Genomic DNA, 118,130 nt, shown 5'->3' on the forward strand with positions numbered 1-118,130 from the left:
GGGGTATTTTGGCGCACTGCGAGGCATACTCCCCTGTAAATCTACTTCATGTGTAGTCCAGTGGAGATATGTTGGACATACAGTGCATTCGGAAAGTATTCAGACCCCTTCCCTTTCTCCACATTATTACGTTAGAGCCTTATTCTAAAATGGATAACAATTTTTTCAATCTACACACAATACCCCATAATCAGAGAAAAAACAGGTTTTTAGACATTTTTGCAAATTTAATACAAATACACAAAAATACCTTATTTACATGAGTATTCAGACCCTTTGCTATGAGACTCAAAATTGAGCTTAGGTGCATTCTGTTTCCATTGATCATCCATTGATCATAACTTGATTGTATATTCAATTCATTGGACATGATTTGCAAAAAGGCACACACCTGTCTATATACAGTGAGGGAAAAAAGTATTTGATCCCCTGCTGATTTTGTACATTTGCCCACTGACAAAGAAATTATCAGTCTATACATTTTATGGTAGGTTTATTTGAACAGTGAGAGACAGAATAACAACAAAAAATCCAGAAAAACGCATGTCAAAAATGTTATAAATTGATTTGCATTTTAATGAGGGAAATAAGTATTTGACCCCCTCTCAATCAGAAAGATTTCTGGCTCCCAGGTGTCTTTTATACAGGTAACGAGCTGAGATTAGGAGCACACTCTTAAAGGGAGTGCTCCTAATCTCATTTTGTTACCTGTATAAAAGACACCTGTCCACAGAAGCAATCAATCAATCAGATTCCAAACTCTCCACCATGGCCAAGACCAAAGAGCTCTCCAAGGATGTCAGGGACAAGATTGTAGACCTACACAAGGCTGGAATGGGCTACAAGACCATCGCCAAGCAGCTTGGTGAGAAGGTGACAACAGTTGGTGCGATTATTCGCAAATGGAAGAAACACAAAATAACTGTCAATCTCTCTCGGCCTGGGGCTCCATGCAAGATCTCACCTCGTGGAGTTGCAATGATCATGAGAACGGTGAGGAATCAGCCCAGAACTACACGGGAGGATCTTGTCAATGATCTCAAGGCAGCTGGGACCATAGTCACCAAGAAAACAATTGGTAACACACTACGCCGTGAAGGACTGAAATCCTGCAGCGCCCGCAAGGTCCCCCTGCTCAAGAAAGCACATATACAGGCCCGTCTGAAGTTTGCCAATTAACATCTGAATGATTCAGAGGAAACCAGGTACCATCCCTACGGTGAAGCATGGTGGTGGCAGCATCATGCTGTGGGGATGTTTTTCAGCGGCAGGGGCTGGGAGACTAGTCAGGATCGAGGGAAAATAAGCGGAGCAAAGTACAGAGAGATCCTTGATAAAAACCTGCCCCAGAGCGCTCAGGACCTCAGACTGGGGCGAAGATTCACCTTCCAACAGGACAACAACCCTAAGCACACAGCCAAGGCAACGCAGGAATGGCTTCGGGAGAAGTCTCTCAATGTCCTTGAGTGGGCCAGCCATAGCCCGGACTTGAACCCGATCTAACGTCTCTGGAGAGACCTGAAAATAGCTGTGCAGCTCCCCATCCAACCTGACAGAGCTTGAGAGGATCTGCAGAGAGTAATGGGAGAAACTCCCCACATACAGGTGTGCCACGCTTGTAGCGTCATATCCAACAAGACTCGAGGCTGTAATCGCTGCCAAAGGTGCTTCAACAAAGTACTGAGGAAAGGGTCTGAATACTTATGTAAATGTGATTTCAGTTAATAATTTTTTTTGCAAACATTTCTAAAAACCTGTTTTTGTTTGTCATTATAGGGTATTGTGTGTAGATTGATGAGGGGAAAAAAACAATTTAATCAATTTTAGAATAAGGCTGTAACGTAAAAAAAATGTGGAAAAAGTAAAGGGATCTGAATACTTTCCGAATGCACTGTATTTATGCTGTTATACTCAGCGTTATTCCAGGAAGTAACATCTGAATCTCTGAGCAGAGCAGGATATGACTAATCTCAGAAGGGGGCTGAATCAATAACTTGACTGTGAGCGGTTTGTTGAGTAAAATGCAGGAATGTTATTTTATTAACACTTCAGAGTGAGTCCTTCATGAGGCAATCATGACGCACACAGATAATTAGCAATCACTGTTTCACAGCATCTGGCTAGTGTTTTCAAGGCACATATAAAAGGAGGTTATTGCCAACCCAAAGACTTCAGTCATTCCACACCAACGTGTAAGGCACCATCCAGTTCGACGGGTCCACTTCAGACCCCTTCAAAATCTGTGGTGGAGTAAAACAAGGATGTGTGCTGGCACCCACCTCGCCAGCAACTTCACTTACCTTGGGTCCACCATCACCAACAGCCACATCGGAAATGCACCCTCCACCTTTGGTAAACTTACATATAGGGTATGGAACAACCACAGTACACACAAAAGGTACAGGGTGTGAAAAGCCTGTGTCACCAGCTCACTCCTTTATGGCAGCGAAACCTGGACACTAGATTCACAGCAAGAGCGAAGGCTAAACAACTTTCAGTTGCACTGCCTGAGGCGAATACTGGACATCACCTGGAAGGACAGGATCACACATAATGCAGTCCTGGAGAGAGCACAGCTATGTACTATCTCCTGAGGCAGCGACGACTTCGCTGGCTGGACCACGTCCGTCGGAATTATAATTCCCCATGCAGAATTGTCCGCTGGAAAGAGACCAACTGGCCACCCACAGCTACGCTATAAAGAGGTCTGCAAGCAAGACCTCAAGTCCTTTGCCATCAACATCGACACCTGGGAAGATGCCGCCCAGGACCGTCTCCACTGGCAGCAGGGACTTCGCAGCGGGCTGCAGAAAAGCGAAATTAACCTTGGCTCAACACAGAAGCAAAGATGAAAGAACAACATCTACAAACACCCGGAAAGGCCTACAAATGTGACATCTGTGGCAGAGTCTGCCTCTCACGGATTGGACTTCACAGCCACATCAGACACTGTGCTGAGACCTAACCCCTCAAGGCACAAGAAATCTATAGTCTCCCTAGACTGCGATGCCGACAACAGGGAAAGTCGAGGCTAAGGAAATATTTTATATTTTGCACCGCAGAAGAAATATCCCAGAATTGTCTCTCCTTTTCTTCAACCATCTGTCTGCCTCTCCCAGGAAGTGCAGACTCCTGTACATGGAAGGCATTCTAGTGGGTCACATGGCAGAGAGCGGAGATTGGCCTAATGATGTTTGGATGACTTTCACAAAAGACGCCAAACAGCCGGCCTCCTCCTCCTCCTTGTGAGAGCATCTTCTCAGCCATAATGGGGCCCAATTTAAGTGTAAAGTAAGGACGATAAAAACTCAACACAACCACTCAATTGCACTTACAAATCTCACACAAACTTTCAGAAAGCAAGCCAAGCCATATGATCACCACCAACCAATTACGCATGTGAACTTACAAACAAAACCCTCATTCATTTTCCCCACTCGACCTCTCGCTGATCCCTAGAACCAATTCATATATGCATGATTCACACTAGTCCCAACAACATGACTGGGGAGGAGGGCCAGTTGACTGAGGGAAGGAAGTTGACTGAGCAGGGGACTAGCTCCCTCTACTGGCCAAATGGGATAAAACAAGTGCAATTATTTTGGTGAGGAAGGCATCAATAAAACAGCAAGGGCTTTTGTGCCATGTTAACAAATGTATTCAATTTTCAAGACTTATACAGGCCCACCTTGAGGGTAACAAATATAGTATGTTTCTTTTTGAGAAAATAGGAAAATACACATGGATGTTTGCATCATTATGTACAGCGGTTTATTTGTGACTTTCCAAAACATTATATACTACATACAATGCACATAAATCAATGCACAATGGATCAACTTCAGAAGAATAAAAGAAACGTCAAAGAAACAGAACGGGCGGTGATTGAACAAAGACAATGATAATACTATCAATTAGAGCAATGACAAGGCTATGTTGAAAGACAGTTTGAAGCATCGAGTCATGAGAATTACATGGTGTGCATGTATAAAAGTACTTATCTTGGGACTTTGAGATCAATTACAATGATTGATTACTAATGAGAAATGGTCTGGCTATCAGAAGTCACAGTCAACAAAATGCCACATCCAACTAGTCCAAGAGTACACCAGTGTGTGTTGCATTTTTGGAACAACTTTTCACAAGATCAATTTGGATGCTTCTTCATCAACTCAATAGTAACATATTGTCCTTTGAGAATGCATTAAGGATTAAAAACAAACACAAAGGAGAACTCGACCACTAGCGCTTGCTAACAACTATTTACTGGCATCCAACAGGAGTAAAGCGGTCCAGATTCAGAACAGTTCACACCGCCTTCCATTCCAGTGACACTTCCGCTACATACAGTGTACCAACTGTATTTGGCAGAAGTATACATAGGCTCTAATAACTACGTTAGCATAGCATGGCACTTAACATAAAAATGAGGAAGAATGGCCATTTGTTATATTTCACACAAATATACTGAACCACATCCTCTCTGCAGAACAATGCACTATGACGGTCTATAGGAATTAAATAAAAACGTTGTCAGGTCTGACATGGTGTCTATATACATGTTATGTTGGCCTTATGTATGCCCCTTAAGCATCACCTATAGTGCATTCGGAAAGAATTCAGACCCCTTGACTTTTTTTTCACATTTTGTTACGTTACAGCCTTATTCTAAAATTGATTATATACATTTTTTCCCTCCACAATCAACACACAATACCCCATAATGACAAAGCGAAAACAGGTTATTATAAATTTTTGCAAATGTATTAAAAATAATAAACAGAAATACCTTATTTACATAAGTATTCAGACCCTTTGCTATGAGACTCGAAATTGAGCTCAGGTGCATCCTGTTTCCATTGATCATCCTTTAGATGTTGCTACAACTTAATTGGAGTACACCAGTGGTAAATTCAATTGATTAGACCTGATTTGGAAAGGCACACACCTGTCTATATAAGGTCCCACAGTTGACAGTGCATGTCAGAGCAAAAACCAAGCCATGAAGTCAAATATTTTTGCAGCATTCAAGGTCCCCAAGAACAGTGGAGTCCATCAGTCTTAAATGGAAGAAGTTTGGAACCACCAAGACTCTTCCTAGAGCTGGCCGCCCGGCCAAACTGAGCAATCGGTGGAGAAGGGCCTTGGTCACTCTGACAGCGCTCCAGAATTCCTCTGTGGAGATGGAAGAACCTTCCAGAAGGACAACCATCTCTGCAGCACTCCACACCAAATCAGGCCTTTATGGTAGAGTGGCCAGACGGAAGTCACTCCTCAGTAAAAGGAACATGACATCCCGCTTGGAGTTAGCCAAAAGGCACTTAAAGACTCTCAGACCATGAGAAACAAGATTCTCTGGTCTGATGAAATCAAGATTGAACTCTTTGGCCTGAATGCCAAGCGTCACATCTGGAGGAAAGCTGACACCATCCCTACGGATGCAACATGCTGTGGGGATGTTTTTCAGCGGCAGGGAGACTAGTCAGGATGAAAACCTGCTCCAGAGCGCTCAGGACCTCAGACTGGGGCAAAGGTTCACCTTCCAACAGGACAATGACCCTAAGCACACAGCCAAGACAACGCAGGAGTGGCTTCGGGACAAGTCTCTGAATGTCCTTGAGTGGCCCAGCCAGAGCTCTGACTTGAACCCGATCAAACATCTCTGGAGAGACCTGAAAATAGCTGTGCAGCGACGCTCCCCATCCAACCTGACAGAGCTTGAGTGGATCTGCAGATTAGAAATGGGAGAAACTCCCCAAATACAGGTTATGCCAAGCTTGTAGCGTCATACCCAAGAAGACTTGAGGCTGTAATTGCTGCCAAAGGTGCTTCAACAAAGTACTGAGTAAAGGGTCTGAATACTTAATGTGCAAACATTTCTAAAAACCTGTTTTTGCTTTGTCATTATGTGGTATTGTGTGTAGATTGATGAGGGAAAAAACGATTGTATCCATTTTAGTATAAGGCTGTACCATAACAAAATTTGGAAAAGGTCAAGGGGTCTGAATACTTTCCGAATGCACTATGTTTGAAGGAATCTGGCTAAAGAGAGCTTCATAGCTTTCAAGATAAAGCATATTTGCATCCGGTGGATCACTATTTGACATGTGCTTCCCAGCAGGGGTGAGCTGATGGTTATGTTCTCCTAACCACTAAAGATTGATTTGACAATAAAAGGAATGTAGTTGTGAAAAGCCATTTGAACAATGTCTTAAATCAGAAAAAAAGTCCTTTGTTTTATTAAACCCCTGATATTGTCCCAAAATAAGGCTCCGGGTTCTAGGCACACCAAGGTAACTGAGCTAAAATGTGCATTCAATGTTAAAAGACAAACTGTTAATGACCCTGCGATGCCTCCATCATTGCAGATTTGCTATAGTGATCATCAGTAATAGATTTCAGACGAAAGTCAGAGCACAGAGACAGAAATACGAGTGCATCATTGGCAAAATACTGCTGGTGAAAGTGTGGACACAGTGTGTGCACATACTGTAGTAATGTGTTTGTTTGTGGTATGTGTGTGTGCATGTGTGTGAGAAAGCGCATATTAAAAGAGGTAGCAGATAACGTTCAGAGCAAAAAGAAAAGATTCCAAAAGTGACCAGCATTAATATGACTAGACTAAAACAGCCTTTCCTCCTCAGAGATCCGCATACCATCATCTCTTTTCTCATCTCTCTATCCAAAGAAAAATGTTTTGCCCCTCAAGAAGAAATCACAGACATAGGAATGGGAAAATCTCCCCAGCCATCACTACAGAGAAACTATGACTATACACACAACTTCCTTGAGTCCTTTATAGAAACATATTTAAACAGTATGCTTTGTTGGTAAAGCACTGTGCCACCATAGGGCTGTGTCCTGTACGTCAGCGTTTTACAATAAAGACCTGGATTCCAGAGTGATGAGCTATGAGTAAAAGAGGCAGTAGAACACTTTGCTGAGGGCAGACTGAGCAAGCGACTGCAAAGACGCAAGACAACTAAAACATCAAGACAGGATCCCAACATATCAGTTTCATAAAACATTTCATAAATCTTGAAACTACATCATATCACCTACTATGCAGATCGCTAACTGACGCTAACTTAGGCCTCCAGCATGAGGAAGCGATGTCATAATATCCCAGCTACAAGCTGAAGGTGACACTTAATAAAAAGAGGAGCCATTTCAGCCCCCCAACACTAAGAGACGTGGAGTGGCGACAGCCTCCTCTTGATCTGTAGGCTTATTTTGAGATGTGTTGAGGTAAATCATCCAGCATTTGAGTAAAAGGAATAAATAAAATGAATTAGTGTAAAAATAGATGAAACAACCATGCCAAAAATACATGTGCGGATGGGAGAGGTAGTTTGTTTTGGTTAACACAGCGCCTGGCGGCACGACTCTGTATACAATCAAGTCTTAACAGGGATTCAGGATTAGGGTTGCAAAATCCCAGGAACTTTCAATAAAAGTCCCCAGAATTTTGCAACCCTATTCAGGATTCAGCTTGCTTCACACATTACCAGAGCAATACAACAGAGCCACCAGAAACCAGCAGCAACCATACAGGCAAAAATGTAGGTTGGGCCGCTGTGAGCGTTGCCTTATCAGGAACCTGCCTGCATTCATTTACGGATCTTAATATTACACTGAAAGAAGAAATGTATTACTTCTCTCTATGTATTATTTTTTGCCAATCCAGGTTATTTCAGTCAGTAAACCTGACAAGGCACTGATCACAGAGACACTGCCTCAAATCAGCCATGGTGACTGCATGATATACATACTATTAGTGATTCCTCAGCATCACTTATTCCTCACAATAAAATACTGATCAGGACTGGACAAAGTGGCAGTGGGAACCATTGATTCAGACGCACTATGATGCTTTGTTTTTTTTGTGGAACGTTGCGGCCTGCCTCTAACACGATTGTCTTGCTGTGATAACAAAGAAAAACAGACAGACACTGTGTGTGAAAACAATGTGATCCCTCTATACTGGGTTTGCAACACGGCTCTCTAAGCAGTTTCACTTCAAAGAAACAACTTGACGAAAAACAGAACACTGCAGAGGTTGCTGAAGAGAAAGTCGTGGTGTGTGTGAATGTATGCGTGTGTGTGTGTGTGTTTGGGTCACTGTGTTATGTTTGGTTCCCTTCTATGCTATTATGAACATTTTCTGTTTCATTGAGGTATCTGTTAAATGTTGAACAGAGTTTTGTAAGGCTACCGAGGTGGAGTTGCTGACCTGCGTTGGGAGAGAGGGGTGCAGTTTCTGGGGTGTGTCTTTCTGAGCCAGCTTGGCAGCAGGCAGAGAGCTCTTGGAGGAGTTCCTCCCATTAGAGTCCCTGATCCCATCTTTCCTGCATTCCTTTACATTGGTTTATGCATACGTGATAGGTAAAAAAAAAAGTCAGCTTTCTCCACATGACCTGGTTTACACACAGTGGGGTCTGAACAAGGGCTGCAATGTATTCTGTGATTCTTATTCTAAAATTATTCTTTAGATTTGTTATACACTTCTATACAGTCTCAGGGTTCACTCCTGAGTCCACCTCCCCAAGCTCTCCTCACTAGATCAGTTCGATGTCAGTCACTTCCTAGGTAAGGGACGTCCCCTATCTGAGTGACATATTCAAAGCCGCTACGCACAAACTCAGTCCCATCAGCCCTTGGTGCACTACAGCCATTGAGTTGGGCCTGAATGGCTGCTGTCGCGTTAAAGCTATGAAGAGTCCTGCGCGGCTGGCTGCTGTTCTATTGCACAAAAAAAGGTGTTGGTTGGCATGTTGAAGAGAGGCATGCCCGTCGCTACGGTGACTGATTGATTGGCCTGTATCCTTGTCAGTTTGAGTTGAGGCAGTGTTAGTAGTAAAGCGCATGATTGTGTTTGTTGTCTTTTTCCTGGTTCCAACGGTATGGTAGCTTTCCAGAGCAGCTTTACAGAGCAGCAGGTTGAGTCAGAATGTCTCCTTGGTATGTGAGAAGGTCTTGGCGCAGCTGAACGAACGCTGATTTTCGGAAACAATCTTGATTGAAATAAAACCAGTCCAAAGTAATGAGTTTGCATCAAAGCAATTATAGATATATAGTTGTCAAAGCTTATCGATACCTCAACATAAGAAAATAGTCCATCTCATTTTTGCATATATATCCAGAGCATTCTTCTCAACTGAATTATCTTAGTATTTGCCAACTTTTTCATTATGTACAGAAATAACAAGTGGTATTTACAGGCAATGACCACAAGAGGGCGAGCCAGACCTGCAGAACACTCCTGTGATATGCTGAACTTTTGACCTACTAAGCTAAACCAAAAGACTCTCAAACAAACTGGTGGGGGCGAATTTGTGATTGTATTTTACCGGGATTAGAATTTGATCTAGCCTTAAAAGCATCTTCAGATTTGATTTAAAAGTTTTAGTAATTACAACAGTAATCATTACATCCTGACAGACAGGTTTGACTGAAGAGGCCAACCGTTTTTTTTAACAATCCCCCTTGATTGTAGGCTTGCGTACATATTAAGTAAAGTGTACATTGTACACTGAACAATAATCAGGCTAACTTCTCCCCGAGGGACGGCCGTTAGTCACCTTACTAGGTTAGTTTAGCTAATCTTATTTTAGCTAGCCAATTATGCAGAATTAAAATGAACTAAAACCATGTTGCTCTTTCCTCTTATGAAGGCAAGAGCTTTTAAAAAATAAAAAAAATGTTGAAGTGGGCAACAGATCCAAATAGTTACCAGATTTTCCACACATATCCTGTGTGTAGCCTACACTTTAACCGATCCATTAATTGTGACTTAAACACAGATGTCAGTCCTACTACTAAACACTCAGTCAGAGCCTGTGCGCAACACCCTCGTGGTCATTCAATATACAAACATCAAAAATAGAAGGCCCCTCACACTCTACTCAGGGTGTGTCTGTGCGTGTATGCTTGTGTGCATGCATTACATGTTTTACATTTGAAACACCCCATGTCAACACATACACACATTCATATGCACACAAATAGGGCCTACATAGCCTATAATATACAGAAGATTACTCATCCATTTGTTTTAATCGAAACAACCTTTTTCTTTTTTAAATATAGATATTAGCTTATATGTATTTATATATATATATATATATATACATACAAATACATTCTATTTGAAATTCCCTTTTTCTTATCAACGGGAAATTCCAACCTTATCAAAGCCCCTCCCTCCTCTCTTCACCCATAATCCCCTAATTAACCCCCCAAAACCTTCTCTTTGACAGTGTGACTATCAGGTCCATTCGGCTATCCCCCCTCAGAGATCCTTCCATCCCTGAACCCTCCATCCAGCAACTCAACTCCATCTAGGTGGTTCCTCATGGGGAGGGGGGTCGGAGGGGCTGCTATGACACCTCGCTCCCAAACACCTCCAGCACCAGCGGGGTGAGCTGCATGCTGTGCTCGGGCTGGAAGGACAGCGAGCGGTACTGCTTGGAGTGCTCCTCGTTGAGGCTGCGCAGGTCGGCCAGCTTCTGGATCATCCTGGCGTAGAGCAGCCGTCCTCCTGGGTGGTTCACCCTGATGTAGGCCTGGAGCACCTCCGACAGACGGTCCTGGAGAACCTCGATCTTAGCGTGGTCCTGCACCCCCGGACGATCTACAGGGAGGGGAGGAGGGAGGAGAGAGAGGCCCTTAAAAGGAGGGGTGGAGAGAGGGGAATGCACACAAAAAATGGCATACAAACAGAACCAAACACGCTGCACATGCGCGCACAAACACACACAAGGCATACATGTACAAAAGCATGCAAAGCACACTAACAAGCACACATGACAGTAAGCGGGTAGATACCAGGAGACAGCAGGCAGATGGCCATGAGCAGCACGTGTTCCTCCTCATGGAGCTTGAGTTTCTTCAGGCCCACCTGGAACTTCACCAGCGGCTCCAACAGGTCCAGAGTGTGACCCGCTACAAAGAGGGGCGAACAGTGGGTAAGTGTGTGCTCATGTGGTTTGACACTGCCCTCCATGTTTATTTGAACAGTGAAGCTAAAATGTTTACATTTGTCTCGATACTCCAGCATTTTGGATTTGCGATGAAAGCACTTTATATATCTAGTGCCCCCATTTGAAGAAGTCATAAGAATTTGGACAAATTCACTTATAGTGTGTTAAAGTAGTCAAATGTGTAGTATTTGGTCCCATATTCCTAGCACACAATGACTACTACATCAAGCTTGTGACGCTACAAACTTGAATGCATTTGCAGTTTGATTTGGTTGTATTATGTTTTTCCCAATAGGAACTGAATGGTGAATAATGTATTGTGTCATTTTGGAGTCACTTTTATTAAAAAATTCAATAGACTATGTTTCTGAACACTTCTACATTAATGTGGATGCTGCCATGATTAGGAATAATCATGAAGTTAAGCAATTTCTGCATAGTGCAACTTTAATGTAGAAGTGTTCAGAAACATCTTCTATTCTTATTTGTAATAAAAGTCACTCCAAAATGACAACTCATTATTTATCATTCATTTCTATTGGTCACAACCAAAACGAACAGCATATGCATCCAACAAGTTTGCAGAGTCACAAGCTTGATGTAATCATTGCGTGCTAGGAATATGGGACCAAATACTAAACTTTTAACTAATTTAATACGCTATAAGTGAATTTGTTCAAATACTTACGAATTCTTCAAATTGGGGGACTAGATACATAGTGCTTTCATTTCTAAACGGTAAAAGAGATATGAAAATACCCTAAAATACAAGGTGACATTCTGCACAGTTTCTTCATATAAAACATTTCATCTCTAACCCAAAATGCTGGAGTATGGAGCCAAATTTAAACATTTTAGCTTTACTGTCCAAATAAATACGGAGGGCAGTTTATGTACAGTGTGTAGAGTGTGTACACGTTTTTCACCCTTGGTGACGTCTTTGACGCAGTACTTGAAGTCAGGGCCACCACCACAGCTCCAGGACATGTCCTCTAGGTTGAAGGACTGGTTGGAACGCAGCATAATTATCTCGATGGCACTTGACTTCAGCAGGGCAATCTGGTCCTCAGCAGTGAGCCCTCTGGAAACACACACACACAGTACATGTTTTGAGCCAAACATGCAGATTGACAGGGTGCCCTCACCCATCATCACATCACACACAGAGGGCCTCATCTGCTTTTATTTTACCAGATGAGAAACTGTGGCAATAGCAACCTGTTTCTCCCAACGTGAAATTCAGTCCAGATTTGATGGCAGAGATGTAAAGACAGTCTTCCATTGGTACCAAAATATTACGGAATCAGCATTACAACAAACCAAGGCTGGAATCTTGCAGCACATTGGACAATATCATTATTCTCTTTCGTAACTAAACAATGTAGCTCTTATCCTTGAAACTGGAATTGCCGGATTGTCTGACTTAATCAAATATTTCATCGCCATATTTTGCTCGTTTTTCTTTTTTGTACACACAGACTTATCTTCTGGCAAGATGAATGCATCAGCACTGTTTTCTAGAATTGTCTATGGGAGGGGGAGACCGGGAAGGACAGGAAGTACAATGCATTCTACGGTTACCGGGAAAATGGCGTTCCACAGTGCACTGCAGCGTGTGCTTCACTTACATGTTCCTATTGGAGGCATGAGCACACAGGGGCATGCGGTTCTATCCCCCCCTCCATATTCATACACCGGTACAAAAGGTTAACACCAAACTAATGGGAAACGATTTGCTCTGTCTATTCCCTTCTTATGACGAGTCATCATGACCCACAATAACACAGCCAGCCAGGCTAACGCACAGCCAGCCAGCCAGGCTAACGCACAGCCAGCCAGCCAGGCTAACGCACAGCCAGCCAGCCAGGCTAACACACAGCCAGCCAGCCAGGCTAACGCACAGCCAGCCAGCCAGGCTAACGCACAGCCAGCCAGCCAGGCTAACGCACAGCCAGCCAGCCAGGCTAACACACAGCCAGCCAGCCAGGCTAACACACAGCCAGCCAGCCAGGCTAACGCACAGCCAGCCAGCCAGGCTAACACACAGCCAGCCAGCCAGGCTAACGCACAGCCAGCCAGCCAGGCTAACACACAGCCAGCCAGGTTATTCTAAACAGATCCTGCGACAATGGGAATCCTGAATATATGCAACACGGACTGATATGGCTGGAGATGGAGATCTGTTTACACCTGTGATCAAAACCTTCGTCACAAATACAGGATTGAGCCATTTACCTGAATGCTTTGAGTCCAAATAAGTACTGTAAGTACTGCGCACAGGCTTTGATAGCTCATGGAGATCAACTATAGGGGAGAGGGTCCAGGAATGATTCAAACACTCTGAGGTGTGCCCTTAAAAACAATATGCCAAATTCAGTATGCGCTGGTGGGGATATTTAAGACCAACCGAAAGATGGCCTTCCCGGTAACATGGTTGGTTATGGCATGGATTTTGACAAAGGAAGTGCACCCTATCCAGCCATGACGCACAGTGACCATATGCACATTGAACAAGAGAGATGTGCTTTTTGTGCACGTAAACCTCACATTTAGTTAGAAACAAAAGTTTTTTCCCCCATTTCGTTTCATTTGATAAAGAAACAAGCATAGCCTCCCCTCCTCTCAATGACTGCAGTTGTTTTTGTCCTGCCCAGTGCATTCACCAAGTAGTCAAGACTATCGATAAGGGTTTGGCTCATGAGACCTCTTTGAAATAAATCTTAATCACCAAAGCTTTATTAAAATAATCACATTTTAGAGCACCAAAACAGTGAGCAGACATCCCCTTGTCATCTATGTATGCTAACACTATTCTGGCCAGCTCCTGTTATTATTTTGGATGTGCGTAAAAACCCCTCCATGTAGGCTATATACCCATCATGGAACGAAAGTGAGATAATCCGGTGACACTCGTATTTAGAAACATTTCAGTTATTTTCCTGTAACCATTGCTTGGTTTTCTGTTTCATTTGATTAAAAAAAAACAAGCCCTTATAGCTGGGGTGTCAAACTCAAGGTCGCAAGGTCCATATAGCGCAAGGTCCATATAAAAAAATATAACAAAACACATTTGTGGGCCAGACATAGCCTATTCGGTTGTTTTTTTCCTTACAATGAAACGTGGACCCAAACTGGCCATAATATGCTGTGACCCTAATCAAAAAGTATGTAAATAACAAAAACGTAGCTAGGTTGTTGTAACATTTAAACCTAAAACATGTTTTTCATTTTTTTGCACTGCATGGCTCACCGGTGTGGTGGAACCTTGGCAAGACGGAGCTGCTCTTCCTCCCGGGGAAGGACTGCCCGTTCCATGATCTCGCCATCACGGTTGACAACTCCGTTGTGTCCTCCTCCCAGAGTGCGAAGAGCCTTGGCGTGACCCTGGACAACACCCTGTCGTTCTCCGCTAACATCAAGGCGGTGACCCGATCCTGCAGGTTCATGCTCTACAACATTCGGAGAGTACGACCCTGCCTTACACAGGAAGCGGCACAGGTCCTAATCCAGGCACTTGTCATCTCCCGTCTGGATTACTGCAACTCGCTGTTGGCTGGGCTCCCTGCCTGTGCCATTAAACCCCTACAACTCATCCAGAATGCCGCAGCCCGTCTGGTGTTCAACCTTCCCAAGTTCTCTCACGTCACCCCGCTCCTCCGCACACTCCACTGGCTTCCAGTTGAAGCTCGCATCTGTTACAAGACCATGGTGCTTGCCTACGGAGCTGTGAGGGGATCGGCACCTCTGTACCTTCAGGCTCTGATCAGTCCCTACACCCAAACGAGGGCATTGCGTTCATCCACCTCTGGCCTGCTGGCTCCCCTTCCTCTGCGGAAGCATAGTTCCCGCTCAGCCCAGTCAAAACTGTTCGCTGCTCTGGCACCCCAATGGTGGAACAAGCTCCCTCACGACGCCAGGACAGCGGAGTCACTCACCACCTTCCGGAGACATTTGAAACCCCACCTCTTTAAGGAATACCTGGGATAGGATAAAGTAATCCTTCTACCCCCCCCAAAAAAAAATAAAAGATATTGTAAAGTGGTTATCCCACTGGCTATAGGGTGAATGCACCTATTTGTAAGTCCCTCTGGATAAGAGCGTCTGCTAAATGACGTAAATGTAAATGGAACGCACCATTGCTGTATGGAGCACTCAAAATGTCTAGTAGTTGAGCAGCCAGCCTAGGCTACTGCTCAAATGTTGTCATAGGCCTACATGTTTCTCCTTTGCGTGGTGTTTTGTTGCAGGTTTTGTTTTTTGGTTATTAATTTGTCAAGATTTAAAAACCGAAACCAGACTGCAACATTTTAGTAGCCTAGCTAGGACTGTGGCATGTGTCTGTAAACTTTCCCTCCGCTGCACGTGGTAAACGAGACACACGAAAGCAGCGCAATTGACATTGAATTCACAGATGCCAGTAAGGGGGGAGTGTTCATTGTTGGACAATAGACCGTAAAAAAAAAACTCCGGGAAATCAGCTCTAAGTGATTTTAATTTAAGAAATCTGTTCCCATGCATAATAGAGAGACATGACGTGATAATATACAAACGTAAGCAAGGTTTGAAATGATTGTGTTTTAGTCAAACATTTGGTTGGGCTTCTTGCAGTCAATTTGCAGTCTACAAATTATTTGTAATTATGTAATCTACAGACCTTGAGACAACGGCATGCAGTATTAAGCACGTTGATTGGCCAGTGAGTGGCCAAGCCCATGTCATAGCCATCATTTATTTATCAAAACCCAGCCCTTTTGTGCCACCCGCAGCTATTGCACTCATAATTCCCGCAGTGAAAATAGCACAAATATTTCTGACACCGACTGACCTAACCCTACCACCAGCGCTAAGATTTATCATTGCGTTAGGTTTGTTAAAATAGAGCTTGGGGTTACTGTTTTTTTGACACTTCATGAATCAAGTCATTTGAAAAACATGTTCAAATGATCAGATCTTAATAATTGTGGTATATACAGTGCATTGGGAAAGTATTCAGACCCCTTGACTTTTTCCTTATTTTGTTACATCACAGCCTTATTCTAAACTGGATTTTTTTTTATTAATCAATCTACACATAATACCCCATAACTTTATTTTTTGTGCAAATGTATTAATAAAACAAAAATACCTTATTTACATAAGTATTCAGAACCTTTGCTATGAGACTCCAAATTGAGCTCAGGTGCATCCTGTTTCCATTGATCATCCAGTCCACCTGTAGCCCCGTGTAGCTCAGTTGGTAGAGCATGGCTTTTGCAACGCCAGGGTTGTGGGTTCGACTCCCACGGGGGGCCAGTATGAAAATGTATGCACTCACTAAGTGTAAGTCGCTCTGGATAAGAGCGTCTGCTAAATGACTAAAATCTAGTAAATTCAATTGAGTGGACATTATTTGGAAAAGGCACACACCTGTCTATATAAAGTCCAATAGTTGACAGTGCATGTCAGAGCAAAAACCAAGCCATGAGGTTGAAGGAATTCTCCGTAGAGCTCCGAGACAGGATTGTGTCGAGGAACAAATCAGGGGAAGGGTACCAAAAAATTTCTGCAGCATTGAAGGTCCCCAAGAACAAAGTGGCCTCCATCATTTTTAAATGGAAGACGTTTGAAACAACCAAGACTTCCTAGAGCTGAACCCAATGGTCACTCTGACAGAGCTCCAGAGTTCCTCTGTGGAGATGGGAGAACCTTCCAGAAGAACAGCCATATCTACAGCACTCCACCAAATCAGGCCTTTATGGTAGAGTGGCCAGACGGAAACCACTCCTCAGTAAAATGGCACGACAGCCCGCTTGGAGTTTGCCAAAAGGCAAATAAAGGACTCTGACCATGAGAAACAAGATTCTCTGGTCTGATGAAACCAAAATAGAACTCTTTGGCCTGAATGCCAAGCGTCACGTCTGAAGGAAACCTGGCACCATCCCTACGGTGAAGCATGGTGGTGGCAGCATCATGCTGTGGGGATGTTTTTCAGTGGCAGGGACTGGGAGTAGTCAGGATCGAGGGAAAGATGAACGAAGCAAAGTACAGAGAGATCCTTGATGAAAACCTGCTCCAGAGCGCTCAGGACCTCAGACTGGGGTGAAGGTTCACCTTCCAACAGGACAACGCAGGAGTGGCTTTCAGGACAAGTCTCTGAATGTCCTTGAGTGGCCCAGCCAGAGCCCGGACTTGAACCCGATCAAACATCTCTGGAGAGACCTGAAAATAGCTGTGCAGCGACGCTCCCCATCCAACCTGACAGATCTTGAGAGGATCTGCAGAGAAGAACGGGAGAAACTCCCCAAATACAGGTGTGCCAAGCTTGTAGCGTCATACCCAAGAAGACTCAAGGCTGTAATCACTGCCAAAGGTGCTTCAACAAAGTACTGAGTAAAGTGTCTGAATACTTATGTAAATGTAATATTACAGTCTTTTTATTTTTAATACATTTGCAAACATTTATAAAAACCTGTTTTTGCTTTGTCATTATGGGGTGTTGTGTGTAGATTGACGAGGGGAAAAACAATGTAATCAATTTTAGAATAAGGCTGTAACGTAACAAAATGTGGAAAAAGTCGAAGGGTCTGAATACTTTCCAAATGCACTGTATTCTAGTCAATGCCACTCCGACATTGCTCGTCCTAATATTTATATATTTCTTAATTCCTTTCTTTTACATTTGTGTGTATTGTTGTGAATTGTTAGATACTACTGCACTGTTGGAGTTAGGAACACAAGCATTTCGCTACACCCGCAATAACATCTTCTAAATGTGTGTATGCGACCAATAAAATTTGATTGGATTCAATTTAAAATTACGCTTCACCATCTGGCAGTCCGACGGACGAATCTGGGTTTGACGGATGCCAGGAGAAGGCTACCTGCCCGAATGCAGTGCCAACTGTAAAGTTTGGTGGATGAGGAATAATGGTCTGGGGTTGTTTTTCATGGTTCGGACTAGGCTCCTTAGTTCCAGTCAAGGGAAAGCTTAACGCTACAGCATACAATTACATTCTAGACAATTCTGTGCTTCCAACTTTGTGGCAACAGTTTGGGGAAGGCCCTTTCCTGATTCAGCATGACAATGCCCCTGGGCACAAAGCGAGGTCCATACAGAAATGGTTTGTCGAGATCGGTGTGGAAGAACTTGAACGGCCTGCACAGAGCCCTGACCACAACCCCATCGTACACCCTTGGGATGAATTGGAACGCCGAATGCGAGACAGGCCTAATCGGCCAACATCACTAATGTTATTGTGGCTGAATTGAACCAAGTCCCCACAGCAATGTTTCAACATCTAGTGGAAAGCCTTCCCAGAAGTGTGGAGGCTGTTATAGCAGCAAAGGGGGACCAACTCCATATTAATGCCCATGATTTTGGAATTAGATTTTTGACGAGAAGGTGTCCACATACTTTTGGTCATGTAGTGTTATTGTGACAACAATATCTAAAGAAATCCACACACACACACACACCCGTAGAGTATATGCAGTATAAGAAAATACAATGCAAGTCAATGGAGACTGGAAAGAGTCATTTTACAGCGTTCTCTTTTTCAGATCTTGAACGTGTTCACACACACTGACCCACTCCTAGAGTACATTATACAGCATAAGCAAATCCAATTAAAGACGGCAAGATTATTAAGATCTGAACATGTTTAAGATCTGATAGAGGGAAAACGCTGTAAAATGACTCGCTCTGCAGTCTCCATTGACTTGCATTGGATTTGCTTAAACATGTATAAAATAAAATAAATGTAACCACGTGCCCAAAGACTAATTATAAACTGGGTGGTTCGAGCCCTGAATGCTGATTGGCTGACAGACGTGGTATATCAGACCGTATACCACAGGTAAGACAAAACATTTATTTTTACTGCTTTATTTAAGTTGATAACCAGTTTATAATAGCAATAAGGCACCTCAGGGGTTTGTGATATATGGCCAATATACCACGGCTAAGGGCTGTGTCCAGGTACTCCGCGTTGCGTCGTGCGTAAGAACAGCCCTTGGCCGTGGTATATTGGCTATATACCACACCTCCTCGGGCCTTACTGCTTAAATATAGTACGATACAGAAATGTCTGTAGTGCACAAACGACAATAAGTTGAATCATAAATTTGAAATTTAGAACAGGTCAAATAACAATACTATATGCAATCCAGTACTATTTCAAAATACATACCCTGAAAACATTAATGATATGTTAATATTTTCTCAAAATCCCAACTTCGACACTAGACGTATGATAGATAATGACAATCTTAATTTCAATGTATCCTGTCTACCACTTGTACTAACTGTTGACACCAAATGTCATGCATTTAAACAAAACAACTTGTTCTGTGGCGCCTTTTTATAGTAGAGGACGTGAATGGGTTATGAATGATGACTCATTCCCACAGTAATCAATTCTACTAGTGAGTCTATGAATGTTGAATTTGTCTGAAACACTCCCCTCCCCAGGTGGACAACATCATTGTTGCTTTGTCTATATACTCGGAACCACTTGTTATAAAAGATGGAACATCTTGTTGTGAATATACATTCACGTCATGTACACCATGTTCACTGACTGCATACAGTGCCTTGAGAAAGTATTCAAACCCCTTGCCTTTTTCCACATTTTGTTGTGTTAAAGACTGAATTTAAAATGGATTAAATAGATTGTTTTTGTGACTGGCCAACACACAACATCCCATAATGTCAACGTGGCGTTAGAGTGGGGAAAAAAATGTATTTAGTCAGCCACCAATTGTGCAAGTTCTCCCACTTAAAAAGATGAGAGGCCTGTAATTTTCATCATAGGTACACGTCAACTATGACAGACAACATTAGAAAACAAAATCCAGAAAATCACATTGTAGGATTTTTTATGAATTTATTTGCAAATTATGGTGGAAAATAAGTATTTGGTCAATAACAAAAGTTTCTCAATAATTTGTTATATACCCTTTGTTGGCAATGACACAGGTCAAACGTTTTCTGTAAGTCTTCACAAGGTTTTCACACACTGTTGCTGGTATTTTGGCCCATTCCTCCATGCAGATCTCCTCTAGCGCAGTAATGTTTTGGGGCTGTCGCTGGGCAACACGGACTTTCAACTCCCTCCAAAGATTTTCTATGGGGTTGAGATCTGGAGACTGGCTAGGCCACTCCAGGACCTTGAGATGCTTCTTACAGATCCACTCCTTAGTTGCCCTGGCTGTGTGTTTCGGGTCGTTGTCATGCTGGAAGACCCAGCCACGACCCATCTTCAATGCTCTTACTGAGGGAAGGACGTTGTTGGCCAAGATCTCACGATACATGGCCCCATCCATCCTCCCCTCAATACGGTACAGTCGTCCTGTCCCCTTTGCAGAAAAGCATCCACAATGAATGATGTTTCCACCTCCATGCTTCACGGTTGGGATGGTGTTCTTGGGCTTGTACTCATCCTTCTTCTTCCTCCAAACACGGCGAGTGGAGTTTAGACCAAAAAGCTCTATTTTTGTCTCATCAGACCACATGACCTTCTCCCATTCCTCCTCTGGATCATCCAGATGGTCATTAGCAAAATTCAGACGGGCCTGGACATGCGCTGGCTTGAGCAGGGGGACCTTGCGTGCGCTGCAGGATTTTAATCCATGACGGCGTAGTGTGTTACTAATGGTATTCTTTGAGACTGTGGTCCCAGCTCTCTTCAGGTCATTGACCAGGTCCTGCTGTGTAGTTCTGGGCTGATCCCTCACCTTCCTCATGATCATTGATGCCCCACGAGGTGAGATCTTGCATGGAGCCCCAGACTGAGGGTGATTGACCGTCATCTTGAACTTATTCCATTTTCTAATAATTGCGCCAACAGTTGTTGCCTTCTCACCAAGCTGCTTGTCTATTGTCCTGTAGCCCATCCCAGCCTTGTGCAGGTCTACAATTTTATCCCTGATGTCCTTACACAGCTCTCTGGTCTTGGCCATTGTGGAGAGGTTGGAGTCTGTTTGATTGAGTGTGTGGACAGGTGTATTTTATACAGGTAACGAGTTCATACAGGTGCAGTTAATACAGGTAATGAGTGGAGAACAGGAGGGCTTCTTAAAGAAAAACGAAGAGGTCTGTGAGAGCCGGAATTCTTACTGGTTGGTAGGTGATCAAATATTTATGTCATGCAATAAAATGCAAATTAATTACTTAAAAATCATACAATGTGATTTTCTATTTCTATTTTCTATTCCGTCTCTCACAGTTGAAGTGTACCTATGATAAAAATTACAGACCTCTACATGCTTTGTAAGTAGGAAAACCTGCAAAATCGGCAGTGTATCAAATACTGCTTTCTCCCCACTGTATATATATACACAAATACATACACACACTATATACACATATACATATACACACTATATACACATACACATATACATATACATATACACACACATACAGCTGCAAAAAAAATTAAGAGACCACTGCAAGATTATCAGTTTCTCCGGTTTTACTATTTATAGGTATGTGTTTGGGTAAAAATAACATTTTTGTTTTATTCTATAAACTACTGACAACATTTCACCCATAAAAATATCGTCATTTAGAGCATTTATTTGCAGAAAATGACAACTGGTCAAAATAACAAAAAAGATGCAGTGTTGTCAGACCTCGAATAATGCAAAGAAAATAAGTTAATGTTCATATTTAAACAACACAATAGTAATGTTTTAACTTAGGAAGAGTTCAGAAATCAATATTTGGTGGAATAACCCTGATTTTCAATCACAGCTTTCATGAGTCTTGGCATGCTCTCCACCAGTCTTTCACATTGATGTTGGGTGACTTTATGCCAATCCTGGCGCAAGAATTCAAGCAGCTCGGCTTTGTTTGATGGCTTGTGACCATCCATCTTCCTCTTGATCACACTCCAGAAGTTTTCAATGGGGTTCAGGTCTGGAGATTGGGCTGGCCATGACAGGGTCTTGATCTGGTGGTCCTCCATCCACACCTTGATTGACCTGGCTGTGTGGCATGGCGCATTGTCCTGCTGGAAAAACCAATCCTCAGAGTTGGGGAACAATGTCAGAGCAAAAGGAAGCAGGTTTTCTTCCAGGACAACCTTGTATGTGGCTTGATTCATGCGTCCTTCACAAAAGACAAATCTGCCCGATTCCAGCCTTGCTGAAGCACCCCCAGATCATCACAAATCCTCCACCAAATTTCACAGTGGGTGCGAGATTGTTAGATTAATTTGGATTTTAAGAATAATGACTAAAGGATTTCACCCCAAATACAGTATAAATGTTAGAATTATCATGTAGTGTCAACCCACTAACAGAGGGGGCGGTACTAAACATTCAAGGGTGAAGGGGAAGGCGGAAACTGTTTAGAAAAGCCACCTAAAGGTGGGAGGAGTCAAGTTCAGGAGGTATAAAATTGTATGTTTGTGTTTTTGGCGGGAGAGCTCTCCATGAATAAATATACAGATAATACTTGTGGGTTGTGGACCTTGAATCATTGATGATTAAAACCAGAGCCTTACAACCTCTGGTAATGATTCAAGCTTAGGGTGAATTAGAGATAGAAATTCATATGACAGATTGGTCCTTTGAGCGGAGCTTAAATACGTCTTTATCGTTCTAAGGACACCGAATCCGTGCGCGGCCGGGTGATTGCATCCGTGGAGAATAGTCCTGGCCTTCGACGTTAAGGTTATAAACAGGCCGGTGATTACTCTTATGAACGATAAAGACGTTAACGAGTTTGAAAAAGCATTTAAATCCAAACTGCAAGGAAAAGGTCAGTAATTTTTATTCATGGATTTTGGTGAAATGATTTGAACTTGTATGAGAATAGTAATTATTGTGGAGGGCAGAGAAAAGTTACCAAAATCTCAAAGGAAGTAATAATTATTACGAAACGGGGAGGGTCCGCAATTGACCCTAGGTAAATAGCTATTACCAGAATAATCTAGTCCGAAATGACAAGGGGTGAAAGGCCATCACCAATGTAAACTAGTTTTTATTGAGACTGTACTGGGTACAGTGCTACGATAAACAGGGAAAGGGATGATTTTTGTCGTGTGCTATGGATACATAAAACAGGTCAAAAGTCGCGTATACGACTGGGGATTTGCTAGAACTGTGTGTTTCATGAAACTAGAGCAGTTACGACCTCTAGGTTACAAATAGGTTTAGCAAATGACTGTATAATGTTGTGTACGTGTGAGACTTGAGAATCCATCAGTATACGTGATAATTGTTTCAAGGAAGGAGCTAAAAAAAAAAAAAAGGTCGCGTGAGAAAAAATTGTTATCGACCCCTTTCATGAAACCGGAGTTTTAAATAAAAAACTCTGGGTTAGGGGTTAAATAATTTTAAATGGTTAATTACAAAAGCAGATCATACATTGGCTCAAGAGACGCACTAAAATAATAGCTCCTAGAAGAATAATTCTGGGAATTATTACTAAAGGGGGGGGGATTTATTTTTCCACCATGGGAAATACATCTTCTAAAGAGGTCCGAGAATTAACGGGGGATGAAAGATATATGTTAGGAAGAGATCGAAGAAATATGTTTTATGGATCCATTTGGGAGAAGAGGTATGAATTTATTGGGCATCTCGAAGTAAAAAAGTTAGTAGGCAGATGCATATAAAATGAATTTGAAAAAAACTGCGAAAGGAGGGGCTAGAGACAGCGAGTGTTTTTTTTAAGCGCGAACGTGCTTTAACGGTAACAAAGGAATATTTAACCATCGTGACTGCAGGGGTAAAGAAAAGGAATAGGACAGTCAATTTTTTGGTTCAACGGGTAAAATGTTTGAAAAAATGATTGGTGTCAATTAAGAATTGGCTAAAAACACCACAAAGCGATTATTTGAGAGGTACCTATAAAATTCCAACGATGCATATGTATGAATTTTCGCACTCAAACGTGACGCATCGTCATGAGTGAGAAAGTAGAGAAATTTTTACATTTGCATCTTTGGTCAATAGAGGGTTGCATTGAACTATTATGTTGTGTTGGGCATTTGAATGGCATAAGGTGAAATATGTGTGTAGGAGGGAATTCAACGGCGGGTATGAATGATAACCGGATACTACTTAGTATTTGGTTGGTTAAATGCTGAATAAAAGATTTGAGGCGTGGTTATGGGGTAACTAGGAAGACGCACTTATTCAATAGGGAATGGGTGGAGAGAGAGAGAGTTTTTACGTGTATTAAAAGTTGCATAAGATAGCTTTAGTAGTATTCTAGATAGGTCTATGAAAATATGTTACAAGTACGAATGACATTATTTCCTAAGAAGGTAGATTGTAAGGAAGTTTCCCGCGCCTCCCCCATAATGTAGGAAGGAGCAGGAGAGGGGGAGGAGGTGAGACAGTACATAGTTCAAATGGTAGGAATGTCATTAAGTGTATGCTGATCAACGATATCAAGCATTTGTTTTATTGATTGGGGCCGAATCAGAGAGAACTGTTAAAGAGATTGAATAGCGAACTGAAATGGGTTAGCGGGAAAATACAAATAGTTGGAAAATTTTAAAACGATAATTTATTTTCGTTACAGGGAAGCAAGTGGCATTGGCTGTTGTGCTGGGGGAATAGCGCCAGCCTGTGGTGGGTTCTGGATTTGTTATAAATACATTTATATTTTAAACTAAAGTGATGGAATAGACTACAATTATAACATCAGAAAAAGGACAATATAATTCGTAATAGTTATTATAATTATTATTGATAGTTATTGCAGTTATTAGCTCCTGAGTGGCGCAGTGGTCTAAGGCACTGCATCGCAGTGCTAACTGTGCCACTAGAGATCCTGGTTCGAATCCAGGCTCTGTCGCAGCCGGCCGCGACCGGGAGACTCATGGGCGGCGCACAATTGGCCCAGCGTCGTCCAGGGTAGGGGGGAAAATGGCCGGCAGGGATGTAGCTCAGTTGATAGAGCATGGTGTTTGCAACGCCAGGGTTGTGGGTTCGATTCCCACGGGGGGGGGGGCAGTATTTTTTATTTTTTTAAAATATGTATTCACTAACTGTAGGTCGCTCTGGATAGGAGCGTCTGCTGGGTGACTAGAATGTAAATGTATTATCATTGATTCAGTAATGATAGAAGGGTAGAGAGGAAATAGGCAGGTTAAGGGTAGAGTTAGATAGAGAGAAAGAGGTAGTAAGAGCTATAGAGGGTGTAGTGCACCCTAAGACAGGAACAGAGGGGTTCAGGAGGGATTTGGAGAGTCTAGCAGCAAGCTTTAAGCTAAACACAGGGGAAATTGAGAGGGCAGTCAGAACCCTAGTTGGGAAAGATTGGGCAGCTGTTCGGGGGCAGTGGGTTTCAGGGGATGCCAATGGAGTAGTCCTACCATGGGCAAATGATGGGCAATATGTTGGGAAAATAACTGAGTTGTGTAATAATTTAAGGGAACCTTACCATTGACATGCTGACTTCTCCAAAGTACATGAATGTAAACAGGAAGACAGTGAGACCATCAGCCAAGTGGCATACCTGAGCCTCCCCAGGGACAGGGAAATGATACTCCTTACCATCAGCAGCTAAAAAATAGCATTCCTTAGTGGAATGAGACCAGAAATAAGCAGGAATATTAAGAGGACTTTAGTGGGATGGGGAACTACTTCGTTAGCCGAGGTCAAGAGATATGCAATCCATCATGAGCGGAATAGTAGACAGGATAGAGTAAGAAAAATAACATACGGGAGCTGAGTATTTAATGGCCACTAGGGGATATAGCTGGTAGAGGTAGAACTCCAGAATAGAAGAGGAGATAGATTTTACTAGGGGGTGGATCAAATAATTGATAATGGATCATTTGAAATGAGATCACATGTAGCAGATTTAGGGTAATCAATTAAATAATCATTGTATACTCGAAGAATTTTGAGTGGTTTTATGGATTAGTTATAAGGAATTAGATTGATACAAACATTATTGATGGGTTAGGACTGGGGATATCTGTATCATGTTTTGTGTGTACTACCATCTTTAGATTACGGATGGTAATTGAAGGTTAACAAAATGTATAACCAGGAGAAAGAGATTAGCTTATCTCATTGGAATATTGCTCAGGGCAAGGGGGAGCAGTAGTGAAGTTAGGCAGTATTTAGGTCATAAGAGGGAGCTACCAAATTAAGTTGACCCTAACTATCTTTGATTGTTATTTTTCAATTGGGTTTTTCAAATAAAAAAAACACACCCAGCATGATGTTTATAAAGGGTTGTTATGTTGAATTTAGGGGATTTTCAGCAGTTCATGGGACGTGTTTACTATGCTGTAGGATGGAACGGTTTGTTGGGGGATATTTGAACCTAAATTAATGGAATAAGCTGCAGTAATCAGAGGAATGTACAATCTAAGGCGAGACAACGATTGCCTAGATCATTGATTTAGCAATAGGATCAGGTAGATAGGGACTAGAGAAAAAATAAATAAATAAATTAGATGAAGAATGATGAGCTTTTTGGTAAGGATAGACTGCTGTAAAGCTTGGGTACTCCATTATGTACTGCATACGGGTAAATTAAGTGATCTTATCTATGGGAAGGCAATGGCGGCCCATGGTAAAATCATTTGGAACTCTAGGGAGGCATACATATATCAGGGATGTTACCCAAATGGTAGAGAATAAAGCGGGATATGACATTGGTCGTGATTTAAAGATGATGTTTTTTTTTTGGTGGGCTATTAGAGATAACTGGGTTAATCACGAACATAGAGGTTTTTATTCTTTGTTGCTAGGCAGAAGACTTAGGTGACCTAAATATGGACTTGTCATGTCCAACAATCAGTCTTCAGGTCAAGCCCGGGAGAGCCGGGGTAGAACAGAGGTTGAACTAAACATAAGTGTTTTTACAAGATAAGAGATTGATTGATTGGATTACTAATTGATTCTGAACTGAATGAAAGTCGAATTTAGCCGCCATAAAAGACAAAGGAAGTGGGAGGAGCAATAAAGAAGCAAAAGACAATCTCAAAAATGAAAGGCATGGCAATTGGTTGATAAATTACCTAAGGGAATGTTAGGTAGGTGGTAAATATTGACACATGAGAAGAACTATGTGTCAAGAGGGGGGAAGAGGCTAATTGTAGGATTAAATAATATACGAAGGAGAGGACAAAATACTTAAAAAAACAAAACATTTTTTTTAGATACAGTCTAAAAAGAGAATGCAGTCAGAAATTGTTAGATTAATCTGAACATGTGTGAAGATAGTTTATTAACCATACCCGTATGTCAGAGGTTTTGTGCCCCACAGGTGAACTAAAGGAGAAGGTGACCCACTATCTAACCAGGTGACTGGTGAGCATCCAGTCACTAGAAGGAAAACTGGAAGCAGGCCTGTTGGGAAGGGCCCTATCAGGTTATGTTGGTCACCGCCTTGGCCATTAGAATAGCAGAGAGAGGAACCTGGGTCCATGTTACCCACTGCAAGAAGGTAAGACCACATACAAGCACCGCTTAGCACACGCAGAGTTGGCGAGCAGAACTGGCCCACAGGGTCCGGGGGTCACCTCTGTCAACGAAGATCTCCTACCCAGACCTATCATCACTGTAGTGTGTTCCTAGGGTGTGAGTATGGGGTGGTACCGAGCAGAAGGACTCAAGACAGGAGAGGATTGGCGGTTTTTGGGAATATGGGTGACCCTGATCTGCATCATAGTCTCGACAATAGTCGTGGTATGTCAAGATCCACCACCACCTCGCACCAATTACGCTATGGCCTTACCATTATTAAGAAATAAAAGGGAAGCGACCCGACATACTGACCGTCAAGGGCGAGTGATCTACAAAATAGGAGTCAGAGAAGGGTGGGGAGTAAGATTCAACTTACTGGGCTTGCGCGGACAAATACGGATGGGATACTTGTCTAAGATTACATTTGATGGAGTCAAAAGATATGGAAAGCACAGGTACTGTCATTAATCCACTAACAGCAATAGACCGAGTAGATCAGTCAAGGGATGACGGAGTCAATTCGACTAACCCGTCCACTATGAAAGATTTTCTCCTCCAAGAATGGAACCAAGGGGGAAGTGGAGGGGTCCCTGATGATAATCTCTGGTTAAAGTGGATGAAATACACCGCTAGGGCCTTGGGGGAGACCAATTGTTATGCATGCTCCATTGGGCGACCGACAATGTTGACCGCCCCAATGCCAAAGGCAATGTTTCCCTGTGTATTAGACCTGGGGTCCAATCAAAAAGAGCCAAATTGCACAGGGATGGGCTGGCAAAATTGACATACTGGGCCAGCCCACCTAGATTCACTTTAACTCCTGGCGAATACCAGTGTTACAGACATAGAAATGGCACCCGTAACTTGGGTGATTTTGATGGCTGTAAGGAGATAATTAATGTGACTGATTTAGATAAGGAAGGGAGGAAAAAAATTAGGAGCCTAACCATCCCTCTGACTGATGTGTGGTGGGCATGCACTAACAAAGGGAGCATTCGGCAGACATTACCAGAGGGATGGGTGGGTACTTGTGCACCAGTATTGTTGGTCCAACCTGTAAAAATTGGTCATCAAAGACCAGTGACAGGAAGAATAATTAGGAGAAAAATAAATATAAGTCAGGAAGGAAATAGCCCAATTTGGATAGATGGTATAGGTGTTCCAGACGAATACAAAGCTATGAATCAAATATGGGAGAGTTTTACTACAACATTTTTCTGGTGGGTGACAATAAACAAAAATATGGATTGGATAAATTATATCTATTACAACCAACAACGATTTATTGACCAGACTAGAGATGCAGTAAAGGGGATCTCTGAGCGATTATCCGCCATCCCGCTCATAACTTAGTAGAGGTTGGTTCTAGATCAGGCAGAAAGGGCCGGTGTCTATAGAAAGATAAGCCATTGTTGCACATTTATCCCTAACAACACCACACTGGATGGGACAGTCACCAGAGCTCTTACAGAATTAACTGCACTAAGTGAAGGATGAACTGAACTCAGAAGTTAGTACATTGTGGATAGGGTGGTTTGATGAAATATTTGGTAAATGGAAAACCCTAGCAGCCACCATCTTAGGAGCGGTCAGTGTTTGTATGGGTATTCTTGTATTATGTGGTTGTTGTCTTGTTCCCTGTGTCCGAGGATTGGTGAGTCAGGCGTTGGTGAAATGCAGTATCTAAACAATGATGAGAGATGGACTGACTCGGACTCTGACCAGGGGAATGTGAAAAACTATCCTCCAGGCTTGGTGGATGACGAGGATTTGGACCCTGAAAGACCGCAATTGGATGAAATGTTTATTAGTTCTGATGTGATCTCTGAGATTAATCATGCTTGTAAAATACATTTATCCTGAATGTGGGAATATTTAGTCAAAGGGGTGGATTGTTAGATTAATTTGGATTTTAAGAATAATGACTAAAGGATTTCACCCCAAATACAGTATAAATGTTAGAATTATCATGTAGTGTCAACCCACTAACAGAGGGGGCGGTACTAAACATTCAAGGGTGAAGGGGAAGGCGGAAACTGTTTAGAAAAGCCACCTAAAGGTGGGAGGAGTCAAGTTCAGGAGGTATAAAATCGTATGTTTGTGTTTTTGGCGGGAGAGCTCTCCATGAATAAATATACAGATAATACTTGTGGGTTGTGGACCTTGAATCATTGATGATTAAAACCAGAGCCTTACAACCTCTGGTAATGATTCAAGCTTAGGGTGAATTAGAGATAGAAATTCACATGACAGAGATACTGTGGCTTGTAGGCCTCTCCAGGTCTCCGTCTAACCATTAGACGACCAGGTGTTGGGCAAAGCTGAAAATTGGACTCATCAGAGAAGATTACCTTACTCCAGTCCTCTACGGTCCAATCCTTATGGTCTTTTGCAAACCTCAACCTGGCTCTTCTTTGCTTCTCATTGATGAAGGGCTTTTTTCTAGCTTTGCACAACTTCAGCCCTGCCCCTAGGAACCTGTTTCGAACCGTCCTCGCCGTGCACTTCACCCCAGCTGCCGTTTGCCATTCTTTTTGTAGGTCACTTGATGTCATCCTACGGTTGTTGAGTGACATTCGAATGAGTTGGCGGTCATCCCGGTCAGTAGAGAGTCGTTTTCGCCCTCTGCCGGTCTGTAGCTTTGTTGTCCCCAATGTCTGCTGCTTGACCTTGTTCTTATGAACCGCAGTTTTTGAAATTTTAAGGATGGAAGCAACCTGACGCTCACTGTAGCCCTCTGCCAGTCAAGCCAGAATTGAACCCTTCTTTTCCTCACTCAAAACTTTCAACTCTTTTGGCATGGCCAATAGTTATTTTTTTATTAATATTACTTTTGAGGTACTATTAGCACTGTTTTTGCCATCCAGCTGGTCCTATTGCAAGAGGATAGTGATGACCACAGCAGTGGTTTTGATACTTTTCCTCATTAAAAAAGATTTGGTTAATGTGCTCACCTAATCAGTACCTAATTCAGTAGAATGAGGTGTGCCTGTGTTGGAATTCAACAGACACTGGAATGGAAGTCATACATGTAGAGATGCTGATTTAAGAAACATTTGCAGTGGTATTTAAATTATTTCCACAGCTGTATACATATACGGGCCCCATGTAGCTCAGATGGTAGAGCATGGCGCTTGCAACGCCAGGGTTGTGGGTTCGATTCCCACGGGGGGCCAGTATAAAAAAATATTAACATTTATATATATAAATATAAAAATGTTAATATTTTTTTATACTGGCCCCCCGTGGGAATCGAACCCACAACCCTGGCGTTGCAAGCGCCATGCTCTACCATCTGAGCTACACGGGGCCCGTATATGTATACAGCTGTAGAAAAATTTTAAATACCACTGCAAATGTTTCATTCATATATATATATATATATATATATATATATATATATATATATATTAAAAACACACACTAACTGTAATTTGCTCTGGATAAGAGCGTCTGCTAAATGACTAACATGTAAAATACATACACTACCGTTCAAAAGTTTGGGGTCACTTAGAAATTTCCTTGTTTTCGAAAGAAAAGCAAATTGTTTTTGTCCATTAAAATAACATCAAATTGATCAGAAACACAGTGTAGACATTGTTGTAAATGGCTATTATAGCTGGAAATGGCAGATTTTTTACGGAATATCTACATAGGCATACAGAGGTCCATTATCAGCAACCATCAGTCCTGTGTTCCAATGGCACGTTGTGTTTGCTAATTTATCATTTTAAAAGGCTAATTGATCATTAGAAAACCATTTTGCAATTATGTTAGCACAGCTGAAAACTGTTGTGCTGCAGCAAAGCACCCCCACAGCATGATGCTGCCACCCCCGTGCTTCACAGTTGGGATGGTGTTCTTCGGCTTGCAAGCTCCCCCTTTTTCCTCCAAACATAACGATGGTCATTATGGCCAAACAGTTCCATTTTTGTTTCATCAGACCAGAGGACATTTCTCCAAAAAGTACAATCTTTGTCCCCATGTACAATTGCAAACCCTAGTCTGGCTTTTTTATGGCGGTTTTGGAGCAGTGGCTTCTTCCTTGCTGAGCGGTCTTTCAGGTTATGTCGATATAGGACTCGTTTTACTGTGGATATAGATACTTTTGTACCCGTTTCCTGCAGCATCTTCACAAGGTCCTTTGCTGTTGTTCTGGGATTGATTTGCACTTTTTGCACCAAAGTACGTTCATCTCTAGGAGACAGAAAGCTTCTCCTTCCTGAGCGGTATGACGGCTGCATGGTCCCATGGTGTTTATACTTAGGTACTATTGTTTGTAGAGATGAACGTGGTACCTTCAGGCGTTTGGAAATTGCTCCCAAGGATGAACCAGACTTGTGGAGGTCTACAATTCTTTTTCTGAGGTCTTGCCTGATTTCTTTTGATTTTCCCACGATGTCAAGCAGAGAGGCACTAAGTTTGAAGGTAGGCATTGAAATACATCCACAGGTACACCTCCAATTGACTCAAATGATGTCAATTAGCCTATCAGAAGCGTCTAAAGCCATTACATCATTTTCTGGAATTTTCCAAGCTGTTTAAAAGGCACAGTCAACTTAGTGTATGTAAACTCCACGGGAATTGTGATACAGTGAATTATAAGTGAAATAATCTGTCTGTAAACAATTGTTGGAAAAATTACTTGTGTCATGCACAAAGTAGATGTCCTAACCGACTTGCCAAAACTATAGTTTGTTAACAAGAAATTTGTGGAGTGGTTGAAAAACGAGTTTTAATGACTCCAACCTAAGTGCATGTAAACTTCCGACGTCATCTGTATGCTGAGCACTTGTTGGCTGCTTTTGCTTCACTCTGCGGTCCGACTCATCCCAAACCATCTCAATTGGGTTGAGGTCGGGGGATTGTGGAGGCCAAGTCATTTGACGCAACACTCAATCACTCTCCTTCTTGGTAAAATAACCCTTACACAGCCTGGAGTTGTGTTGGGTCATTGTCCTGTTGAAAAACAAATGATAGTCCCACTAAGCCAAAACCAGACGGGATGCAGAATACTGTGGTAGCTATGCTGGTTAAGTGTGCCTTGAATTCTAAATAAATCACAGACTGTGTCCCCAGCAAAGCACCCCCACACCATAACACCTCCTCCATGCTTTACGGTGGGAAATACACATGCGGAGATCATCCGTTCACCCACACCGCGCCTCACAAAGACACGGCGGTTGGAACCAAAAATCTCCAATTTGGACTCCAGACCAAAGGACACATTTCCACTGGTCTAATGTCCATTGCTCGTGTTTCTTGGCCCAAGCAGGTCTCTTCTTCTTATTGGTGTCCTTTAGTAGTGGTTTCTTTGCAGCAACTTGACCATAAAGGCTTGATTCACACAGTACCCTCTGAACAGTTGATGTTGAGATGTGTGTTAGTTGAACTCCATGAAGCACTTATTTGAGGCTAGTAACTCTAATGAACTTATCCTCTGCAGCAGAGGTAACTCTGGGTCTTCCATTCCTGTGGCGGTCCGCATGAGAGCCAGTTTCATCACAGCGCTTGATGGGTTTTGCGACTGCACTTCAAGAATCGTTCAAAGTTTTTGAAATGTTCCGTATTGACTGACCTTCATGTCTTAAAGTAATGATGGACTGTCGTTTCTATTTGCATATTTGAGCTGTTCTTGCCATAATATGGACTTGGTCTTTTACCAAATAGGGCTATATTCTGTATACACCCCCTACCTTGTCAAAACACAACTGATTGGCTCAAACGCATTAAGGAAAGAATTTCCACAAATTAGCACCCGTTAATTGAAATGCATTCCAGATGACTACCTCATGAAGCTGGTTGAGTGAATGCCAAGAGTGTGCAAAGATGTCATCAAGGCAAACGGTGGCTATTTGAGAAATATCAAATCTATTTTGATTGGTTTTTAACACTTTTTTGGTGATCACATGATTCCATATGTGTTATTTCATAGTTTGATGTCTTCACTATTATTCTACAATGTAGAAAATACTAAAAAGAAAAGAAAAACCCTGGAATGAGTAGGTGTCCAAACTTTTGACTGGTACAGTATATATGTCGTTTTTTGATGAAACATTGAATTTGTCCATACTGCCATTAGCCCATAGAAACGCATTGAAAAACAGATTCATATACAGAAAAACAGAAAGTAAAAAAATTAATCAAAAGGAAGTGTGTTTTAAAGTGTCTGTCCTATAGCTTTCTTATCTAAGAAAGAAATTATTATTTTTTAAACATTGACCCATATTTAACAAAAAAAATAAGCACTAAACTACTTCAATATATAGTTCAAATTATTATTTTTTACAGGTACCAGGCCACCTTCAGACGAGTCTTGCGAGGATTGTGGGCATCCTAGAGCAAAACTACCATTGAAAAGTTTGGGGTCACTTAGAAATGTCCTTGTTTTCCATGAAAACATACATGAAATTAGTTTGAATAGAAAATATAGCAAAATGCATAGGAAATGTAGTCACTGACAAGGATGGAAATAATAATTGTGTCCTTCAAACTTTGCTTTCGTCAAAGAATCCTCCATTTGCAGCAATTACAGCCTTTGGCATTCTAGTTGTCAATTTGTTGAGGTAATCTGAAGAGATTTCACCCCATGCTTCCTGAAGCACCTCCCACAAGTTGGATTGGCTTGATGGGCACTTATTACGTACCATACGGTCAAGCTGCTCCCACAACAGCTCAATAGGGTTGAGATCCGGTAACTGTGCTGGCCACTCCATTATAGACAGAATACCAGCTGACTGCTTCTTCCCTAAATAGTTAATGCGTAGTTTGGAGCTGTGCTTTGGGTCATTGTCCTGTTGTAGGACGACATTGGCTCCAATCAAGCGCCGTCCACAGGGTATGGCATGGCGTTGCAAAATGGAGTGATAGCCTTCCTTCTTCAAGATCCCTTTTACCCTGTACAAATCTCCCACTTTACCACCACCAAAGCACCCCCAGACCATCACATTGCCTCCACCATGCTTGACAGATGGCATCAAGCACTCCTCCAGCATCTTTTCATTTGGTCTGCGTCTCACAAATGTTCTTCTTTGTGATCCGAACACCTCGTCTGTCCATAACACTTTTTTTCCCAATCTTCCTCTGTCCAGTGTCTGTGTTCTTTTGCCCATCTTAATATTTTATTTTTATTGGCCAGCCTGAGATGTGGCTTTTTCTTTGTAACTCTGCCTAGAAGGTCAGCATCCCAGAGTCGCCTCTTCACTGTTGACGTTGAGACTGGTGTTTTGCGGGTACTATTTAATGAAGCTGCCAGTTGAGGACCTGTGAGGCGTCTGTTTCTCAAACTAGACACTAATGTATTTGTCCTCTTGCTCAGTTGTGCACCGGGGCCTCCCACTCCTCTTTCTATTCTGGTTAGAGACAGTTTGCGCTGTTCTGTGAAGGGAGTAGTACACAGCGTTGTACGAGATCTGCAATTTCTTGCACAGAATAGCCTTAATTTCTCAGAACAAGAATAGACTGACTGAAAGTTATTTGTTTCTGGCCATTTTGAGCCTGTAATCGAACCCACAATTGCTGATGCTCCATATACTCAACTAGTCTCAAGGCCAGTTTTATTGCTTCTTTAAATCAGCACAACAAACAAACATAATTGCAAAAGAGTTTTCTAATGATCAATTAGCCTTTTTAAATGATAAACCTGGATTAGCAAACACAACGTGCCATTGGAACACAGGACTGATGGTTGCTGATAATGGGCCTCTGTACATCTATGTAGCTATTCCATTAAAAATCACCCGTTTCCAGCTACAATAGCCAATTACAACAATGTCTACACTGTATTTCTGATCAATTTTATGTTATTTTAAAATGGACAAAAAAATTGCTTTAGAAAACAAGGACATTTCTAAGTGACCCCAAACTTTTGAACGGTAGTGTACATCTTCGTGAAAGTCTCACCTTTCCATAGAGGGGTCTTTAGTGTGTATCCCAAACTGTTTGGACGCTACAGACAGAAGTTGGGAGATTGGCGGTGCCGACTTCAGACGAGTCCCGTTACGCTTGTGGGGGTCATTGAGCAAAACGGAGAACACCATTGTGTTCGTGACACGTAGGCCAAACCGTTCGGATGCTACAGAAGTTTTCATGAGAAGACTGATTTTCGGGACGTCTCATGGTCTGACAAACACCGCTGTAGCTTGGCCACCTTCCACCGCAAATGCGGAAGGCCACCATTGGCGGATGTGGTGGATTGAGACGCAGCCCAGGCAAAAATACATAACTCTAGCTTAGACAGATTTTTGATGGGGATTTTTATTATAATGCTAATTATATTTCCACTTTGGATGGTGTATCAATACACCAAGTCACTACAAAGATACAGGCGTCCTTTCTAACTCGGTTGCTGGAGAAGGAAACCGCTCAGGGATTTCGCCATGAGGCCAATAGTGACTTTAAAACAGTTACAAAGTTGAATAGCTGGGATAAGAGAAAACTGAGGATGGATCAACAACATTGTAGTTACCCCACAATACTAACCTAATTGACAGAATGAAAAGAAGGAAGCCTGTACAGAATACAAATATTCCAAAACATGCATCCTGTTTGCAACAAGGCACTAAAGTAATACTGCAAGAAATGTGGCAAAGCAATTAACTTTTTGTCCTGAATACAAAGTGTTATGTTTAGGGCAAATCCAATACAACAATCACTGAGTACCACTCTCCATAATTTCAAGCATAGTTGTGGCTGCATGATGTTATGGGCATGCTTGTAATCGTTAAGGACTGGGGAGTGTTTTTAAGAAGGAAAAAAATTAACGGAATGGAGCTAAGCACAGGCAAAGTCCTAGAAGAAAACGTGGTTCAGTCTGCTTTCCACCAGATACTGGGAGATGAATTCTCCTTTCAGCAGGACAATAACCTAAAACACAAGGCCAAACCTACACTGGAGCTTCTCACCAATAAGACAGTGAATGTTCCTGAGTAGCCGAGAATGTTTTGACTTGAAAATCTATAGCAAGACCTGAAAATGGTTATCTAGCAATGATCCACAACCAATTTGACAGAGCTTGAAGAATTTTGAAAATAATAAAATGGGCAAATGTTGCACAATCCAGGTGTGGAAAGCTCTTAGAGACTTACCCAGAAAGACTCACAGCTGTAATAGCTGAAAAGGGTGCTTCTACAAAGTATTGACTTAGGGGTGTCAATACTAATGTAAATTAGATATCTGTATTTCATTTTCAATAAATGTGCTAAAAATTTCTAAAAACATATTTTCACTTTGTCATTATGGGGTATTGTGTGTAGATGGGTGAGAGAAAAAAAAATACTTAATCCATTTTGAATTCAGGCTGTAACAACAAAAAGTGGAATAAGTAAAGGGGTATGAATATTTTCTGAATGCACTGTGCATCTGGGGAGCGGATGGATCAGGAACCTTAATTGAACTCGTGTTGCACCCACTCTGTTCCAGTGTATTCCAGGAAGTCTTTATTAAATGCCTTACACACATAATAACACACTGTACCAAAGCATGTAGCTATGCAATTACCGAAGTTGACCACCAACATAAATAACTATTAATGGACAGTAGGAGCCTGACTAAGACAAAATCTCAGATTGAAATGTTGTTGTGTGATGGCCTAATTAACGATATATGGTGGAGCAATCATGTGTGTAGATCCTACACAATCCCTTTAATGTACTATATTAAGGATTCGGGGGGGAAGTTTCCACTATGTACAGATCTAGGATCAGCTTCCCCTTCCAATCCTAACCTTTAACAGAGGGGGGAAACGCAAAACTGACCCAAGACCAGAATCTAAGGGCAACTTCACCCTACACCTTTAGTAGGCACATGATATGCTAGAGTCCCACCTGAAGCCAGGAATCATCTTAGCGAAGCCGATGACCTTCTGGATGCTGTAGCTGACCAGGTCAGCCAGGTGGGGCAGCATGGAGAGTTTGGAGCCGTCGTCCTCACTGGAGTCTGGGCTGCCTGCACTGTCCTGGTACATCATCAACAGACTGCTGAAGTTCATCAGCTTGCTGTCCACAGACTCTACACACACAGAGAGCGAGAGAGACACACACACACACACACACACACAGAGAGAGAGAGACACACACACACACAGAGAGAGAGACACACACACACAGAGAGAGACAGAGACAGAGACAGACACAGACACAGACACAGAGACAGACACAGAGACAGACACAGAGAGAGGAAATATAAGAGTTCATGGGGAATGAATAAGGGAGATATGTAAGAATGGCAATAAATGGTTGCTAAAAGAAGCAACAGGTTTACAATGCAAGGTACAAAAGGCCATTCCTCTTCCTCAGTGATTACTGCAGTTCCAAGAGTATGTAGGGAAAGCTGCAGCCCATTATGCGATTATGTAGTGTAGGAGTAAGGCAGGGACAGGCGTGTTGTTAAAGAACCTTGGTACATCTGGACAATATGTTAGAGTGCTTTTTCAAAAGACACCCAGGCAGGCATTTTATAAAAGCAAATGTATGGTACACGGCAGCTTCATAACAAACCTCAGAGTGGTGTGTGATTGTGAATTTTTCCACAGCCAAGTTATGGCCTTTGGTTCTACCTCATCACTTTAAGGAGACACTTGAGACTTTTTATGCCAACACATCTTGTTAATGGAAAATGTGATTGTGGTGCATGTATACTGTGTGTACGAGTCCTATATGTGCATGCGTCCCTCACCTGGTGAGTGGTTGAAGGAGTCTGAGGAGGCATCTGACAGAGAGTGAAGGGAAGCTGCACGACTGGCACTGCGTGTTACTGGACCCTCTCGCACCGGGGGCTGCAAACACACAACACATACAACTAACATAACACAAGAACATATTTTGATTTGTCTTGGAAAGTGCACATAGAAGTGATTGATAAAACAGACCCATAATCATTTTAAGTGAGAATTGTAAAACATTACATTAACGTCATGCATATCTGTGATTTTGTATATAAAAGCAATATTGCAAAAAAAGTGAGAATGTGAGCGGCTCGGCTAGTTTGAGCAGTACTGACCCTGAAGCGTGAGAAGTCAGAGTAGGAGTCGTCATAGGTCTTGTGGTGGGCCTCCACCAATGAGGCGATGACCTGGCTCTGCTCGTCATTCAGCCTGGGTCTCAGGGCCTCCCGCGCCGCCTCCTCCTCCTTCCGCTTCTGGATCAGGTCCTTCTTCCTCTGCACCTCCTCATCTGTCAGGATGACTGGGGGAGAGAGGGAGGCGAGGGGGAGACGGGTGAGAAGAGGAGGGATGGGAGAGAGAGAAGGAAGAACACAGCTAGCCTGATTGCCTCACACAGGAGCCTCAGATCTACTGACAACAGTGGTCGATAAGTGAGTTTCTATCACTTGCTGATAGTTTTCTTCACACAAACAGCAGCTAGCTATGAGAGACTCTAGAATGTGTAGGTTTATAATCTTCCAAGGAGAAAACCATTAGCGCCACAAGTGCTGCAGAGTGTAATCTGAGCCATGCTGTTTCTCAAACTAAATCTGACAAACCAGTCAATTTACATGCCAATAAAACGTGTCAAACTCATTCCACAGAGGGCCGGGTGTCCGCGGGTTTTTCCTCCTCCCTTGTACTTGATTGATGAATTAAGGTCACTAATTAATAAGGAACTGCCCTCACCTGGATGTCTAGGTCTTAAAACAGCCGACACTAGGCCCTCCATGGAATGAGTTGATACCCCTGCACTAGAAGATGATGCACAAAGCAATAGATAAATCAAATCAAATTAGAAATGTACGAGACCGAGGCTAAACAAGGGCTGGGGCTGACTCCATTTAGTCAACTGGTCGATTGGCTGTTGGTCGAACAATATTTTTTTAGTCAAGCAGTCGCAAACATATATATTTTCTCTTTTTTTTTTTTATGGCACACGAGACACCCGTCTGATTCACGCCTGTCTCAGTGGACTAATCCAATGCGGAGGCCGCGGGGCTGGCACACCAGCATCACTAGTAGTACATTTACCCTTAATTCCCATCATTTCTAATCTACAATGTTTGTTTGGTTACCGTCATTTCTGTTAATGCATTCAATATATTATTACAGTCCACTCTGCGTGAAAGGGGAAAAAAATGTCATGCTGTGATCCGGTGGAAACGTCATAAAAATAGGCCTACCTGATTACTTCTTATCCCTTGCGCAAATAGCCTACAGCTGTGTCTGTCTGGTGCAGGAAACTGAGGGCCCAGAATATTTTATACAAGTTTGCTAGCACCAGCTTCAGGCCAGACCCAAGTTAATAGTTGATACAATGTTTCAAGTTCTATGTTTCAGGCCATGTGTAGCCAATGTGATTTATAGGATATTTATTTTTATAAAGATATTCTTTACCTGCAGGCTGCAATGTTTTTATTTGTTGGCTTTATGTAGGCTATTTTTACATAGTTTGAAATGACAATAGAAGTAACTTTTTGAATTTTGATTAACCACACGATAAGGATTGAGATACGAATACTTTATTATAAATTAAATTAATCTGTTCCACGAAAATGTGCATATGAAAATTATAACTGGCACGCAGATCGGTAGAAATGGTAAGATAAATTGGCACTCCAAATGGAAAAAGGTTGCCGACCCCTGGTGTAGCCTATTACCTAGTGGAAACTTCAGGAGCGTAACAGCAGAGTCTGCGAAGGCCAGCAGCAGCGGGAGGAAGCGGATCAGATTTGTTTTTTCTCTTCTTCTGGTTAGGCTATCTTGATCTCTGGCTCCCGAGTAATTTGTTGGTCTTCATTATTTAAATCACAGTGTGCAGACAAGCTCAGTAGCCTATATATAGTTGATTTTATTAACAACACATAGGGTGTGTGTCTATATAGGGAAAAATACGTTTAAAAATGTAGACCAATCGATTGGTCGAAAGAACAGACGACTCTAGGTCGACCAAGATCAGTAAAATAAATTGTCGGGGACAGCTCTACTACACACTAGTAAATAAATAGAAACTAAACTAGAATGTATTTTTGTTTCAATGACGAAACAAATAAATCATACAAAATGTACCAGACAGAGACTAACTGCTACAAGTTAGCCTTGTAAATAAATAGCAATTAAAAGCTAAAAGCCTTTTCTGAATGTGAATAGGGTGGGGAATTGTCAGGGACCTCACGATACGATATTATCACGATACTTGGGTGCCGATACACGTATTGCGATTATCACGATTCTATATGTATTGCGATTCGATGTTCCAAACATATTGCTCACCATATGTCTGCTGCACACAGACAAGAGACAACATGAGAAAACGAGTTTTGATCAGTCATGGAAATAAGAAAGTGCTGAAAACAAATTGGCTCTATTTAATATGATGAGAAACAAGCTATGGAAGGAAAAATACTGGAGTTTTGGTGCCAGTACAGCCAACTAGCGCAAAAATGATAGTGATAGTCAAAACGATACAATATATTGTCAAAGATAATACCCCAATATGCAACTGTATTGATCCCCATCACAAAATGTGAATCAGCTTCATGGCAGGACAATCCTGTCTTGCCTGATGTTTTCTAGAAACTCCTGCACACTTCATTAGCAAAAAATTGCTTTTACCACCCTTGTCAGAAAATGTATTACGCAACAGTAAAACAAATGTTGCCTGTTTCACACACGGACAGATCGAATTCCTGCTAAACCAAGTTTGCCTGCCATTAACAGCAGCTGTGGTAGAATACATTTAATGTTTGTGTCTATCATTTGCCAATAGTCTTCACTGAACAGCAGATTGAAGGAAACGTAGGTGATAAAACCAAAATACTTTGGGAGCTGACTAACCACAACCAGGCAGCTGGTTCGTAATATATGCTAGCTAGTAGCTACAGTGGGGAAAAAAAGTATTTAGTCAGCCACCAATTGTGCAAGTTCTCCCACTTAAAAAGATGAGAGAGGCCTGTAATTTTCATCATAGGTACACGTCCACTATGACAGATAAATTGAGGGGGAAAAAATCCAGAAAATCACATTGTAGGATTTTTTATGAATTTATTTGCAAATTATGGTGGAAAATAAGTATTTGGTCACCTACAAACAAGCAATATTTCTGGCTCTCACAGACCTGTAACTTCTTTAAGAGGCTCCTCTGTCCTCCACTCGTTACCTGTATTAATGGCACTTGTTTGAACTTGTTATCAGTATAAAAGACACCTGTCCACAAACTCAAACAGTCACACTCCAAACTCCACTATGGCCAAGACCAAAGAGCTGTCAAAGGACACCAGAAACAAAATTGTAGACCTACACCAGGCTGGGAAGACTGAATCTGCAATAGGTAAGCAGCTTGGTTTGAAGAAATCAACTGTGGGAGCAATTATTAGGAAATGGAAGACATACAAGACCACTGATAATCTCCCTCGATCTGGGGTTCCACGCAAGATCTCACCCCGTGGGGTCAAAATGATCACAAGAACGGTGAGCAAAAATCCCAGAACCACACAGGGGGACCTAGTGAATGACCTGCAGAGAGCTGGGACCAAAGTAACAAAGCCTACCATCAGTAACACACTACGCCGCCAGGGACTCAAATCCTGCAGTACCAGACGTGTCCCCCTGCTTAAGCCAGTACATGTCCAGGCCCGTCTGAAGTTTGCTAGAGTGCATTTGGATGATCCAGAAGAGGATTGGGAGAATGTCATATGGTCAGATGAAACCAAAATAGAACTTTTTGGTAAAAACTCAACTCGTCGTGTTTGGAGGACAAAGAATGCTGAGTTGCATCCAAAGAACACCATACCTACTGTGAAGCATGGGGGTGGAAACATCATGCTTTGGGGCTGTTTTTCTGCAAAGGGACCAGGACGACTGATCCGTGTAAAGGAAAGAATGAATGGGGCCATGTATCGTGAGATTTTGAGTGAAAACCTCCTTCCATCAGCAAGGGCATTGAAGATGAAACGTGGCTGGGTCTTTCAGCATGACAATGATCCCAAACACACCGCCCGGGCAACGAAGGAGTGGCTTCGTAAGAAGCATTTCAAGGTCCTGGAGTGGCCTAGCCAGTCTCCAGATCTCAACCCCATAGAAAATCTCTGGAGGGAAGTTGAAAGTCCGTGTTGCCCAGCGACAGCCCCAAAACATGACTGCTCTAGAGGAGATCTGCATGGAGGAATGGGCCAAAATACCAGCAACAGTGTGTGAAAACCTTGTGAGTACTTACAGAAAACGTTTGACCTGTGTCATTGCCAACAAAGGATATATAACAAATTATTGAGAAACTTTTGTTATTGACCAAATACTTATTTTCCACCATAATTTGCAAATAAATTCATAAAAAATCCTACAATGTGACTTTCTGGAAAAAAAAATCTAATTTTGTCTGTCATAGTTGACGTGTACCTATGATGAAAATTACAGGCCTCTCTCATCTTTTTAAGTGGGAGAACTTGCACAATTGGTGGCTGACTAAATACTTTTTTTCCCCCACTGTACCTATTGAGCTGTGCCGCTGCCGCCCACATTTGATTTAATCTATTGTCATATTTAAGGATTTATCCACAATGGAGACAATATACAGCCACACTGTTCAGAACTAGAGGTGGACCAGCTTTACTCTAAGATAGAATCTTGTTTTACTACTGCTGGTTGGCTGACATCAGGCCAGAACGGGACACCGAGTAGCCCATCTAGCATGGCATTGTCAGAAGGACCGCCGCCGCAGCCAGGCTAGCATGTGGTCATTTTCCAGAGTTAACCAGCAATCGTCTGCTGTGCTTTCTGGATAGTATTTCACAGTGCCTTTTTGTTTGGTTGGCACAGCGGTGAGGTGACAGACAGCCGGCGGAGACCAGAAAAATCGAGCTGTTTACCACAAATGTCTCCACATTTATTCATTAGCCTCATGCCTGGATCGACATGGCAGAGGACTGAGCTGCAGGGTGAGAGAGAGGAGAAAGAACGAAAGAAGGAGAGAGAGGGAGAAGGCGAGAGAGAGAAGAGAGGAAATAGGAAGGAGAGAGAAAGGAGAGAGAAAAAGAAAGGAGAGAGGAGAAAGAATGAGAAGGCAAGAGAGGAGAGAAAAAGAGGAGAAAGAGGAATGAGAGAGAAAGAGATAAAGAGAAGGAGATAGAGGAGACAAAGAAAGAAGGAGAGAGAAGAGGAGAGAGGAAAGAAGAGAGCCGAGAGAGAAGAGGAGAGAGAAAGGAAGGAGAGGAAAGAAGAGAGCCGAGAGAAAGAGGAGAAAAGGATAGAAAGGATAAAGGGGGAGAGGGCGAGAGAAAGGGGAGAAGTAGAGAGAAAGAGCGAGAGAAAGAGAAGGAGTGAGAGAGGAAGGAGAAAGAGAAAAGAGCGCGCAAAGAAAGAGAGAAAAGAGAAAGAACGAGCAAAAGAGAGGAAAGAGAACGAGAGAAGAGAGAGAGGGATGAGAGAGAAATAGGAGAGAGAAAGAAGTAGAGCTAGGAGAAAGAAAAGGAGAGAAAGGAGAGGGTAAGGGGAGAAGGAGAGCGAGAGAAAATAGAGGAGCGAAAGAGTAGAGAGAAAGAGAAGAAAGAAAGAGAAGTCGAGAGAGAAGAGATGAAGAGAGAGAAAGCAAGAGGAGAGAAGGCAAGATAAAGAGGAGCGCGAGAAGGAGAGAAAGAGGAGAGAGAAAGAGAGGGAGAGACCAGTTCTGAACGGACCCGAGGACAACTCAACCATTTCCGTATAGACCTGGTCAGATCAGAGTTAGGGAAGCAGCAGAGAAGTGAATTTGTAAGCTACTTTATTAACAGAGCTGATAAAACGCAAGAGAGACGCTCTAGCAGGTGTAGGAGGGGCCTTGCGGTGTGAGTACTGTGAGCGAGTGATACAGGAGCAAGGAGGGAGGGAGAGAGAGACAGCAACCAACCATACCAAGCAGACTCGCGCTAGTGTACTAACTTCTAGTTTGTCACAGCTAGGTTATTTATCATTCAATATGATTACGTAGTACCTGTCTTGACTGCATCAAACCGAGAGAAGCTAGCTAGCTACGCTATCTTGGCTAACTCAGGCTGCATGCGCTTTCTCCCTGTCCTACAGTTCCAAATAACAACACTTCCATTCAGGTTATTAAGTAGCAGCGTACCTGTTGGCTCTTGTAGCCTATCCTTCTCATTTTAATGCCATTTTCCATTGATTAGATCATCTCCTAACTTGCTTTGCCACACACGGAGGCTCTATGACTGTAGTGTCGCTTTGAGGACTTGTGATTGGCCGACAACAACAAGCCACTGCATAGGATATTGTCGTTGAGCAGTGGTGACATACTGTTAACGTTTTATCCACAACTCTGTCCATCGCCGTTGTAATCTACTGTGAAGCCAAAATGTTCCCAAACAGGAGATTTAAAACAATGGAGGATCCTCCAATTATGTTTTATAGACCACACCACTCGCCATCGTACAGAACTAGTTCCCAGCTGCGCCTCACAAAAGGATAGTTTGGAATGCACCAATTAACCTTAGAATTTTGATTACAACGTGTGCATAGGCTCTAGTTGTTCTAACGGAATAGCCTACAACGTTTCTTCAACTCAGATTTACTCAAGAGGCAATGGCATACAACACAGCGTAGTCATAGCTTAAAGGCTAGTTTACAGAGAGGTCATAATAGTTTGTAGGCCAAACCGATTTTCGGGATGTCTCATAGTCTGACAAACACTGCTCTAGCTCTGTCACCTTTCACCGCAGACGTGCGACATCAGCGCATCCAATGCAAAATAATATTTCTCTAGCTTAACCTGACAGATTTATGGGATTTTTTTTATGCTAATTAGATTTCCGTGGGGCGCGGACCTCGACTTTAGGATATCATCAATATCACTACAACTACCCCTCTATTACTCAGAGAAAGTAAGGTAGGAGGCACCTCCATGCAGAATGAGCACAGAGGCGCTATTCCTTGCTGCTTTCCTGGTAACCCTGTAGCTTAAGGGAGCATGGGTAATTGTGTACTGCTCACTGATTTGGCAGGCTGCGCAGAGTGGGCAGGCCTGCTCTGTTGTCTTGGCACTCACACTAACAACTGTGGACAACGTGGCTGGATCCTCAGCATGGCAGGGGTGCTTTGAAGAAGCAACAAAAAACTGTAGGGGCAAGGCTTTGGATTGACCAATTACAGTGTTAAGACTACACCCACAGGTCATCAACGTCAACTGTCATTACTGTCATTAACACACAGAGCTGTGCAAAACATCTCCGTGTAGCATTTAACATGATTTATTCATGCGAACATACAGTGCTATTTGAGTCACATACTGTAACAGTCCAAAAAAAGAGGCCCAACAGGCAAACTTTAAAGAACATCAACATTCTACTTTACATAACCGCTTCCGCTTGTGTCCACATCAAGCTTAGCACAGCTCGACAACTGCTCAGTCGCCGCGCTGATCCAATCGCAAGTCTCATTCCACACATCTGCCTGAAATGTTTCGTGCCACATCGTTTTTACATGAGTGAGCTCCACATGACTGGGGCATGGAGCGCCAGGCAGCTCCTGCCTCATCCATGACTCAGTGGCCTATAGCACTTGTGTAGACAAAGAGGCCATTTTAGCGGTTTGGATCCTTTTTTCTTTTCCAGGGGGCTCATTTAGGCTTGTGACTGTTTGCAGGCTAGGCTACATGGCAGCAGCTCCACTCTCCTCCTGCTGGTGATTTAAATCTGTGTCGGACCATTGTGTAACAGGCCGGAGATAGAGTGTCATTGTTGGACTGGTCTTAATTTCTGTCCCCTCCCTCTTTCTGTCACCTCAAAATGAACAGCTTGTTTATTTTCATAACCATGCTGATTTGTTGGTGTTCCAGCACAGTAAAGTGGAGGGTATTTCATAAAGCAGGATTAATATGATTTAGCTAGTTAATTTTTCTAAATATTCTGAAACAACCACATATTTTCTAATTCGGTAAAGAATGTACAACAGGCCTGGGCATTGTTGTTCACTAATTTACTCCAAGTAGGGAAAGGATGGCGGAGTTGAAAAGTAATAAAAGGGAGTATATATATAAAAAACATGGGGGATTGGAAGTGATGCAGACAATTACATTGATAGAAGATACAATCTATCTGCAATATTAAGCTGATCCATCCCCCCCAAAAAAAAGATAAAAAAAGAAAAGAAAAAAAGAATGTAAAACAGTACAACCCTGGTCTATTTTCTGGCTGAATGCAACCCAAATACAGACAACATAAAGAGCATGTCCAGGCAACGATGACTATTCATGAATGTACAGTAAAACAGAAGGTAGTAACATGCTGTACAGTGGAGATTGTACTGTACTGCTCTTCACATTAGGCCTACATGTAAATAGTCTTTAGCCAGCATGAGCCCAGCACTTAAAGTGCTGAAGTTACTTTATTTATGACCATTTAGCAATCAGTCTCTGAGCACTCACACTCCTTCATCATGCCGATGTCCACGCAGCGTTTGAGCCGGCAGGCCTGGCAGTGCCGCCGGTTGTCCTTGGTGATGGTGCAGCTGCTGTTGAAGGGGCAGGTGAAACTTGCCTTACGCTTCATGCTGCGTCTGGTGGGGGCAGAGATATTAAAACCTGGCTCACTGGCACATTCATATATACACAGAGACATTAAAACCTTGCTGCATACACTGGAATTTTTTGCAAAAAGGGAGGCAGATGGGATTATTACTCAGCTGGATTACATTTGTAGACACACAAACGGAATTAGAAAACTACACTACTAGACATGAGAGGACAGCTGACTTAACATTTACATTTATATTTTAGTCATTTAGCAGACGCTCTTATCCAGAGCGACTTACAGTTAGCGAGTGCATACGTTATTTTTTAGATTTTTCAATCCCTCCCCTACCTTGGACGACGCTGGGCCAATTGTGCGCCGCCCCATGGGTCTCCCGGTCACGGCCGGCTACGACAGAGCCTGGATTCGAACCAGGATCTCTAGTGGCACAGCCTTAGACCACTGCGCCACTCGGGAGACTCAAGAGTGACGAGTGAAGGGTTGAGTTTAATGAGAACAGCATAATGCCTGAGAAAGACAGTCTGGCATTTTTTCCCCCCTTCTTTCCTGTAGACACTTTCTCTCATCCATATACATCGGTTACATTTTAAGAAGCTGCATAAAGTTACCTAGACTGAGATATGATATGGCCAACCCTTTTGATAGGGTGCTTCTGCCCTGCAGTAGGAGTACTTCGATCACTATGAACCCTATAGGTATAAACCTAGAACCGTACAGTGTTTTATATGTTTTCTTGATGTTCTTCATGGTTTCAAGAAATCAAAGGGAAAAAAATTGAAGGGAAACAGCTCAGCTTTGAATTCAGCAGCGAAACGGACGTCTATGGAAAACTCTATTTGACCTGTACTTGTAAAGATATACACAGTGGCGTTGGACTCACGCAACTGCACTGATCGCGAGCACTTGTTTCTATGATCGACTAAACTGGTTTACGGTTAACAAGTTTATAACAAGGCTGTGGTTTCTGACATCTTCTGCTGTAAAATAACAGCCACAAACGACAGATCTTGGCTACATTAATGAAGTTACCCCCTCTAGGCCAATTCCTTGTCTTTAAACAAAAATACTCACATTCTCCCATTCCTGCTCAAAAGACCAGCTTGCACTAGCTTTAAAAAGCTTCCAGGTAATACGCTTCCATATGGACAGCACAACCAGGTTGAGGTTGGTTTAGTTTGGCTTGGATCGGAGGCTGTCAGATTTGCATTATTTTTTTATTATTTTAGTATTGCCCAAAAGACCACATTGTTTTTATTCCCGGATAGTGTGGTATGTTCTCCTCTGTGCAGGAAGTATAGAGCCCTAATAAGCCCCGGAGCCCCACAGGCTACTCCACTACATTGTGTTCATTAGGGCAAGCAACCGGAAATAAAAATGAAGACAGCCCCGGACAACCCTTCCTGTTCCAAGTCAAACTGGACCCTCCAGCCCAATCCCATCCCATGTATAGTGTACCTGCCCTGTCCTGGTGAGTACCCACCTGAAGAAGCCCTTGCAGCCCTCGCAGGTCATGGCATTGAAGTGGAAGCCTGTGGCCTTGTCCCCGCAGACGCCACAGATGCGCGGCGCGTTGCGGTCGAACTCATCAGGCCCCACCACAGAGGTACTCACAGCCATGGCCTCCATCACTGCAATGAGAGGGAGAGAGAGTGGTTGGTTAGCAGTGGTCTGGCGCAGTCTTTATCCTTCCCATGTGTGTGAACAAGGCTGTATCAGACAGGTTGCATGTGTTGCTACTCATATTATAGGGACAGGTGTTTGGGAAATTAGCATAAGCGAATAGCCACAAGACAAGAAGAACACCCTGATGATTGTTCCTGTTATTGGCTCTGTAGTGACATAACGATCACACCATCTGTCCCTGTCAATTAAAAGAAACTACTGAAGTAATGCAAACCAGAGGTAACACACCTAACCCCTTTTCAATCTCACTGCCTAATTTCCTTTGACAACCAAAGATCCTCTGGCACTGTATGTCCAGAGATGAGCAGAGAGAGACATTATATCCTATTAGTGGTGTTACATATAGGAATTAGGGACCTCCCAGGAGGATGAAGCAGCTCTAACAGGGAACAGAGGGAAGAGGAAGCTGGACCAAAGAAAAGAGAAACGGGAAGAGGTTGTGATTGACGGGGCGTGAGAAAGTGAGTTCAACAGTCAGTTACATGGCCAGACTGGGTTTAGCCTGCCTGTAGGGCAGGTTTCCCCAACTGGCAGCCCACGAGCTGAATTTGGCCTGTGGGTGATTTTATTTTGGGGGGGGACATAAAATACTAAAAACACCAGCAAATCAGCTCAGAGTGGTTTACATTTTGGAAATCTGTTCCAATGTATTCCCACGCATAACAGAGATACAGTGCCTTCGGAAAGTATTCAGACCCCTTGACTTTACAGCCTTATCAAAAATTGATTAAATTGTTTTTTTTCCCCTCATCAATCTACACACAATACCCCATAATGACAAAGCAAAAACTGGTTTTTAGAAATGGTTGCTAATATAAAAAATAAAGAATAAAAAAAAGATTTATGACATTTATATAAGTATTCAGACCCTTTACTCAGTACTTTGTTGAAGCACCTTTGGCAGCGATTACAGCCTTGAGTGTTCTTGAGTATGACACTACAAGCTTGGCACACCTATATTTGGGGAGTTTCTCCCATTCTTCTCTGCAGATCCTCTCAAGCTCTGTCAGGTTGGATAGGGAGCGTTGCTGCACAGCTATTTTCAGGTCTCTCCAGAGATGTTCGATCGGGTTCAAGTACGGGCTCTGGCTGGGCCACTCAAGGACATTCAGAGACTTGTCCCGAAGCCACTACTGCGTTGTCTTGGCTGTGTGCTTAGGGTCGTTGTCCTGTTGGAAGATGAACCTTCGCCCCAGTCGGGAAGTCCTGAGCACTCTGGAGCAGGTTTTCATCAAGGATCTCTGTACTTTGCTCCGTTCATCTTTCTCTCGATCCTGCCTAGTCTCCCTGCCGCTGACAAACATCCCCACAGCATGATGCTGCCACCACGCTTCACCGTAGGGATGGTACCAGGTATCCTCCAGATATGACGCTTGGCATTCAGGCCAAAGAGCACAATCTTGGTTTCATCAGACCAGAAAATCTTGTTTCTTATGGTTAGAGTCCCCTTTAGGTGCCCTTTGGCAAACTCCAAGCGAGTTGTCATGTGCCTTTACTGAGGAGTGGCTTCCGTCTGGCCACTCTACCATAAAGGCTTAATTAGTGGAGTGCTACAGAGACGGTTGTCCTTCTGGAAGGTTCTCCCATCTCCACAGAGGAACTCTGGAGCTCTGTCAGAGTGACCATCGGGTTCTTGGTCACCTCTCTGACCAAGGCCCTTTCTCAGTTTGGCCGGGCGGCCAGCTCTAGGAAATTGCCATCGATAAAATGCAAATTGTTTTTGTTGTCCGTAGCTTATGCCTGCCCATACCATATCCCCACCATGGGGCACTCTGTTCACAACATTGACATCAGCAAACTGCTCACCCACACGACACCATGCACGCTGTATGCCATCTGCCCGGTACAGTTGAAACAGGATTCATCCATGAAGAGCACACTTCTTCAGAATGCCAGTGGCCATTTAAGGTGAGCATTTGCCCACTGACGTCGGTTACAATGCCAAACTGCAGTCAGGTCAAGACCCTGGTGAGGACGAGGAGCACGCAGATGAGCTTCCCTGAAACGGTTTTTGACAGTTTGTACAGAAATTCTTCAGTTGTGGAAACCCACAGTTTCATCAGATGTCCAGGTGGCTGGCCTCAGACGATCCTGCAGGTGAAGAAGCCGGATGTGGAGGTCCTAGTCTGGCGTGGTTACAGTGCGGTTGTGAGGCCGGTTGGACGTACTGCCAAATTATCTAAAACAACGTTGGAGGCGGCTTATGGTAGAGAAATTAACATTCAATTCTTTGGCAACAGCTCTAGTGGACATTCCTGCAGTGAGCATGCCAACTGCACGCTCCCGCAACTTGAGACATCTGTGGCATTGTGTTGTGTGACTAAACTGCACATTTAGTGGCCTTTTATTGTCCCCAGCACAAGGTGCACCTGTGTAATGATAATGCTGTTTAATCAGCTGCGTGATATGCCACACCTGTCAGGTGGATGGATTATCTTGGCAAAGGAGAAATGCTAATTAACAACAGGGATGTAAACAAATTTGTGCACAAAATTTGAGAAATACGCTTTTTGTGCACATGGAAAATGTCTGCGATCTTTTATTTCAGCTCAGTATATAAACAATCTCTCAAGCACAAGACCACCTGCTTGTGAGTAGTCAGCTAATCTTATATTTAAAGTTTAGCCAACTTGGATCTAATTGCTAGCTAACAAGGCAGAACAGTTGAATTGTTATGAACACACCCTTCTGTCCGTCCCTAACTGTTTGAACAGCATGTTAGCCTGTCCACTTTGTTCAGATGTTGAAATCAAGTGGCCTACCTTATTTCTCAGAATAAGACTGAGTTGCCAATTCCTTATATAATTGTGTTTTATGTTTATTGTTGCACATTTATAAAAACAGACTAGACAGCTAGTACAACAGTATTTGGCTAAAATGCTGCTAACGGCACGTGGTACCGCAATGCTGCGCGCGACAAACTGAGCACTCATTTTCCAGAATCAGTGTTCACTGATACTCTCGTTTTAGTAGTGTCTGCTCTGCGCGCAATTTGAGGAGTTGAGACATAAAAACGTTATCGTTAGAAAAGGTTAACTTCACTATTACAATAAAATAATGACCGATTCTGTTGGAACAAACCTCAAATGCAAATAGTTTAAACAGCGTGTCAGAGACGAAGAAGTGATCTCTAATCTTTGTTGTTTTGAGTGGTAGGGGGAAGGGCTTGGTTTGTGTGTAAACCACAGAGGAAGAGGCAAAGTGCTAAAATCTGTCCAACATTAGCCCAATGCGTCTCTAGGAGCTTATTTTGGGCCTAACTAAACTTGTCGCCTGCCTTCCCGCCTTTGGGACAACGACTCCCATTGTTAGGGCGGAGACATGTGAATCTCGTCATTATATAATCATAATAATAATATAATATGCCATTTAGCAGACGCTTTTATCCAAAGCGACTTACAGTCATGCGTGCATACATTTTTGTGTATGGGTGGTCCCGAGGATCGAACCCACTACCTTGGCGTTACAAGCGCCGTGCTCTACCAGCTGAGCTACAGAGGATCTCTGGTGTAAATGGGAAGCACAGAAAGAGCATAGGAGATGAGACCAAAAAGACAGCTTGAGAACAAGTGGACATAAAATGCTCAATAAAAAATGTAACAAATACAAATTATTGCGATACAGGCATTTGGAATATCGCGCAAAAACATAGATTTGAATTAATTTCATATAGGTTACCCAGCCCTACTGATTAGGCATTCCCGTCAAAATGCCAGACACCAATAACCCCCATACACATAGAAAACAAGGACATGCCATTTCTCAATACATAGTACTAGCAAATTCTGAACCATTAGACTGAAAAACAGTAATAATACATTCTTATTTAGCAAGTAATGACCCATGTGTAACAGGGGCGTGTACATACAGTGCATTCGGAAACCATTCGGACTCTTTGACTTTTTCCACATTTTGTTACGTTACAGCATTAGTCTAAAATTGAATAATCTATCTACACACAATACCCCATAATGAGAAAGCAAAAACAGGTTTTAGCAAATGTATTAAAGATTAAAAACAGAAATACCTTATTTACATAAGTATTCAGGCCCTTTGCTATAATACTCGAAATTGAGCCAAGGTGCATCCTGTTTCCATTGACCATCCTTAAGATGTTTCTACAAACTTGATTGTAGTTCACCTGTGGTAAATTAAATTGATTGGATTTAGAAAAGGCACACACCTGTCTACGTAACGTCCCACAGTTGACAGTGCATGTCAGAGCAACAACCAAGCCATGACGTCGAAGGAATTGTCCGTAGAGCTCCGAGACAGGATTGTGTCGAGGCACAGATCTGGGGAAGGGTACCAAAAAAGGGCCTTGGTCAGGGAAGTGACCAAGAACCCAATGGTCACTCTGACAGAGCTCCAGAGTTCCTCTGTGGAGATGGGAGAACCTTCTAGAAGGACAACCATCTCTGCAGCACTCCACCAATCAGGCCTTTATGGTAAAGTGGCCAGACGGAAGCCACTCCTCAGTAAAAGGCACGACAGCCCGCTTGGAGTTTGCCAAAAGCCACCCAAAGGCCATGAGAAACAAGATTCTCTGGTCTGATGAAACCAAGATTGAACTCTTTGGCCTGAATGCCAAACGTCACAGAGGAAACCTGGCACCATCCCTACGGTGAAGCATGGTGGTGGCAGCATTTCAGCGGCAGGGACTGGGAGACTAGTCAGGATCGAGGGAAAAATGAACGGAGCAAAGTACAGAAAGATCATTGATGAAAACCTGCTCCAGAGCACTCAGGACCTCAGACTGGGGTGAAGGTTCCCCTTCCAACAGGACAACGACCCTAAGCACACAGCCATGACAACGCAGGAGTGGCTTTGGGACAAGTCTCTAAATGTCCTTGAGTGGCCCAGCCAGAGCCCGGACTTGAACCTGATCGAACATCTCTGGAGAGATCTGAAAATAGCTGTGCAGCAACGCTCCCCATCCAACCTGACCGAGCTTGAGAGGATCTGCAGAGAAGAATGTGAGAAACTCCCCAAATGCAGGTGTGCCAAGCTTGTAGCGTAATACCCAAGAAGACGAGGCTCTAATCGCTGCCAAAGGTGCTTCAACAAAGTACTGAGTAAAAAATAAAAAATAATAAATGTATGCACTCACTAACTGTAAGTCGCTCTGGATAAGAGCGTCTGCTAAATGACTAAAATGTAAATGTAAAAATGAGTAAAGGGTCTGAATACTCACGTAAATGTGATATTTCAGTTTCTTTTTTTACACATTTGCAACAATTTCTAAAAACCTGTTTTTGCTTTGTCATTATGGGGTATTGTGTATAGATTGATGAGGGGAAAAAACGATTTAATCAATTTTAGAATAAGGCTAACGTAACAAAATGTGTAAAAAGTCTAGGGGTCTGAATACTTTTCCGAACGCACTGTATTTGTATGGGGATTCAATAACGCAGACGCAGGATGTTGATTGATTAACATGGGCTACACACTATAATCAAAATAGTCCAACCACAGGCCATAACATTATTCATCGTTGCACTAGAGAAATCAACAAGGTTTAGCCAAGATGTGAATAATTGAACAGCTGTCATCTGTTTCTCTGATGACAAAGACACTGGTTGGTTTGACCATTTAGTGTTTTCGTCCATGGCTCACCACAGGGCCAGAGCAGAAACAAGTTGTTTTTCTTTAGCTAGAAGCTGAAAACATAATGCGGACTGGCGAAGCAAGTCCCCCTCTATTCCTGGAAGCAATCATTAGGTTGTTACTCTGACTGGCAAATAGTTGCATAGAGACCGAGGTGCCTAATATAAAGTCAGGCTGCCCCAATGGTAGACTAGTCCAGCGTTGCCACTTGCCAGTCTCATATGAGATAGAGGCCCAATCCCAAAATCAACCCCTAAGCCCCTACACCCTAGCAAATCAGAGGGCAAAAGGAACTATTACCATATTGCTTACACCTGTCAAATCCACTCAGATCTCCACAAGTGCATAGGGAGTAGGTCTTAGGGGTCGATTTAGGATTGGGCCAGAGCTTCCCCATCATTGTGCCAATCATTGAAACACAGGCTTTTAAGCACCATCCCTCCCCAAACACAGAGCTGAATGGAAACTAGGACTAACATTCCTAATAGTGCTGGGTCAATGTCAGTGTGTGTGCACTTTCAACATCTGTTGTATTTTTGTTAGCTTGCCTTGTAGCTTGGTTAAATCGTAATTTTGACATGGATAGTGCCGGTTGTCCAATAAAACAATTCTCTGAACTCGCCACAACATGGGGAAAATCGCTTTCTTTCTAAACATGATCCACCTGCCAACAGTGCTGTGTAATGAATAGAGCATGAACACAAATCTCAGTCAGGTCAATGCCATTTAGTCCTTGAGCAGATGCTTAACACCCAGTAAACATCCAACTGTATCAACACGTGATGCAGCAATGTATGCTATTTCACTGGATGTGGGCTCTTATGTTAACAAATGGAACAAGCGCAATAAAGCAACAATAATAAGCTAGTTTCATATAATCTATGCAGGTCAGGAGATGAAACATGGATCCTCCACCCTGCTTTGACTGCATCTATGTCCTCTGGTCTCTTGACACACCCCATCCACTAACAAGTAGTACAGTGCCAGTCTTCTCTTTGTGAGTTCTTGCCATCACAAATCTGATGTTCCACAACAGACCTCTGACCGTGAAAGACGGCCTGCCTGGAGTCTCACACCGAGAGGATAATAAAAAGAAAGGTCAGGGCTCCAGACTAACTTTCTCAGTTGGTGGCACCAGCCCATTAATTAGTAATCACCTTATAAAGGCATTCAGTGAGATTTTTTGTTGTTGAAAAATAGACTACTGAGATGGCATCATAAAAAATGTTTTATCAAACATGTCCAAGCAGGAATGCATGATTCAAGTAATTTGGATGTGCAACCTAAACGAGTGATTTTAATAAATGTTTGGTTGACAATTAGGTTATTGTTGATATATTCTACTTTCAAAATAGGGCTCCAGAATTGAGATTGATAGTTTTTGCTCAATAGAGATCCATTTGCCGTAATGTTTTTGAGCACTAGCTAATAGGCTAATTCATTTGTGGATAATTCAAGACCTGAGGAAGTGGAAACTGAAAACACATTAGCTAGATTGCTAACTGTAAATATTGCTGATAGTTAGCTGTGTAGTTGATTAATCTAGCAGTAATATCCAAAAAATACATTTGCACGCTCTACATCTCAAAGATACCAGTTTTTAAAACTGTGTCATTGGCACAATATTGAGAGTTGAGAAATAAAGTGTCATACTCACAGAAAGCAGAGACACTCCTCTCTCAAACAGCATATAAAAACAGTTTTTCCCACGATTGCATTTCGAAATGTTGCAATCAGAATGCATTTCTCTCCCTCTAAATACATCGCACAGGGGAGGGAGAGGCAATGCGAGGAGCTCTCTCATCACAGCAGGCACTGTCAGGGGCAGGCACTTTCACGGCAGGAATCAATGCACTTTAATTTGCGCGTACTGTTTGACCAAATCAAGGTTTTCGACGCCCAGGGCTCGACATTAATGCTGGTCCGGGACAAGTTTTAAAAAAATATCAGACAAGAATATAGATTGAAGTTGTCCGAACGGAATGTCCAAAACCGATGCAGACATGAGGCACCAGAAAATGTAGCCAAACTTTAAATGAGACTTTTAATTACATAAATATAGGCTAAACGGCAGTCATGTTTGACAAATATAATGAACATTAACGTCTAAAAAGGAAAGATTCTGTCAACATACTCGAGGCACGTTTCGTTCAGATCAAAAATGGTCACGAGACCGGAGAGTGAAGGAAAGCGCCTTTTGCGCACCGCACATCACCCACCTGGAATCTGAGAGGTGGCAGTCAGCATTTTGAAACTTTAACCATAAACGTAATTGTTTAAAACCTGGAAGTTTTATGTAATTTTATGAAGCACGTCTTACCTTATTTCAAAAGTAGCCTAGCCAAAATATGACTATAGACATGTTGAGGGTCATTTTCTAAAATAAACACCTCATGTCATTGAAACCAGAATTTCTCTCATGTTCTATAGGTTTTCAAATCAATGTTACTTTATATTCCAGCAGCCAAAGGCACATTCCTAGTCATATTAGTAACCCATGCTAGTTGACGCATCTTTAGATCTCCCCTCTTTATTTCGAACAGATATTTATCTCCATCACATGAAACCGCTCACAAGTGTGGTGAGCTTTTGACAACTGTCAACATTTTAAGCTAAATGTTCTGATCTGTTGAGTCAGCCTCATTGCTTTAAAATATTTTGATGTGGAGTGGTTGTACGATTTTGGGATCTGTCATCCCAGAACTGTCCCAGAGTGCGTTTTGAGCGGTCTTAGGCATCTTTTTTTATATTTTTTATACTCGTCCCAGGGACGACGGGACGCCCTTAATTTCAAGCCCTGGAGGGAATTATTTTATAAAGAAAAAAGTATTTGGTTGTAATTGTGATGTTGCAATATTTTATAGGCTACTCAGGGTGGCCAACCATCCTCCAGTAGAGCCTTAAACCTCGACGGGATTGGTGTCCCGTATACAGGACGGTTGACCTAACATGCGCTAATGTGATTAGCATGACTGTTGTAAGTAACAGTAAACTTTCCAGGACATAGACATGTCTTATATGGGCAGAAAGCTTAAATTCTTGTTAATCTAAGTGCACTGTCCAATTTACAGTAGCTATTACAGTGAAAAAAAAAATTATATTGTTTGAAGAAAGTGCACAACAACAAAAAACGTATCACGGCAACTGGTTTGATACATTCACCTCTGAAGGTAAATGTACTTACATTGAATAATCTTGCTCTGATTTGTCATCCTGAGGGTCCCAGAGATAAAATGTAGCACAGTTTTGTTTGAAAAAAACAATTTATATATTCAAATGTAGGAACTGGGTTCTACAGTTTGAACCCCTGCTGTCTCTGGCTCCACACCCACCCCGCACGGCCATCTAGATGTGTGAAAGTTGGTGTATAAGCTAATGATCCATTATGTATGACATTCCTGGGAGTGTGTAAACTTAGTTTGTAATACCATATCATTTCTGTATGTTCTCTATAGGTATGTACTTGAAAATATAGCAATTGACCAATTTGGCACATTTGGGCAGACTTGATACAAAATAGTCCAGTATTGCAACGCTTCACTGAATCAATCTGAAACTTTGCACACACTGCTGCCTAAACTGCAATATTATATTGTGGCCTCTCTCTTGCATTTCAAAGATGATGGAACAAAAAAATTAATAGAAAACTCATGTTTTTTTGTTTGTATTATCGTTTACCAGATCTAATGTGTTATATTCTCCTACATTAATTTCACATTTCCACAAACCTCAGTGTTTCCTTTCAAATGGTATCAAGAATATGCCTCTCCTTGCTTCAAAATGCGACTAAATGGTCGCAGTCTGGAGCCCTGGGCTAGGTTGAATGTTACGATGCTGTGCAATGGAGTTTGCTACTCAGGGACCTAACTATTCGGCTAAACTGTTACACTATTCAATCAGGATGATTAGTTTAGTCACCAATCACTACACAGAGTACAGGTTGTTCCTATTGTCACTCCAGACCTGACCTGAGAAACATCCAACCTCCACACTACAGCACAGCTACAGAACATCAAAAAGAGGGAAGAAAGCGTTGATGTTATCTAACCGGACGCTCGCACATTGAGCAAACGACCCAGAAACCATTAAGATGAGGGGCCATAGGAAAGGGGCCATGTGAGTCGCATTTAGTCACAGACATAAAACCCAACGATGGGGCAAAGCCTTTCCCAGGCCTTCCGAAAAATACACACGCAATGTTCAGATTGGCTAACGTGCCCCCCATGGACGCATTGCTCTGATTGGTCGGTGAAACCGCACCCTAGTTACACGCTAAAAAACAGATCAGGTCACAGCACCATTGTGTGCCGCCTCACTTGTTGTGCATGTTATTGAAGCAACAATCATAGGGGCAGAATTGAGCTGAAGGGCCAAAAAAAAGCAGGTGGGCGGCCTATTCTTGCTGAGCTAAGTGCAGGCGAGGGTAATACAAGGGGGAGATGCACACACGTGACACGTCTGGGAAAAAGCGCATGGTGGCATACAGGCCCAGCCATCAATCCTGGGCACTTCTGCAGCAGAGACATGGTTGTTTAACGATGGGCACAGTGAGCAGGGTTCAACACACGCCCAGCTGTACAAACGGATAATATGCTAATGAAATCACCAGGCTTCCCTAAGCAGCCCTGGATAACTAATATTATTATCTTACTCATCAAAGCAATAGAATGAAAATAAAAAAAGAACATTATCCATGGAAAAAAAATCCCTTGCCCCAGATCCACACTGCTGCAGCGACTGAACTTTGGACCTTGTTTTCGGCATTGGCTGGAAATGAATAGACCGCCATGTTGTTGGCAGGCTGAAAAAAGTGAGAAGGGAGAGAGAGAAAAAAGCTACTTGTGGTTTAGAGTGGTATGGGGGGCCCCAAATCCCTCGCAGGGATGAATAACAGGAGCGTAAACTTGCATAGCAGCATAACTGAGCTGAGCAGTTCTGAGTAGTGCAGTGCTTTACTATGACGACTGTCCACACTCCTCTCTCAACCACGGTGGAATGTACATCTGAATTCTACTAGCTATGTATTATTAGGACCTAAGCTAACTTTCCCTTTGATCAATCTTTTATTTACTTCAACAGTAAGTGACTGTCATTACATTAATAGATAACATACATTTAAGAGCAAACTAAAAAGAGAACTGTAGTGCTTATGGTCTCCGAAACAGGACAGGATGAAGTATGGTATCTCTGTTTAGACTGGGGTCAAGGTGTGTCATCTTGTGACCACTAATTAGATTAGTTGACCACACAAAATCTAACCTCCCAACCCGTCCCCTCTCGAAAATATGCTTTCAGCCCATCCTCCATTTGCCTTGACTCAATCAAGAGGGCCGTAGTTCAAAGTTCATCAGAGGCGCAACAACAGTCAGAGGATCCACACACACAGAAACACAAAATCAGATTACCACACAGCAAAGAAATCCCTGTCTGTGGGAATGATTGCCTGAACTCTTATATCCCCGATAAGCGCAAAACGCAGTTAACAAAAACAGACTGGCTTGTAACCTTTGAGATTTAAAGTAGCGTGAGGCATGTCCAACGGTATAGCCTATCGGGCTGACAGGTTATCAAAGTGTGATGAGCTGGAGGGAGATGAACTCCCCTATAGAGCAACAAGCCATTTTGTTACTCCTAGTAAGACTGATACGTCAGCCATCTTACTCAGGCAGCTTTGACTAACAATTAGAGAGAATGGAGGGCAGAACGATAAGGTAAAAAGGAGAGATGACTTGTATGTTCCCCACAGGGCAGTAATAACATACCTGGTCAAAGGTTTAGACGTGGCAAACCCTCCTACCTTGCGGAAAAAACTAGTCAAATAACTGCACAAGAGCACAAGCATGTACTACAGCCCTGAGTAATGCAAAGAAAAGTACTGTACAGTCGTACAAAAGTTGGTAGTATTGGTATTGGTCTTCACAAAGTTCGCTGCTTCAGTGTTATGAGATATTTTTGTCAGATGTTACTATGGTATACTGAAGTATAATTACAAGCATTCCATACGTGTCAAAGGCTTTTATTGACAATTACATTAAGTTTATGCAAAGAGTCAATATTTGCAGTGTTGACCCTTCTTTTTTAAGACCTCTGCAATCCGCCCTGGCATGCTGTCAATTAACTTCTGGGCCACATCCTGACTGATGGCAGCCCATTCTTGCATAATCAATGCTTGGAGTTTGTCAGAATTTGTGGGGTTTTGTTTGTCCACCCGCCTCTTGAGGATCGACCACAAGTTCTCAATGGGATTAAGGTCTGGGGAGTTTCCTGGCCATGGACCCAACATTTCAATGTTTTGTTCCCCGAGCCACTTAGTTATCACTTTTGCCTTATGGCAAGGTGCTCCATCATGCTGGAAAAGACATTGGTCGTCACCAAACTGTTCCTGGATGGTTGGGAGAAGTTGCTCTCTGAGGATGTGTTGGTACCATTCTTTATTCATGGCTGTGTTCTTAGGCAAAATTGTGAGTGAGCCCACTCCCTTGGCTGAGAAGCAACCCCACACATGAATGGTCTCAGGATGCTTTACTGTTGGCATGACACAGGACTGATGGTAGCGCTCAACTTGTCTTCTCCGGACAAGGTGTTTTCCGGATGCCCCAAACTATCGGAAAGGGGATTCAGAGAAAATGACTTTACCCCAGTCCTCAGCAGTCCAATCCCTGTACCTTTTGCAGAATATCAGTCTGTCCCTGATGTTTTTCCTGGAGAGAAGTGGCTTCTTTGCTGCCCTTCTTGACACCAGGCCATCCTCCAAAAGTCTTTGCCTCACTGTGCCTGCAGATGCACTCACACCTGCCTGCTGCCATTCCTGAGCAAGCTCTGCACTGGTGGTGCCCCGATCCCGCAGCTGAATCAACTTTAGGAGACGGTCCTGGTGCTTGCTGGACTTTCTTGGGCGCCCTGACGCCTTCTTCACAACAATTGAACCTCTCTCCTTGAAGTTCTTGATGATCCGATAAATGGTTGATTTAGGTGCAATCTTACTAGCAGCAATATCCTTGCCTGTGAAGCCCTTTTTTGTGCAAAGCAATGATGACGGCACGTGTTTCCTTGCAGGTAACCATGGTTAACAGAGGAAGAACAATGATTTCAAGCACCACCCTCCTTTTAAAGCTTCCAGTCTGTTATTCTAACTCAATCAGCATGACAGAGTGATCTCCAGCCTTGTCCTGGTCAACACTTCACCTGTGTTAACGAAAGAATCACTGACATGATGGCAGCTGGTCCTTTTGTGGCAGGGCTGAAATGTTTTTTGGGGATTAAGTTCATTTTCATGGCAAAGATGGACTTTGCAAATAATTGCAATTCATCTGATCACTCTTCATGACATTCTGGAGTATATGCAAATTGCCATCATCAAAACTGAGGCAGCAGACTTTGTGAAAATGTGTATGTGTCATTCTCAAAACTTTTGACCACGACTGTACATTTAAACATCTGGGAAACAGGATATTGTCAATGTGTAAAATAACAAGTAAAAACCAAATAAGGCAAATGACTAGAGCCCGACCGAAATAGGATTTTTGGGTCCGATGCCGATACCGATTTTAGGGAGGCAAAAGTCACCGATTACATCTGCCGATAGTGTTTGTTTATTCCACCGATAGAGGTGGAATAAAAAATACTTATTAAATTAGTTTTCTTTTTACAAATCATGCTCCAAAGGATTAAACAACTCTAAATGGCGTTTTCTTACCTAATATTACAATTAACATTATTTAAGAACATTTTATCGTGGTTTACATGATAACCACCAAAAAGCAACTATATCCTCTATAAATATTAAAGTAAATACAAAACACTTCTTCAGTTTACCTTCCTAGGTGCAACTTAAAAGATGTGTCCATCTATGGGAGCGGATAAGAATGCAAAAGCGTTTGTGCTGAAGAACCACAAGCACACTAATAAACAAGGGCTGAATGAATTGAACTTGGTCTCAAAGTAAACCTGAAACTGCACTTCTCACAAGATCAAACTATCAGTGGAATAAAGACAGATTCACAGAATATTTGTGTAAAGGCTAAAATCCGCCGATAATATCGGTCAACCGATTTATCGGTTGGGCTTTACAAATGACACAGCATTTCTGAACCCGTTATTTAAAGCGGAACTAGGATAATAGCCAATTTTGTAAGGGAAGGAATTTCAAAAACGCAAAATACTGGGGCCTAGTAGATTTGTATTTTGCTGTTTTCGCTAATCCCTTTCAAAAGTTGTTTGTTAACATTTGCTAACATTTACATTTACATTTACGTCATTTAGCAGACGCTCTTATCCAGAGCGACTTACAGGAGCAATTAGGGTTAAGTGCCTTGCTTAAGGGCACATCGACAGATTTTTCACCTAGTCGGCTCGGGGATTAGAACCAGCGACCTTTCGGTTACTGGCACAACGCTCTTACCCACTAAGCTACCTGCCGCTAAGACTGTTAGTAAACAAAATAGCTGCTCATCATCAATATAGGCCTGTTGTATTAAAGTGATCCTCCTGTGGGGAACAACAATGCCCCCTCCGCTGGAAAGCCATGTGGGGTCTCTTCAAGTAAGATTTCAACATCAGTGAGACAACTTATCTGCTGAGAGGAGGTCCCGCAAAGATCAATGGAATTCTGTCAATTACGGAATTGAAGTATAGAACCAAAGTGTCAATGCAAACGCCCAGCAGACAGCCGCAGTCCATGAACTGAACTGACAGCTAATGTGGGGCATCAAAGTCCGACCAGGCTAGATTTTACTATGGCCACCATCACTTTTCCCTGAAGAGTCACACTAAACTTGCCCATTAAAACCCAAGAGGCTAGGTACTCACATTCAAGTATTAGATGGGCTCACTAAGCATTCACCGAGTGGAGCTGTCAATGAGTGCTCAGTGCTCACCGTGTGGTCTTTTTTTGTCGACAGCTTGTGTTCACACATTCATTGACCGGGCATCGAACACAGGCTAATTTAATAGTCAAATGCACAAAGATGATATGCTTCCAAAGAAACTGCTCAAAAAGCAGTGTTCACCTCCTAAAATAAAAGCTAGAATACCTCACATAGGCACTATTAGGCAGAAACTATAAGCAATCCTTAAAACGACTATAAACATAGTATTGATAAGTCAGTCAGACTTTGTCAAACTGGGTAAAACACAGCAGCACTGACCTGAGCGACTCAGAGAAGGGTCTGTGGATCCATTTCCTCTGAATTAGAAAATAAAGACAGTTTCCAGACAAAATCCCCCAAGGTCTTCCTCTCTCCTCTACCTAACACTCCTTTTGGTGGCGCTCTTATTCCCTCTCTCTCCCCCTCTAGTTCACCCTCTCATTCTTTCTACCCCTCAGTTGCAGTAATGTCTCTCTGTACCGGTTTGGTAGTGATGCCAAAGAGGTGAGTGGTGTTTGCTAATGTTTAACATACTCATGGGGTCAGCAGGGCAAACTCCAGAATTATAGGACTGGCATGGGCAAAAGAGAGAGAGGTCCACTTTTCCCCCAACATATGAGACGTGGCCTACAAATGTGCTCATAAAATCCTGACATGTAATTCTATTAATCAAAATAAAGGCCCATGGGCAAGGGAAGGCTGGGTAGTGAAACCGCAACAGTTAAGAGACCAGCCTTTAAAACAAGAGTATGTACTTGACATTCACTTAAGTGGGGAAATCATTTAATATACACAGTAAGTAGGATCTGTGGACAGATCAAAGTTAGCATTATATTAACATAATGCAGCGTAACAGCATTATGGTGCTCCGATAGTTACGGTGAGATTGCTTTCATCCAATACTTGGCAAAGTAAAAAACGTACATTCTAGCTGAATCATGTGTGTGATGAGCCCCTTTGATTTAGATTTTTTTCTATGGAATCGGCTATAAGCTGGAACAGCCCACATGACATTGGAATGTTGTAGGTTAGCAGAACAGTGTTCTGAAATGGCTGTGAAGAGTTTAGCTCTGCTCGTCGTGTGCACTGAGCCACCGATCAGTATGTTGTAACATCACCTGACCAATGGGAGTACGGCCTACGTCAAAAATTCACTTGACAGGAAGGTTTGGACTTTATTACAGAACTACATTACAAAAGCAAAACAGGTGATGGAAAGTGTAGGGGAGTTCACTTCATCTCAAGACGAGACATGGAAGAGGATGAGCCTTTCAAAGAGAATCATAGGCTATGCATCTCTCTATTAAATATACTGTTAGCGACATATGATCTTGGGAAACTCCTCAACGCTACATTGTCTGTACAACACCAAGAACACAAGTTTGTGAGGGAGTTGAGGAAACTATACATCAAGTTCTTCTCAGCTAATAGCGGCGGACTCACCAAGAACATTGAGATTTCATCAACTTGGTTTAGAAGGGGAACAGATTTAGATCTGGAGCTTTGTCCTCTACCAAATCTTCATGTTAGGCAAAAAAAAGGTGCCAAGCCAAGACTAACATATTAGCCTGTTGGGGAAAAAAAGGTGCCAAGCCAAGACTAACATATTAGCCTGTTGGGGAAAAAAAGGTGCCAAGCCAAGACTAACATATTAGCCTGTTGGGGAAAAAAAGGTGCCAAGCCAAGACTAACATATTAGCCTGTTGGGGAAAAAAAGGTGCCAAGCCAAGACTAACATATTAGCCTGTTGGGGAAAAAAAGGTGTCAAGCCAAGACTAACATATTAGCCTGTTGGGGAAAAAAAGGTGTCAAGCCAAGACTAACATATTAGCCTGTTGGGGAAAAAAAGGTGCCAAGCCAAGACTAACATATTAGCCTGTTGGGGGAAAAAAGGTGCCAAGCCAAGACTAACATATTAGCCTGTTGGGGAAAAAAAGGTGCCTAATATGGCAGTAACAGCCCTACAGGCAACGTGAGGAGATTTAGGATTAGGAACACATTCATCTTCACTTCAGCCACTCAAAATAAACTAATTTAAGAAATTCCTTTCATTAAAGATCTGTAGATTATTTAACAATTATTACATTGGTTGAGTTAGGGTAAGCGTACCTATTAAGCCCACTTCCATCTTTGGATTAAAAAATAAATAAAATATCTGCTGTTTAATGTTTCTACTAACTCATCTAGTTGTTATATCCATAACTTGTTTTATTATAAGCCAATCAGATGTTTTATTATTAAGTTATTGACCATTGTGTAAGTTCCCACTAATGGCCAATTTCATAGAAGAAAAATAAATAAATAAATAAATTTAGAGGCTACCCTCAGATATACACTACCATTCAAAAGTTTGGGGTTACTTAGACATTCCCTTGTTTTCGAAAGAAAAGCATTTTTTTTTACCATTACAATAACATCAAATTGATCAGAAATACAGTGTAGACATTGTTAATATTGTAAATGGCTATTGTAGCTGGAAACGGCTGATCTTTTATGGAATATCTACATAGGCGTACAGAGGCCCATTATCAGCAACCATCAGTCCTGTGTTCCAATGGCACGTTGTGTTTGCTAATCCAAGTTTATCATTTTAAAAAGCTAATTGATCATTAGAAAACCCTTTTGCAATTATGTTAGCACAGCTGAAAACTGTTGTGCTGATTAAAGAAGCAATAAAACTGTCCTTCTTGAGACTAGTTGAGTATATGGAGCATCAACAACTGTGGGTTCAATTACAGGCTCAAAATGGCCAGAAACAAATAACTTTCTTCTGAAACACGTCAGTCTATTCTTGTTCTGAGAAATGAAGGCTATTCTATGCGAGAAATTGCCAAGGAACTGAAGATCTCGTACAACGCTGTGTACTACTTCCTTCATCAGAATAGAAAGAGCAGTGGGAGGCCCCGGTGCACAACTGAGCAAGACGACAAATACATTAGTGTCTAATTTGAGAAACAGACACCTCACAGGTCTTCAACTGGCAGCTTCATTAAATAGTATCCGCAAAACACGAGTCTCAACGTCAACAGTGAAGAGGCGACTCCAGGATGCTGACCTTCTAGGCAGAGTTGCAAAGAAAAAGCCATATCTCAGACTGGCCAAGAAAAATAAAAGTTTAAGATGGGAAGAAAAATAAAAGTTTAAACATTTGGGAAGACTTCATGCAAAACAGTCCAGTATTGCAACGCTTCACTGGATCAATCTAAAACTTTGCACACACTGCTCTAAATTCTAAATTGCGCATAAACTGCAATATTATATTGTGGTCTTTATCTTGCATTTCAAAGTTGGAACCAAAAGATTAATAGAAAACGCATTTTTTTTGTTTGTATTATCTTTTACCAGATCTAATGTGTTATATTGTACTACATTATTTTCACATTTCCACAAACTTCAGTGTTACCTTTCAAATGGTATCAAGAATATGCATTTCCTTGCTTCAGGTCCTGAGCTACAGGCAGTTAGATTTGGGAATGTCATTTTAGGCGATAAAGGTTCACCTTCCAACAGGTCAACGACCCTAAGCACACAGCCAAGACAACGCAGGAGTGGCTTCGGGACAAGTCTCTGAATATCCTTGAGTGGCCCAGCCAGAGCCCGGACTTGAACCCGATCAAACATCTCTGGAGAGACCTGAAAATAGCTGTGGAGCGACGCTCCCCACCTGACAGAGCTTGATAGGGTCTGCAGAGAAGAATGTGAGAAACTCCCCAAATACAGGTGTGCCAAGCTTATAGCGTCATAACCAAGAAGACTCACGGCTGTAATCGCTGCCAAAGGTGCTTCAACAAAGTACTGAGTAAAGGGTCTAAATACTTATGTAAATGTTATATCCGTTTATTGTTAATACAAAATGTGGAAAAAGTAAAGGGGCCTGAATACTTTCCGAATGCACTGTGTATACACACACACTACATGAACAAAAGTATGTGGACACCTGCTCGTCGAACAACTCATTCCAAAATCATGGGCATTAATATGGAGTTGGTCCCACCTTTGCTGCTATAACAGCCTCCACTAGATGTTGGAACATTGCTGCGGGGACTTGCTCCCATTCAGCCACAAGCATTAGTGAGGTTGGGCACTGATGTTAGGCTTGGCTCTCAGTCGGCGATCCAATTCATCCCAAAGGTGTTCGATAGGGTTGAGGTCAGGGCTCTGTGCAGGCCAGTCACGTTATTCCACAACGATGTTGACAAACTATAATCTAATGAATTCATTGCTTGTTTAAATTATACCTAGGCTAAATATACAGTTCATTCGGAAAGTATTCAGGCCCCTTGACTTTTTCCACTTTGTTACGTTACAGCCTTATTCTAAACTGGATTCAATTGTTTTTTTCCCCTCAATCTACACACAATACACCATAATGACAAAGCAAAAAACAGGCTTTAAAGAAATGTTCGCACATTTATGAAAAATAAAAGATACAAGCATAACATTTACATAACTATTCAGACCCTTTACTCAGTACAAGCTTGGCACACCTGTATCTGGGGAGTTTCTCCCGTTCTTCTCTGCAGATCCTATCAAGCTCTGTCAGGTTGGATGGGGAGCGTCGCTGCACAGCTATTTTCAGGTCTCTCCAGAGATGTTCGAGTCGGTTCAAGTCCGGGCTCTGGCTGGGCCACTCAAGGACATTCAGAGGCTTGTCCCGAAGCCAATACTGCGTTGTTTTGGCTGTGTGCTTAGGGTCGTTGTCCATCAAGGATCACTCAATACTTTGCTCCGCTAATCTTTCCCTCGATCCGGACTAGTCTCCCAGTCCCTGCTGTTGAAAAACATCCCCACAGCATGATGCTGCCACCACCATGCTTCACAGTAGCGATGGTGCCAGCTTTCCTTCAGACATGACGCCTTGCATTCAGGCCAAAGAGTTCAATCTTGGTTTCAAGAATCTTGTTTCTCATGGTCAGAGTCCTTTAGGTGCCTTTTTGCAAACTCCAAGTGGGCTGTCATGTGCATTTTACTGAGGAGTGGCTTCTGTCTGGCCACTCTACCATAAAGGCCTGATTGGTGGAGTGCTACAGAGATGGTTGTCCTTCTGGAAGGTTCTCCCATCTCCTCAGAGGAACTCTGGAGCTCTGTCAGAGTGACCATTGGGTTCAGCTCTAGGAAGAGTCTTGGTGGTTCCAAACTTCTTCCATTTAAGAATGATGGAGGCCACTTAGGGGTGGGCGGTATACCGGTTTGAACGTGAATACCAGTATGACGTTACGCCATGATATAAATTTCTGTCGAGTGATACAGCCTAGTGGGCTAGTTCAATTTGTTTATTTTACTAGAAACATAGCCTTTTTTAGCAAAGAATAAAACTAGAAGCATGGACGTTACGCGCAATCTGCCTGCCAATCAATCAAAGTCAACAAACAAGCATGCGCAACTGCAGAGTAAGCAAACATTTACTGAAGTAAACTCCTTTCATTAGCAAAAATGTCAGAAAATCAAGCTTTGAGGATGACTGAAGACAAGGAAAATAACGCTATTGAGGTTGATTTGCAGGACGACGAAGAACTGGTTCGAAAAAAGGGGGCTTCCTCTGTCGTTTGGAACTGACAAGAAGAGCAAGAAGTGGAATGAGATAACGAGTGCAATTACGTATCACATAGCGAAAGACATGGAACCAATTCAAACTGTGAAGAAAGACTGTTTCAGAAAGTTGATTGGAACTCTAGACACAAGATACGAGATCCCGAGCTGTAAATACATCAGCAAAACATGGGAGGCAGTTAATTGTTACATGCTGAACTGAGAAACACACAGACTGTCTGGTTAATGCTTGACGTTAATTTGAAAAGGTTTACAACTTGAATTCATAATGACCGGTGTTATGCTGAAAAAAGACTGCACTTCTTATATTTGACAGGAAAGTTTACACCCTGAGTACTTTAAAAATATTTTTATAAAATGTTACTGCATATTTATTTAACTCCTATACCTTTGTTTATGTTTAATGTTTGCACAGGTTTACCACAGAAGTAAAACAAATAATCATTTAAAAAAATTTGCAATGCCCCCTTTGTTTCTATAAGGTTTTTAAATATTTAGTAATTTATTAACTTTGAAGGTCTCATAAATTGTAAAAAAAAATGTTTTACAGTATATCGTGATATTATATCGTTATCGTCCGGACAGTGGAAAATATCGTGATATGAATTTGTTAATATCGCCCACCCCTAAGGCCACAATTTTCTTGGGGACCTTCAATGCTGCAGACATTTTTTGGTACCCTTCCCCAGATCTGTGCCTCGACACAATCCTGTCTCGGGGCTCTACGGACAATTCCTTCGACCTCATGGCTTGGTTTTTGCTCTGGCATGCATTGTCAACTGTGGGACCTTATATAGACAGGTGTGTGCCTTTCCAAATTATGTCCTATCAATTGAATTTACCACAGGTGGACTCCAATCAAGTTGTTGAAACATCTCAAGGATGATAAATGGAAAGAGGATGCACCTGAGCTCAATTTAGAGTCTCATAGCAAAGGGTCTGAATACAGAAAGGCCTTTGATAGAGTTGAGTGGAAAATGTTTGCTGTATTAGGAAAAGTTAATCTGGGTGACCATTTAATTAATTTAGTAAAATTACTTTATTCTGACTCATCAGTGGCAGTTAACACAAATGGTAAATTAATCAGAAAGATTTCCTATCGGTAGGGGCTGTCGTCAAGGCTGTCCTTTATCTCCGGCTCTGTTCTCATTAGTCATAGAACCACTGGCTGAGGCAATAAGGTGTAGTAATATCATCAGGGGCATCTCTGTGGGTGACGAAGAGCATATAATTCATTATTTGCTGATGATGTGCTTTTATACATGTCCAAACCAGAGACCTCCGTCACTGCAGTAATGGACATCATATCTGAATATGGTAACCTGTCAGGGTACAAAATTAACGTGGATAAATCCATGGCTTTACCTTTGAATATCCCCTCCACAATCAACTTAGAAACGATGTCTCCATTCCAATTGATTGAAACAGGCTTTTAATAACGTTACTCCAAATCTTAAAGACCTGTTCACTTCAAATTATATGCCTTTGCTCACAAAGATTAAACAGGACCTGGTTAACTGGTCTACCCTACCAACCTCTCTTTTTGGCAGGATGAATGTGTTCAGCATGAATATCCTTCCTTGGCTACATTTTCTATTCCAAAATCTCCCCTGCCATCTAGCTCAGTCCTTTTTTCAGAAAATGAATGCCAATCTCTAAATATATCTGGAACAATAAGAAACCTAGAACCAAATTTACCAAACTAAGTAAGCCTAAAGACTTAGGATTGGTTTCTTTCCCAAATCTGCAACTATATTACCGGTTCCTCATTCAGTGAGGAAAATTGACTTTATCTGTGAAAGGGTCCACCCCAAATGCACCTCCATAAGCGTACAAGAACTACATTTCAAATGTTTTCATAGAACCTACTTTACACCTGTTCGCCTTCACAGAATGTTTTCCAATGCATCATGTTTCAAATGTAAACAGGATACTGGCACATTCCTGCACATTTTATGTACTGTAGCAGAATCCAGTCTTATTGGAATGATATTCATTTACACATCCAGAAGATCTTGGCTAGACAATTTGCTTTTTTACCAAATTTACAGTGCCTTCGGAAAGTATTCAGACACCATTACTTTTTCCAAATGTTACGTTAGTCTTATTCTAAAATGGATTGAATAAATACAAATCCTCAGCAATCTACACACAATACCCCATAATGACAAAGCGAAAAATTTTACCAAATGTATTAAAAACAGAAATACCTTATTTACATAAGTATTCAGACCCTATGCTATGAGACTCGAAATTGAGCTCGGGTGCATCCTGTTTCCATTGATCATCCTTGATATGTTTCTATAACTTGATTGGAGTCCACCTGTGGTAAATTCAATTGATTGGACATGATTTGGAAAGGCACACACCTGTCTATAAAAAGGTCCCACAGTTGACAGTGCATGTCAGAGCAAAAACCAAGGCATGAGGTCGAAGGAATTGTCTGTAGAGCTCCGAGACAGGATTGTGTCGAGGCACAGATCTGGGGAAGGGTACCAAAAAATGTCTGCAGCATTGAAGGTCCCCAAGAGCACAGCGGCCTCCATCATTCTTAAATGGAAGAAGTTTGGAACCACCAAGACTCTTCCTAGAGCTGGCCGCCCGGCCAAACTGAGCAATCGGGTGAGAAGGGCCTTGGTCATGGAGGTGACCAAGAATCCGATGGTCACTTTGACAGAGCTCCACAGTTCCTCTGTGGAGATGGGAGAACCTTCCAGAAGGACAACCATCTCTGCAGCACTCCACCAATCAGGCCATTATGGTAGAGTGGCCAGACGGAAAGCACTCCTCAGTAAAAGGCACATGACAGCCCGCTTGAAGTTTGCCAAAAGGCACCTAAAGGACTCTGACCATGAGAAACTAGATTCTCTGGACTGATGAAACCAAGATTGAACTCTTTGGCCTGAATGCCAAGCGTCACGTCTGGAGGAATCCTGGCACCATTCCTACGGTGAGGCATGGTGGTGCTGTGGTGATGTTTTTCAGCGGCAGGGACTGGGAGACTAGTCAGGATCGAGGGAAAGATGAACGGCGCAAAGTACAGAGAGATCCTTGATGAAAACCTGCTCCAGAGCACTCAGGACCTCAGACTGGGGCGAAGGTTCACCTTCCAACAGGACAACGACCCTAAGCACACAGCCAAGACAACACAGGAGTGGCTTCGGGACAAGTCTCGGAATGTCCATGAGAGGCCCAGCCAGAGCCCGGACTTGAACCCGATCGAACATCTCTGGAGACCTGAAATAGCTGTGCAGCAACGCCCCCCATCCAACCTGACAGCGCTTGGATCTGCAGAGAAGAATGGGAGAAACTCCCCAAATACAAGCTTGTAGCGTCATACCCAAGAAGATTCGAGGCTGTAATCGCTGCCAAAGGTGCATCAACAAAGTACTGAGTAAAGAGTCTGAATACTTACGTAAATGTGATCTGTTTTTTTTATTTAAATACATTTGCAAACATTTCTAAAAACCTGTTTTCGTTGTGTCATTATGGGTTATTATGTGTAGATTGATGAGGGGGAAAAAAACTATTTCATCCATTTTAGAATAAGGTTAAATAAATAAAAAGTCAAGGGGTCTGAATACTTTCCGAATGCACTGTATATATCAGAGCACTGTGATCTGTTTACTTATTCCACAGCATTTATCAGATAAGGCCCACAGGCATTAGCCTATATATCAGTCACAGCTGGGGAGCGATTCAGGTCAGTGAGTGGTATGCTGGGTAATTATGGGGCAATTCCACAGTAAGAGTGCCAGACTCAGATATTTCACTTTAAATGTATGTCTAACAAAATCCAATGATTGCAAAGTTAACCCATACAACTCAGTGGAAATTGTTAAAAAGTAATCATTGTGCATAGAGTTGTATGGTTTCTTTAACTTTGCGATCATCATTTTTGTTTGACATACATTTTAAAGTGAAAAATCTGAGTCAGTCACTCTAACAGTGGAATTGCCCTATTGTATCACACACCAGGAAACCTAATAGCCTATCAGCTATTAAGGAAACTTTTGTTAATCCAAATTGCGATCAATGTTTAGGCTATGCATATCAGAGTGTCTAGCCATGTCGTACTAGCCGTGTACAGCAGGTTTGGTAAAGGGGCAAAAGGCCACTGACTCTTTCTTCACCATGTACTTTTTGGAAGGAAATGGTTGTGATTGATACTCCAGATAAAAAGCTGTTCCGGGCAGTGTAAATGGTGAAAAGTGGCACCCTAGAGGGAGAGAGCTCCTCGAGGACAGGGAGACTAAATGTATACAGGCTCCCATCGAGACTCAGTCCCTACCATCTCCAATTTGACACGCCTTGGCCTTCGTTTTACACCTTGGATCTGAACACACTGGGATGATGAACATCAGGACAACTTCATAGGAAAAACCTGCACTCACTGAAATATTTGTTGTTTTAATAACATTTTTATCAGCAGAGGTCAGAACAAACGGACACATTTCGGCGGCAGCCTTCGTCAACGCTGGTGAAGGCTATCGCCAAAACGCCTCTTTTTTCTTACCTCTGCTGCTAAAAAAATAGATTAAAATCTAAATAATCTTTCAGCGAGTGCAGGTTTTTCCCCTTTCTTCATGTATATTCCTTTAGAATCCAGCACCCGAATACCTTTTGTCACTACAGACATTTGAGCTGAACACAATCTTTCTATGAACAGGACAAGTCATCTTCACTGTTTCCCCTATATTCATTTAGCAGTGGCGAGCTGCTAAATGATTTTTAAGCCTTGAGACAATTGTGACATGGATTGTGTAATGTCTGCCATTCAGAGGGTGAATGGGCAAGTCAAAATATTTAAGTGCCTTTGAACGTGGTATGGTAGGTGCCAGGCGCATGGGTTTGTGTCAAGAACTGCAACGCTGCTGGGTTTGACACTCCACGGTTTCCCATGTGTATCAAGAACGGTCCACCACCCAAAGGACATCCAGACAACTGTGGGAAGCATTGGAGTCAACATGGGCCAGCATGCCTGTGGAATGCTTTAGACACCTTGTAGGATCCAAGCCCCGACAAACTGAGTGGGGTGGGGGGCGGGGAATGCAACTGAATATTAGGAAGGTGTTCCTTATGTTTGGTATACTCAGTATATACAGTGCATTCGAAAAGTTTTGGAGACCTCTTTACTTTTTCCACATTGTTACGTTACAGCCCTATTCTAAAATGTATTAAGTAGTCCCCCCCCCCAATACCCCATAATGACAAAGCAAAATCAGGTTTTTAGAAATGTTTGAAAATGAAACAGAAATCTCATTTATGTAAGTATTCACACCACTGAGACAATACTTTGTAGAAGCACATTTGGCGGTGATTAGAGCGTTGAATCGTCTTGGGTAGACCAGTTTTGCACATCTGGATTTGGGAATTTTCTCCCATTCTTCCTTGCAGATTTTCTCAAGCTCTGTTAAGTTAGATGGGGAGCGGCAGTGAACAGCAATCTTCAAGTCTTTCCAAATGGGATTCAAGTCTGGGCTTTGGCTGGGCCACACAAGAACTTTCACATTCTTGTTCTGAAGCTATTCCAGCGTTGCTTTGGCTGTATGCTTGTGGTCATTGGCAAGACAATGTTTTTTTCCATTTATGATGCTCGGTACCCATTAGTAGTGGTTTGTGATAACTGCACTGTGATTTTAATTGTGGCGGAAAAGGGATTTTTTTTCTTTACGTTAAGGATTCAATTTCATTTAAACATTTAAAGATTCACAGCCCTAGCCTTGAGAAAAATGTAAAGGGTTGAAGTGGGACAGGGAACTTCAGAGACAAAGCTAAGCGCCTGTCTCCAAGGAGGGTAAAAACAAGAGGAGAGAGCCTACAAACATACAAAGGCTCTATAAAAGTCCTGTGATCTATAAGTGGCTCTAAACCTTGAGGAACTCCGGTGTGCCGCAAATCTTTTCCTAATCTAGAAATATATATTTTTTATTTTCTTTACACTCACTTAGTAAATAACGGGATGCACGTGGAATTTGGAGTTGGAATGCACATTTCGGTCGATTTTGCAGCCGACTAACCGACCCTCATCCAGTCAACAAACAGTTACATTTTTTCCAAACAGTAAAATGACGAGACCAACAGAAAATACTACGCATGCATACAAGGAACTGACATTTTTCATTAAGAGCTTAATGAAAACATGCAACAATAGCAAGCCTATCATCTTACAGTAAAAGGGCTATAACCTATTATTGAACATGCAACTCCTGTAATAAAGCAGCTAATAAAACATCATTTTCAAACATTTGCTAAAATACAATTTTTCAGGAAAACACCGTTCTAAACAGTGCACTTAATGCGAACGGTTCCATATGTGACAGAGATTAAATTCTCAGCTAGAAATATATAAAGAGGGGGAATCTAATAGCAATAACTAGGATGGGTTGCTAATATGACTAGGATTGTGACTTTGGCTTCTGGACAACGAAATAAAGTTGATATGAAAACCAATATAACAGGAGAGAAATGCTGTTAATGACATGAGGAAGTCTTTATAAAATAATGTTTATATTGTTGGATTTTGGCTAGGTTACTTTGAAGCAAGGTAAGACATGCCTCATTTTAATTAAAGTAAAACATTCAGGTTTCAAACAATTATACTGCCTTTAGCTCACAATACAAAGTGGTGGGTGACGCGCTGATCGCCTATGCACTCGAACAGAGAATGGGAGGCAAGCTTTAATTTCGAGTTGAGAAATAAGAATAGTAGTTCTTTTTAAAATCTTAGCCATCAGTTAACACACAATTGCATTTAGAATTGATATTTGTTGCGCAATGATTGGGCTTATAAAAGCATGTTTCACTCCAGTACCAGCTGACAAGTGACGGGTCATTCCGCTCCTCAAATTAGGCTATGCGGTGCGTGTGTGATAAATAAGGCTAACGAAAATACACGCGGCAATTTAAATGTAACAAAATTATGCAAATTAACCTATAGACTGATAACCATAACCGGTCAAATGTATTTATTTTCGGTGGCTAACCGATTATCGGTTAACATCCCTACTTGGGAGCACTAGTGCCGGTCAGATAATACATTAAAATGACACGCTTACATCTGTATCGTTGTTTCAAGTCCAGTGCACTCAGGCTGTTACATTTGTATCATTTGAGTCATGTGTAATTTTACTTTGACAAAACCATTAGCACAGGCAAGTGTGATTAGACATAGCCAGAGTCAATTGTTTCTTATGGCTCTGGGCTTAGCTATACCACAGCCTCTGCCATAGAAACAAACAGAGCATGGCTTTGTGTCTGCGGTTGCACCTTCACAATACAGAAAGCCGCTCGTCTGTAGCCCAACCCATTCGAAACTAAAGATATCCATTTTACTGAAGCTACATTTTCTTTCTGGCGCAGATTCACGGGATGCTCTTAACACTAAAACCGCTGAGCCTTGAGGGACCCCCATTCAAGCTAATGAGCAGTCATTCTGACTGCAACATTCTAACAGTGTAATGAATAAATTTCATATATGCCGTCGCAAAAATAATCATTTGGTTGTATTTATGAAGGTCTTTGGTCACATTAGAATACGGTTATTATTTTATTTCAAAACACAATAGCATTTATTATTTTATGTTAAAAACACAGTAAGAGCGACAAAATAAAAATACCCCAACCACCAAGACACATGGTCAGCAAGACGTGCGGTCAAATGATGAAAACATCAGTAGCCTAAACATCATTAGAAGTGCCAAGTGTGCTTGATAAATGGTGAAATTCAGCACAAAAGCAATAATGGCGTAATAAGGAATATAAGTGTCGATATGACAATCAATAGTCAAATGATTTATACGTTGTTTCTTTGTCATTAACACGAATGTAACCCATGATCTCTGAAGCCATCCCGTGACATGGTTTCTCCAAAGAAAGGTATCCCATACAGCTCTCCATATACACGCTCTTTCCACCGAATGCTCCACATACATACAGGATTGAAATGAATGCTTCCAGCTCATCGACAGACAGATCCCAGGCAGTGTCTCCTTGCTCCCGGTGCACCTCAGCCACAGTACAGTTCCTGATGTGCTGTAGCATTATCTATCTCACATAAACAACAAAAGCTGTTGAATGCGTTGCTGATGCTTTTTGCTTGAGCCTGCTCTCTCAGCGATGACATTTTGTGCTGACAATCGTCCTGTAGCATTGTCACCGGCTTGTTCTATCCAAACGGTGCCATCCCTTCCCTCTCACAGTTTCATTTGGTGGTGGCGCGGGCACCTGCTCAGCGCGCACCGTTCTGGCTTTTTTGCGCTTAGGCCTTTTTTTGGGCATCAGGCTGAGGCCCAGAATCAGAAGAATAAATCAGAGATGTCATGATTAATTTCTTTCCCACTATCTTAGTAGTTTTTCATTCAGATCTTGTAACAGCGCTAACGCAGCATTTGCATCCATTCATCTTGGTCTTCTTAACATTGTAAATTACGCACGCTCTCACTGTGTACTCCAAGTAGGCCAGAGTAGACTGATAAGACTGCTTGGATTCGGTGGACTGATACAGGGTACATACCATTTAGAGATTAGAATTAGAACAGATCAATACAACAGAATAGCCCGCCATGTTCTTTATTCACAACTGGTGATTACATAATTATGCACTGTTCGCTTCCCCTCGCTCATCAACTCACCCATCATACTTTACTTACATTCATTTAATCTGTTGAGATGCATAAATAACATTTGTGTCAGTATAGTTTAGGTTCAGTTGAGGCAATTTGGGAGAAGGAGAAGATCGGCCCTACTGTCGGGAGGCGGGGCAACGAGGGAAAACCATTCAAAAAAATGACATAACCAGTTTTAGGAGGGCATAACTCCAGTTCTGTTGTGATATTAAGACTTGAACAACACAGTGTGTTACAGACGTATTTAGGAAAAGTCAAGGTCATGACTTTAAAAATGGCAGAGAAAAATAATAATAATCATGAGCAGTCAGAATGACTGCTTCAGATGTTCTCGTGTTAAAGGAGTACACATAAATTAACCATAATGAGTATTAGGAACTATGAAAATATTTCAAATAAACCCTATTTAAATCTTTATTTCTTTTTTTTAAGTCATAGAAAATAGATGATTTGCAGTAGGTCTGTAATTGGCTTGGCGCACTTTGCTTTCCACTCACTTTGCAGAGTTCACCTGATATTAACCCTTCCTGGAGTCACGTGTCCAATCCCATATCTCCAGCAGACACACCACCACTACCTCTGCTCAGGGATTCAGCCTGCCCTGAACCTCCCTCCACACAGCTCCACCATTACTTTCGCCACGCAACCCTGGCATCAATTAATGATTAAAAAAATAAAACAAGTGGAAAAAAGGCTCACAAAGAAAATGACTCATCCATCGTTGCCTGCTACATCCGTTTAATAAAAAAGCCACAGAAATCTACAGGCTGTTCGAGGAACTGACAGCGAGGAAGAGCGTGAGTGAGTGGGTGGGTGAGTAGACAATCATGCCAGCTCAAATGCAGCCCACGGCTGAAGTCAGGGGAGGAGATTTATAGGAAAACGGGGAAGAGGAAAAGTGGGGAAAGCACATAGATGCCACTAATTCAAGACCCACTTGCTGCACTTACCACACTTGATTAGGACAGCAGAAAAAGACCTCACACACAGCCAGAGTCAGCATGCAGTACTGTACAGTGTGGGAGGTACCTGCAGGGAAAGCTACTCTGCTCCACACAGCCAAGCCTCAGACTACACATACACACACACTGGTGGATCCGACCACTGCTGCCTGCCACGGAGCCAAATAGTCCATCACTGGGAATTATAACAGAGGCATTACATCAGATTGATCCATTCATAATTCTAAAATATCATCAAGTCACAGCCTGAATTATCTGATTGCAAAATCTAGTACACTACCTCTATCCAACAGAAGTGTAAACAATAAGGCCTTATGAGATAATGGGCACAGCAGCACACCGCTACATTGTCCCTCCAGTCCAGAGAGGGCCTCGATGTTTCTCTGCATTCCTCAGCCAGACACGAGTCGCTCCAACATGCAACTGACTGAGGGAGGAAAAACAACCACCAAGTCCATATGGGGAAAATAATGAGAGAGCGGGAGAGGCAGTTCATTACCTCACTCTTATTTGGTGTTGGCTTAGTTTGTTTTTCCCTCCCGCCCTCACTCAGGAAAACGACTGATTGTCTGTGTTAATGCAGCAGCAGTGCACAGGAGAAAAAGGCACAAAGTTGTGTTGGCTCTTGGCTGGTACTGCTATGGGGGAGTGTGCTGCAGCCTGCTATCACATCATCCACCACTACTACTGCTGCTGTAGCCTACATCTGCTAAAGCTGACCAGGCCCAGCTGGCACGCAGGACAGAGTTATGAGTGCAGATCCATTGAAGGATTTTATTTCCAGGCTAAGAGGAATTAAAGGAGTAGTTTACTATTTTACACTATTTTAGCTAAAAATCTAAATGGCAGTGATTGGGGCCTGTTATCACCTGTGACCACATTCACCGGAAATCAACTCCATATTTGGTTTGATGTTACTTTAAAAAGGCAATTTGGCTATTTAAAGCTTCAACATGTATATTTTTGGGCGACCTGACCAAATTCACATAGAAGTGTGTTATAGATCTGTTCTATGTGCGCTATTTCTACGCTTCCCATTCTTAAGTTTAGTTTTTGCATCTTTTACTTTCGGTTTTGTACACCAGCTTCAAAAAGCTGAAAATACTAAATATTTTTGGTTACGGAAAATATATTTCACAGCAGATGTACTATGATTGTCTACACTATGCTTGCTTGTTTTGTCACAAACCAGGAAATGGCGGAGTGATTCCTGCATAGTGAATCAAAAAAATGGCTATAGTTCACTTAAGTTTGTAGTGGCTGTTTAAAGAAAACCGAACTATGGATTACAATTTCTCCCGGCCCATAGACTACTTTCAGGTGAGGAACGGCTAACATCACTGTGTAAAATAGAGAACTACTCCTTTAAAATACCTCACCTCCCTGCTGCATCTGGGTGAAAGCCATCCTGAGGCCTTACTGCGTCCCTGCTCACATGGTGCATTCTATACTTTTACTCATATCCGCAGTGCGGGCGGTTTTAGGGTCATGAAATAGTGTGGATGAAGGGCGGGTCGGCGGCAGGCAGGTTGAATAAAGAGAAAAACAATGCATTAAAAAGCCATACATGTATAATTATTGTGCAATTTATATCTACAGGCTACATTTAGATTCTTCTTTCATTATTTGTATCTGGTGTTAGTGCGTAGCCTAAGCTTAGGCTACACACTAGCTGTATGCTCGCCAAATACACGCCAATTGACAAATGCTTTTGGGAACTTGGGCAGAAAAAGTGAGAAAAGCTGAGAAGTGAAGAGTTGAAAATAAATAGAAGGGAGGGACAGAACAGTAGCCTAATGTTTGGGAAAGACCTGGTGAAGTGGTAAAAGATGTTGATAACAGCGGCGGCAAAGTTGTGTGTGATGATTGTGAGGAGCTATACAAATTCGACATTCACAAGACGGGGATCTCAAAATGGCACATTAAGGGAACTGTAGGCTACTGTTGAGATGTGTTAAATGGAATAGTAATTTGAGATCTGGACACCGACTGTAGGCCTATAACCTCTCACATAGCCCAATATAATATTAACTCCTGCAAAATTAAACATTTCTTGCAGTAAAATGATACACCAAATGTAAAATGACTTGGGAACAGGAGTGGAGAAATAGGATTTCTTTCAGCATCTTGAGAGAACAAATGCACGGTTAGGGACCGTCTGTAAAAGGTGCCATCTTTATCAGCATCATAGCAGCTGAGATAGTATTTCAACCACATAAAATATGCATCTACAGTTGCAGTCGCAAGTTCACATACACTTAGGTTGGAGTCATTAAAACTCGTTTTTCAACCACTCCACAAATTTCTTGTTATCAAACTATAGTTTTGGCAAGTCGGTTAGGACATCTACTTAGTGCATGACACAAGTAATTTTTCCAACAATTGTTTACAGACAGATTATTTCACTTATAATTCACTGTATCACAATTCCAGTGGGTCAGAAGTTTACATACACTAAAGTTGACTGTGCCTTTAAACAGCTTGGAAAATTCCAGAAAATGATGTCATGGCTTTAGAAGATTCTGATAGGCTAATTGACATCATTTGAGTCAATTGGAGGTGTACCTGTGGATGTATTTCAAGGCCTACCTTCAAACTCAGTGCCTTTGCTTGACATCATGGGAAAATCAAAAGAAATCAGCCAAGACCTCAGAAAAAATGTTTGTAGACCTCCACAAGTCTAGTTCATCCTTGGGAGCAATTTCCAAACGCCTGAAGGTACCACGTTCATCTGTACAAACAACAGTACACAAGTATAAACCCCATGGAACCACGCAGCCATCATACCGCTCAGGAAGGAGACGCGTTCTGTCTCCTAGAGATGAACGTACTTTGGTGCGAAAAGTGCAAATCAATCCCAGAACAACAGCAAAGGACCTTGTGAAGATGCTGGAGGAAACAGGTACAAAAGTATTCATATCCACAGTAAAACGAGTCCTATACCTACATAACCTGAAAGGCCGCTCAGCAAGGAAGAAGCCACTGCTCCAAAACCGTCATAAAAAAGCCAGACTACGGTTTGCAACTGCACAAAGATTGTACTTTTTGGAGAAATGTCCTCTGGTCTGATGAAACAAAAATATAACTGTTTGGCCATAATGACCATCGTTATGTTTGGAGGAAAAAGGGGGCAGTTGCAAGCCGAAGAACACCATCCCAGCCGTGAAGCACGGGGGTGGCAGCATCATGCTGTGGGGGTGCTTTGCTACAGGAGGGACTGGTGCACTTCACAAAATAGATGGCATCATGAGGAAGGAAAATTATGTGGATATATTGAAGCAACATCTCAAGACATCAGTCAGGAAGTTAAAGCTTGGTCCCAAATGGGGTGCCAGTATGAAAAAAAAATATATATATATATATATATATATATATAAATAAATGTATGCACTCACTAACTGTAAGTCACTCTGGATAAGAGTGTCTGCTAAATGACAAAAATGTAAAAAATGGGTCTTCCAAATGGACAATGACCCCAATCATACTTCCAAAGTTGTGGCAAAATGGCTTAAGGACAACAAAGTCAAGGTATTGGAGTGGCCATCACAAAGCCCTGACCTCAATCCTATAGAAAATGTGTGGGCAGAACTGAAAAAGCCTGTGCGAGCAAGGAGGCCTACAAACCTGACTCAGTTACACCAGCTATGTCAGGAGGAATGGGCCAAAATTCACCCAATTTATTGTGGGAAGCTTGTGGTAGGCTACCCGAAACGTTTGACCCAAGTTAAACAATTTAAAGGCAATGCTACCAAATACTAATTGAGTGTGTAAACTTCTGACCCACTGGGAATGTGATGAAAGAACTAAAAGCTGAAATAAATAACTACTATTATTCTGACATTTCACATTCTTAAAATAAAGAGATGTGATCCTAACTGACCTAAGACAGGGAATTTTTACTAGGATTAAATGTCAGGAATTGTGAAAAACTGAGTTTAAATGTATTTTGCTAAGGTAAACTTCTGACTTCAACTGTGAGTCTAACTGAAATCTTAGTTTTCACAGCTTTTAATTTCCTTAAAAGGGATATTCCACTCAAAACCACTCATTCATTTTAATAAAAAAAGTGGTCAGATGACGCAGATGCTAAGCTACAGGACTTTTTGCTAACACAGACTGGAACATGTTCCGGGATTCTTCAGATAGCATTGAGGAGTACACCACATCAGTCACTGGCTTCATCAATAAGTGCATCGATGATGTCGTCCCCACAGTGACCGTACGTACATACCCCAACCAGAAGCCATGGATTACAGGAAACATCCGCACTGAGCTAAAGGGTAGAGTTGCCGCTTTCAAGGAGCGGGACTCTAACCCGGACGCTTATAAGAAATCCCGCTATGCCCTCTGACGAACCATCAAACAGGCAAAGAGTCAATACAGGACTAAGATTGAATCGTACTACACTGGCTCTGACGCTCGTCGGATGTGGCAGGGCTTGAAAACTATTACAGACTACAAAGGGAAGCACAGCCGCGAGCTGCCCAGTGACACAAGACTTCCAGACGAGCTAAACCACTTCTATGCTCGCTTCGAGGCAAGCAACACTGAAGCATGCATGAGAGCACCAGCTGTTCCGGATGATTATGTGATCACGCTCTCCGTAGCCGATGTGAGTAAGACCTTTAAGCAGGTCAACATTCACAAGGCCGCAGGGCCAGACGGAATACCAGGACGTGTACTCCGAGCATGTGCTGACCAACTGGCAAGTGTCTTCACTGACATTTTCTACATGTCCCTGACTGAGTCTAATACCAAAATGTTTCAAGCAGACCACCATAGTCCCCGTGCCCAAGGACTCTAAGATAACCTGCCTAAATGACTACCGACCCGTTGCACTGACGTCTGTAGCCATGAAGTGCTTTGAAAGGCTGGTCATGGCTCACATCAACACCATTATCCCAGAAACCCTAGACCCACTCAAATTTGCATACCGCCCCAACAGATCCACAGATTATGCAATCTCTATTGCACTCCACACTGCCCTTTCCCACCTGGACAAGAGGAACACCTACGTGAGAATGCTGTTCATTGACTACAGCTCAGCATTCAACACCATAGTGCCCTCAAAGCTCATCACTAAGCTAAGGACCCTGGGAATAAACACCTCCCTCTGCAACTGGATCCTGGACTTCCTGACGGGCCGCCCCCAGGTGGTAAGGGTAGGTAACAACACATCTGCCACACTGATCCTCAACACGGGGGCCCCTCAGGGGTGCGTGCTCAGTCCCCTCCTGTACTCCCTGTTCACCCATGACTGCATGGCCAGGCACGACTCCAACACCATCATTAAGTTTGCCGACGATCACAGACAACGATGAGACAGCCTATAGGGAGGAGTTCAGAGACCTGGCCGTGTGGTGCCAGGAAACAACCTCTCCCTCAACGTGACCAAGACAAAGGAGATAATTGTGGATTACAGGAAAAAAAAAAAGAGGACTGAGCACGCCCCCATTCTCATCGACGGGGCTGTAGTGGAACAGGTTGAGAGCTTCAAGTTCCTTGGTGTCCACATCACCAACGAACTATCATGGTCCAAACACACCAAGAAAGTCGTGAAGAGGGCACGACAAAGCCTATTCCCCCTCAGGAGACTGAAAAGATTTGGCATGGGTCCTCAGATCCTCAAAAAATTATACTGCTGCACCAGAGAGCATCCTGACTGGTTGTATCACCGCCTGGTATGGCAACTGCTTGGCCTTCGACCGCAAGGCACTACAGAGGGTAGTGCGTACGGCCCAGTACATCACTGGGGCCAAGCTTCCAGCCATCCAGGACCTCTATACCAGGCGGTGTCAGAGGATGGCCCTCAAAATTGTCAAAGACTCCAGCCACCCTAGTCATAGACTGTTCTCTCTGCTACCGCACGACATGCTGTACCGGAGTGCCAAGTCTAGGTCCAAAAGACTTCTCAACAGCTTCTACCCCCAAGCCATAAGACTCCTGAACAGCTAATCATGGCTACCCGGACTATTTGCACTGCCCCCCCACCCCATCTTTTTACGCTGCTGCTAACTCTACCCACATGTACATATTACTTCAACTACCTCAACTAGCCGGTGCTCCCGCACATTGACTCTGCACCGGTACCCCCTGTATATATAGCCTCCCTACTGTTATTTTATTTCTGCTCTTTTTTTCTCAACACTTTTTTGTTGTTTTATTCTACTTTTTTATTAAAAATAAATGCACTGTTGGTTAAGGGCTGTACGTAAGCATTTCACTGTAATGTCTGCACCTGTTGTATTCGGCGCATGTGGCCAATACAATTTGATATATATACAGTGGGGAAAAAAGTATTTAGTCAGCCACCAATTGTGCAAGTTCTCCCACTTAAAAAGATGAGAGAGGCCTGTAATTTTCATCATAGGTACACATCAACTATGACAGACAAAATGAGAAAAAAATATCCAGAAAATCACATTGTAGAATTTTTAATGAATTTACTTGCAAATTATGGTGGAAAATAAGTATTTGGTCAATAACAAAAGTTTCTCAATAATTTGTTATATACCCTTTGTTGGCAATGACACAGGTCAAACGTTTTCTGTAAGTCTTCACAAGGTTTTCACACACTGTTGCTGGTATTTTGGCCCATTCCTCCATGCAGATCTCCTCTAGAGCAGTGATGTTTTGGGGCTGTCGCTGGGCAACACAGACTTTCAACTCCGTCCAAAGATTTTATATGGGGTTGAGATCTGGAGACTGGCTAGGCCACTCCAGGACCTTGAAATGCTTCTTACGAAGCCACTCCTTCGTTGCCCGGGCGGTGTGTTTGGGATCATTGTCATGCTGAAAGACCCAGCCACGTTTCATCTTCAATGCCCTTGCTGATGGAAGGAGGTTTTCACTCAAAATCTCACGATACATGGCCCCATTCATTCTTTCCTTTACACGGATCAGTCGTCCTGGTCCCTTTGCAGAAAAAACAGCCCCAAAGCATGAGGTTTCCACCCCCATGCTTCACAGTAGGTATGGTGTTCTTTGGATGCAACTCAGCATTCTTTGTCCTCCAAACACGACGAGTTGAGTTTTTACCAAAAAGTTCTATTTTGGTTTCATCTGACCATATGACATTCTCCCAATCCTCTTCTGGATCATCCAAATGCACTCTAGCATGGACATTGTGGTCCTCTGTAGCTCAGCTGGTAGAGCACGGCGCTTGTAACGCCAAGGTAGTGGGTTCGATCCCCGGGACCACCCATACACAAAAAAAATAAAAAAAATGTATGCACGCATGACTGTAAGTCGCTTTGGATAAAAGCGTCTGCTAAATGGCATATTATATTATATATATTATATACTGGCTTAAGCAGGAGGACACGTCTGGCACTGCAGGATTTGAGTCCCTGGCGGCGTAGTGTGTTACTGATGGTAGGCTTTGTTACTTTGGTCCCAGCTCTCTACAGGTCATTCACTAGGTCCCCCCCGTGTGGTTCTGGGATTTTTGCTCACCGTTCTTGTGATCATTTTGACCCCACAGGGTGAGATCTTGCGTGGAGCCCCAGATCGAGGGAGATTATCAGTGGTCTTGTATGTCTTCCATTTCCTAATAATTGCTCCCACAGTTGATTTCTTCAAACCAAGCTGCTTACCTATTGCAGATTCAGTCTTCCCAGCCTGGTGCAGGTCTACAATTTTGTTTCTGGTGTCCTTTGACAGCCCTTTGGTCTTGGCCATAGTGGAGTTTGGAGTGTGACTGTTTGAGGTTGTGGACAGGTGTCTTTTATACTGATAACAAGTTCAAACAGGTGCCATTAATACAGGTAACGAGTAGAGGACAGAGGAGCCTCTTAAAGAAGAAGTTACAGGTCTGTGAGCCAGAAATCTTGCTTGTTTGTAGGTGACCAAATACTTATTTTCCACCATAATTTGCAAATAAATTCATTAAAAATCCTACAATGTGATTGTCTGGATTTTTTTTCTTCTCAATTTGTCTGTCATAGTTGACGTGTACCTATGATGAAAATTACAGGCCTCTCATCTTTTTAAGTGGGAGAACTTGCACAATTGGTGGCTGACTAAATACTTTTTTCCCCCCACTGTGTGTGTGTATAATATATATATATAAATAATACACACACACAGTGAGGGAAAAAAGTATTTGATCCCCTGCTGATTTTGTACGTTTGCCCACTGACAAAGAAATGATCAGTCTATCATTTTAATGGTAGGTTTATTTGAACAGTGAGAGACAGAATAACAACAAAAAAATCCAGATTTGACCCCCTCTCAATCAGAAAGATTTCTGGCTCCCAGGTGTCTTTTATACAGGTAACGAGCTGAGATTAGGAGCACACTCTTAAAGGGAGTGCTCCTAATCTCAGCTTGTCAACTGTATAAAAGACACCTGTCCACAGAAGCAATCAATCAATCAGATTCCAAACTCTCCACCATGGCCAAGACCAAAGAGCTCTCCAAGGATGTCAGGGACAAGATTGTAGAGCTACACAAGGCTGGAATGGGCTACAAGACCATCGCCAAGCAGCTTGGTGAGAAGGTGACAACAGTTGTTGCGATTATTCGCAAATGGAAGAAACACAAAATAACTGTCAATCTCCCTTGGCCTGGGGCTCCATGCAAGATATCACCTCATGGAGTTGCAATGATCATGAGAACTGTGAGGAATCAGCCCAGAACTACACGGGGGGATCTTGTCAATGATCTCAAGGCAGCTTGGACCATTATCACCAAGAAAACAATTGGTAACACACTACGCCGTGAAGGACTGAAATCCTGCAGCGCCCGCAAGGTCCCTCTGCTCAAGAAAGCACATACACAGGGCCGTCTGAAGTTTGCCAATGAACATCTGAATGATTCCGAGGAGAACTGGGTGAAAGTGTTGTGGTCAGATGAGACCAAAACTGAGCTCTTTGGCATCAACTCAACTCGCCGTGTTTGGAGGAGGAGGTATGCTGCCTATGACCCCAAGAACACCATCCCCACCGTCAAACATGGAGGTGGAAACATTATGCTTTGGGGGTGTTTTTCTGCTAAGGGGACAGGACAACTTCACCGCATCAAAGAGACGATGGACGGGGCCATGTACCGTCAAATCTTGGGTGAGAATCTCCTTCCCTCAGCCAGGGCATTGAAAAAGGGTCGTGGATGGGTATTCCAGCATGACAATGACCCAAAACACACGGCCAAGGAAACAAAGGAGTGGCTCAAGAAGAAGCACATTAAGGTCCTGGAGTGGCCTAGCCAGTCTCCAGACCTTAATCCCATAGAAAATCTGTGGAGGGAGCTGAACGTTCGAGTTGCCAAACGTCAGCCTCGAAACCTTAATGACTTGGAGAAGATCTGCAAAGAGGAGTGGGACAAAATCCCTCCTGAGATGTGTGCAAACCTGGTGGCCAACTTCAAGAAACATCTGACCTCTGTGATTGCCAACAAGGGTTTTGCCACCAAGTACTAAGTCATGTTTTGCAGAGGTGTCAAATACTTATTTCCCTCATTAAAATGCAAATCAATTTATACATGCGTTTTTCTGGATTTTGTTGTTGTTATTCTGTCTCACTGTTCAAATACACCTTCCATTAAAATTATAGACTGATCATTTCTTTGTCAGTGGGAAAACTTACAAAATCAGCAGGGGATCAAATACGTTTTTCCCCTCACTGTATACACTTTGTCATGACGATATAGACTGATGGATGTGTCCTTGACAAGTATGCCCATACCATCTATTGGCTGATTTGGCAATCTGGAGTGCAGGTAATCGTTTTAAAAGCTTTATGAAATGTGATAGTGTGTTATCCCCCCCCCCCATCTCTACTGAACACAGGCTTTCACCAAATTGACAGGAGTTTCGGGGGGGGGGGAGGGGGGGGGTGAATTATCCTTTAAAAACTGGTCAAATTCATCATTCCCGTTTTTTTGTTGAGTTACTGCATTCTCTCCCCGGTCCCTAAACATATTTGCTGTACAAGAGAAGCAGAGAGGAAAGAGAAAACTTTACTGATGTCAACTAGATTGAAGCATTCATTCTATCGATTTATGACATTCTGCTGAGCAAGGGTTTATTTAGTATTCTAGGGCAACAAGTAATGACAGAAGAGAAGCTGCATGCATCTATTTATAGACAAGTTGACTGACAAATAGCCTCCCAAAATGTCAGAAGGTATAAGCACAAAGATAGGACTATAAAAAATATATTTATTTGCTCGGCCATTTGAATGCATTTTTTTAGGGTCGGGCCTCACATTTTCACATAGTCGGGCGGTTGCCGATGGATTATTAGCAATTCCGGGCAGGTGAACAAACAGCGGACCCGTGCATCACTACTGTGCATGCCTACCACTCTCAAAGAAGCAAGTCCCTCAGATCTTAGACCAGTCAGTCAATTCACTTTTGTTATTGTCATCAGTTAATAGTCGTCAGTATGACTTGACGACTACAACTAGGGATGTGTCAAATGGACCATCTTTCTTTCATCTTTCTACATTAGTTTCACAGATTTTCCATTAAAACGATAAGGGGAAAAAATCATAGAATTCCACAGAAATTCACAATGCAGCTGCGCTGCCAGCAATGGTTTAGGTCCAGTGGAGGCTGCTGAGGGGAGGACGGCTCATAATAATGGCTGGAACGGCGCAAACGGCATCAAACACATGGAAACCAGGTGTTTGATGTATTTCATAACATTTCACTTATTCCGCTCCAGCCATTACCACGAGCCCGTCCACCCCAATTAAGCTGCCACCAACTTCCTGTGTTTGGGGTCTCACGATACGTCCCTTTCAGATGGTTAAGCATTGCAACTGTACTACCATTATTGTAGGCCTACCTCAATTCCACCTCGCAAAGTTTACATTTCCTTCTCATTTAACGGTCGCTTGCCTTTCTGCCATTTTTCCAACGGTTAACGACGATGACGTAGCGGTGGTGAGTCGACTCTACAATAATTGATTCCTCGACTCCCCGTGTTGACTCCCATTTCTGAGTGTCAAGATTAGTTTCCGCTAGGAATCGACTCCTAAGAGTTAGTACATTTGGAATGGAAGAGACTGATTAGCTGCCGTACTTCCGAGAACAAACACTTGCATCTTTCATAGCGAACTAGCAATGGACAGAGAAAGAGAGGGGCACAGTATAGGCAGGTCGGCCACCAGCCAGAACCGTGCACTAGGCCTATCTGTCGGCAATCAAAAGCTGTATCTCGCAATGTAATGCTTTATCTCGCAATTTCTTGGCTTGCAATGTATTGCAACTTCAGTAAAGCAGGGCCTATCATTAATGAATAGGCTAGGATATTCTACACGCAACAGACCGAAGACTCAACATACACTCGGATTATTAGCAAATAGAGAGCAGGGGCGTAATCATTCATCTAAAACGAGAGTTTCTATTGGCCAAAATCCATTTGCACCCGTTTAAGAAACATTTTGCAACATAATCAGCGTAATGAATATGCCCCAGGCGAGCCAGCGCGAGGTAGAGACAGGAGGGGCAGGCCGTGGTGTGCATATGTCTTGGTAATCTGTCTTGCATGCTTTGCAAATTCACCAAAGTAGCCTAAAGTTAACCTCTTCCGCTCTGGTTTTATTTAAATTACACAACTTTTCCCAGGCCTTTATAGCCTATCGTCTAGTTGGGCTATAACACGGATAATAATGTTTTGTGATAACTGCACTGCGATTAAAATGTTGTGGGGTGGGGGCAAACATTTAGGTTTTTCTTAACATTAAGGGTCCAAATTTCATTTAAACGTTCACATCCCGCACTACAACAGTGCAATTGAGCATTAAAGATGAGTGATGAGATTATAGACAAATAACGCAATAGAGACAATAGCCGCCCACAGAGCTGAGGTATCATTGTTTCCCGTGTTCTTAACGAGCAGCACCAAAGTATAAGCATAACATGTCAGATGTCCTTAGTTCTCACAATATTTGCAATCACACATTGTATCTGTTCTCTTTAGGTTTTCCATATGCATTCCAGAGGTACTCCATCCCTGGGATGAAAGGTGAACACAGGAATGCAACAGGAGAGTAACTGTAGCCTGTGGAGTAGGCAGAAAAGTCACTGAAGCATAGTGGTGTCAGCTTTCACCTCCAATACAGGGAAACCCACATACAGCCATCAGACAAATGCATCCTGCCAGGGGAAACCAAACACAAAATTATATCTAACTACCCCATTAATTCGAATGCAGGCTGCGTCACTGGGTAATTTCTCCATCTGATCCGACAGAGTTCCTAAGAGAGAGGAACGCGGGTGTTGGTTTTATTGCATACTAAGGCTGGCAAACTACAAGCACAGACATAAAACAAATCTGACCCGAGAGGCCCAATCCATAGCACAGAGCTACGCTCCACTCCAGAACCAAACACAGACGCTTCCAAGGACAAGAACACCAGGAAAACAGACGGAAACACAGAGCGAGAGAGAGAAAAACGTTTCAACAAGCTACCTCATATTACACACCTCCGTTTGAGACAGACGCCAAAATGAAAACAGAACCATTCAAAACAGGAGGAGAGAAGAGGAGACAGGAGTGCAAGGAAAAGGGAGAGTGTGGAGAAGAACACTTCAAGCCAAACATGCTCAGTCCTGTTCCATGGGCTTACCCCCGTGTTCTGTATTCACAGGAGTCAGCAGCTCTTCTGTGCAGTAGTGGCGGTGGTGAGGATGAGGAGGGGTGGGTTGTGGGGTCTGGGGGGCACATGACTAGGACACAAACAGGAAGGGGAGGGGCTGCAGTGGGGGGCTTGTTGTCTCTCAACCAATCCTATCCAGTGGACCCGGTTTACACCCCGTCCCTCCCTGATCCACTCGACCCATGAGCTGCAGCAGTAGCTGCGGATAGAGGAGGGAGGAGAGCGAGAGGAGTGGATACCCCCCTTGCGCTGGGCCTCTCTGTGAGGACAACCGGTCAGAGAGAGAGCTCAGACCAGAGTCCTTTACAAAACACAGCCCCTCCCTACTGCTATGCTCTCTCCGAGTCCAGGGATCATACACTGCACAGGACAAAAGCCTGTGAATACCTGCACTGCAGGCCCCAAGGATACACTTTACACAGCAGCACATCAACACTACCCATTAAGGCTTAGTGAGCAGTAGTAGCACTAGGAGCAAATGTTATTGTAGCAGTAAAAACATTAAGGTTAAGGTAGTTAAACTATTGTAATTGAGTAGCCAAAATTCAAAAATCTAAAGTAATCCTTGTTCTCTGGTAACTTTAATTCCATGTTGTATGCACCGTGCAAGGCCTTTACAATTGATCGAGCCACCCATTTAATTTTTTGAAAGTCAAAGTCCTCTCCAAGAGCTGTTTTGTGAAGGCTTAAATTGTTCTCAGTGGAGTACTTCAACTTGTAGTTCTCTTGTCATCATTGAATGCTAGCACAGGATTAACCAGCCATGCGGCTTCTGTCAACGTGCTTGGAGACAAACAGTGTCAAGGTGTCCAGATCAGTCACAGCAAGCCGCCTGGCTTGCCTGTTACAAACATTGGCCGTCCCTGGGGATATCACAAAGCCCCTTAGGCCAAGGCCTAATCACAAAACTATAACATCAGCACTTTTTCTAAAGGCCTGAATTATACCTACACTTATTTTGTTCCGTTGCAATTACTCTCATGTGGAAACCATTAGCAATTTTTTCAAAGTAATCCACTACTCAGGCTGCAAGGCTACTGGAGTGTAGTGATTTAACAACAGTTAAACACTTATGCGTAAACTGCATCTTCAAGGAAAATAGTGAAAGACAGTGAGGCAAAGGGTAATAATGAACTAATAATGGCATGGGTCTCTAATCATCGTTTTTTAAACAATTGTAATATTGTTGAATGATCTCCCTCGTGTCACTCATAGCTGGGTGGTCCTACCCAATGCGCAAGGGGCCCTCCAGCACAGCAAGTTATTCATTTGCAATGTGTGGTTGGGGGAACACAACGAATGATACACCTTCAGTTCTGATACACCTTCAGTACACAAAATATTTCACAAGACTTGCCCATCTGGGAGCCGTCAAGAGAAAACTCACTGTCTGTACAGCAACACTTGTGCACTCACACCAAAAGCCAGGGAATTGCTGTAGACCAGCAATAGCCAAGATATTCTGGTCCTCTGTAGCTCAATTGGTAGAGCATGGCGCTTGTAACGCCAGGGTAGTGGGTTCGATCCCCGGGACCACCCATACATAAAAATGTATGCACACATGACTGTAAGTCGCTTTGGATAAAAGTGTCTGCTAAATGGCATATTATTATTAATTTCACCTTTATTTAACCAGGTAAGCCAGTTGAGAACAAGTTCTCATTTACAACTGCGACCTGGCCAAGATAAAGCAAAGCAGTGCGATAAAAACAACAACACAGAGTTACATATGGGGTAAAAAAAAAAACATAAAGTCAAAAATACAACAGAAAATATACATACAGTGTGTGCAAATGTAGCAAGTTATGGAGGTAAGGCAATAAATAGGCCATAGAGCAAAATAATTACAATTTAGTATTAACACTGGAATGATAGATGTGAAAGAGATTATGTGCAAATAGAGATACTGGGGTGCAAATTAGCAAAATTAATAACAATATGGGGAGGAGGTAGTTGGGTGGGCTAATTTCAAATGAGCTGTGTACAGGTGCAGTGATCGGTAAGGTGCTCTGACAACTGATGCTTAAAGTTATTGAGGGAGATAAGAGTCTCCAGCTTCAGAGATTTTTGCAGTTCGTTCCAGTCATTTGCAGCAGAGAACTGGAAGGAATGGCGGCCAAAGGAGGTGTTGGCTTTGGGGATGACCAGTGAGATATACCTGCTGGAGCGCATACTACAGGTGGGTGTTGCTATGGTGATCAATGAGCTAAGATAAGGCAGGGATTTGCCTAGCAGTGATTTATAGATGACCTGGAGCCAGTGGGTTTGGCGACGAATATGTAGTGAGGACCAGCAAACAAGAGCGTACAGGTCACAGTGGTGGGTAGTATATGGGGCTTTGGTGACAAAACGGATGGCACTGTGATAGACTACATCCAATTTGCTGAGTAGAGTGTTGGAGGCTATTTTGTAAATGACATCGCCGAAGTCAAGGATCGGTAGGATAGTCAGTTTTACGAGGGCATGTTTGGCAGCATGAGTGAAGGAGGCTTTGTTTTGCGAAATAGGAAGCCGATTCTAGATTTAATTTTGGATTGGAGATGCTTAATGTGAGTCTGGAAGGATAGTTTACAGTCTAACCAGACACCTAGGTATTTGTAGTTGTCCACATACTCTAGGTCAGACCCGTCGAGAGTGGTGATTCTAGTCGGGTGGGCGGGTGCCAGCAGCGTTCGATTGAAAAGCATGCATTTAGTTTTACTAGTGTTTAAGAGCAGTTGGAGGCTACTGAAGGAGTGTTGTATGGCATTGAAGCTCGTTTGGAGGTTTGTTAACAGTGTCCAATGAAGGGCCAGATGTATACAAAATGGTGTCGTCTGCATAGAGGTGGATCTGAGAGTCACCAAAAGCAAGATTGACATCATTGATATACACTCAGAAAATAGTCGGCCCGAGAATTGAACCCTGAGGCATCCCCATAGAGACTGCCATAGGTTCAGACAACAGGCCCTCCGATTTGACACATTGAACTCTATCTGAGAAGTAGTTGGTGAACCAGGCGAGGCAGTCATTTGAGAAACCAAGGCTATTTAGTCTGCCAATAAGAATGCGGTGGTTGACAGAGTCGAAAGCCTTGGCCAGGTCGACGAAGACGGCTGCACAGTACTGTCTATTATGGATTGCGACTATAATATTGTTTAGGACCTTGAGCGTGGCTGAGGTGCACCCATGACCAGCTCAGAAACCGGATTGCATAGCGGAGAAGGTACGGTGGGATTCGAAATGGTCGATGATCTGTTTGTTAACTTGGCTTTCAAAAACTTTTGAAAGGCAGGGCAGGATGGATATAGTTCTGTAACAGTTTGGATCTAGTGTGTCACCCCCTTTGAAGAGGGGGATGACCGCGGCAGCTTTCCAATCTCTGGGGATCTCAGACGTTACGAAAGAGAGGTTGAAAGGGCTAGTAATAGGGGTTGCGACAATTTTGGCGGCTAATTTTAGAACGAAAGGGTCCAGATTGTCTAGCACAGATGATTTGTAGGGGTCCAGATTTTGCAGCTCTTTCAGAACATCAGCTGTCTGAATTTGTGTGAAGGAGAAGCGGGGGGGGCATGGGCAAGTTGGAGCGGAGGGTGCAGAGCTGGTGGCCGGGGTAGTGGTAGCCAGGTGGAAAGCATGGCCATCCGTAGCAACATGCTTGTTGAAATTCTCGATTATTGTAGATTTATCTGTGGTGATAGTGTTTCCTAGCCTCAGTGCAGTGGGCAGCTGGGAGGAGGTGCTCTTATTCTCCATGGACTTTAGTGTCCCAAACCTTTTTGGAGTTAGTGCTACAGGATGCAAATTTCTGTTTCAAAAAGTTAGCCTTTGCTTTCCTAGCTGATTGTGTATATTGGTTCCTGACTTCCCTGAAAAGTTGCATATCGCGGGGGCTATTCGATGCTAATGCAGTACGCCACAGGATGTTTTTGTGCTGGTCAAGGGCAGTCAAGTCTGAGGAGAACCAGGGGCTATATCTGTTCTTTTTTCTGATTTTTTTGAATGGGGCATGCTTATTTAAGATTTAAAAGTGCTTTCCTCTCAAGAACAACCAGGCATCCTCTACTGACAGAATGAGATCGATATCCATCCAGGATACCTGGGCCAGGTCAATTAGGAAGGCCTGCTCGCTAAAGTGTTTTAGGGAGCGTTTGACAGTGATGAGGGGTGGTCGTTTGACCGCGGACGCAGGCAATAAGGCAGTGATCGCTGAGATCCTGGTTGAAGACAGCGGAGGTGTATTTAGAGGGTAAGTTAGTCAGGATGATATATATGAGGGTGCCCATGTTTACGGATTTAGGGTTGTACCTGGTAGGTTCGTTGATAATTTGTGTGAGATTGAGGGCATCTAGTTTGGATTGTAGGATGGCCAGGGTGATAAGCATATCCCAATTTAGGTCACCAAGCAGTACGAACTCAGAGGATAAATGGGGGGCAATCAATTCACATATGGTGTCCAGGGCACAGCTGGGGGCTGAGGGGGGTCTATAGCAAGCAGCAACAGTGAGAGACTTATTTCTGGAAAGGTGGATTTTTAGAAGTAGGAGCTCAAACTGTTTGGGCTCAGACCTGGATAGTATGATAGAGTTCTGCAGGCTCTCTCTACAGTAGATTGCAACTCCACCCCCTTTGGCAGTTCTATCTAGACGGAAAATGTTGTAGTTGGGGATGGACATTTCTGAATTTTTGGTGGCCTTCCTAAGCCAGGATTCAGACACTGCTAGAACATCAGGGTTGGCGGAGTGTGCTAACGCAGTGAATAACTCAAACTTAGGAAGGAGGCTTCTGATGTTAACATGCAAAAAGCCAAGGCTTTTACGGTTACAGAAGTCAACAAATGATAGCTCCTGGGGAGTAGGAGTGATACTGGGGGCTGCAGGGCCTGGGTTAGCCTCTACATCACTAGAGGAACAAAGGAGGACTAGAATAAGGATACGGCTAAAGGCTTTAAGAACTGGTCTTCTAGTGCGTTGGGTGCAGACAATAAAGGGGGCAGTTCTCCGGGCGTTGTAGAATAGATCCAGGGCATTATGTACAGACAAGGATATGGAAGGAGATGAGTACAGTGGAGGTAAACCTAAGCGTTGGGTAACAATGAAAGAGATAGCATCACTGGAGGCACCGATTGAGCCGGTCTCCGCGTGTATGGGAGGTGGAACAAAGGAGCTATTTGAGGCAGTTTGAGAGGGACTTGGGGATCTACAGTGAAATTGTATAATAAGAACTAACTGGAACAGCAATAGGCAAGGCATATTGACATGGGAGAGAGGCATAAAGCAATCACAGGTGTTATTCGAGAGAGCTCAGACAACAACTGGTAATGGCGATGAAAGTTTGGGCTGAGGCTAAACAGAAACAGGACAGGGTACCGTGTAAAGGAACAGTCCAGCAGGCATCAGCTGTGCAGCTGAGTGATCATAAGGTCCAGTGAACAGCAATGGGAGTCCGAGAGCAGTTCGAATTGGTGCTACAGCACAGGCGATCAGGAAGCACGGCTGTTGAATTGCGTGTGCTAGCGGGCCGGGGCTAGCAGATGGATCTTCGTGGTCGTCGCAACGGGAAGCCTGTTGAAACCACAGACGATTATGTCGGCAGACCAGTCGTGATGGATCGGCAGGGCTCCATGTCGACACTAGGAGGTCCCGTCCGGTTGACAGAGAGGTAGATAGCCGGGAGATGGGCCTGACTCGAGGCTAGCTCAAGGCTGATTAGCCAACCACAACATCCATTCGGTTGAAGCTAGCTAGTTGCAATGATCCGGTGTTAAAGGTTCAGTGATTCAATGATTCCGGCAGAAAATCCAATATACGCGCTGTGCAGACTGGCCGATAATAGTCCAGGCTAGAGCTGGCTGGTAGGTAGTGCAGGCCACGGACAATGGTGAAAAAACCCTGCTAACGGTGGCTAATAGCAAGTAGCTAGTTAGCTGGCTACTCCCGTCCGGTAGACAGAGAGGTAGATAGCCGGGATATGGGCCTGGCTCGAGGCTAGGTCAAGGCTAACTGGTGCTTGCTTCGGGGACAGTGGTGATTAGCCAACAGCAACATCCATTCGGTTGCGATCCAGTGTTAAGGTCCAGTGGTTCAGTTATTCCGGCAGAAAATCCAATGTTCTGGGTGGAAAAACCGCTAACGGTGGCTAATAGCAAGTAGCTAGTTAGCTGGCTAGCTAGTTTCAACTGGAGATTCTAGATAAAAGGTAAGTAAATAATAGAATCCGTTCCACATTGAGTGAGGCGGGTTGCAGGAAAGTATATTTAGTAGAAGGGTGAAAAGTGTGATAGGGGAATATATACAACAAAAGTAAAAAAAAAAAGGCTATTTACAAGGACACAAGAGTACACGACCGCAATGCTACGTCATCTTGGATAGTTCAACTTGGACATGTTTGTTAACAGTGTTGGAAACATTTCTGCTTGACAGTTTGTACTGCACTTTGAACTAACCAGCTACTAGGGCAGAACTCAGATGAGCTGGGAACACTTGCCTGAATGTGGGCCTATTATGTAGGGCCCTATAAAATCTGTGATGCGGAGAACGTGGACGGAATACAGACATTAAAATGGAATTCAACAATATTCAAAAATGTATTGTAACTTAGTAGGGAATCAACTAAATGTATTAATTTGCCCAAGTTTATCATAAAACAAGGACACAAGAGTACACGACCGCAATGCTACGTCATCTTGGATAGTTCAACTTGGACATGTTTGTTAACAGTGTTGGAAACATTTCTGCTTGACAGTTTGTACTGCACTTTGAACTAACCAGCTACTAGGGCAGAACTCAGATGAGCTGGGAACACTTGCCTGAATGTGGGCCTATTATGTAGGGCCCTATAAAATCTGTGATGCGGAGAACGTGGACGGAATACAGACATTAAAATGGAATTCAACAATATTCAAAAATGTATTGTAACTTAGTAGGGAATCAACTAAATGTATTAATTTGCCCAAGTTTATCATAAAACATGAACAGAATGCATCAGTGATTTGTACTTCCTGCAACTGTCTGAAGAGGCATTGAGAATTCCCCGTTTAGGTATGTGCGGTGCACGAGTCTTCCACTTTGTGTAGCCGTTAGCGATGATGCTAATGAAAGTCTTCTGGCAGATGAAAAGACTTTCCCAAAAACCTTCTCAATTAAATGTTAATTACAAAGTAGCCTATGCTTACTTGGCAGAATTATATGATTATTTGCATCAATCCAGTGGATATTTGTTTTGCAAACTCTACCATCACATAAAATCTCTTTGATAACATCTCTTGCCTACCGTTTGTAGATAAACAAAGATCATTGGCAGTGCTAAATCTTCTGGCTCTTTCTCTATCGAAGTGAACCGCTGTCCTGTTTTATCAGCACCGCCTCAGAAAAGCATGTAGTGCCTTACAATCTGACCACATCAAACAGCCCAACCATGCCAGCCAAGATATCTGCATGGTAATGGCTTCTGAAACAATACAATGACTAAATGTATTGAACTTCATTTGCACAAATTAAATCATAACACATGAACAAAATGCAACGGCACAGGAATGCCCTTCTGTCTGTGTGTGGTGCGTGCGCATGTCTACATGTGTAGCCGTTAGCGACGATGCTAATGATAACCATCTTCTGGTAGAGACGGAAAGGCTTTCCCAAAAACCTTCTCAATTAAATGTTAACTACAAACTAGCCTATAAATCCAGTGGCCATTTATTCTGCAAACTCTGCAATCACATGAACTGAAACATTGCTAACCAAACAATGGTATCTTGCATTAAAGGGTAACTACACCCAAAAAGCAACATTTTAGATTTAGACCAGTGTCTACATATGTGAAAACCATCCAGGCTCTGTCGTAGCCTGCCGCGACCGGGAGACCCATGGGGCGGCGCACAATTGCCCCAGCGTCGTCCAGGGTAGGGGAGGGAATGGCCGGCAGGGATGTAGCTCAGTTGGTAGAGCATTGAGTTCGCAACGCCAGGGTTGTGGGTTCGATTCCCACAGGGGGCCAGTATGAAAAAATAAATATGTATGCACTCACTAACTGTAAGTCGCTCTGGATAAGAGCGTCTACTAAATGACTAAAATGTAAAACTGCACATTTCTAAGTTGTAGAAAAACATTTTACGTTAAAAAGTAACAGATGACATCAAAAGTTTAAACATTTTAAAAACAGTGATTTTCAAACACAGATTCGCAGTGATATGGGGGGGGGAAACTACCCTCCCTCTGGCTAGAAACACATTGCAGGTTTTGAAAATCATTGTTTTTCTTACTTTTAACCCTTGGCCCCCGCGGAAATCTAATTAACATAATTTTAAAAATCCCCATCGAAATCTGTCTAAGATAGAGATGTGTTTTTTGCATGGGCTGCGTCTCAATGCACCGCATCCGCTGATCACCCTTCCGAATCTGCGGTGAAAGGTGGCAGAGCTACAGCGGTGTTTGTAGCTTAGTGGTTAAGAGCATTGTGCCAGTAACCGAAAGGTCGCTGGTTCTAATCCCCGAGCCGACTAGGTGAAAAATCTGTCGATGTGCCCTTGAGCAAGGCACTTAACCCTAATTGCTCCTGTAAATCGCTCTGGATAAGAGTGTCTGCTAAATTACTAAAATGTAAATGTTTGTCAGACTATAGACTTCCCAGAACCAGTTTTAAAAAATGAATGGAAGTATATATGGAGAGTTTAGTGCCTAAAATAAGGGGATAAATAAAAAAAAATTAAATAAACATTTTAGTTCTCTGATCTTTCTTATATCTCTCAGATATAGGACAGACACCAGGCCAAACTTCCTTTGGATTTTTTTGGGGACCCACATAGCTACTTTAGTGAGTAGGGTTACATGCACACAATAATGAGTATTGTGGATAATCAGATTAAAAGGGCGACTCAGACACTTTTCAACCTCATTTTCATTATCTCCAGCATCAAACTAGTGTCTACATATTAGAAAAAACGGAACATTTCTAAGTTGTAGATAAAAATGAAACGGTAAAAACCGTTAATATCAGAAGTTTAAACATTTTAAAAACAGTGATTTTCAAACACAGATTCGCAGTGATTTGGGGAGAAAGAAATACCCTCCCTCTGGCTAGAAACGCACTGCAGGTTTTGAAAATCATAGTTTTTCTTACTTTTAATCCTACCCTGTGATGTCAGAGAAGCATTTTTTTAGGAACTTTCTTATCTTTTTTTACCACAGATGACAGAAACGCACCGTTTCCACATATGTAGGACACTGGTTTGGTGCTGAGATAATGAAAATTAAGTTGAAGTGGCGGAGTTTCCCTTTAATATAATAGTTTGTTTAAAAACGTTTACATGCTTTGCAAGAAGAACTATTTCCGTAATAATTCTGTTTACATGGACACGTGGCTACCCGATGGGACTTTTCGATTTGGAGTTCGGACATTTCAAGTTAGTCTTCTTCTACACGAGACGATCAGGACCAGAAAAGTCACAAAATCGTCTGTAAAAACAGAACCATTTCAGCTACAATCAAAAGATGAGACTCTCACGAACACAACAGGGTCGGTTGTTTTGCTCTACGACATCCAAGCTTTACGGCAGTCATCTGAACTGTAACCCAGTACCGGGCTTTAAAAATGGCACAACGGGCATCTCTCTCAGATTTAGGAGACACGTCAAAACCTTATGATAAATCTTTTGACTGTCTGTTTTGCCATGTACAAATGTGTAATTCAATGTGTTTCTTTGGGCTATAGCAGTAAAAGCCTAAATCAATTTTTCTAATATTATAATTGTTTAAAGTCTGTGGTTTTAGCCAAAAGTTCTTACAAATGTGAATTTCAGTAGGACCGCAGTTGTACAGGACAAACAGAATAGACTTCAGAATTGACATTTTTACAAGGATCGACTGATGGTGACTCAATAAGTATGTTTACAATAAGTACGTTTACACATTAGAAATTCAATATTAAACCGATTATGGCAGTAGGCAGATTATGCAATAATCACGTAAACACCATACTCTGCTTATCTTAAAAAGGTGCACTAGGCAGAAATCACTCTGCCATTTCCAGGTTGCTAAAATTCTAATAGTTTGCCTAATTTCAGTCTGTGACAAAACAAGCAAAACAAGTGTAAAGAATCATTGTACCATCTAAACCGCTGTTAAATATATTTTCAATAACCCAAAATATTGTATTTTCAGCTTTTTGAAGCTGGTGTACAACACAGAAAATAAAAGATGCAAAAACAAAACTTAAGAACGGGAAGCATGAAATAGCGCACATTGTACAGATCTACATTTTTCTTAGACTTGCTTTCAATGAGAATGACAGATCGATAAGTCACATTTCTATGTGAATTTAGTCGGGTCCCCAAAACGTTACATATTGCAGCTTTAATATGCGTAATCTTTAGAAATTATTAGGACAAGCAATGACCTTTAAAATCGGCGTACCAGCTGTGTATTTGATCTGCGCATGTGCTAGCACCTGCCGAGCGAGCCTCCCTATTCATCGTGAGTGAAGTGTGTTCGGAACTGAATGCATGCATCTTAGAAGTAGTTTGCACATACCAACTTTATATGTACAAACTCAGAATCGAATATGCTTAGCAAAAAGAACATGTTAGCTGTGGTAGAACGTTTATTTTGATTGGCAGTTTTCTGCTAGTGCTGAGCGATTAACCGAAGATGCAGTTATTGTTTGGTTTTCAAACAACTAATAACAGTTGCTTCGTGAGGCATCTCTACCTGAAAACACATTATTGTAAGTCGCTTTGGATAAAAGCGTCTGCTAAATGGCATATTATTATTATTCTTTTCTAAGTGATTGCTAGTTGGTATTCAGCAGTCAAAAGTATGCCTAATTTATTTCGAAGAACTACAAAATAGTGATTTTTGTCAGACAGCATAGGCATCAGATCTATAGAGATGAGATGACTTGAATGAAATAGTCAGCGAATAAAGCAAATATAATATACACAACTGAAATATTTGAATTAAGTAAAGTAATGTGAATAAATGGTTAATAAGTGATAAGCAGTAATGGGCGGTCACTACCATCCTGGGACTTTTATTAACCATTTTATTCTGTGTTGTTACAGCACTCAACCCACATAATGCATAGTGCATTTGCTATTTAAAAAATAATCGAACCGAAACCGAACCCAAAAAGCACTAGTAACTCAGCACTATTTTCTGCATTTATCAGATGTGTCCATGTAAAAATGATTATTAGGTTCTTATTGCAACGTAAGTAAACGTTTTAATCGAACTATTATATTAAACTGACTATACAAAATAATCGCTTTTGTGGGCATGTAACCGCACTCAATGTTGTTGCTAGCAAATCCCGCGACCAGTTATCAAAACTCAACTCCGCCTCGACATGAGAAAGGAGTTGAGCGTTCCTCAGCTAGCTGCATCATAGTCCCCGCTGTTGTGGATGAATCGAGTTTAGTAACCAACGTTAGTTAACTAGCATTATGCAAAATGGCTAGATTGCTAAAAAAGCTATGTTCATAACCTGATGTGGCATATCACGTTTCTTTACTTTGCTGGGAGGGTATCGGGACTGTTAAACTTGAAGCCAGGTCGAGAATTTTCCAAAAGGTTTGGTAGCTGGTGAACGTATTCTTCGTTCAATGGAAACTTTTCTGGTTTGAAACTGAAAGAAATGGCAATGGATCACACAAAGCTTACGTAACGGGTAACGGGCTAGGTATGAGTAAAGACGATAAATCAAACATTCAAAGCAACATTTATTATGCAGAACAAAATAGCTAGCTAGTTATCCAGCTGAATACTCTTAACGAGTAATATTGTAGCAAGATAGTTAGCCATATTAAGTAACTCGTAAAGTATTTAACAATAATATTCACCAACGTAACCAAATTAAACGCAGTAAAATTACATTAGTTAACTACATTGTCAGCATGTCAAAATATGAACAAGCTAGCTAGCTAAACTGCCGCGAGCTAGCCGCGCAGTTGCGATGAAAGCGTGCAGCGCTGCAAGAGCGGACCATTTTTTCAGTCTCAAACGCAACAAAACACATATTGCTAAAAGTCAGTGCATCATTATCAAATGTATTTAAAACATCTGTATGTTATAAAGACCAAATGGCAAGCTTATTAGTAAAACAACTTACATTAATCCGTACGGAGAGGCAAATCTTTAATCTATCCCTAAAAAGATACGACCACCACTTCTGCGTTGTCCCGCCCCATAGCTCAGTAGAAAGGCATGTCTATAAGTATATCACCGCAAGCAACCAATCATAACAAACGTGTAAGCATAGTCTCTCTTTTTATTGGACAGGAGCATGTCATCTGGTCGAATAGAACTCCTCTTAATGTATTGAAGACGACGCCCCCCTGCCATATAGGGGTGTGTCCTGACGTCATAGAAAACCAGCTAAGAGGTAAACAATTTGGCTGTTGTGAAGTTTGGAATTATGGAATTATGTGTATTTTGGGATTTCTGATAATGACTGAAAAGAGAATTGGAGAATGTTGTTGTTTTTCTACAGTGAGCTATAAATATATCGCGAGAAAGAGACATTAACAATTTGGATACAAAAATGTAAAGTGTTTCTGGTTATGAATTATACATTGTCAAATGCTGCATCAAAGCGTCTCTCTTCCTCTCGCTCTGCATTGAAAACGAATGCCACATCCCGAAGAGGAGGGGGATCAAGAGGTTAGGGAAACTGATTTTGTATGCAGCCCAGTGCTGTTGAGTTAGAGCTTAACTTGGGGACATGCCTTTCTGGAGACAGTCTGGAGGAATGACTGTCAGGCATCTTTGTCTGTCAGTGATCATGTGTGAGGCTGCGAGCTGAGCTTGGGTAGGTTGGTTTCACTTACAAATAATGGAGAATTTCCAGACCTTAAAACCAGAGCCACATCTTTGACCAGTAGGCGATTATAATGTTTTCCCGGAATAGCACCAAGTGGTTCCTCAAAGCCATATTGTGAACAGTAGGACACATGCTCACTCATCACTCATTGGAAAGGAGTGTTGTTGTAGAGTCACATGGGCCCCACTCTGACGGTTTCCTGCGTCCTGGGTGTGTCTCTCAAATCTAACCTACCAGAACTCTCCTCCGCACAAAGCACTTTGCAGATGGCAAGCTGTGTGTAGTGTGGAGGAGGGGGCTCAGTGTGTAACAGTGACAGCGTGAAGCTTTGTCTGCATACCTTGTGTGGGCGTATGCATGTGTGTGAATGTATAGGCGACGGTTAGTAGTCTAGTCTTTCAGCGTGCTCATACACACACAGCATGTGGGGCTGTGTGATGGAGTGTGTGAATCTGGCGTGAGCGCCATTGTGCTATGTGTAAATGTCTATGTGAGCATCTGTCTGGATATGTGGGTTGTGTGTGTAACAGAACAGGCATGTGTAATATTTTCCCTGTGCCTTTATGTGCCTGCGTCTGCACGTGCAGGAATCTAGGCCATCCCTGTGGCTTTGTGTCTGAGGGGCGGATCAGTGTATGTGGGGGTGTGTGGTGGTGCCTGGGTCAGGGGTGTGTCCACTGTGTAAACACAGTGCAACTGAGGAACAGGAGACACTCTCTCCCTCTCAAATTCCACCCCATGCTCACACCCCCTTCATACACTAGGCATCTTCTCTCCCGAATGCAGACTCCACTGGAACATTAACAAGCCACAAATTCTCTGGATTCACCTCCATTGGTGGAAATTCCCATTTGCCCAGTGCTCTTGATGGTGAGTGAAATGTGTATTAAAGGATGATGCACAAAGGACGTTTGCAATTTCTGTCCATCATGTTTACTGTTCTGCTTTTACTGTGTTCACCACAGGGGCACATATCCCAGACTGTCCTATTTAAAAAGCCCCAGAGTCACAGTGAGTCCAGCTGGAAAAGCAAATAAAAGCTCACTGACCAGGCCCATGACTCTATGAATGCAGTCTTGAACTTGAACACGTGGTGAATGTAGTAAGTTTAAAATGAATTGAAATAGAGGCTCTATCCATTATAGAAGTAGGAATTTACCATATAATTATCAATGATATGACGTATTCATAAATCATAACACTTATTGTGACCTCTTGCTGCATTATGTCTTATTTCCAAAAGCTGACTTCATTTTATACAGGCCTGTAGGTGGCTTGGGTGAGTTCCCAGCCCACTTAACCCAAAGGAAACGTTTGATAGACAATTTCCACTTATTTGAGGAACATTAACAAGCAGCAGCTTTGTCTGAAAAGGATGCACACCTACCTACGTATGACACTTCCTCTGAGATAAAGTATAGAGAAAAACAATACAACACAAATCATCCTGGTAATAATGTGAAAAAATACTGGTAACTGCCAAAATAAAGGAAAGACCAACATAAAGGGGTGGTTTTGCGGACACAGATTAAGCCTAATCCTAGACTAAATTGCACTTTTAAACTGGACTAACTGAAATGGCATTAATCTAGATCTAAGTGAAGGCTTGAATTAAACCTGGCCAGAGGCAGGTTTAACTTCAGATTAATGGATGTTGGCCCCCAGGTTGACCTTGGCAATAGAGGAAAATGGATTACCTGGACTATTTCAATGATGATCAAAGAGCACCACCAAGGCCAGACAGAAGGGCGGTTATAGACAGAAGTAACCCACTGAATGATTTTGATGAAATCAATTTCTGTGACAATATCCGTATGTACAAAGAAAATGCTCCTGACATAATTTGTTTGCTTGAGCCAAGGCTTTCATCTGACTCCTAGGGGAAGACCCATCCCTTCTTCCCTACAAGTACTGATCACCTTGAGGTTTTTGGCATCTGGAACCTTCCATCGTGAAACAGGAGACTTGTGTGGTGTAAGTGAACCGACTGTATGCAGAATAGTCCACAAAGTCTGCAATGCTATATGTGAACTGAAAGACAATTACATCAAGTTCCCTGATGCTGCTGCCCAAGCTAACTACAAGGTAGAGTTCTATGAATTTGGGAACTTCCCTGGAGTCATTGGCTGTATAGATGGATGTCATATTCCCATCAAGTGTCCCTCTACAGCAGATGCTGAGGAGTATAGGAATCGTAAAAACTGGTTCTCAATAAATGTACAGTGTGTACACTCCCAATATGCAGTTCTCCAACATTGTTGCATGTTGGAAAGGTGCAACTCATGAATCAAGGATTTTCCTAAACTCCTCTTTGTGTGCTCAGCTTGAAGGAGGACAACATAGTGGAATCATCCTTGGTGACTGTGGGTATGCACAGACCAACTTCTTGTTCACCCCTATCTTCATCGCTTAGGACCTGAGCAACAACGTTACAACCAAGCTGATATCGGCACCAGAGGTGTAGTGGAGCGCACGTTTGGTGTATGGAAGAGTCATTTCCGGTGTCTCAAACACATTGCGCTTTCTATCAAGAAGATGCTGCATTGTCATAATTGCAACAGCAGTGTTTCACAATTACCTCAAACAGCATGGCTGCCCAGATCCTCACATTGAAGATGAGGATGACCCAGATGTTCCCATGGTTGAGGCAGACAATGACAGAAATGGCCTAGCCTGCAGAGATGGTTTTGCTATGCAGCACTTCTCCCAACAAAGATAGCTCAGGTGATTGAAGCAAGTAATAAACATGGATTGGTAACAAAAAGGTTTTGAATTCACAAATGGAAATATCGGGACCCCGAACTGGTGCTGGTTTGAGAAGAACATTGGTACTGCTGCTGCTTCATGTTTCTCTCCTCCTCCTTCATAGCCAACTCAACATGAAGGATTCACATCTTCATATCATGCTCTTCTTTTAAATACATTAGTTTGCGCTCATGAAATTCCATGGCCAGTTTCTCATGCATACTCAGCCTCTGTCTTTGGAACGGTTCCCCATCTGAACTGTCCAAATGGTCATCATCAGGGATACCTTCCAGTGTTTGCTGGCTATCAATGATCCCAGTCAACAAGTCCCCCAGCTCATCTGTCTCTGGTCTTACTGGGGTCCGCCACCAGTCTTGAAACACTCCCTACGAGCAACAGCATTTGTCTTCTTTCAGTTTATTTTTATATTTTTCCACAGGACCTTAGAAAGACAATATATAAATGATTTGTAATTATGTATGATATTGTTACATTTCAAATGTATTATTATTTTTTCAATGATATCCAATTGGTAGTTACAGTCTTGTCCCATCGCTGCAACTCCCGTACGGACTCAGGAGAGGCGCAGGTCGAGAGCCATGCGTCCTCCGAAACACGACCCGCCAAGCCGCACTCCTTCTTGACACACTGCTCGCTTAACCCGGAAGCACCAATTAGTCAGAGGAAATACTGTACAGCTAGCAACCGAAGTCAGCGCGCATGTGCCCGGCCCGCCACAAGGAGTCGCTAGAGTGCGATGGGACAAGGACATCCCGGCCAGCCAAACCCTCCCCTAACCTGGACGACGCTGGGCCAATTGTGTGCCGTCTCATGGGTCTCCCGGTCGGCAGCCAGGGATCGAACCCGGGTCTGTAGTGATGCCTCTAGCACTGCAATGCAGTGCTTTAGACTGCTGCGCCACTCTTGTTACATTTCTGTCACAAATACATTTAGGCCCCACTGTGTTGTTACGCAAGAAAACTAACATTTCAAAGTGATTTGTAAAAGTGGGCCAACAATAAATACAGCATCATATCTGAAGTTATTGTAGCGTCCTTTTGTTTACTTTTTTACTTTATTAGAGTTCAATTCATTACAAATGGTAGTCCAGGCATTATCTTTCTTGTTTTCTGTTGATTAATCATGCTGTTTGTTCTCGATAATTGGGTGATTTGACACAATTCACTTCAAGAGGGTTTCTTCAAAAGTCAATGAAATTCTTTGAACGTTTTCTTTTACCTCCGTCCATTGTTTGGTTTAAGTGACTTGCTCCAATTCCACACAATGCTTATTTTTATTTAACTAGGAAAGTCAATTTTCAAATTCTTATTTACAATGATTGGCTACCAAGGGGCAAAAGGCCTCCTGCGGGGAGGGGGGCTGGGATAAAATATTTAAATGTAGAACAAAACACACATCATGACGAGAGACACCTCAACACTACATAAAGAGAGATCTAAGACAACAACACAACATGGCAGCAACACATGACAACACAGAATGGTAGCAACACAACATGACAACAACACAGTAGCAACACAACATGGTAACAGCATAAACATGGTACAAACATTGTTAGGCACAGACAACAGCACGAAGGGCAAAAAGGTAGAGACAACAAATACATCACGCGAAGCACCCACAAGTGTCAGTAAGATTATGTATTAGTGTCCTATCCCTGATTTTTGAAGCATCCTCAGGTCAGCACCAAGTGCACATTGTTAATCTAATTAGGCTTCACAAAGATTAACTGGTTAGTCCTTATTTACCTTAGTCTGGGACACCCTAGTCTAGAACTAATTAATCTGAAGTTAAGGCCCCGTGTAGCTCAGTTGGTAGAGCATGGTGCTTGCAACGCCAGGGTTGTGGGTTCAATTCCCACGGGGGGCCAGTATGAAAATGTATGCACTCACTAACTAAGTCGCTCTGGATAAGAGCGTCTGCTAAATGACTCAAATGTAAATGTAAGCAAAGTCTCAGAAAGTAGAATTAGCCTAGTCCTGATTTAAATTAAACTCTGTCCGGGAAACCGCCCCCAAGTGTCTTAATAGGGCATTGGGCCACCACGAGCCAGAACAGCTTCAATGCGCTTTGGCATACATTTGACAAGTGTCTGGAACTCTATTGGGGGGATGCGACACCATTCTTTCATGAGAAATTCAATAATTTGGTTGATGGTGGTGGAAAACGCTGTCTCAGGCGCCGCTCCAGAATCTCCCATAAGTGTTCAATTAGGTTAAGATCTGGTGACTGAGACGGCCATGGCAAATGGTTTACATTGTTGTCATGCTCATCAAACCATTCATTGACCCCTCGTGCCCTGTGGATGGGCAACTGGGCCTGCCCAGCATTTTTATACATGACCCTAAGCATGATGGGATATTAATTGCCTAGGAATTGCTCAGGAACCACACCTATGTGGAAGCATCTGCTTTCAATGTACTTTGTATCCCTCATTCACTCAAGTGTTTCCTTTATTTTGGCAGTTATAGTTGACATTTAGGGCTATATATCCAGCCAGCTGCTACATAAAGCCCATTTCATGAGTGTTGATTAATATTTTGTTCAAACTGTTAACCCACTACACATTGGGCCATATCAACAGAGCAACTGGAATATTATGTAATTGTTTTGTAGAACACCGGAATGTACAATGACGCAACATACTACGTGCAGGTTTCTTATTAACTGCAGTAAAATGACCGGTTGGATGAAAGGCATACAGAGAAGTGAGAGGGACAAAAAGAGGAGCAGCAGGAGTAAAGGAAAATAAGAGGAGAGAGAGGAGGTGGGACCACTCACAATGCACCAGAGAATGAGGAAAACAACAACAATGTGTGTATTACTAGAGAATCGAGGCACAGCAGAGAGTGAAAAGGAAGGAGGCATGTTGTACGGATGTTTAACACCAGTAAACTGCAGTCTCATCGCTCATCAGCCCCAGATCAATGTCAAGTGTTGCACAACAACCGGCCCTGGGAATAAAAACATCCCCCCCACCCCCATAGCCCTGGCTGTTCCGCCACCTCTGCCCCACTGGGCTCTGTGTGGAGATAAGGGAGGGGTTGGACACACAGGACAGCTCCATGCATGTGAGAACTACCCCAGATCAGAGGTTAAGGAGCACACAGAACATGTGACTGTCCCTGGAAAAACGTATAGCGAAGAGAACAAAAGAGAGAGCGGAAAGGAAATAAACCTTAGTGTTTAAGTTCTCATTTTTTCTGTTTTGAATTGATTAACTGCAGTTTGTGCCCAGTGGGTTGTCACTTGGGTGTGGAGGTTGATATATACTGTATGTTTGCACATGTTCATATTAACATGCGTTGGCAGCACATGTTGATATACTGTAATTTTGTACTAGCTTTTTTCCATAGGGAATAAAATACATTGTTGACTGAAAGATGAAATGAAGGGTAATCAGGACATGTTTCAATGTTAATAAATAAAGACTTAAATATATTTTATGCAGGATATTTGTTGCACATTGAGTCTTGACGGTGTCCGGAAAACATTGGACCAACTTTTAATATTTCCCAATCGTTTGACCTCTGCCACACAGAGTAATGGGCGTGTGGAAAGAAATGGGCATACATTATCTCATGGGGTGCCCTGATTTGTTATGGGATTGCCTTGCCTGCCCGGGCACCCCTGTAACTCAAACCGCAGTTATGTCTTATTTTCTTCTAAAAACAACAGGTGCATACTCTGTACATGTTCAAATGTTTAGTAAACCAAATACTTTAACTTTGTCCCTTATACTACAGTGTGAGATTTGTGACACAGAAACAATAGAGTGGGATATCATCATCCTGTCAGCTGCACTTTCAGAAAAACTGCAACAGCTGAGAAAAATGGTCTCATTACCACGGCACCATAGCCTCTCATAACTGTGATCATGGAACATCTGAATATGTCCTGAATGGGTGGTTTGATATGGCTCAGTTGAATAGAACAACGTTTAAACAGTAGTTATCAAGGCTTCAGGTGGAATAACACATAGTTGGTATCCAAGCTAGTTGCAGGACATGTTTGTTATTGTAGATGGTCGGCTCTTTTAACGGCCCTGATTTATGCAGATGAGATTATATGGTATAGTGAGCCATGTTCTCCTTAGGGTTGACTTATGATGAGGCATCACAGCATGTCATCCTGCTGGACCCTCAGAGGTCACCTACTCCCAACACTGTAGTCAGCTTCACATGTCTTGTTTTCTCCTGAGACTTCCTTCCTGCAGAGAAAGAGAGAGAATAGACGGAGGTGGGAAGGAAGAGTTGAGCTGCTACAGGAGGACTTTGGGTTGTCCGTTTGAGCTTGTGTTTGGATCCAATTTAAAAAAGCAAACATAAACTGGCAACCCATGTCCAACTACCCCCTTAGCCAGGGTTATACTTAGAAAATTACACACTTCCCTGCCAAACCCTGCTGACACTGCCCTTGAAAAGTACCAGGGAAAGATGAGACAAAGAGGTAAAATAAGAGGGCTCCCATCACAACTTGGCCGAACACATTCTGCTGTCTTATTTACCCCTGTTGTTTACAGCGCAGTAGAGAGAGATGGCCTCTTTGCCAAACCAGTGATGCAATGTGGACTCGTTCAATCTTTAAATGGCGGTTCGTAAAATAAGTAAACAGGCCTTGTGAAACTCTCCAGGCAACGCTATTAGCTTCTTGCCCGACATGAGTAAATGTTTGACTAACTGTGTGTCCCTCGTTGCTATTTATGTCACGGGGGCACTTTGGAGGTGGCCTCCTTATGACTGCGACCTACCAGAGTTCTGGCATAATTTGCAGTGCCCAAGTAGTAGGTCTTATGTAACAGACGTCGCAGATTAGCTCTCCCTTTTCCCTCCTCCAGGCGGCCACTGGCCTTTCCTTTTCCCTGTCTCTATCTCATCTTCTGACAACCTCCCCTTTACAGTGATTGCTAGCAATGTTTTGTGATAGTTTAGTTCCTTGGTAGACATATCTGTCAAACATGATCGTGTTTGCAAATTCTCTTAATTTGTTCAAATGTGTGTGAAATGGTCTCTTTCTTTCTTGTACTACACCTTTGATTCTCTATAGAGACTATAGTGTGTCTCTTGTTACAATTCACTATTTACAAAAAGGCTAGATGAAACAAGAGCCAAATGCACAATGGCCACTTACTCAAAGGATGAGATTACAATGTCAACAACAAACAAACAATAAATCCAGCTGAATCTGATACCATATTATCTCCACCTCATGACACCGTACAGAAGCAAGAAAGGGCTCAAAGGCCTATGAAGTCCTCCAGGTATACATCACCATGACCGATTCACCCATGATGAAAATAGATATGCATCCTCACACCCCGCTGGCCACATAGGCATGGTATATTTGACAAGAGCACTATTGAGACTATGCAACACAAATACTCCTCATTCATTCCTGAAGCCTGGCTTGCAATAAATCTGTAAAGCTGTTGCGTTTGCTCTCGACCTGACTTGACATAGCTAACATTCTAAGTCCACAAACTGTTCCCTGTACCAAAATCCCACAAAAATGATTGTTTTTGTTTGCTCTATTGAGGTGTGGCCAGAGAGAGAGAGAGAGAAAGGGAGAGAGAACGAGAGGGAGGAGAGAGGGGAATGAAAAAGTACATCATTCATTACCATCCGCAATTTGAATATGAACTCTTTATGAAGCTCCATCCCAATTTGAGATTCTCTGGACAGCAATTACAGTTGCATGGCCTTGTCTAAGGACATTGTTAGTCGCTGGCAGTTCACTGACGTGTGATTAATCTACAGTAAGTGTATGTCTAAGTACATTAAATAAATATAAAAGTCTTCACTACAAATAAATGTATACCTTGGGAATAGACCTGAAGGTTTCTGACAGAAAGCCATTCATCCTGCAAATGTAAACACTGTGTTTCTATGGCTGCGTTTAGACAGGAAGCCCAATTCTGATCTTTTTTCACTAATTGGTCATTTGAGCAACCAGATCAGCTCTGAAAAAGAGATGATGTGAAAAGACCTGATGTGATTGGTCAAAATACCAATTATTGGAGAAAATATCAGAATTGGGCTGCCTGTCTAAACGCAGCCTATGTCATCTGCTTATGGTCCATTGTGGAATTGGTTTGCCGTGTCTGATTGTCTTATTGTGAGTCTGAGGGCTTTGTAAGAGCCCTGGGATTCCAAGGGGTCAGCTGTGGAGGCAGGTCAAGACAGCTCTGTTCTGGTTAATCAAATGGATGAGAGGACACAGTACCAATACACACTTAACATGTCCAGCATCCCGGTGACGGGTTGGAAATGAAGATTAGCAAAGGGTCTAGTAGGAGGTGCCAATTAGGCAAAAATGTTGATTAACACTCATCAGGGTCTTGATAGTCTGGATTAAGGATCATCTCAGGTAAATTGCTTCATTAGTCAAATTTGCATCCTCAATTTAGAAATATTTTACATGTTAACATGTTCCATCTAAAAAGTTATATTCAACACCTCTGATGCACAGGTGATAGTAAATATCTATATGTTATGAAGACTGTAGATGTCTCCTGTAAAGATTCAAATTGACAGAGACATGCAGTAATTGATTTCTGGTCACGTTGCTACTTCCGTGGCTGCGTTTACATAAAGTAGGCAGCCCAATTCTGATATTTTTCCACTTATTTAACTTTTGACCAATCACATCAGATCTTTTCACATCAAGATGTTTTTCAGCACTGATCTGATTGGTCAAAAGACGAATTAGTGGAAAAAAATATCAGAATGTGGTTGACCTTGATGGTGGATTGTGAAGAGGTTAAATACGTTTGGGTGGTATGGACACGCACACCGCACGCACACAAGTATAGGAGGATTGTCATGATGGTGTACATGGTAAGCCTTCGGCGGTATGCCCTCGTCCATCAAGGTAATGTATCCTTAATCCATTTTAGAGCCATGCTCATCTTCTAGTCTCTGTCTCATTTTTCCATAGGACAAAATGTTCTCTTCTAATTTATGTGGATGGAGTGAGATAAAATGATGCTATTATAACCCTCTAAATTGACACAACTGTTAGTGTTTTCTAGTATGACACATGACAGAGTTGAAGATCATCCTGTCATAACAAGAACATGCTGGATGGATGCTGTGAGTAAATCTTTAAGCTCTAGCGCTCTCTGGTGGTAGTAACCTAGACTCAGACTCATTTATAGTCATAGGAAACAAGGGAAAGGGAAAGTGGGATACCTATTCAGTTATACAACTGAATGCATTCAACTGAAATGTGTCTTCCACATTTAACCCAACAAGCTGCTATGATTGAGATATTCCCAAACAAGACACTTACTATAACACAACCTGATTATCTAGGGCAACATAGATTTGAAAGGATTCTGTTTACCTAATTTCTTAATGCTGACTGATGGGCATCCAGACAATATTTTGAGTTGGGGTCCCATAAAGGCTGAAGCATGGGCCCTATAATAAGCTGCCCTAGCCTGGTTGACCAGACAGATAGGCTATTGCTGCAATTGGATCAATATCTGTCTGGTCAACCCAGCTAATCTAAAGCTATCCAAATGGGACTCATCAAATGTTGTCCTTGAGCACTGGTCAATCCCATGGTAACCTAACGTAGCAGGCGTAAAAAGACACCTGAGTGGAGTCCCCACATCCGTTTTTTTAGGGGAAAATACTGTATCCCTAAAAACCGGAAACATCTGCTTTTATCCAACCCTGCAGAGAGTGATCCCATGGTAATGGTGGTATAAGGGCAGGTTTGCAGGTTGTGTTACCTATTATAGTCATGACAAAAACATTGAGTGAGGTGCCTTGTTTTCCATTGTCTCTCTGAGGGCCAGAGAGTGTGTGCACTCATAAACAGCTTGGAGCTCAACTAACTGTGAAATGGCGTGTTCTCTGAGTTTGTTTGACTATTCTTCCATTGCTAACATTCACTTCAAAGCTGATATAATATTTATATTGTTAATGGCAACACTTGCCAGATATAGGAGCAATGGCACTTAGGTGTGTGCTACAGGGACAGCACGTACCATCACTGGCAGGCCTATTCTGAAAAGTTATTGGTGTGTGTGTTTTGCAATGGCCTATAGGCATAGCCTGCTACTGTGCCCTAGAGAGGAAATAGGATGATGAATAATGGATTCAATCACTTTCACACCTCACTTCAAACATGGAGCTTTGGGTTTACAGCATTTATGTCATTGCACTGGTTATGCCTGGCCTGCAGAAACCATTGTTCATTTATTATAGACATGATGATTGGCATGTACCCATATGTGCACTGGCATCATGATATTCATATTTTGTATAGAAATAGCCTACAGTATTTTAGTTCAGACTCATTTTAATTCGTATAACAACTCTATCTTGCATAGCTATCTATTCACATTTGCAGTGCAAATTTAGCATGGAAGAGCTAAGCTAGCTATCTAGCTTGTTCGCATGCATAATCTTTGATATGGCTTACTGCTATTTAGCCAGCAGATCTGACCCCCTTGCTAACAGCTGCACTAGGGTCGGACAGCATTCCTGTGTAGATTAAGACACCTCGGAGCCGGCGCGAGATATGTCTCGGAAAACGTACCTCAATCCAGGGATGAGAAATGCATTGTACTCCGAATTGTCCCATTATCCCAACTGTTACACCAAGAAGATTGAATGACAGCACATTCGTTCAATCTTCTCAGTCGTTCAATCTTCTCAGTGCAACAGTTGGGATAATGGGACAATTCAGAGTACAATGCATTTCTCATCCCTGGATTGAGGTACGTTTTCCGAGATATATCTTGCACTGGCTCCGAGGTGTCTTAATCTACACAGGAATGCTGTCCGACCCTAGTGCAGCTTCACCAAAAAATGAAATTGTTAAAACATTTCTAACCTGTCTATCAATGGGTAACAGGGTTGGCATGTTATGCTCGACCCACTCAGTTTTCCACCAGAAAACACCAGAAAATTGCCAAATAGAGTAGAAACAGCTCACCTGCTTTTACACTATGATTTTACTATTATATGTTCAATGTTTCTTTTGAATAAAAAATAAATAAAAATAGTTTCACCATATTAAAACGAGAGTTCAGTTCACATAACAGGGTTGACCTTACAATGAGGGACAGACATTTCATGTGATTAGATTAATCACTAATCACATGAAATAAGTAATAATCTTCAAAAAATGACTTTGTCAAAGCAACAAAATAACTACGGCTTTACAATGATGGTGAAATGTTGGGATTAAGTGGGTTAAAATCTTCCTCGAAGTCAGAGAGGGAGAGGGAGTACAGAGGGACATGTCAAAATGCTGAATTTTGGCACTTTAGCAAGTCTTTATTTATATAAAAAATCTGATGTATTGAATTTTCTATGTGGTCTATATTAAAGTGCACTTCATTAAATATAACATGCTTTCAAAGGGATACTTCGGGATTTTGGCAATGATTTTGGCGATGATACTCATGGATACCATTTGTATGTCTCTGCATCCAGTATGAAGGAAGTTAGAGGTAGCTTTGCGAGCCAATGCTAACTAGCGTTAGCACAATGACTGGAAGTCTATTGTATCTACTAGCATGCTAGCAAACTGCACACAGAGATATAAAAATGGTATCCATGAGTTCATCTGACTCTGGTGAAGTAGATAAAGGCAGACCCGGCCCCAGGATAAAGTGACTGAGGGGGCAATTGAAATCGGTGAAGGGGCACAATTTTGGGGGGTTCTTGCATTGGAATAATATTGAATTCTGCTTATATCACACTATACCACAATAAACATAAAGTTCAAATACCGAGACTCCGAAACCATTGAGTGCTTTTGAAGTGACAGGTTGGCGCGCAATCTGTAGCCTATCCCTACACACAAGACTGTTGATAACCTAGGCCTTTCTAAGTAATTTTGCCATTCCATACCCTAGATCTTTGCTGAAATGACTCCACTGGCTATACCGTCAAGATTTTAATAAGAACCAACCAGCTAGATTGTTTCTTACCTTTTCAGAAGAGTTGATGCACTGTGGAACTTCCTGAGTAATTGATCATTCCATTCTCCCCAAAATCTTCTTGTAAGATCCCCCTCAAATGCTAGTTGGATTAGTTGAGCTTTCCTCAGGTGTAGCATGCTTCTTCTGTGCTGACTGAACACGTTTGTCAAGGAGGAAAATTAGTTATTGCATGTAGCTGTGGACGCCCCACTCATAAGCCCTATGATTTCATTTGGAATATTGTGTGACGTATATGTGGCATTGTGGGGTATGGTGCTAAACACCTTGGCTAGTTCCTTGTCTTTTCAAATGTTCTTTGCTTGATGCGTGCCTAGCGACTCCTTTGGTACTATCAATAGCATGCTTCCAGTTAGAATACCCACCTTGGGTGAAGGCCTTGTCTGCGTTAGCATTGGACCCAATACAGAACTTTGGACATGGGAAACAAAATGCTGCATCTGCAGTAACAGAGTATTCCAGACACTCTCTTCCTATGACCAGTTGTTATTAAATGAACATTTTTGGACAGAATACCTGGGGCTAGGGTAGGATTCTAAGATAACCTGGGCTGGCTTCTCTGTTCCGATATCGTCAGGAACAGTCAGACGTGGAGGGGGCTGTATATATAAGGGATATTTCATGCTGAAACCCTCATATTAAACACCAACGGTATTCACTTAGTTGACGGTTTCTATTTAGGATAATGTTTTGTCATTCTATATTTTATTTTTAAATCGTATTTTATTATTTAATATATGTTACATGTGATAAGGCCACACGGTGGGCCAGACATGATTACAGACACCTGTGATAACCTGAAGTACCCAAAAAGGCCACTAGATGTCTTGTGATAGATACGTACAATCCTTGAAAGATACCAACATTCTGGTAGTTTACTTGTAAACTTCAAAAGTTTGCAACCCTAGCCACAATAATCACAATGTTTCAACTAGTCGTTCAGTACAGTACCATTTCCGTTGAATTCAATGTTGCACACCGTTCTGTCGTACTGAAAGCAACCCAGGTGAGAGGAGAGAGCATACGGTTCTCACAGGAAAATGCTTATGTAGCGCACCATCTTCACGTTGCAGCCTACGGTAGGGCTATTTATTATGCAAGTTGCACTTTAATTGTCTTCAATATCTGCAATAAATAGTAACATCACCCAACTAAAGACCTACGTTGGGAAAGCCAATTAGGCTTATATATGTGGACGCCTCATGAACCTGTGCCATTGGCGTACCATAGGGAATCGCCATTAGGCCTGCATTCAATTTAAGCCAGCATTATTTGCTAGGTTCATGTGATCAAGTATGCACTGTAGGCTTCTCTCCACAAAAAAATACAAATACAATCTAACTAAACTAGGCCACAGAGTAGAAACACCATCTGCCCATAAAAGGTAACTTTTTCCAGCAAGATAATTGAAACAGGCCCTCATCCACTGGCACCTACGATGAAAAGAGTCAGGAAAAAATACCATCCCGTTTTTGAATAGTAATCTTAATGGTTTGCAATAAATTCCCTCTTTCGATTTGTAAGATTAACTAGAGTGAGTGAGTCAGTTTTTAACAAAAGCGTTTCACTCCTGGTGGTCTATTTCTTTTAATACCTCTGCCTTTGAAGATATCACATTCTGAGTGAGTCAGATCTACATAACAAAAAAGTAATAATTCAATAGAAAAGAACTCAAGCAAAAACCTAAATTATAAAAGTTTATTTTAATTCCATTGTTACAAAATTAAACCGGTATATAAAGTAGTGTTATTCAGTTCGACATTTCTTCAGAAGTTAAAGGTGGAATGTTTTTCATACACTGCAGCATTGTAAATTCTCCCCACTACACATATACAGAGTATAAATAGTTCAACTGCAGCTCAGTGG

The 118,130-nt window shown here is 42.4% G+C and overlaps 1 protein-coding gene across 4 annotated transcripts; it reads right to left on the bottom strand.

Moving 5' to 3' along the window:
- Positions 1-6,211: 6,211 nt before the first annotated feature.
- On the bottom strand, positions 6,212-102,901 carry LOC121538455 (vitamin D3 receptor A). 4 transcript variants are annotated; one of them, XM_041846478.2, is made up of 9 exons: positions 102,827-102,901; positions 48,325-48,472; positions 46,739-46,869; positions 38,406-38,590; positions 38,082-38,181; positions 37,232-37,415; positions 11,909-12,063; positions 10,828-10,944; positions 6,212-10,633 (listed from the first exon to the last, which is right to left on the bottom strand). In XM_041846478.2, the coding sequence occupies exons 2-9, from the start codon at positions 48,468-48,470 to the stop codon at positions 10,380-10,382; spliced, it is 1,272 nt and encodes a 423-aa protein (XP_041702412.1). In that variant the 5' UTR covers positions 48,471-48,472; positions 102,827-102,901; the 3' UTR covers positions 6,212-10,379. The 4 variants fall into 4 exon arrangements, with proteins under 4 accessions (XP_041702412.1, XP_041702413.1, XP_041702411.1 ...); XM_041846479.2 differs by lacking the exon at positions 102,827-102,901 and adding an exon at positions 90,716-90,782; XM_041846477.2 differs by lacking the exon at positions 102,827-102,901 and adding an exon at positions 79,520-80,118.
- Positions 102,902-118,130: the final 15,229 nt, after the last annotated feature.

Source organism: Coregonus clupeaformis, chromosome 24, assembly GCF_020615455.1.
Source record: "Coregonus clupeaformis isolate EN_2021a chromosome 24, ASM2061545v1, whole genome shotgun sequence".
Classification (NCBI taxonomy): domain Eukaryota; kingdom Metazoa; phylum Chordata; class Actinopteri; order Salmoniformes; family Salmonidae; genus Coregonus; species Coregonus clupeaformis.

Bases quoted from the DNA above. Each gene is read 5' to 3' on its own strand.
- LOC121538455 (XM_041846477.2), bottom strand. From the start codon at position 79,547: ATGGCTTTCACCCAGATGCAGCAGGGAG. The intron at 48,473-79,519 runs GTGAGGTATTTT...CTCTCATTGCAG, and splicing joins CACCCAGATGCAGCAGGGAG to TGATGGAGGCCATGGCTGTG. The intron at 38,591-46,738 runs GTGAGTGCTCAG...TCTCTCCCCCAG, and splicing joins CATCGGCATGATGAAGGAGT to TCATCCTGACAGATGAGGAG.